The 144,179-nt window shown below is 42.7% G+C and overlaps 3 protein-coding genes and 1 pseudogene across 3 annotated transcripts; 2 read left to right on the forward strand and 2 right to left on the reverse strand.

The window, feature by feature from the left end:
- Nucleotides 1-20,967: 20,967 nt before the first annotated feature.
- Nucleotides 20,968-82,448, reverse strand: LOC147440447 (carbon-nitrogen hydrolase family protein). Its single transcript, XM_086530185.1, has 14 exons — nucleotides 82,295-82,448; nucleotides 61,405-61,701; nucleotides 26,960-27,265; nucleotides 26,647-26,870; nucleotides 26,397-26,500; nucleotides 26,110-26,247; nucleotides 25,457-25,625; nucleotides 25,234-25,369; nucleotides 25,019-25,157; nucleotides 24,751-24,927; nucleotides 24,471-24,638; nucleotides 22,018-22,113; nucleotides 21,810-21,938; nucleotides 20,968-21,510 (listed from the first exon to the last, which is right to left on the reverse strand). The coding sequence occupies exons 2-14, from the start codon at nucleotides 61,596-61,598 to the stop codon at nucleotides 21,271-21,273; spliced, it is 2,220 nt and encodes a 739-aa protein (XP_086386311.1). The 5' UTR covers nucleotides 61,599-61,701; nucleotides 82,295-82,448; the 3' UTR covers nucleotides 20,968-21,270.
- A 25,720-nt stretch (nucleotides 82,449-108,168) lies between these two features.
- Nucleotides 108,169-108,901, forward strand: LOC147440448 (uncharacterized; annotated as a pseudogene).
- Nucleotides 108,902-111,708: 2,807 nt separating this feature from the next.
- On the forward strand, nucleotides 111,709-111,936 carry LOC147440449 (uncharacterized). The gene has a single exon (XM_086483527.1). The coding sequence runs from the start codon at nucleotides 111,709-111,711 to the stop codon at nucleotides 111,934-111,936; it is 228 nt and encodes a 75-aa protein (XP_086339653.1).
- A 12,692-nt stretch (nucleotides 111,937-124,628) lies between these two features.
- On the reverse strand, nucleotides 124,629-128,122 carry LOC147440450 (heat shock protein 81-1-like). The gene is made up of 4 exons (XM_086530186.1): nucleotides 127,800-128,122; nucleotides 127,421-127,562; nucleotides 126,772-127,052; nucleotides 124,629-126,485 (listed from the first exon to the last, which is right to left on the reverse strand). Exons 1-4 carry the CDS (start codon nucleotides 127,920-127,922, stop codon nucleotides 124,926-124,928), a joined length of 2,106 nt encoding a protein of 701 aa, XP_086386312.1. The 5' UTR covers nucleotides 127,923-128,122; the 3' UTR covers nucleotides 124,629-124,925.
- Between the last annotated feature and the right edge of the window lie 16,057 nt (nucleotides 128,123-144,179).

The raw sequence follows: 144,179 nt of genomic DNA on the forward strand, positions 1-144,179 counted from the left end.
TTCTATGACAGTAGCACATGGAGTAAAGTCTGGAGGACTTTACATGATTTATGTATCAAATGTCTCTAAAAATGTAATCAATGTAACCGAGCAGCCGAACGTTTCTTTGTGGCATAGCCGGTTAGGACATATGTCCAATAAGGGAATGGAAATCTTGTCTCGTTCTGGTTATTTTCCTGGCTTGTCATTTAATGATTTTGAATTCTGTGAACATTGTATGTATGGTAAGCAAACACAGCAGCCACATAAGCATAGAAGCAGTAGAAGAGATACACAGTTGGCACTTGTTCATAGTGATTTGTGTGGACCTATGCCTAACCTATCTCTAGGGGGAGCTTCTTACTTTATGACATTTATAGATGATTACTTGAGGAAAGTATGGGTTTACTTTCTCAAGCACAAGGATGAAGCGTTTAGTGTTTTCAAAACGTTTGTGACACTTGTGGAGAATCAGAGTGGCAAGAAGCTTAAAATGCTTACGCACTGACAATGGTGGAGAGTATGTTTCAAAGGCCTTTCAGGACTTTAGTGAGTCAAAAGGTATAAAACGTGAACTTACTGCTCCTTACAATCCTCCTCAAAATGGTGTTGCTGAGAGGATGAATAGTACCATACAAGAGAAGGTCAGAAGTATGTTGTCTAATGCACAACTGCCAAATGGGTTTTGGGCTGAAGCTGTATCAACAGCTGTTCATCTTATAAATAGATCTCCTAGCAAGGTTTTGCAGAAGGATTTAGTGGTAGAGATGGTATGGTCAGGCAAGGTGCCCTCATACAAGCATCTCAGAGTCTTTGGCTGCGAGGCATATACTCACGTTGCAAAGGAATTTAGGAACAAACTTGAGCCAAAGAGTAGAAAGTGCATCTTTCTAGGCTATGGTAATTCTGGTGAGATGGGGTACAGACTTTGGGATCCCGAATCCAGAAAGGTTGTCCGTAGCAATGATGTTCACTTTAATGAATCCAAATATCATTCTAAACCAGAGAGGGTTGAGGAGATTAGAAGAGTTGTCTTCCAAGAAGATGGACCATGTCAGGGCTCAAGAGGAGCAAGGACAGGATAGAGTGGAACCACAGGTTGTGGTTGAGCCTGAGCCACCTATTGTGCGTAGATATGGACGTGTCACGCGACCTCCTGATAGGTTTGTTCCATCTATGAACTAAGTCATGTTGACTGATTGCAATGAGCCTTCATGTTACAAGGAAGCAGTGCAAATGAAGGACTCCGGGAATTGGCAATTGGCCATGCAGTCAGAGATGACAACTCTGCATAAAAACAAGACATGGAAGCTAGTTAAATTACCACAGGGCAAAAAGGCTCTACCTTGTAAATGGGTTTACAGGTATAAGATCACCGCTCATGATAGTCAGCCAAAGTACAAAGCAAGGCTTGTTGCCAAAGGCTTTAAGCAAGAACAAGGCATTGACTTTGATGAAGTCTTCTCTCCGGTGGTCAAGATGACTACATTGAGATGCTTTCTTGCATTGGTTGCCATATTAGATTTGGTGTTGCACCAAATGGATGTCAAGACAACGTTCTTGCATGGTGATTTAGATGTGGAAATTTACATGCAGCAGCCAGAAGGGTTTGTTGATAAAGGCAAGGAAGATTGGGTATGCCAGTTGTTAAAGAGTCTTTATGGCTTAAAACAATCACCGAGGGCATGGTACCATAAATTCCACAAGTTTATGCTTTCTCAAGGCTACAAACGTAGTGAGTTCGATCACTGTGTATATACAAAGAAGGCTAAGGATGGTAGTTGGCTAATCCTTATTTTGTATGTGGATGACATGTTGATTGCTGGCAAGCACTTGGAAGAAATTTCAGCTTTGAAGTCAAAGATGGCAAAATCGTTTGACATGAAAGACATGGGTGAGGCAAGTCATATACTTGTTATGCGCATTGAGAGAGACAGATCAAAGAAGTTGATTTGGTTATCTCAAACAGAGTATATTGACAAGGTTTTGCAACATTTCAATATGGAGAAGGGAAAGGCATTGAGTGTTCCATTGCCACCATATGTGAAACTTAGCAAACAAGATTGTCCTGTGTCTGAGGAAGAACAGGCTGAAATGGATAAGATTCCATATGCGTATGCAGTGGGTAGTTTGATGTATGCAATGATTGCTACTCGCCCAAACATTGGATTTGCAGTGGGAGTAGTAAGTCGATACATGTCAAACCCAGGCAAGAAACATTGGGAGGCAGTGAAAGGAATATTGAGATACCTGAACGCTACAAAGAGTATGCGCATATGCTATGGGAGTCAGGAGGTATGTGTAAAGGGTTTCACAGACTCAGATTATGCAGGTGACTTAGACAACCGAAGGTCTACGTCAGGGTATGTCTTTACATTGGCTGGTGGAGCAGTATCATGGCATTCTAGATTACAAGATTGTGTTACTCAGTCTACTACAGAGGCTGAATATGTTGCAGCATCAGAGGCATGCAAAGAATCAATTTGGCTTAATCGACTAGTAACAGATTTGGGAATCAAAGAAGAGATGCCTGTGTTATATTGTGATAGTCAAAGTGCTATACAATTGGGTCGCAATCCAGTTTATCACTCAAAGACAAAGCATGTGGATGTGAAGTATCATTTCATCAGGGAAATGCTCGAGGATAAGCAACTTCAGCTTGTCAAAGTTCACACCACAAAAAATCCTGCTGATCTACTTACAAAAGGACTTCCCTCAGAGAGCTTTGCGCATTTCGCAAGCAGTTAGGTGTAGGGTAGTACATCACTTCTCTACATCTCTTGTATATTAGCTTGTATAGTAGCTTCTCTCACACTTAAAGTACCACATTGGACTTCAAGTGGGAGGTTGTTGGGGTATAAAGCCCAATGTGGTCGCCCAGGTAAGTGCGCGGGCCGCCAGGTATGTACACATATTCTTTTGTAAAAAACCTAATAAGAACTCACTATGCTCTACACATTACAGTAGAGCGAGTTCACCATATCGTCGTGCTCTTCTTCTCGCACTCTCTCTCGCGTCACACTTCCGCTCGTACTCCTTCACGTTGCACCATCCTTGTCAGTCAATGTTGCCTCCCCTTTGTACTGTATGGAGCTCATAAGCTCATGGGCTCTTTGAAAATCTATGCCCCATGGTGGAAGTTTGAAAAAATTGTTGAGTTGTAGGCACCTTGAACCCTTTATCACTTCTCTTTTCTCACGGAGTGTCCATACCTCTCTTGTTGGGAATATGGTTGTCTTTACTTTGTTCCATCAACCACCTAGAATTTCCCAATGAAAAAATTTGTTGGGATCTTAACCAACTCTTCCTCCATAATATGAGCTTTCTTATTGGATGAAACAACTTTATATGAAGCAAATTTCCACTCCTTCTGAGGTTTCCTTCGTGGAATTTTGCTATAAAAAGTTCAATCGTTTAGCTTTGGAAATTGGTCAAAAAGCTGTTGAGAAAGTCGAGAAAAATGCAAACTTGACCAAAAAATGAAAAATGAGCATAACTTAATCAAAACAACTCCAAATTTGACTAAACTTCACCAATGCAACTAGGAAAACTATGGGCACTAGGTCGTGTGGTTACACGTCAATTCTAGGTCTGAGGTACATGGATCACGATCCATGTTGGAACACACTTGGAAATTTTGCTTATACCATCTGATAGAGTATGCTATGGTTCAAAAATTTTGCGATCTGAATCATTGGTTTGGGATTTATGCCAAATCTTGAAAATTTTTCGTAGGCTTAGATAATTTTGGCACTTTAGCTAGGGTTTTGTTGTCCAAACGACTTGATACTTTAGGGTTAGGCTTTATTTGGCACTTAAGATCTGATGGTTAGGTTTTGGCTTGGAAAAGTGAAAAAGTACATGGATCGCGATCCATGTTTGACAACATTTTGGGGTGAAACTTGGCAGGCATATCCCATAGCCTATCCTAGAATACTTGTGAAATCTTTTTAAATTTGGATGAGATTTTCCTAAGTTTACTCAATTTTCTAGCTTATGACCCAATTTGGTCTGACTTTGCCATATTGGAATTTTGATGCCAGCTTTGATAGATCCCTGTAGCTAGAATGTTTGAGGTTGTGAAGATTTGATGATCGGAAGTTGAAGACCCCTTTCAAACTACCTGTCTGTCGAATTTCAAAGCATTTGGATTGGTTTGACCATCTTAGCCTTGCTGGCAAGTTTGGCCCATTTGACAAGCATTTTTGCACTATGTTGTGATACATTGAGCGTACCAAACTTTTCAATCCACTGGCTTTGCCAAACACTTTGACTTTAACACCTGCACTCTGAAACTGCTCAACCTTGCAATATAAATCATTTTGTACACAAAACATTCAGAAACTACTATGTTCTATCATAGTTGACCTATACAATAAATTTTTACTCAGTTTTTGACAAATCTACTCTTGAGGTACATGGATCGTGATACATGTTTTGTGACCAAATGTTACCAAATTTTGTGGGAAGGGTCCTGATATGTTCCCCAAGCTATTGGTCATCACATTTTTGAATTTGGAACATTTTTGCGCTTTCTGGGTCAACTGACCATTTGTAGACGGATTTTTTTGTTTTGCAAGGTTTTGGGATGTTTTTATGTCCATTTTCTCTCAAATTTGTAGGGTGATACCCCCAAGGTGATGTCTAATTGTGGGTCCAATTTTACATCTGTCTAACAATGTTGGTACATTGACCGGAATCCATGTTGGGCAACATCTTGAATTTGTGATTAGAGCCGTGGAAAGGTGCTTTTGTGAGGATCTCTTTGCCAAAAAAATCCCTGAGTTTGGTGATGAGGGAACATGGACCACGATCCATGTTCCACCCCCTTTCTAGACTGTGACTACATGGTTAGCTTCTATCCATGGTGTGGAGCTCATGGGTGATTTTTTTTTTGAATTTGGACTATGTTTAGTGCCCCAATGGATCGTGGAAATTTGCAAAATCCCCGTCTTAGATTTGATTTCTATAGTTGTTTTGATGTTTTTTGTGCAATGCGGACTATACATAGCTAATCTTGCTTGGTTAAGGTTCATATGTGTGAAATTTGATGTTGTAAGAGGTCTCTGAGTGTTCGTAGCAGGTAAAAATCCGACAACTATAGCCCTAGGTCACCAAAGCTCTCTCTCTCTCTCTCTCTCTCTCTCTCTCTCTCTCTCTCTCTCTCTCTCTCTCTCTCTCTCTCTCTCTCTCTCTCTCTCTCTCTCTCTCTCTCTCTCTCTCTCTCTCTCTCTCTCTCTCTCTCTCTCTCTCTCTCTCTGGAAAGATCCAAATGAGCTCTATCCTGCTCAATTTTTCCTATATGTATCCGACCTATCGGAGTGTTGAGTGTATACTTACCTTGTTTGCTCACATTCTTCATGGCATACCACGTGTAGCTCAGACGGCTCATTGTTTGGATACCTGAGCGTTAATTGCCCTCGATTTTATAATTTTGGTATACTGTCATAAGTTGGCCCAAATTTTGAATTGTGCCAAATCCTTTCAAACTTGACATGCTCGAACCTCTTGCTTTATAGATTCAGCGTCTGCTTTCAAAATTTGATTTCAATTTCTTTGGCTTTGTTTATTTATTTTTAGTTATTAGATTAAAAAGGAATGAAAATGGTGGAAAATTGTTTTTATTTGGCAAAAAATTTAGCCAAAATTATTCCATATATTCATATATACCTATTCTCACTCTAGGCATTATGTCTGTTGGAAATTTTTTGTTATGCTGGTTAAGGGTTAATTCCTACAAAAAGACAATAAAAAAGCATTTGTACACTATATACATAATTTATCACCATCTCACATCTTTATATATTTCAATAAGCTGCTTGAGCTCTTGTTACTCCCCCCTTCCCATTCTGAGTTGACCTGGATGAAGGTTTGTGCAATGTGCATGGGCGCGAACAGCGTGTCTATACAAGGCCATGTAATGTGTCCCTATTATGCATATGGAAGAGATGCATTGGGTAACAACATGCTATGCAATAGGCATGTACTGAACGGATTGTTCAATGGTTTTTGTTGGCGAGGTTCCATCTAAACTGCATTGTTTGATTACAATCTTTTGTAGATGGCGCACTCATTCTTTGATGGTTGGTTTTGTGAGTACTTTTGGCAGGTTGATCATGTGGCTTGGCTTGGTTTTTGGTACCCACTTGTATTTTGGTTGTGGAGACTACAAATGCGATTATTGTTTTGGTTGCTTGGGTCTCCATTGCAAAGTTGGTTTGTTAGAGATTGCTTGCTTGTCTGATTTGAACTTTGGAATCCACTTATACTTGGGTTGGTTAAATAGAGAGTTGGTCCACTGTGTGGATTTATTCTTCCAGGTCTAATTGCTTTGAGTGCTTTTGTTTCCTCTTGAGTGTGGCTTGATTATATTAGAAGGCAGATTTGAAGCTGGTGGTTTGGAAAGACACAACTCCTTCGGTTTATTCGCCATTATTGATTTCTTTACCCAGGCTTTCCTGATTTGTTTTCCATGAGTTTGCGTAGATTGTTTAAGCTGCAATATAAGTTGTGAATCTGGTTGTACTCGCTGTACATTCCAAATATAATTAGTTGGTGCCAAGGGAATGGTATACGAGGTGCCCTTAAGGGTGAACTTCAGGGTGTCATTTTGCCAATCTGAAATAGCCTTATGCGTTGTATCCACGAGACTCCCAAGGTAATTGCTTCATTAAGATCAGTGCCTGCCATTATGTGGAATTGATCTAGGTAGTGATTGCCATTAATGTTGATTGATACATTAGCTTGCCCTAAACTGACCATTGCGCATTTGTTGCCTGCTCTAAGCTCAATCTTTATTCGTGCCAATATGTCATATGACATCTTGATATAAGTTGAATACTTCATGGCATTGACTCACCAATATCTATAAGTGCTCTTTTTGTTGATCCATGTTCTAGTTGGACATTACTTTGTACATCCATATCTCCAAGCCAATGTGACTCATCTAAATTGTTTTGATAGGAGGAGATACAGTTTCTAGTTGTTGCTAAATTTGAGCTGTGTTTTGTCATTCCTTGCACTTTAAAATCTACAACTTTGCTTCTTCTTGGGCATGGTCGTGGATGGCTTGAACAATCTGCTTTCGTTTTGTTGCTTGATGAATCTTGACAAGCATGTCAATAGTTAGCGGTAGATGATATCTCTTTAATCTGCAACCATTGATCTAGTTAGGCATCTCTTCTCTCTCTAATGTTGCAAGTTTTATGGCTCCACTAGGTGATATATCGTTGATCACAAATGGGCCATTACCTTGCTTTTCAACTTCTTATAGTGCTACTTCAAGGTATAGACCAAGACATAGTCCCCCTTTTGAAACTCCTTGTGATCATGTGATGATTATGAAACTCTTTCATTTGTCTTTTTTGTGCATAGATAGTTGCAACAACTCTGAGTCACAATTCATCTAGCCTTGTTAATTGGACAATCCTGTCAAACTATTAATGTCGAGTCCATCCCAACTTTTTGTCTACTTGTAGTGTAAGAACCAAGAATTCATCAGCAATATGGCATTAATCCCAAACACCAAATTGAAATATGTGGTCCCTAGTTTTGATTTGTATGCTAACTGATACGCCCATAGAGTTGAATGTAACTTTTGGTCCCAGTCTGCTCTCGATTCATCTACTATTTTTGTTAGCATTGTACATAAGACTTTATTTGTGCTCTCCGCTTGTCCATTTTCTTAAGGGTGATATGGTATTGATTTTGAATGAAGCTTCCTAAACTCTCTCAACAATAAATCAATCATTTTGTTTATAAAGTGAGTCCCTCTATCGCTTACTATCTCAATTGGTAGTCCATATTTGGTAAAGATGTTCTCTTACAAGAACCGCGCTGTCGTTCATGCATCATTTTGATGTGTTGCTTTGGCCCCTACCCACTTGGTTAGATAACTTGTGGACACTATGATTTATTGAGCATGTGTTCTATAGGCAGGTGGTGAGATAGATCCAACAAATTCTATCCCCCACTTGGAAAAATCCCTTGTTTCCATAATAGGTCGTAATGGCATTTTGTGTCATTTTGTATCACAATGTTTCACATATTGCTCAACATCCATGAACAAGGCAGGCCACCAAATTCTCGCATAAAGTATTGCTTTCGTAGTTTTGTCTGCAAAAAAATGTATGTTTGCCTATCTAGCATGTGCTTGCTCCAAAATTGGTATGTACTCACTTTCAGTGGCACAAATGTGCAAGTAGTTATCACTCTCCCTCTTGTAAAGGTGGTTTTCAATTATCAGGTAGTTTTTGGCTTCCGTTTGAACGGATTATTTTTGGGATCTACTCATCTTTTCTGGCAAGACTCCCTTTTCCAGGTATTCAAAATGTATTTTCTCCACTTGGATGCAACTGTTATTTTGAGTAGTGTTGTATGTTCTATGGGTGCCTGGATTGCACAAGCATCACACAAATTGACATAGTCATGAACACTTCGCTACATGTGTGGACAGTACACTCCAAATCTCATCAACCTTTGAAATGTTTGCATTTTTCCATTGTGAATTCCCGTCATTTGTACATGAGCTTGTCTCAAGAAAACACTTTTCTCCATTGGATTTATACATAGCCTAAATATTTCATCATTTCCATGCTTATATAGCCTTTCCACTATTAGCACAAGTGATCGTGTTTTCTCAATGACTGATGGATGCCTTTCAATTTGCAAAGCACCAATGGTGAGCAAAGATATTATATGCTCACTCCACCTTGGTACCATCTCAATATTGAATAGATATGAGTCATACAGATCATCATCAACTCCTTCAGGTGCTTCTCCATGAGTCAATCTAAACAAATGGCCGGCCCTCTGATGCGTAGTTCTCTTTTTGACTACTACAACGAAATCAAACTCACTAGCAATATAATAAACCATTGTACAATTTGTCATGTATTGCATGGTTTTTTTACCAAGTACAATAATGCTTGATGATTAACATTTTTGAATGCATAAACCATTCCCAATCCTTCTCTTTTGATGGTTGTGCAATTTCTTTCCACACTATTAAGATGTCTGTTAGCGTAACAGATGGGAAAATCCATATTGTTCTCTCTAGGCTGTGCTAGGATGCATTTGATTTTGTATGCCGATGCATCAATGTGGACATGAAATATCTTATTATAATCAAGAGCTTTCAGAATTGGAGCAAAAATCATTCTCTACTTCAATTGTTGAAACACATTCTCGTAATCTTTAGTCCACTCAAACTTTGTGATGAGAGCATAGAGAGGTTTTGCCTACGTACATATAGATAAACCTTCTGAAATCACAATGACCCATAAAGGCTTGTACCTCGCTAATTTTAGTGGGTCTTAGAAGAGAAATAATGTATCTCAAGATCTGTGGTAATGCCCTTTTTGGACGCGATGTGTCCTAAAATCTTCCCTTGTCTTACCATAAAGACACATTTCTCCGGATTCAAGCAAATATGATAAGTTTTGCACTTCTCAAAGATTTTTTTCAGATGCTTTATGTGTTTGTTACTCATGAGAGAATACATGCATAAGTCATCCATGTAAATTTCCAAGAATTATCTTAGTTATTCTTTGAATGTGTGACTTATCAGCCTTTGGAATGTGGAAAGTGCATTTGTCAAGCCAAATGGCATCACTCTATAAGAAAATATGCCACACTCTATTGCAAAGGTTTGTTACCATATACATGTGGTAGTGATGTGTGTGAACACACTTAGGACCGCCGGGGCATTTTTCCCCTCACTAGGAGGTTTTTTCCCCTGTGCATTGTATATATGCCCATCACTCTAGGGCTAGCTTATCTTTCCATTGCACACTAAGTAACACACTCTCTATCTACATGTCTTATTGTAGAGGATAACTCCCATATCTCCCTCCTTCATTGTTTTTTAGATAATTTCAATGCATGGACAATCTGACTGTCTTTGACTTGTTTCTTGTGATGTGACCTCTGCATAAGTTTTTGATATATCCATTGATGTAGCTCCTCTAAGCTATTGGATTTGTGTACCGAGTGTGGTTGAAATATCCAGTACGAGCTTGGTAGTGGGTTTTCTCCATGCCTTGTGTAGACCACATACCCAAGCTGCCATATTCCCTTGCAAACCAAGGCATGTGACAAATAATGTGGTGCACACAAAGCAAGCACAAACATTATAAGGATAAATATTTGTAATTCAAAAGGATAGCATATCATCAAACCAATCACATTACCATGTGGTGAGAGCCTTATGCTGATTTGTCCACGCACTTATGAATGTCTCCACAGCTTCTTCAAAATTTGCATAGTCAGCTTCAGTCCATGAGTTCAATTCACAAAACTTGAACATTGCATCCAATGTTTTCCATACCTTTGCCTTGCGAGTCCTTGTTGCACCATTGTCTACATGATCAACTATAGCATTTTGCAATTTTTCCCACATGTCAATGCTTGTCTTTCTTGTGTACTATGGATTTTGCGTTGTCTTCCAGTCATAGGCATTGATAAGAAGAGTCAAGCTTTCACACCACCAATCAAAAACTAGTTTGGAACATCCCAGCCATTCTTAGACCTTAACATGTCCTCCATGCAAACCCATCTCTGAGAAGATTGTCTCTAAAGCTAAGATTTCCCTTTGCTTTGCAAGAAGAGGTCAAGTTGTCCAAGAAAAATAGATGTAGAGAGACATTAGTTTTTCTATTATCGTAAAAAGTGCATGCATTGTGCATATGTGCACTCTGGAAAGTGGGATATCAAAAATGGGTCAAAAGTTGGGGTCACAAAGATGCTTGTTTGACGCTCTTCTCTAATATGGTTTATCCAGGATTTGAACCCCTCCCATACAATATAAACAAGGGATTTTACTTGTTGCTTCTTTGGAAATGTTATACATGCATTTCAAGGTCTTTAGGTCTCCTGCCATGTGTCACTCCAATGTGTAGGAGCCCATGCTCTCCACATCCAACTTGTTTTCATTTCTTTGTTCGCTTATTATTTTCGGGATGCTAGTTTGATGGAAAACCCAATTCAATATATTGAAGTTCTCAGCTAGCACTTGGAGAGATAATTTTAAGCTTTTTGGAATGCGTATTTTGAAGCATACAAGTAAAACCTAACATTAATTGAGCTTCAACATAACGTTAGCTCACCTTGAAGGTTGCAAGAAGGAAAATGTTGTTCTCATATTGCACACTAATGTTTATGGGATCAATCGGTCCAATGTTTGCATCCAGAGCTCTGTTCATGAGTGTGATTATGAGGCTCAACCTTTGTCTCCTTTATAAGCTCGCACTCATCTAGCTTGATGAAAAACTTCAGGACACCATTGCACTCTTCAAGAGTAGCATTGAACAACTGCACAATGTATGTTTCCAAAGCGATCAAATCATAAAAATATTGTTATACTTGTCATATACCATTTCGCCCCCTTTTGGTGACATGCATGTCAATTCAATGTGAAAAGGACTTCCCAAAGTTTGAAGTAGCTCCTCGTTCACTTCCTGTCTTGTTTTTTGAATAGAGAAAGGGTTTCGAAGTAGGGTATGCTTGATATGAATATTTTTAACATATGTCTCCATAGACCTGAGTACGAGGAGTTAGGATGTTAGACCATTTCCTAATAAAATGAAAAGTACAAATGATGCTACATACTTGTAAATTGCAACGTATCCCTTATTGGATACTCTAGCTTCATCCAAAATTGACTGAACATCTTGTGCATGGAGTTGGTTCTCCTTTAAAAGACTATCAAGCTGCTTGGCAATGATCTTACTATAGCGCTTATCATCTAAGAGGCCAACAACGTTTTTCCAATTTAGTATGAGGTTGTAAGGTGCCGAGGAGGTTGTTGTGTTGCCCTCCACTTCCTCGTCAAGGTGAAGCAAAGATCTAGATATGCATGTCAAATGTAAGAGATACGTATGAGAATTTAGGAATATAAACCTTGCAAGGATAGATGCATAGATGCACTTACTTGATGACTTGCACCCTTTTCTTGATTCCTCCCGAGCCAACATTCAAGTCCTCGATATCTCATAGTCTTCTTTCTCTTTGGCGAAGACCTAGCACTATTTTTTTTCCTCTGAGTTGTTGAGTAAGCTCCTTCATGGTCTCTTTGCAACCTTCAATCTGCTGAACACATTGCATGACTTTCTGGTGTAAGCACACATTTTTCTTGCATGCAATTTCTCTCTCTCTCTCTCTCTCTCTCTCTCTCTCTCTCTCTCTCTCTCTCTCTCTCTCTCTCTCTCTCTCTCTCTCTCTCTCTCTCTCTCTCTCTCTCTCTCTCTCTGTAGAACATCATTTCTTGCAGCCAACTTCTTAGTGTAGCCATACAGGCCATTGGGTCCATCTCCGATATAGGTCACCAAGGAAATTATATCCTTGAAAGGTGGAGTGGAGTTTGTGATGGGATGCTTGGGATACATTGTGCCATCCAGCCAAAGGTCCACATTTTTTATGCCGTGTGATCTGAAGTTCTCCTTCAAAGCTTCTGAAATGGTTTTTTTTTTTTTTTCTTGCAAAGGGGCTCATACTCTCATGAGAGATCTATGTGCATATGATATACATCTCTCCAAATCCTCGTAGAAGTTCTTTGTGGAGAAGTTATAAGAGTGAACTGAGACATAGCTAATTGAACCTGTCTGCAGAAGGAGGTGAGGGAAATGGAAAGAAGTAAATTTCGATATTTGCGCACGAGATCGCACAAGGGGGAATGCAGCGGAGAATGAGCTGATAAAGCAGAATTTAGTTTTCAAAAATGCAGAAGATTGAGATAGTCAGTGTTGAATTCTTAGAGGCCACAGACAATTAAGTATTATCATGACTAGATTACTTTTTGTGCTTTTTTAATAAACGTATCTTCTTGTAATGAAAAAGATATTTGATTTTTTTTTTTTAATGTATGAAAAAAGAGAAAATGAATTTCCCATTATCTCTCTACGTTGACATGGCATTTCTTACAAGGCCCAAATCTGAGTCTAAACTTTTCCTAATGGTTTCATATTGTCAAATGCATTTCTTGTCCACCTCATATCTATCTTAAATTGCTTTGCTACTTGCTTGCAATTTTTTTGGAAAGGTAGCTTAAGAATTGCCACAGGAAGAGCCTTTTGTGCTCTCTTAATCTCCCTCAAACATTTAATTTTTTGGAAAAATCTCTTCTTTGGAAGTTGGGGTTTGATATCTACTCCTTTTTTGAGTGGTTGCTTTTTAAGTGCAACGTCTATCCCTTGCTTTAAGCTCTCTCGTTGCTTTGACTCATCTAGTAATTTTTCCTTCTTGGTTGACGTCTTCTCTAGGGTCCTTCCTAGCAGCTTGTTTTGTCCTTTCCATCACTTAATGTCAATCTTGAATTATCAACCAAAATGTAAGAGAAAAGTAAGTACTAATGAGTGTCCTCCTTACGCAAAATATTGTGTGTGGGGGCTTTTCTAATTATACTAAATTTGCGTAGGAAGACACACTTTAAAAAACCCATCAATTGATAATAATGTTGTCCTCTCTATGCAAAAATAGACTATGTGAAGGCTTGTCAATATATACTAAATTCACTAGGGAGAACACACTTGGAAAAAGTTAATTGATAATAGCGTTCTCCTTATGCGAAAATAGTGTGTGCGGAGGCTTGTACAAATTGAATAAGCTCTCGAAAGAGGGACACACTTTAAAAAAATATCAATTAATAATGGTGTCCTTCCTATGCAAAAATAGTGTATGTAGAGGCTTGTCTGAGCATACAATTTTTGTGTAGGAGGGACACACTTAGAAAAAACATGTTTGCTTACCAAGTGGGTTTAAAGACTTTGGTAAGGTTAGAATAGTACTAATGGAAAGCTCTTGATATGATAATTGAGAGATTATAGACAGCCAGGTAGAAAGCCCAATTCAATTTCAATCTATACTAGAGGTTGGATGAGTGAGGAGGAAGACATGTTCAAAAATGCAAGAAAAATGAGTGGAAAAAAAGAAGTACTTGTCTTAGTAAAAATGAGTGAAAAAACTGGTTTAAGGGCATTCTCCTCTTTATAAAGATGTGCACAAAATACCTAAGCATGATTTGAACATGCCAAAAATAATCGTTCTGCATGAATTTGATCGTTCATCACAAATTTTGAGGCTCATGATTGGGAGGCTATACATTGCCCAACAATCTTTTAAGCATCATTTTTACCTAATAAACTTCATTTTCTCCAAATTTTTGAGATTGAATATCTATTTAAAATGATGCTCAAAGGAGATGAAGGTGTGTTTTTTTCCTTTCGTTTTTTTTGCTATCTTCTTACACAAATTTAGAAAGCATGGATGCCCATCTGAGCACACTAAATTCGCTTATAGAAGACACTCTTACTCAATTTCATCAAGTATTTTTGCACCCTCTCCGACTTCAAGGGTGTGCAAGTTCAATTTGTGAAGCTTTGAAGTGAGCACCTCCGTATAACACTTGTGAGTGGCATGGAAAGCAGAGTTGTAAACTTGTGGTTGACGACAATGCATTCTTGTTATTTTTAAGTCTTATTCTAGTAGAGGAGTGAGAGTCAAAGCCCGTGCAAATAACAATAGCTGTGAATGACATAGAGGTTGAAGAGACACTTGAAGATTTTAGTGAAGAAACAAAGAAAATCCAAAGCAAAGAGGTTATGGATGTGGCAGAGTTTAAGATAAGGAACATAAAAAAGGTAGAGGAGCCCATTCATATCTCAAAGGAAGGTGTTGAGTCCCTGCTATATGCACAACAACTCTATCCACCTACAAGAGGAGTACGTACTGCTCCATGATATACAAACTCTCTTTAATGCCTTGCTATTCTGGTAGAGTGGGAAAAGCATGATAAAGGCTTTGCCATTCTTGTATATGCATAGCAACCTTGTCTACCTCGAAGAGGAGTATGTTTTTCTCCATGATATACAAACTCCCTTTAATGCCTTGCTATTCTGGTAGAGTGGCCCTAGAGCATGATAAAGGCTTTGTGGACTACAACACACCATGTCAATTATCAATACATAATCTAACAAGTTCGTTAATCAGTCTATTGTTGGCTTCCCACAGAGGAAGAGTTCCATCAAACACATAAAATTTTGAAAATAAAGCACATGGGTAGAGAAGTCCAAAACAAAGCAAAGAGCAAAAGCCAATCTTTTCCATTGACCTTTGGAAAGAGGACCTTTTTGAAGATGATGAATACCCTAAGGTAAGAGAAACATTTTGCAAGCACAATGTTTAGGCCAATGAAGCTTTGTTCCATTACTAATTTTTATTTCTTTACGTAAATTGACATTGTGAACCCTGCCAAGTTTTTAGGGAGAGGGAAGAGATCCAAGTCTTAGAATCTGAAGAGGGACCATAGTTTGGGCATTACAATGGGAAGCTCAATAAAGAGACAATAGCTATCTACCATAGGAAGCTTTCCTAGTCACCCACTCTCCCCATGCTTTTAGTACTGGCTTTGTCAAGGGTGGTAGGGTCACATAAAATATGCCTTGGAGTGGACAAAATTATACTTCTTGAAAAGCAAAAGGCTATTAGAGTTTTTGGACTTTCTCCAGAAATTATTAGGATTTATGACCTCAAGACGTTCATACTATGGCACGTTATGTCCTTGCCTCTTTTGAGGACATAGGTAAGCAATTGTAGAGTTACAAGAAGTAAGAGTACTTGAAGTGGAGGGTAAAAAAATGAAAAGCCACATGTTGTCTCAAGTAGCCACAACTAACCCCTTGTACTATTTTCCATTTTCTTGTTTGCCTCTCTCTAGTGGAAAGCCATTGTAAAAACCTTTCACTTGTAGAAATCCTATCATATGTATATTTCCTTTTTTGTGTAGTCCTCTAGTTGTAAAAATATTTAAATTGTCTTGTAATTATTTATTTATTTTTGTCTTGTGCCACACTGATCTATAAAACCATTGAGTACTTCAAGCAAGCTATTAGCCTTTTGAGCTCTTACACCATGTCTAGTGTGCTTGAGAAATTTAATTCTTGCTTGGTAGTGGGACTTCTACATACCTTGAGTAGACCAAATTGACAAGATTCAATATTTCTCTATAAACCAAGGAGTGTGATTGTAGATAATATGCTACAGAAAAGAGAGAATTCATTTGGTCACTTCTACAAAAGTGTTAAAGCAAATTAGTAGCATCAAAGTTCACAACCATTACCACGTAATGTGTAAAGTGCTATGAGCTCCAAGCATTTTTCATAGATTTTTTGAATTTTTTTGAATTTGGAGAGTTCATTCTTTCCCCAATGACTTTTATCACAATAACAGAAGACTTCATTCAAAGCTTTCCACAGTTCTGTCTTCTAAATTTTTGCTCTGCCATCAACTCAATGGTCTTCACAACATTATCTAGGGCCTTCCATATGTTGTACTAGACTTTGGATGCACCCCTACCCAATTTTCCATGGAATCCTAGGAAGGTCATGGCCTCCACCCCACCAATAGAAGCTTTCATGGGAACATCATTTCCATCGGATGACCTCTTAGGGCGTGCCTTAATCACCACATTCCCCCTAGGAAGTCCAATTTCAAATAATACCCTTTTAATACATTTTATGGTAGTTTCTCTAGCTGATAAAGGTTTTAATTTCCATGAAAATCCTATGTAAAGATGCACAATCTTCCCAGTGATTTGGTGGATGAAATGTGCACATATGGATATTTAAGAGGGGAATATCTAAAACTGTCCTATAAACATGTTGCATTGTTGTTGGCAAGATTGTGGACAAAATGTGTTCTAAAGCTCATTGTCTTGGGGCCAATTTTGTAAAGCAAATCTGATCATAAGATTGTTAGGTAGATGAAACTACCCATGATATTCCTATATAGGGTGGCACTCATCACTTGTTCTATAGGAGCTCTCATCTTCAAGTTATGATCCAACGACATAGCTAATAAGCCATACTATACTTTGCAACATATCTAGTGCATGTAGGCTTTGTGATGACAATGTTTCCTCTTGTGTGTATCATCTCAATGCCCAAAAATTGGTATAACTCACCAAAATATTTCATGTTAAATTTCTACTTTAAAAGATTCTTTACATGATCGAATCCAATGTCATGCTTACTTTCAACATTCAAATCATCAAATAGCTGTAAACTATCACAATACTTGCCTCGTTCTTGCATGCATACAATGAGTTGCCCATTCTTTCATGGAAAGCTCTAGGTGCTTCCTTGAATCCATCAGGACTTTCTTTCGCTTACATACATATTTGGCATGTCTTACGTTCTCATATCCCTATCGTTGCTCCATATTCAATTCTTCTTTCAATTCACCATGCATGAGTGTATTCTTTACATATTTGATGCAACACTGCAATAATAGCACAAATGGTAGTCATCTTACTCATGGGCCCAATTACAACCAATCACGTGTAGAAAAAAATCCCAAGCCTTATTTGTATCAAGGGTAGCCATCTACTCACCATAAATTTCTCACTTTGCATTTCCACCAACATTCTCAAAGCAAGTGGGTTCTACACTCTTCACAATCTTTGCCATAGATGCATCATAGAAAGCCACATAACTATGATACATCAACCATTGCACACAATTTCTCACTCTTAGATTTATGTGATCCATGATCATTGTCACATGTCTTTTTTTTTTCCTATATTCTTCTCGCAATTGATGTCTTCATAGAGGGTATAACAAACTCCTCGTCAAGGCTTTTGAGACACTTTAATCTCCATCAGCATGACCTGCACTCAAATTTGGCAACCTTGGGGATTCATAAACCTTTTCTTCTTCCCTTGATACATTTGATGAGCTAGGAGAACTCAATCTATCATGTTACCCACCACTCCAAAACATGAGTCCCACTAGGAAATCCGTGTGGTGCACTCAAAACCTGTGACAACATACTTGCATCTTTTGCACCCACGTTCTCCTTTCATAAGGCTCAATATCATCCTTTACATCAGCACAACTACTTTTCATCTCATTAAAAGCATACATAATCACCTTCACTTGACAACCACAACATTTGTACTCTTTTTTTACACGGCTCATCCAACCACCAACTAGCATCACCAATCGCCACATGGGCCATCGTCACAATCCGCAATGCCAAAGATGAATGTGATTACTAAACTTTGCTCAACATTTGTCCCAACAAAAACTAAGTTCTTTGTAGTGGTGGGTACTTACAGCACCTCAGTTGGATACTTTACTATGCTATTTGTAAAAAACAATAGCACATTTCTTCTATGTGTGGTAGGGTGTGTAGCATCATTCTGAATCTCAACATAACCAAAATTATCCAAAGTTTTTAAGTTCTTAAACCATTCACCATGGGTGGCCATGTGGTTCAATAAAATTGTTTTATTGCCTTCCTTGTGGACAATCAAGCTCAAAGAGGACTTGCCTACCAACATCCCTTGCTATTCTTATCGTTCCATGACGTTTTTGACCCCCCTTGCCTTTGTACTTCCCTTGACCACATGTATCTAGCGTGTGTTTATTGTACATCCATTAATTGCCTAATATATTATATCTAATATTCAAGATTTTTTTTAAAATCCATGGGTTTTTTTCCCTCCTTAGAAACTTATAAACCATTAAATTTCCTTCTTTGATTATAGAAAGCCTTATTTTGTTGCCTTCTTTGTGGGTCTTCATACTCAAAGTGGACGTGCCTGCCAACATCCCCTGCTATTCTTATCTTTCCATGACAACAAAAATGGGGTTTCGTGTATTTTGAACAGGCAAAAATTGCAAAATCTTGGCTAGATTCCAAGCTTGCCTTGAAGAAAATTGGCAAAACTTCACAAGTTTGTGTAAATATCGATAAGTGCTTGAAAGTTTTACTTAAAAACTGGAAGAGTTTGAAGTGAGCCCTTATTTTCTTCGATTAGGAAAAATGGTCTTTGGTAGGCCATGCTTTGCCAAAGAGTGTTTGGTTTTAGGTATCTCTAAGCCTTTGTGAAATATTCTCAAAAAAATTGTTTCAAGTCATGACCTGCCTTTCTCTAATTTTATTGGCATTGTTTGACTATAATCATTTCAACTTTTAGCCAACTTTTCCGAGTAAAGATACATTCTATCCTCTATAAAAGCTTGTGGGTCTAGTGCCATATGTAGAATGCCCTCTCCTCGCCTCTACGGAGCTATGTATACAAGTAGTTTGTATTGTGGAAACTCCACATGATAAGAATAGCTCAATTGCATAGGGAATGCTTGCACACAGCTCAAATAAATAGAGCAAGAGGATATTTGGATTCCTTTCAAATATATGTTTAGTATGGATAAAATATTCATTTTAGCTTGACATGCTGCCTCGAGCATCTTCGAGAGGCTATGAAGAACACAAGGTTACACTAAGAAAGAGGATTTCATGATTCAAGTGTCACAGGGTACAGAAACAAATATATATAGGAGGTTTTCTACCCAATTTTAAAAAATCAAGGGATTTAAGTTAGATAAGAGTAAGTTATATCTCTTGCAAGTGCACAACTAAGGGCTAAAAGATCAATTATAAAAATTCCACACACACAGTCTATTTTCCCACCTACACTCCTAATTAATATGTTTTGTCTCTTCTTTTCCCTTCAAGATCGCTCGCCCCTTCCCTTGAACAAACTATGCTCCATTCATCTACCTTCTTATACCAAGCTTTTTATAAGTTCTGCGAATTTCAAACTAATTCATTCCTTAGTCATCTATTCATCCACTTTGTCCCTCAACTTTTGGACCTTTGCTCTGCTGCGAAATAACTCACTAGCACAAGAAGCTCAAAGGCTTGAATAACTAATTTTGAGCACACGAATGTCATGTTGTTGGTCACATCAATTTTTAGCTTTTTTTTCTTCTTCTTCTTCTTGAAGAAAGTGGAGCTTGAATTGATAGAAGGTGCAGTAAAAGATACAACAAGACCCACAGATAGGGGGTGGGTAGTCCCAAATGTTGAGCTTTGGGTGGATGGCTACTTGTACTCTTAACACGTATTGTTCGCGTATGGAAGCAACAATCTTGAATACTACCTCCTTAAAGAAGGAAGTAACATCCCTCCAACAAGAGATGCAAAAGAAGGAATCCAAGCTCTTAAAGATTGAGAACTTGAAGCCATGGGGGACATAAGAGCAAAGAGGTTATCCCCATCAATAGAAAAACTTGCCCGTTTGGGCGGTGCACACAAGATAACAATCACAACCACAAGGAGAGCATCATATTTTTAGAATGGCATACCTATCTTATGTTTTGTTAGTGTTATTCTTTGGTTTGTGCACCAAGAACAACATCAAGAAACCATACACTACAATTTTTCAAGCCGTATTTGCAAATTTCTAGCTTCTCGAATGTGCCTACTAGAGCTAAGAGCTTGTCTGCGTTTCCCATAGTGTGAACCTTGCAAAAAGGATCAGAATTAAAGGGATGCTCTCCCACATGGACGAGTACTCACGAAGGACAGAATGCCCTCTTCAATCAATTCTATGATTTAGCAATAACTTACAAAGGGCAAAAGCTAACCCAAGAAGAGTGTTAGTTATGTAATTGGGATTTCCCTATTGAAGATGGAACAATTTTACTGAAATAAAAAGGCTTTCATGAATTGTAATTCAACTCTGTGAGTTCCATTGGAAGGTGAGCTCACAAGTTAGGTGTGTGGTTATAAGAAGCAGTGAGGAGGAGACCGAGCTTTTGTCTGTGGTCAACTTTGATGAGTATATAATAGTAAAAGGAGGAACTCTAGAAAGGATGAGTGCACTCTCATCAGCAAAGCTTTGTCCCACACAAAATAAATGATGCAGCAGAGCCACCTAAAAGTTTGAGTTGAAGTGTCCAAGGAGAAAAATTCCATGGATTTCTGAAAGAAATCTTGACTATTGATATAATATATTAGGCAATTAATGGATGTACAATAATTACAGGCTAAATACAGGTAGGTGGTCAAATGAAGTACCAAGGCAAGGTGAGTACTACATAGCTCTATTTTCAAATTGCCCATTCAATTTCTCTGAGGACAGAGCAATTTGGATAACTCCCATTTGCCATTTACTATTATTGCATGATTTTCAGCGCACAATTTCCCTTATTTAAAAATTGAACACTTAGACTAATGCATTTATATCAGTCAACCACCAGTTCATGTGTGAGCCTTCAAATCACCTTTCTGTCTGGTACAAATATTCATCATGGTAATCTGTTGCAATATCCTAACATGAACATTCAGATATTTTTGATTGAAAAGGAGCTCAAGGACTGAAAAAATCAATTGTACATGTTCATGCTCTTCAAACAGCCCTGTGCCCCAAAAAATGCTGTACATGCTGTGTCAGTGTACAAGAGTAACTACGTGTAAGAGCACTACAGGGAAAGGCCCTTTTCAAATGCTCTATGCCCCTCTTCCGACTGATGCATTTGCAGCATTAGCAGCGGGTACACCTAAGCCACCAGCTTGAACTGATGCAGTCTTGGCTTCTGTAGGTCCATCACTAACACCTCTTGAAAGTTGGGAGTTTCTCTCAGCCTCACTTGCCTCTACCAGTTCATCAATATGGCGAAATTGCCACGGCCAACGTGTGTTGTAGAGAAATTGCCGAAGATCAAATCGATTGTCCTCAGGTGAGTAATTCTGCAGCAAAGAAACCATCTATTGAATATAGCCTTAAGTAATAAACCAACTAAACGTGCATTTAACATCAAACACGACAGGAGAGCGTAGATTGTGCCTTGCTACACAGGATAGCCTGAGATTGATTATGCCTAGATTTACCTCTTTTTCAACAAAGCATAAAATTGTGCTTCTGATATGATCACCTGTGTTCTTGCTTTCCACAATAATATCACACTGCATCCACATACTTCTAGTCGCATACTTAAAACGCATACACTTCGCACAAGACAGTTTGCTACTGAGGAATATATTTTCACCTCTGCATGGTACGATGGAGTGAGGGTTGTCATCTTGTGTCTGTTGATTGAGTAGTATTTGAAAAAATCCTTAACCTTCATAGCCACTTGCGCAGGTGTAAGTTTGCCTTCCCAATGATGACAAAGATTCTGTATAGTTTGGCAAAATGAGGCATAAATCTTTTAGATGATGATGAAGAAGTCCGTGCCCACTATTATCCACATATACCTGAAACATTGAAACTGGACCACACATAAAGATTTTGCGAAGCCGGCCATACATTGAAAGCTCCTCATAGGTCATCCCCATATCCACTTCGTCAAGCTGTCAAGTATAAACTTTCATGCAGTTAAAAACCTGACCTCACAATGATAAGAGGAGAAGAACGACTAAAACACTTGCACAAAAACACAAAATCAAGCTGCAATCAAGTCAATAACACCAGCATACATCTACCAACCAGTGAGTCGTATTCCTCTGGAATTAACCTCTTTCAAAGTACAGCAATCAACAGAACTCATAAAACCCATCCCGAAAATCCATCTCGAAGAACTGGATGCACATATCATGAAGTGAGTACCGCCGTCATATGCGACACTGGGGCTGTCCTAGTTTATTGTGCTATACATTAGTAAACTCAGGAGGGGCACAAAAGCCCTCGTGGCTGCGTGGTTAGGAAGCATTCCTCTCAACTAGTCATGGATAGGCAAGAAGGCAATAGTAGCGGTCCCTTCAACCTTTCAATGCAATAATGGCAGTCCCTTTAGAGACCATGCATCCTTCTGATGACCTCACCGCCCTGTTTTCCAGGCGTCTAGCAGGCATCCAGTCAAGAGGGAATGATGAGAATAGAAGGGGCTAAAGCGTAAGACCATCCTCTCAAAGGCAGTAGTAGCAGTCCCCATTCTCCAGACGATCCTCATCATTGCCTCATTCCACAAGGCTGACATCGGAATGAGTACTTGGGTCATAACCTGGAATGGTAGGTCCTCTCTCAGAACCTCCACCATCGATGTGGCAGACCCCTACTATCCATTTTGTGTTGTATTTGTAAGCGTTGATAATCTGTTGTTGCAAAAATGTGTACTCATGTGAGCAAGGATGTCATGTCTACGTGACACACAGTTTACTTGAGTTAAGAGATGTATGTTTGCAGCATTCTCTTATTGTGAACTGTCATCTCAAAGATTGGATGGACTAGTGATTGTTAATCATGTTTGTCGACCTTTGTGTACCAAGGTTTAATCGAGGACGATTCCTCTTCTCCGAGGGGATATCATAGTTACGAGGAATGGCCATTTTCAGGTCTCCATGAGTCCGTTCCCCGTTCCCATTCCAACTAAACATTCCAAATCCCCGTTTTGTGCTTCAGACGTGAGTATCCCTAACAGGGAGTGACATTTCATGCCCACTTGGAGTCTCCCGTTCCCCATTCCGATTTCCTGTTCGAATGTTGTTGCCTCTTCATTGGAACACCCAAATTTGCAAGTATTCTGGACCAAACTGCTTCACATGTTGCAAACAAGCGGCTTGGCTTTTGTCGAAGGAAGCGCCACTATGGGTTGCTTCTTGATACTCCAAGAATGTAGTCGAGAACCAAGTGAGAAACAATGACCAGAAACAGACTTCACATATAGCGTGCATCCACTCTCATCGACATGGAACCATTGGAATTACCTCCAAGCATCGTCACGTTCCATCTTTACCTGCACTGTTTTCACGACAAGACTATTCGGGTGGTAGCACTTGCTCGCAAGGCAAAGTCAGCATCAAGGCTGATATTCTACGACAATAGTAAGGCTACCTAATAACTCGTACGGTCAGTGTTTACATCGCAGAGTACCCACAAGTTTAGAAGAGTTTTCATCGGTTTATGCATCCACAAGCATCAAAAGCAGTCAACATCAGAAGTACAAAAAGCATCCCCAGAAGAAGTTCAGCAGTTGTGTCTCACCTTTAACAGGGGAATGTCACGTGCACCTCATCCTTGTAGCCAAAGGGTCTTGCCTGTTTGAGGACACCGGTGACGTGTATGTTGGGTGGGCATGCATTCCACATCTTCTCCTCCTCTAAGGTAGAGTGCACAGTTTTAAAGATCCTCCATTTGTGCCTCTTCCCACACCTCTTTGCGGAGGTTTTTCTTGACAACCTCCATCCATGCATCTCTCTTAGCGTTGATCTTTTCTTCAAGTCTTTTGGGGATCACCTTGGTTAACTCCTCTTTAATAGCCCGCATTTCTACCTCGATGATTTCCTCTTCTTCCCTGGGTGGCAGGCCTCATAAAGACGCCACCTCTTCTTTACAGAAGTCAATCTCCTCCCTCATAATGGCTCCCTCCTTTTTAACTACTACACTTCGGGTCAAGCTTTGCCATCTTGGTGATGATCACTCGGTTGATATTATTGACATTGCTATCAACAGTATTCTTGGTTTTTTTTTTTGAGCTTCTTTTCTAGGTTGAATATCTTGGCTTTCAAGGTAGCCATTATGTACTCATGCCTCTCTCTGCTTATGGGCACACAAGTGTCTTGAAGGGTGGGGGAACGGTTTTAATGAACAGTACTAATTTCTGTGTGAAGTTTGCAACATTAAATGTCCTCACCCATGCCTCCGTACTCTCACCATGAAAGTCAATCCTACACATATAGATCATCAGAAAAAACTTCAAATAGATGGACACCTGTTCATAGTCAGTCCTGATGGGTTCTAGCTCTGCAGTTGGTGGAGCAGCTTCAATCTCTGCAAGAGCAGGGTAACCAAGGTTCAGTCCACCCCAGCGTAGGAACTTTCTCAAGTCTGTTTTGCTTATCCCTCCTATAGGATTGATGTCGGCTGAACTGCAATCATACTGGAAATATGCACATCAGAACTATTTCACACGAAACATGTTAAGTTCTTCCAGCACTATGAAGCAGATCAACCACGCGACTCAAATTGATGTCAGTGCCAAAAATAGTCACCTTTGTTAAGTAGCCACGCAAAGCTTCATCAACATTCGCACTCCCAAGGACAAGTAAAAATCCAGGTTTGCTTCGAACCCAAGGCATTAAAGAGGCTAGCATGAATGCGATAACCATACGGATACGAGCTTGTAAGTTCTGCAAAGCAAGATTCTCAGCATTGCTTCCACCATTTACCTACATGACCACACCGAATTGATTTCTCAGTATGCTCTGCTAAGATGAAAACGACCTCATCAGAAAAACACCAAGTTTGATTAAGAAACACCTTATATTGAGGAGTCTTTCCTGTTACTGACTTGAAAAGAAAGATCAGTGCAGAAACAACGGCATCAATTTTGAGATTACAATGCGACGCTCCTATTTGCTTTGCCAGAAGTTCTGCCCGTCTACGAGTATTTTCAGAGCTGCCATGCAGGGAAAAGAAAAAATGAGCTATGGGGGATTCTCTACCATTCCGCAGCCTTCATGAACAAACATTACCTGTTTTCCGATCCCATGTAAACTGTTTGAAGAATTCTGCTCGCAAATTCTTTTGAATCACCTGGAAGTGTATTGTCATCATAGTGACCCACCCTTCTCGCATCAGCCAGCACCTGGGTGTCACCTTCTGAAACGGCTGGAATTGTGAACTGTTTGATTAGTTTACTGTTGACAAAGAGTAAAAGGAACAGTGTTTCAATGTGTAACACAGTGAAGCTGCTACCTTTGACAACAAGCTGGCACATGCTCCCAACAATGGCTGCAACAGAAGAGCTGTCTGCTCCACCTGAAAGTGGTAACAAAAAACCTGATGCTCCACTGCGGCGCAAATAATCCCACAGCCAGCAAGCAGGTCCTAGAGCTATCTCTTCTTCTGGTACATGGTATCTGACCTGTAGCAAAAAGAAAGTATATAAAAGCTGAAGATGTTGGGCCAGATGCATAAATGAGAACAGATGCTGAGGCACTGGTACCGGCTTTGCCCACAAAAAGAGCATTAGATCCTTCTCGAGTGACTAGCTAGCAATCACATGCAACTCCACCATTTAAAGTGAACAATCAGCAATCACATCCAAGTAGTATATCCCCAAAGACACCGCTTCCCCCCTCCTCTGCAAATGAACCTTTCTGCCCCATCCAGTTCACCAGATCCTACTTGTTGTCACACACCAAAAAAACACCTCCCAACTCATCTCAAACAACCTAGGATGTTCCATCAATTTTTAAGCAGTAGAGCTAATTAGATTGCCACCAAAGGGCCAGCCACAATAGCCAACCAACCAAATAAACAGCTCATATGATGTAGAAAGTTTTCTTATTTATGTCAAGCAATCAGGAAATGCAAAGATGAGAATCCATTGATTCACATAATTTCACCTCTATTGGAAAAGATGGAAAACTGGCCAGCAATTCATGATCTACAGTTAGATGTGCATCCACTTTGACACAAGGGAAAGGTTGTTGCTGGCTAGCTTGCTCCCTTAAGCTGCTTATTGCCCCTCTATAGCTTGTCACCTGCATTACCATGTCATCAGACATTAGCTTCATACAGTCAAACAAACTCTCACAAGTCAGTCTGCCGTATGGCAAAGCTAAAGCAATAGCTTTGACATGCTTTCCATCAAAAACACACTACCCCAACAAACCTACTCAAAATTACTCACAGTGTCCAGATCCACACAAGCAGTTAAAACTTCAACATCCTGCAAAGAAAATTGAGAGCCTTGAGCAACAACATCTCCATTGACCGCAATGCATGCACATCCATCTGTCATTTTGGTAAAGAAAAATAATCATAATAAGATCTTTTTGCTTCTGAGAAGTTTGCATCAGTATGTGCAATTATAGTCAGCAGATAAAACGTCTTCATCAAAAACAGTAAAAATTTTTCTAGCTCCGTGTTTAGACACGTACCAAAGTAAAGGCGGCCACCATCGCACCCTTGTTGATTGGCATACAGATATACACCACCCACTCTGCCTGTTGCCGCCCTTATAAGTTCCAACCGTTTATTTAGCTTTCGAAGTTGGTGGTGGCTACCACTCCCGTTTACAAAAATTTCAACTCCACGTAAGGCAAGAGAGATATGAGGGGATAGAGGTGTAAAGAGCTCTTCGCATGTCTCAATTCCGAGAGTTCTGCGTGCAAAGCACAACAAGCACATTAGAGGGCATGCTTGCACACACACATGATCTGGTTTCAAGCTCATGAAAAAACAAAGAATTACGTGTCTAAAAAGGAGAGGCAAGCATCTCCAAAGGGCACTTTGGATTGTGAAATAGCCTTTGCAATAGTAAATGGAAGCTGCATTTCTTCCAGGTGCTGTGGATTTTTCCATGCAGAAAACCATCGCAGCTCTCTGTAATTACCATCATTGGCCAAGTATAGCTTAGGACGTATGAGGAGAATGTGACCATTTTGACAGAGCACATTGCAGTTGTATCGCACTCCACAATATTCCACAGGCATTCCAATAGAGCACACAATGTTGTTCGTAAGGTCTGACAGCAAGATATCTTGCAGGCACTCCCATCTGAAAAGTATTAAGTTAAAAACAAGCTTTTCAGAATATAAGCAGTACACTGTTGACATCTTCATAGAAAATACTTAGCTCCACTTTCTTTTAAGTAAAGACAAGGATTGCAAGAACTCTCTTGAATAATAGAGATAAAGTTTTCAACGCCATGAGTTTATTCTGTTCACTAAGTTATCTTTTCCACATCACCTTCTCAATCCACTTAGTCCAAAACACAAAATGTCAACCTAAGCCCTGAAATAGAAGACTTACTGCAAGAAAGGACTGATGGTGAAAATCCTCTGAAATGAAAGGCATGAACCGACCACTTGTTTCCAAAGTTGTCTTTGAACAAGGAACATATATGTAACATACTGTTCATAGCATCACAAACTTCACATATTCGTACAATTTGTACGAAAAAGGATCTCTTTTGGCAACCTATCTATTTAAAATAGCTTTACTGGTTTTGAACATTGTTTTCTTGCTGTTATGGGACTGTTATTTTGCACTTTGGGTTTTCAAGAGGTCCAGCTTGATGTATCAAAAGCTGAAGCAATTGTATATGTAGCAAGAACCTGGAGGCTTAAAACTAAAAATAAGCCTTGGTGAGTGTTATGGACATAACAATTGATGAGCGCGCGGCGGTGTGTGCAAGTGAAAGAGCACGCGAGGAAGTGCAGTGTGTGTGCAGAGAGGGGTGGCGAAAGCCAACAGGAGAGGAAGCGCTAGCAGAACGATTAGGGAGAGAGAGAGAGCTCACGTTTTTGGGGAAAACTCAATAAGTGAGTTTTGGGTTTTCCCACTTTTATTATAAGTGACCTTTAAAAAATGTGTTCGACAAAGTATAAAAATGTACAAAAAGGGGTTATTTAGGCCTTTAACCCAACAACCTCCCACTTAAAGGCATAAATGACGCGTTTAAGTTAACCAACTCCCACCAGCTGTACGCAATGCTCATGTTGAGCCTTAGCAAAACTCTTAGTGAGAACATCTGCAGGGTTATCCTATGTGTGAATCTTAGTCAAGGTGACTAGACCATCCTCCAATACCTGTTGTATGAAGTGGTATCGCACATCAATGTGCTTTGTCCGTGCATGAAACATGGCATTCTTGGCCAAATAGACAGTGCACTTTGGCTATCACATCCCAAGACAAGAGTACTAGCAGGCATACCAAGCTCTTTGACAAGTCTACCCAACCATATGGCCTCTTTAGAAGCCTCAGTGGCTGAAATATATTCAGCCTCAGTAGTACTCAATGCCACAATTTTCTGCAGTCGTGAACACCATACAAGTTCCTTTCTATCAGGAACTACAAAACCCTCAAGTTGCTTCATGTAGATATCTTCATCAATGTCACCATGAAGAAAAGCTGTTTTTACATCCATTTGATTCAATTCTAAGTCAAGCACTGCAGCGAGAGCAAAAAGGACACGTATAGTTGTAAGCTTTACAACGGGAGAAAAGATTTCTTGAAAATCAATTCCTTCTTTCTGTGCATATCCTTTTGCAACCAATATTGCCTTGTACTTGGGTTTTTCATCCACAATCTTAATCTTGTATACCCATTTGTTAGGAAGAGCCTTTCTCCCTTTAGGCAATGGCACAAGATCCCAAGTATCATTTGCATACAAGGATTTCATTTCCTCTTGCATTGCAAGCTCCACTTACTGCTTAACTCACATGATTTTGCCTCTTTATATGTAAGAGGCTCTCCCTCATCTGTCAACATAACATGATGCAAAGAGGGGTCAAAGCGCTGTATCAACCTTCTGACACGAGTAGACCTGCGTACCCAATGATCTACATTCTCAGGCACAGGTTCTACATCAAGAGGCAACTCATTTTCAGCATGCTCATGCTGCTGAAAATCATTTTCAGCCATGACAGGTGGCTGTCCATGCTCATTTGGAGCATCTAAATCATGTCCTACCTCTTCTGGCTCAAGGTTAACCGGCTGATTATCAATTTCAGCTTGCGGTAATGCATCCTGAGGCTCTTTTTCAACATCAATAGGTGGCAAGAGAGGCTGAAATTTGACCGATTTCTTGTCAATTTCAGAAGGTGTAGCATTTTTCAGCAATTTAGCCTCATTGAACACTACATCTCAGCTGCGTACTACCCTCTTAAACTGAGGCAATCATATCGTGTAGCCCATTTCACCCTCTTCCCCATAACCTAAGAAGAGTCCTTGGATGGACTTTGCATCTAGCTTTGTCCTCAAGTCATTACGAACATGGACAAAAGCCTCGCAGCCAAACACTCTCAAATGATCATAAGAGGCAGGTTTGCCAGACCAAACCTCCTCTGGAATGTCATTTTTTAGCGTACTGTTAGGAGAGCGATTGCATACATGAACTGCAATTTTCAAAGCCTCTCCCCAAAACCCATGAGGGAGATTAGCCGTGGACAACATGCAACGCACTCTCTCACATAAAGTACGGTTATACCTCTCAGCCACACCATTAGAAGATGGATTATAAGGGGCTGTCAACTCCCTTTTAATCCCATATTCTTCGCAATAACGCTGAAATTCAGCAGACGTGTACTCCCCCCCATTGTCAGATCTCAGACATTTAAGCTTACTACCCTTTTGCGTGGTCACAAAAGCATGAAACCTCTTAAATGCATTAAATGTCTCTCTCTTATTCTTTAACAAATATGCCCAGCCTTTCCTAGTGCAATCATCAATGAATGTAACAAAGTATGATGCACCACCAAAAGACTTAACAAGCATTGAACATACATCGGAGTGAATTAAATCAAGAGCATTAGCTTTGCGCGAGACACCAGAATAATAAGAAGACTTCTTTTGTTTACCATACAAACAGTCATTACAAAAATCTAACTTGGTGCCCTTTACATCAACCCTCTCAAAAGAGGAGAGCACATCAAGTCCTTTCTGGCTCATATGGCCAAGTCTTTTGTGCCACAACTCCAAATGAGAAGCAACTTCGGCCACTGCAAGAAACTTGCTAGGCAAGCTTTGCCATGTAAATAGTACAATGTACCACTCTTGCATCCCTTGACAATGAGCATTGATCCCTTAAGCAACTTCCATGAACCCCCGGCAAAAATGGTTGTATAACCCTGTGCATCCATTTGGCCAACAGACAATAGACTCTTCTTGATGCCCGGTACATACCTTACATCTTTAAGCATAAACTCTTGGCCATTGTTTAATGCCAAGCGCACAGTGCCCATTCCTTCAATGTCACAAGCATGGTTATCCCCAAGGTAAACCTTGCCATACTTGCCTTCATGATAAGAAGCAAAACACTCCACAGATGAAGTCACATGAAATGAGGCACCCGAGTCTACTATCCAAGACTGTGTAAGGCCATCATTTGCACTTAGCAATGCATCAATGACATCTCTACGTGAGATAAGCATGTCTTCTGCATTTGCTACAACAAAATCTGAGGGGCATGAAGCTGCAACCAAGATCTCCTCACTGTCGGATAACTCTGTGATAACCACACTAGAGGATACATTGACAGTCTCCGAATCCTTGGAGGAGGTACCTGCTGATTTTTCCCCTTTCTTATCCTTTGTCTTCTTCTTCTCCTGTGATTCCTTCTTTCTTTCTTGCTCTTTCTTGAAATACCTACAATCTGGCTTCTTATGGCCTTTTCTGCCACACTGGTAACAAGTCACATCCTTATCCCTAGACTTGCTTTTGCTCCTGTTTTGAGTCTTGGTACCTGTATTTTGCTTCTGACTTCTGCCTCTCGCATTGTAAGCAGAACTGCCACCTTCCCCACCACTAGACTTGCGTCTAATTTCCTCATTTAAGATGGAGCCTCACACTCCATCATATGTGAGGTTGGGGCTATCACTCAAAGAAACCACAAGCGTTTCCTAAGAGTCTAGCAAAGTCATCAACAAAAATATGGCTTTTAACTTGTCATCAAAAGGTTAAAGCCCAGTATCCTGTAGCTGACTCATAACACTGGTGAAAGCACTTAAGTGCTCAGAAGCCGACTTGGCTTCGTCAAGCATCATGTTCACCAGTTTGTGCATCAAATGCACCTGATTCACAGGGGTGGCATTCTCATAAGTGGCCTTCAACTTATGCCAAATTGCATGTGCACTGTCCAAGCCCTTTATGTCCACCAGAATGTCATCGGTCACAGCCATTTTGATATAGGCCTTTGCCCTCTTGTTGAGCTTGGCCCAATCCTCATCCGGCATATCCTCAGGCTTTACAGCCAAAAGGGAGTCCTCACAATCCTTGAGGAACAAAATCCCCTGCATCCTATCATGCCATAGGTCGAAACCTGTACCGTCAAATCGCTTGATTTCCATCAAGCTCTTGGCATCAAACGACGAGGAAGTAGAGGCCATTTGCACGGATAAAAATGCAGCAGAAAGTGTCTACACAAAATCTGAAAATTTTCAGTGATCACAATGTACCACACGTTGCATACAATGTGCTGAAAATTTCAGCAATTAACAAGTATCCCCAATGCGTACTTGCATAAACCCACAAAAGGCGTACATAAACCTCAATTTGTGTACATAAAAACAGTCCAATTCTGAATTTTCTGCAAATTAACTGTTTTGGCGCATCAATTTGCATCAAATGGACCTGTTTTGAGTGGGAAAAGCAAGGAGCATTCACGGGAATCGATTTAGAACACCTGCGTTTTGCTATTTTGACCTGTAATTTTCTGGTTTTTACCTGTTTTGACCTAATTTCAGCCTGTTTTAGGCTGTTTTGGAAACCCTAATCACCTTAGGTGACACCGGAAGCAAGGGGCTTCGCGATGAAAGCGGAAATTTGACACGAGAGAACCCTTTTGCCTGCTGTCCATCCACCTGCGCAAAGCTTCTGAAACCCTAATCTGGCTCTGATACCAGTTGATGAGCGCCGGCGGTGTGTGCAAGTGAAAGAGCACACGAGGAAGTGCAGTGTGTGTGCAGAGAGGGGTGGCGAAAGCCAGCAGGAGAGGAAGCGCTAGCAGAACAATGAGGGAGAGAGAGAGAGCTCACGTTTTCGGGGAAAACTCAATAAGTGAGTTTTGGGTTTTCCCACTTTTATTATAAGTGACCTTTAAAAAATGTGTCGAGGTTCAATATGAACCTGAACAAAGTATAAAAATGTACAAAAAGGGGTTATTTAGGCCTTTAACCCAACAACAATGAGTATATGCATGGTTTGTGGGATTGCACCTCTTTTGTAAATGGCTACTTCTGTCTGTATGCATAGTTTTTAGAATTGCAACCCTCACGTAATCGACCCCTTTTGCTTGCTGTTATTTTGGGGTCTGCCCTCAAGATGTTTAATTTATGGAAGATTTTTTAAAAAAAATCAGGGAGAGGGTTATTGAGAGGGTTGAGGCTAGAGAAGAGGAATACTGCCACGGGCTGTCCAGGTTCAATATGAACCTGGACAAAGTATAAAAATGTACAAAAAGGGGTTATTTAGGCCTTTAACCCAACAACAATGAGTATATGCATGGTTTGTGGGATCGCACCTCTTTTGTAAATGGCTACTTCTGTCTGTATGCATAGTTTTTAGAATTGCAACCCTCATGTAATCGACCCCTTTTGCTTGCTGTTATTTTGGGGTCTGTCCTCAAGATTTTTAATTTATGGAAGATTTTTTTTTAAAAATCAGGGAGAGGGTTATTGAGAGGCTTGAGGCTAGAGAAGAGGCATACTGCCATGAGCACCTAGTTGATCAGCTAGTGCTTTTGAGACTGGAACTCCGTCCCTCTGTGTCTCGTCTATAACACATTTCAAGTTCCAGTTGGCTGTTTTCCATTATTTCAGTATTGTTGGAGTGTTTTAACCATCTTGGCACATGACTCACTAATTTCAGTAGTACCAGAGCTAAGACGATTGTTCTCACAATTACTGGGTGTAGAACTGAATCGCCTATAGAAGTGGCATCTGCGTTGTCACGAAGTGATGACGTGGCATGACCACCAATCGGTAGGACAAAGCAACTGTACAGCCACCCAGAAATCCTGCTGGAATTTCGACCTTGATTCACAATGTGAAACACGCGCTTACATGGCAGTGCGGCATCAGTTATGAACGCAATTGACAGTCGCAGCTTTTGGGCGCCATGCTTTTGTATCAGTTGTTTTTGGGCCAGAGTGCCTAGAAATAAGTGCCTTGGGGGTTCACTTGGCACATTCAATGCTTTGAGGCACATATGCCGAACTTGCTCCCCAGCAGTTGTACTTAGTGGATTATAATATAAAATAAGTACCATAGGGGTGCCATACTTTGGGGCCACTGTATCTAGTAGTGGAACTCCGCCTGTCTCAACTATAGTTTTCTTTTCTTCAAGTTCACAGGTTTTCAATTTTCAATTATGTTCGTGTGTGGATGTGGATTCACCGCGTCACCGCCTTGCCACTCGCTTGTCGGTTATAGTGGTACCAGATCTTCATTCGATTCTTTTTCTACAGAGGATCCAGTCTGACTTTTTTGTAGCACACACCATAGATTCTAAAAGTGAATCCGACAAAGAACATGGAAGTAACTCGGCAACAGTGTAGGACGATATTGTTCCCAAGGTCGACCGCAGCATGCAATTGTAACGGACCAATGAAGCTAGATGTAGGCGCATTTGAGGATAGCTTTAAGGGAAGAGACATTATTTCTTACTCGGACACGCACCAGACTCCTGGTGGCTCATTACCTAGAGTGGTGGTATATCATTGGGAGACTACTTGTAGGTAGGACGTGAGATCAATGCTTAGGGTCAGGAGGTGTGGCAGTCCTATTTAGGGAGGAGCTGCAACCCTTCATTCGTATTGTTTGGAGGGATGAGTAGGCCAGATATATGTGGGTCAGAGTGAGAGCGGAGACAGGGAGGCCACTCTACATTGCAATATGCTATTTTTCCCCCAGCACATCTCATTATGCATTGCCCAAGGGGGGAGTCACCCTAGATGATATTGGATGAGGACATATGGGAGTTCTCTAGGGATGGAGATGGCATTCTTTTGGGAGACTTCAATGCCAGGACGGGCCAGTCTCAGACAACTTTCTACGATATCTCAGAGGAAATGTTGAGAGAATTAGATGTCAATGATATGGGATTGGCCAGCTGTCGCACGATGAAGAGCACACTAAATATGGGGGATATCTGACAGATTTGGGGACTGCACATGGACTAGCCATCTTGAATGGCCTCCAAAGATTTCCAACGTCGAGAGGGTTCACTTGTTTTCCTCATAGACATGGGGCCAGCACAGTGGATTATGTTTTGGCTCAGCCCAATTTCATACCCTCTATTTAGGACATTACAATCCGGCCCACGACTATTGGGGTAGCAGTAGATCATGCTCTCCTCACGTTACGTCTCATTCCAGTTCAGCACAAGTCGACTGACACAGACACCTACGCATACCCGATACACTTTTACTTCAGAGACTGATTCTGTCTACATAGATGGTATCTACAAACGCTTATGCACAGAGGATTTGGGGAGACCTTTAGGGGAGCTCACTTATATATTGACAGACACTACAGGATGCAGCAGCAGAGGCATACCCACACACTAAGCCTGGGAAGCGATGACGTCCTGGGAGCACATCCCAAAATAGTTGGTATGATGAGGAGTGCAGAGAGAGGGAGGTACTTCTAGGAGTCATTACTCACAGGCAGTCACGAATTGCTTCTTGAGCCAAAGCAGCAGCTACCACAATAGAGCTCACATTCTCCTCACACCAAAGGCACGTTAATCAAGCTAGGGAGATCCAGACGCACACGACTGTGGAGGACTACACAGCATTGACGAAAGTTGCATAAGAGGATTTGGATCACTTTGGCCCGACATGCACGACGCCCGCTCAGACTACTGACCATGGAGGAGATTGATGAGATCCGCCGACGACCGATGATGGATCCCCTATGATTTAGCTCTTTTGAGGACTGTACACCCTGCTCATCTTGTATCAACCTTTGTATCAGCTCTCACCCATTATATTCCCACACGCACACCCACATTGTGTTGTATTAGCCCCCAGGCACTACTTTCACACTCCTACTCATATCCTACACAATTCAAGCTAGCTACTTAGTTCACATCTAGCAGTTAAGATTTTAGTTTTTCACTTTACTTCATTTTATTTTTGTACCCAAAGATTGTATCAGTTCGGTGTCATAGGTCATTTTGGCCTTTTGAAGACGTTGAATATAACATCACACCTCTCTCTCTCTCTCTCTCTCTCTCTCTCTCTCTCTCTCTCTCTCTCTCTCTCTCTCTCTACGCATCGAGACAGGCCTTTTAAATACTCATCGAGATAGGCAGATACATGCAGATGGCCCGGACAGATAGGACATGTCAGTTATGCCACCAAGAGGTGGAATCTGAGGAGCATTACATTTGCCGCTGCACAGTCTATTACGAGATCAGGGGGAGATACCATTGCCTTTTCAGAGAGGACTTTGGACCATTACGTCGGGTGATGGATTATGAGGACCAGAGATGCCTCGGACTCTTTTTACTAGAGCTGAGGAGGCACAGGGACAAACTATTACAAGACAGTTCTCCACCAACAGATCGACAACGCACTATGCGTGACTTCTTTAGTAGAGAGGGAGAGGACCTTGGGACACACACTCCGTCTATGGATACAACCACACCCCCAGGACCACGTCCATCGAGGCCTAGAGGAGTCCGTCTTGATCAGGCCACTGCACAGGGTTGTACTCGCCGTCCTCGACCACTCGCGCCTCGACCCAGACCCCGCCATTTGCACCAAATCAGAGGCATCATCGCTCGACATCGGAGACGAGTGCCACCTTTTAGCGGCCTCTCTATACTGGATCTACCCATCTGGGATATCCTGGGATAGAGGACAAGGAGATAGAAGTTGATGGTCAGATTTGGATGGGATCAGTCATGTATTTGTACATATTCTCAGTTTTAGCTTAGTTTTAGCTTTGTAGACTCAAACATCACTATGATGTTGAGTAGATCTTTTTTCTGTTTCAGTAGACGAGAGATGTATTACCAGATGTATAGTTTCTTGTCTCATGGGCCATTTTGGCTCTTTCGAGACCTCTCTCTCTCTCTCTCTCTCTCTCTCTCTCTCTCTCTCTCTCTCTCTCTGTGTGTGTGTGTGTGTGTGTGTGTGTGTGTGTGTGTGTGTGATTGAGAGCAGAGACAGGAAGGTATCTTTACATTGCTATTTGCTACTTTTCGCCGAGTACATCAGTATATGCACCACCCATAGGAGAGTCCCCCTTTTCTATTTTGGATGATGACATATGAGAGTTCTCTAGAGATGGTGAAATTATCATCATAGGGGACTTCAATGCTAGGGCTGCACATCACCAGACAGTATTTTATGATACGTCAGAGGAGATGCTGAGAGAGCTGGATGTTACAGAGACGGCGGGCTTGTCTAGACTATCACAAGATGTGGAACATACTAAGTATGGACGACACTTGATAGACATGGGGACTGCACATGGACTGGCCATCTTGAATGGCCTACAAAGATTTCTTGTTGCAAGAGGTTTTACATGCTTTCCACACAGCACAATGGATTATATCATGGCACAACCGAGCTTCATCTCTAGTATCCACGATCTCATGGTTGGACCGAGACATGTTGGTGTGGCAGTGGATCATGCCCTTGTGTCGATGACCATCTCTTCCAATTTAGTGTAGCACACAGGCCACGGATTACAGCCCCTACTCGCTACACCGACGGACTCTGTATACATAGATGGGATATACAGACGTCTGTGCACTGAGGAGCCAAGGCGACCGTTGGAGGAGCTTACTACTATACTGACACAGACATTGCATGATGCAGCAACAGAGGCATATCCGCACACCCAGCCTGAGCGGAGACGGCATTCTCGGAGAAGCATGCCCCATTATAGCTGGAATGATGAAGAATGTCGCGAGACAAGAGCCAGACTTCACAGGGAGGTGCTTTTGAGGGACATCACTCACAGACAGTCAGATCGATTTCGGACGTCTAGTGTGGCAGAAGAAGAGGGCATTTTTGGCTGGACTAGAGCAGGATCTGTACCAGTTATTCTTGAGTTAGGACTCTATGTGAGGCATGGCGACTCTTTCATAAACACACAGTTCCTGGACAGCCACCCCTTCTTGACCCCCCGATCCATGCCCACACACATGTGCTTTCTTCACCACTATGAAGGCCATTCACAAGATGAGGGCTGGGAGAGCATATGATCATGATGGCTTAGTGGCTGAGCATTTCATGCATGCCAGAGATCTACTAGCAGAGCATCTAGCAGTTATGTTCAATCGTGCCATGTGTGAGGGCTTGCTTGATACTTGAAGCTTATCTACTATTGTACCTATCTTCAAGTCAGGAGACCCTATGGAGCCTAGGAATTATCGCAATGATTGGGCACACATTGGCACGGTTGTACGCATCCATTCTTGAGTAGCAATTGAGCAGATTGGCGGAGAGGAAAGGGATGCGCAGGGTTCAGGAGAGGTTTTTCTACTCTTGACCATATCATGACACTCAAAGCCATTATTGAGGAGGGCAGATCACATGGGAGACGGATCTATTCTAGCTTTGTGGACTTCCGCAAAGCATTTGACACAGTTGCCAGAGCTAAACTGATGCGTAGACTGTAGGAGATGGAGGTACCCACAGAACATGGCATTATACAGGTCAGTAGTGGGGCATGTACGCACCTCAGAGGGTCTATCTACACCGGTTCACTCCACTATTGGGGTGAAGCAGGGCTGCCCGCTCTCTCCTACTCTATTTGGTATGTATGTGGATGAGGTCTCTCACTATATTGAGAGAGATGGTGATAGAGGTGCATAGCTGGCAAGGACATGGATTCCACTAATGTTATCTTCCGCGTTGCTCTATGGAGCTGAGATTTGGGGACCCTCATTGGATCATCATGGGAGTCGAGCCGCACTAGCCTCTAGTCTATGATCTCGCCGCTTATTAGAGCCAAGGTTTCAGTACCACGTGACATTATCGAGCACAGCTAGCTGCCCCCCCATTAGCGATTGAGGGGCTCACCAGATCAATCTCCTTCATACACCGCCTGTGGGAACTTCCCAGAGACAGATATGCCCGCCTAGCACTTGAGTCCTCTCCACAGTTAGCCATGCAGGGAGATACAGCATGCTGGTATAGGGAGATGACATCATGGTTCTAGGCACATGGGTTCAGCATCGACAGATTGCCTCCCTTCCATACTCATTGGATGCACCCTCTCTGACTCTTACACAGTCCGAGATCACCAGGCTCATCCGCCAAGACCCGACTCAGCTAGACACCAGGAGGACATTGATACAGCCAACTCAGGAGCTGGGCACGACGATGGCTACAAAGAGCATCTTCTCCAGCTGGCAAGGACGGCTTTGTGACAAGACCCAGATACATGGACACCCACTTGTCTCATGGGATTCGATGTGCTATTGGCCAGATACGCACATCTTCAAACCAGCTTCGGGTCGAGACTAGGAGATACACTGGAGTACCAGTAGAGGCCACGACATGCCTCCTGTGTCACATGGAGCCTGAGACAGAGTTGCACTACACATACCACTACCCAGTCTACTATGAGATACGAGGCCGCTTCCACAGCTTGTTCAAAGAGGGCTTTGGACCACTCTCCAGAGTCATGGGATACAAGGACCAGAGATGCTTGGGATTGTCTCTGCTCGAGCTGTGTAGACACAGAGAGAGCCTGATGAGAGGAGAGACTATCCAGTCTCAGAGATGGATCACATACTTCTTTAGAGCAAACATTGGACAACCGGAGGAGCTACTACCACAACAGAGCACACATTCTCCTCGTACCAGAGGCACGCTGATTGACTGAGCGACCGAGTACGGAGATCCAGACGCCCCAGATTGCGGAGGACTACAGAGCATCGAAGGAAGCTGCATCAGAGGATTCGGATCACTTTGGCCCGATATGCACGACGCCCGGTCAGACTACTGACCATATAAAGGAGATTGATGAAATTCGCCAACGACCAATGCTGGATCTCCTGTGATTTAGCTCTTTCGAGGATACACCCACATTGTGTTGTATTAGCTCCCCATTTGCTTCACCACCCCCCCCCCCCCCCAACTCATATCCTACACAATTCCAGCTAGTTGCTTGGTTCACATCTCGCAGCTTAGAATTCCATAGTATTTTTTATTTTGTTACTCATACTATGTATCAAATCCACCACATTGTAACTTTCTAGTCTCATAGGTCACTTTGGCCTTTTGAAGACGTTAATATGACATTTCAATACATCATCTCTCTCTCTCTCTCTCTCTCTAGTTGTTTTGAAGTGCTAAAAGTCTGTTCCAGTCTGTTCTTTTCAGTTGGCATGTGGTGCCCTCCAGTTCCAGGCAGAGCCTTTGTGAGGAGCTCAGCAAGATAGTCCTCATAGGCACATAATCCAAGCTGAACTCTGTCACTAGCGTGTGACTACTATCTATCCTTTTTGTTGATTTCTTTCTTATTATCTATTTACTTTCACTTTTTGGAAACACCCCTCGGGAAATCTAACTGCCCTACATTGCATAGCTAGTGTGGAACTGTTCAGAGGGAGTCCAGGCCTGAGGGCAAGAGAGCACTAAGGTTGGACAAAGACTATGGTTAGCCAAAGTGGGGTCATTGACTAGCCAAAGTGGAATCCTTTGCTACAGAGGCTACAATTCAAATCTGGATGTGGCCACAGTGTACAAAGAGGGTCGGATGACCTAGAAAGATACAATGGCAGTATCTCCTAAAATTTAGGGAACTGCTATTTTGGGACCTGAAAATGTGTTTGCGTCATTACCTCCGGAATGACAAGGGGAACATTTTCTTACTCTGCCGTGAAGTCAACTAGGCAACCGGTTGGGAGGTTTTTAGGCGGCAACCCCGAAACGGGAAAATGCTTATAAATGTGCCAAGTGGCACATTCTGGTGCAGTTTCCAATGCAAGAAGGAAGTGGCGCTGAATTTTAAGCTAGGAGAGGCTCATTTTCAGAATTTGTCACAGGTTAAGAGCTATGGAGTGCTTGCTTTCCCTCTTATGCACAATGCGGTGCCAGGAGTGATGCCCTGCACGCTACGCACTGCCCTCTCTCTCCCCTTTGGCAGTATGTTATGCCCCACTAGTGGGCTCTTCATTTGACCAATGTACAGTTGTGTGGGTTCATGCGCAATTGCCAAGGCAAGAGCCTCTTGCACAGGTACTGGATTAGCTAGCGGCTAATCCCCCGCAGGTACAAGTGATTCGGAGAGGTTTCACGCCCGAAATCTCGTCCAATTCAAAGGGCAAGTAGCCCTACAGGTGCAGGAGCTCGAGGACTTGCTACGGATGCGACCGGCACGCGAAACGGAGCCCGAAACAGTAAATTACAGCCTGCTGTGTATTTTTGCAGGTTTAGGGTTTTGGCCCTAAACGGACCCCAATACCCCCAGGACGTTCGGGGACGCAAGGGGAACGCTGTACAGGTGATCTGGCGCATTTTCGGGGCTGAAAACAGAGAATTCAGCGTGCTGCAGATTCTCGCCAGGTTTTGCAAAGTGTCCGTATGCGTCGGGAAAGTCAGTCAATGCGTGGGAATACTGACTGTGAAGTGTCCTAGTACAGTTATGCTGCCGAAATCAGGCCGGAACAGTAGAAATTCAGCCGAGTTTGTGCGGGGCAGCTTGTAGGGAACCACAGCGTTTATTCCCTCTTTTGAACAATAAAGAAATACCGAAAGGGGCGCCTAAGTTAGGGGGCAATCTGGTGTCGGTCTACTCATACAGGTGCAATCTAGCAGCCTGTATCCCTTTCCCCTTTGTTGTGTCCTGAAAGTACAGGTAAAATAGACGACTAATAATGGGTGAAAGCTAAATCAAGGTTTAAAGTAAGTCTACCGCCCTTTTTGGATTGACCAGGCCGGTTTCAAACTCCCTTCCTAACATAAGAAAAATGCACCTCATGCTTTGATGCAAACATGGAGCCCTCGGTTCCTCACAAGTGCCAAAGCAATCTAACTATCACTAAGGATCGTAGTGGCAGACTGTTGTCAAACACCAAGTCCGTCAAAACTCATCTAAGAAAACGCATTCAACGATAGTTGTGAAAGCTATTGTGTACTCAGTCTCAACCAAAAGTGGCGACTGTAGACTGCTTTTTGCTCAACCAAGATATGCATGAGATATCAGCTCAAAACCACTTTCACAAAGTGATGACGTGTCTGCCCGAGAGCATGCGGGAAACCCTAGGCCTGAGTGCTGCTGAAAACCCTAATTCTGCAAAACCTAACCCTAAATCTTGCAAACCCTAAAATCTGTCAAAAACCCTAACCCTAGGCAACAGGGCAGAATTCCCGAAAAATGCGCTGGTGTTGCTAATAAGACTATTTTCTTATTTTTAATGATTAATCTCTTTTTTAGGATATTTTATTGTGTGCACTAAGAACTGTTAAAAGATTGTAGCTACAGGAACTGCCATCAAGAACGGACAACTCTGATGTGTCATTTGATGGGTGACGGTAAACATCGCGAAGGAGTTTCCGTAAGTTCAGTGGAAAGCCGGGTTACGAATGCCCCTGATGCGTCACATGATGGGTGGCGGGTGCATCAGTAAGGGGGCATTCCGTAGGCTATGGAGGAAATCCGAACTGAGTAAGAAAATACGCGTAAGAACGCAAGCACAAGAATAAAGATGGGTTCAATGAAGCTTTTTACGAAAAGCAGGAACATTCGCGGGAGGGCAGATGCTTTCCCGCGAGGAGTCTGTGTCTGCATTGCATCTGTGCCGTGTTCTGCACCCAGGGACGCCTGGAATGTGTTCGTGTAGCATTGTTTTCACTAGCTGAGTGAGTTTTTAAAGTTTGAACAGGTTCACACTTTATTTTATAAAGTGGCCGGTCACTTAAACCTTTTTATTAATAAAATAAAGCAAAGCTCTTCTTTTTTAAAAAAAGCCAGCACTAAAAAGCTACGCAGGGGGCTGAAACAGCGATCTCTCTCTCTCTCCTCTCTCTAGAAAGCGCCAAATTCAGCGATCCCTCTCTCTCCTCTCTCTAGGGGCGCCAAGGTTCTACTTTTTCGGCTCCTATTCCCGCCGGGTGCAAGGGCCTATAAAAGGGCAACAAGCGTTCCAGTTTTATGCACGCCGGAAGCAGCAGAGGAATCTAGCGCTGGGATTCTAGAGCAGAGGTTGGCGAAGGCAATTGCAAGTGTTCGTGTGACGACTGAGTACGGAGGTCGCTTTTCCGAGCAAGGAGCGACAGGTATAAGGTGTTGATACGCATTGAGAATTGTTGCTTTGTGTGGTTTGTTTTGCAAGAATCTCCCGTCTTACGGAAAAGCCCTTCACGGGAAGTACAGCTTCACGCCTAAGTCCCTTACGGGAAAGTACGGCTACGCGCCTAAGTCCCTTACAGGAAGGACGGCCTTGTGCCCAAGCCCTCTACGGGAAAGCACGACCTTCGGGTCTAAGATTACAGAACGGAGGGGTTTCCTCGGGTTCTCGTGCTTGTATAAGAATTCTCCCTGAATAAAGAATACTCTTAACGAGGGGGGGACCAGCCCATCTTCTGGTCCCCAATACTGTGTCGATCTTCTCCCTTCTCTCATGTTTGCAAGTATTATATTTTTCAGATTTCTAAGTGCTCGTGTACGCTCCCGTTTTGTGACAGTGGTATAAGAGCTTGGACTCCTCTCTTTCTCTACAAAGAAGGACGATTCCGGGAAGAACGGGAAGAACCATGTCGGGCCAAGGGAGAAGCGTTGAAGAGGAGCTTCAACAAGTGCAAGCTCAGCTTGCGGATTTGCAACAAATCTTACTATTGCCAGATGTCCAAAAGCTCTTGGACGGAATGAAGAAAACGAATGGAACCGATGCAGCCAGGCATCCAGACCACACTGTTGGCGTGAGACCACAAGAGGAAAGAGAAGAACGTGCCGAGGTGCACAATGGATCTTCGGATCGGAATGAACGGCCTACTCCAAGGAAAGGCCAAGAAAAAGCGCTCTCTTTGCTAGACGAGAGCAAGGACATCTCTATCTCATCTCCATCCTACTCTCCTGATTATACTTCTACTTCTCAATCATCTCGTCAGAAGAAGGAAGCCGCTACTACGACTACCCTACATCAACCTAAAGACAAGCCTCGATTCAAGAAGCATGGTCGCAAGTCTCAACATCGCATTAGAGTCTTCAAATCGGGCGACAAGGACATCAAGTTCGAAACCTACAACGGACGGAGAGACATCTCCAAAGCATTGTCCTTCATCAAACAGTTTGAAGTCGCCTTTACCAATGGGCACTTCACAAAAAGATCCAAATTACGCCATGTGGGGATGCACCTCAAGGAAACGGCAAGTAATTGGTGGTTAGCCAAGATTCTGGAAGGTTCTGAGGCCAGAACTTGGGAGAGCTTCAAATCTGAATTTTATGAACAATTTCTTCCACCCGACTTCGAGCAGGACATACGGAAGGAATGGGACTGGCTTGCCCAAAAGGAACATGAAAGAGTAACGACCTATGTGGACAAGTATTGGTCGGTTCTTCTGAAGGTCACTCCCTTCATGAAGATTGCCAACGAGGAAAAGAAACGAAAGTTTTAAGCAGGTCTTCAACCGCAGCTTCGAAAGAGTATGAAAGTGTATCCGCATGATACTCTTCAGAGGATGATGTAGTCAGCAATCATTGCTGAGGATTTGCACTCAACTGGGACGCCCAGAAAAATGGAGCATAGCACTTACCGTGCAAGACAAAGAGGGGTCTACGATGACCAAGGGGGCCAAGGAAGAAAACATCCTCCATCTAGGGACGATGATCACTCTAAGAAGCCAGAGGGCAATGGCAAGCGAACTAAGTATCTTTCTCCTACTCAACTTCAAACTTTCAGAGAGGAAGGAAGATGCTTCTACTGTGGCGAGAAAGGACATATGAAACCGGATTGCCCGTTAAAGCAGCAACGGCAAGAACAAGCCTCCACGAGGCAAGAGAAAGCAAGGAAGGAACCCGCACCGCCAAGCTCGAACTCAATTCCAGATGTTCAAGGAAACACAGAAACAGAGGAAGGGAAGCATCAACTTCTGAAGGGCTGGGGGTCTTTGAACAACCAGCGAGTACTGATTCTTTATGATCCAGGATCCACGGATAACTTCATCTCCCTGGATACTGCGGAACGTTTGTGCCTCACACCGGCTCAGCTTGGCACACCGCTTACATCCGGATCGGCATTCGAGGGGTTGACAACCAATGCAACTCCCGTGCAAGGACAGCTCAATCTTCGGATTGGCGAGTACAAGGACCGCGAATCATTTTTGATGCCACCCATCGAGGGATGTGATATCATCTTGGGTATGCCATGGCACTTCCACATGACACCTATTCCCGATTATGTGGAAAAGACCCTCACTTTTGATCATGGGGGTAAGAAAATAAAGATTCATGCTGATGCAGGAGATTGGCAGTTCACAATTGTAAGTCATATCTCCATTAAGAAAGAAATGAAGAAGTATGTTTCTGCTTACTTGATTTTTGCACGTGAGAAGGATAAAACTAGTGGGGATTCACTCTCTAGTTTGGAAATTAAGCGTTTTCAATTTATTGAAAAGTACAAAGATTGTTTCACGGAAACACTCCCTAATGAACTACCTCCGGTACGCCCGGAAGATCACCGCATAGATCTCATACCGGGTAGCTCGCCTCCCAATCAACCCCCTTATCGGATGAGTCTTGCTCAGCAAGAGGAAATTTTGAAGCAAGTCAATGAGCTTCTAGAGAAAGGGTTAGTACGGCCAAGTACTTCACCCTACTGCTCTCCTGTCCTACTGGTGTAGAAGAAAGATGGCACGTTTCGAATGTGCATAGACTATAGGTCTTTAAACAAGATCACGATCAAGAATCGCTTTCCGATCCCTCGGATTGATGATATACTTGATAAGTTGCAGGGTGCAAGTGTCTTTAGTCGCATAGACTTAAAGAGTGGGTATCATCAGATACGGATCGCCCCTGAGGATGTCCATAAGACTGCTTTCCGCACAACCTTTGGACTATATGAATTTTTGGTAATGCCTTTCGGCTTGACCAATGCTCCTGCGACGTTCAATCGCATGATGGACCGCATTTTCAGCCCATATCGAGCTTATACGGGAATATTCTTTGACGACATACTCATCTTCTCTAAGTCAGAAGAGGAACATCGGAAGCACTTGGATTTAGTGTTTCAAGAATTGCGAAAGCATGAGTTGCATGTGAATGCGAAGAAGAGCGAGTTCTTTCTCTCAGAGATACGCTATCTCGGCCATATAGTCTCTCACAATCAAGTGAGTATGGATCCTACCAAGATCCGAGTGGTAGAAGATTGGCCTATTCCCACTACGGTACATGATGTACGTAGCTTCCTGGGATTATGTTCGTATTATCAAAGGTTTGTCCGAGGATTTGCTCATGTAGCAGGACCACTTCATGATTTGACAAAGAAGAAGATTCCTTTCAGATGGGGATCGAGACAACAAGGAGCTTTTGATCGGCTCAAGTACCTGCTAAGCCATGGACCTATTTTGATAGTGCCTGACTTAAGGAAACCATTTGAGGTTCACTGCGATGCTTCAGGCGATTGCATCGGAGCAATGCTAAACCAAGAAGGCCATGCAGTGGCCTACGAAAGCAGACGGCTTAAAGATGCAGAGTTGCATGCATCAATCTACGAAAAGAAACTCACGGCTGTGATTCACGCCTTATCCAACTGGAAGCACTATCTTCTAGGAGCGGATTTTGTGATCAAGACTGATCACCAGAGTTTGTGGTATTTTCTTACGCAAAGGAAACTATCTGAGAAGCAGATGAGATGGGCAAACTTTTTGTCTATGTTTCACTTCCAGATCCTTCACACGGATGGGAGTAAGAATGTGGTCGCGGACGCATTGTCTAGGCGGCCAAGGGTGAACGCTATCACTTCGGTGTATCATCAAGAATTAGAAGCACTACCGGATTTGTATCCGAATGATCCAGACTTCTCCACCGTTTGGGGAAAGCTACATCGTGGAGAGAATGAGTTTCCCTATTCCATTTGAGACAGTTATCTCTACCACCATCAGGCCATATGTGTGGCAGAACCATTAAGAAAGAAGATCATGGATGAAGCACACGCTTCGCCTTATGCGGGTCATCGGGGTATTCTCCCTACGACCTTAGCAATGGAACGATATTTCTTTTGGCCTAGCCTTAAAGCAGACATTGATAAATATGTCAGGGAATGCTTGGTTTGCCAAAAAGTGAAGTATGATCGGCATAAGACGCCTGGGTTGCTACAACCATTGCCTGTGCCTAATGAACCTTGGGAAAGTATTGCCATGGACTTTATCATGGACCTCCCTAGAACTCAGACTGGAAATGACGCGATCTGGACCATTGTGGACAGGTTTAGCAAGCAAGCACACTTTATACCAGTCAAGAAAACGATCAAAGCAGATCATATGGCTAGGGTCTTTCTAGCACAGATCTTTAAGCACCATGGAATGCCTAAGTCTATTGTGAGCGATCGAGATCCTCGCATGACAGGAAATTTTTGGCGTGCCTTGATAGATAATCTTGGTACGAAGCTGAATTTTTCATCTGCCTACCATCCTCAAACGGACGGGCAAAGTGAGATAGCCAATTCCACAGTATTGGATATGTTAAAAGCTTATGTGTCAGACCGGCAATCTAACTGGGAGAAATATTTGCCTCTTGTCGAGTATGCGTATAACAATACCATACACTCATCGACGGGGAAAGCACCTTTTGAGATTCTCTATGGTAAGCCTTTGCTTCCACCGATCCTTTTAACTAAGGATAAGATCTTTGCAGCAGATGAATTTGTCAGGGATTTGGACACAGCCTACGGGCAAGTTAGGAGAGCTATTCTACGCTCTCAAGAAAAGCATAAGAAAGCTGCAAACAAGCACAGGAGGAATCTAGACTTAACAGTCGGACAGTTAGTCTTACTCATGTTTGAGAAGGCAAGACTTAAGAAACAAGCGTCTCATAAGGGGAAGGTGGTAAAACTTTCTACCCGTTATTATGGGCCGTTTAAGATCACTGAGCGAGTGAATGATGTCACCTTCCGATTAGAGCTACCGCCTAATTGGAGGATCCATAACGCTTTCCATGTCAGTTTACTCCGGCCGTATGTGGGACCGCCTCCGAGCCAGCCTAGTGCTGAGGAACCTCCTGCGGTTGAGGAAACAGAAGAAATACTCCAACCGGAGCAGATAGTAAGTCATCAGGAGCGGCCTCTCAAGTCCGGAAAAATAACACGGAAGTATTTGGTTAAGTTTAAGAACTATTCGAATCTAGATGCTCAGTGGATGACGCAGGAGGAATTAGCAGCTTATCCCGAGATACTGGAGGTATATGTCCAGGCACTACAGTTGAGGTCAACTGTTTAGAAGCCAGAGGGATGTTGCTAATTGGACTATTTTCTTATTTTTAATGATTAATCTCTTTTTTAGGATATTTTATTGTGTGCACTAAGAACTGTTAAAAGATTGTAGCTACAGGAACTGCCATCAACAACGGACAACTCTGATGTGTCATTTGATGGGTGACGGTAAACATCGCGAAGGAGTTTTCGTAAGTTCGGTGGAAAGGACCGGGTTACGAATGCCCCTGATGCGTCACATGATGGGTGGCGGGTGCATCAGTAAGGGGGCATTCCGTAGGCTAAGGAGGAAATCCGAACTGAGTAAGAAAATACGCGTAAGAACGCAAGCACAAGAATAAAGATGGATTCAATGAAGCTTTTTACGAAAAGCAGGAACATTCGCGGGAGGGCAGATGCTTTCCCGCGAGGAGTCTGTGTTTGCATTGCATCTGTGTCGTGTCCTGCACCCAAGGACGCCTGGAATGTGTTCGTGTAGCATTGTTTTCACTAACTGAGTGAGTTTTTAAAGTTTGAACAGGTTCACACTTTATTTTATAAAGTGGCCGGTCACTTTTAAGTGACCAGCCCTTTTTATTAATAAAATAAAGCAAGGCTCTTCTTTTTAAAAAAAAGCCAGCGCTAAAAAGCTACGTAGGGGGCTGAAACAGCGATCTCTCTCTCTCCTCTCTCTAGAAAGCGCCAGATTCAGCGATCCCTCTCTCTCCTCTCTCTAGGGGCGCCAAGGTTCTGCTTTTTCGGCTCCTATTCCCGCCGGGTGCAAGGGCCTATAAAAGGGCAACAAGCGTTCCAGTTTTATGCACGCCGGAAGCAGCAGAGGAATCTAGCGCTAGGATTCTAGAGCAGAGGTTGGCGAAGGCAATTGCAAGTGTTCGTGTGACGACTGAGTACGGAGGTCGCTTTTCCGAGCAAGGAGCGACAGGTATAGGGTGTTGATACGCATTGAGAATTGTTGCTTTGTGTGGTTTGTTTTGCAGGAATCTCCCATCTTACGGGAAAGCCCTTCACGGGAAGTACGGCTTCACGCCTAAGTCCCTTACGGGAAAGTACGGCTACGCGCCTAAGTCCCTTACGGGAAGGACGGCCTTGTGCCCAAGCCCTCTACGGGAAAGCACGACCTTCGGGTCTAAGATTACAGAACGGAGGGGTTTCCTCGGGTTCTCGTGCTTGTATAAGAATTCTCCCTGAATAAAGAATACTCTTAACGGGGGGGGGGGACCAGCCCATCTTCTGGTCCCCAATACTGTGTCGATCTTCTCCCTTCTCTCATGTTTGCAAAGCATTATATTTTTCAGATTTCTACGTGCTCGTGTACGCTCCCGTTTTGTGACAGCTGGCATGCTGACGAGTCACCGTACGGAATAAAGCTGATTTTTTTTTGCACTGATTTTTCAGTCCAGCGACACAAATTGGGCTGATTTACTTGCTCTAGGCAATTCTGCTTTATTGCTCCACGCAAGGGGGGGGGGGGGGGGGGGGGGGGGGGGGGAGAGAGAGAGAGAGAGAGAGAGAGAGTTGCACTACTTTATTTTATGGAAAGCACACAGAAAGAGAGAGAGAGCTTGTGAGAGAAGCGCTTTGCTTTTAATTGAAGCTCTTGGGGCTCTGCTTTTCGGCATCCCTTGTAATCTTTAAATAAGCGGTTTAGGGCTCACTCTGCAGAGCATCTGGACGCAGAGTCTGAGAGTGAAACCCAAACCGCTCTCTTGTACTTTGACATTGATTTAATACATAAAGAAATACCGAAAGGAGCGCCAGTCTTTGGGGCCAATATCTCTAGGCACGGAACTCCGCCGGGCCAGTGCAAATCTATTGTGATCTGTGAATTGTTTTGAAGTGGTTATTTGGTGCTGTTGTGATTGATTCTTGACTTGAGTGTCCAAGTCTGTTACAGTGGTATCAGAGCACGGCCGATTTCTCTACTACGGGAAATCCAATCCCCAATTTTTTTTCCGCGGCACCTATGGCTTCACGCAAGGATCAGTCGACTCCCTCTCCATCTGGAGATGCGGGCAGGGATCATAACGAAGATTCCGGCAGAGAGTATGGCCCGCCTCGACCAACTCAGGCAGAGCAAAGAGAGATGAAGCGTCGTCAATTGATCGGCGATGCAACAAAGATGATGCTTAGTTTTGCGAAGGATCCGAAACTAGCAAAATATATGAGCGAGACTTCCTTTCAGGAAGTGCATGCGCAGTGGTGGCAGAAAACCACTACACCACCCCCGAAACCCGCTCTCAAGAAACCTTCTGATCACAAGCAATATTCAGAGAAAGAATTAGAAGAGGTGGTTGATGCACGGATTGCTCAACTTTTTGACGCGCAAAAGAAAGCCAAAAGGCACGGCAAAAAGCAGAAGAAAGGCACTGACTTCCCGGGTTATTTGGGTCGTCAGTCGACATTTGACAAAGCAAAGAAACAGAAGAAGCGTGTTCACTTTGAAGGAGTACCAAGTTCTTCTTCTTCTTCTTCTTCTTCTTCTTCTTCTGACAGTTCTTCTAGCTCTTCAGATTCGAGCGAAGAAGACAGAAAAGGCAAAAAGCGAAGCAAGAAACAACGCTTCGGAAAGGGCAAGAAAAAGGCAAAGAAGTCTAAATCTCGCCCAGTGACTGACAGTTCTACTGAGGACTCGTCTACAGACAGTTCAGACTCCGATGACGAAAACTTTTATGCGAACAAGAATTTTTATAAAGCCAACCAATATGACTTTCTGGAAGATAAAAGCAAGAAAGTCTGAGAGTTTAAGGAAGGTGGACACTCCATCAAATTTGACACTTTTTCAGGATACTCAGATGCTTCGAAGGCTTTGTCTTTTATACAACATTTTGACATCGCTTTCGCGGGAGGACGCTACTCAGAGCACTCCAAGATTCCGAGAGCTGCCTCTTACTTTAAGGGGAATGCTCGCACTTGGTGGTCCACGCTTCTTTTAGACAAGACTGTGCCAGTTAAATGGCTGAAATTTAAGAAGCTTTTTATTTCTTCTTGGCTGACGCAAGAGTATGAACGCGATATACGAGCTGCTTGGAACCATCTTCGGATGACCAAGAGAGATACAATAAATGCTTACTGTGAGAGATTCTAGAGCTCTTTTCTACCCGCCTCTTCATTCAAGAAGATCTCGTTCAGAGAACAGATTGAGCAGTTTACCTTGGGTCTACCTACAGAGATCCGAGATCACTGCTTGGAACAGAAGTCAGCTTCTATTCAGGAGTTGATGAGTCATGCGAAACGGGGTTTTGCCATTCACTCTGGCAGTTTGACCCACCCCACCGATCAGGTCATGACACAACGAGCTGAACAGACTTCAGCGAATGAAAGTAGAAAGAGAAAGAGCAACCAAGAAAAGAAGGATGCACGACCCAAGCTTACTCCTGAGGAGAGAGCTCGCTTCATCAGGGAGGTGAAGTGCTTTGGATGCGAAGAACATGGACATATCTCCGCGAAGTGCCCTAACAAGGCATCGAATGAACAAGATGAAGAAAGGCCAGAGAGTTCAAAAGCAACTGAGAGACGTGGCAGGAAAGGCAACTAAAAAGCTGCTATTGTTCCTGCTGCTGGCACCACATGGCGTGGGACCTGAACCAAATCAAATGAATTTAAGTACAAACTTTGCCGCTTTTAGGGCAAAGTGAAGAATCAGGAAGCTCTTTCGAAGGAGCCAAGGCCAACTTCTGTTACTTGGAATTGGCGGCTCGATTTGGAATTACGCTCGACAGATTGACACCACAGGCGGAGGTAGTTCGACTAGCACCCGGATATGGGATGTTGCCATTACACCGAGCATTGGCAAAATTCGTTTGCAATGACAGGGGTGTTCGGGGCACGCAAGTGACGTTCTACTCGGAATCCCTTGGTACCACAAGAACTACGCCGTGGTTGACTACCGGGCCGAGAAAGCAACTTTGACAAATGAAGGGCTCAAAGATTGTACTTGATGAACTTCAGTTTCTTTACTCATTCTTTTGGGAGAGAACTGAACGATGAATAAACATCGAATATGTTTTGACCTGAATAAAAGAACGCCAAGATTTTTCTCCACACTCATGCCGATTGCTTTTTAGAGGGCCTGAAGATCATACCATTGATTTGATACCTGGAAGCACACCACCGAACCGGCCACCTTACCGTGTGAGCCGAGCACAGAATGAAGAGATTATGAACCAAGTGAAAGACCTCTTGAAAAAGGGTCTTGTCCAGCCTAGTACTTCAACGTATTGCTCTCCAGTGTTGTAGGTTTTGAAGAAAGACGGATCTTGGAGAATGTGCATCGATTATAGAGCTCTCAACAAAATCACCATCAAGAACAGATTTCCGATTCCTAGGATCGATGATATACTCGACAAATTACAGGGATCCTCGTGCTTTAGCAGGATTGATCTGAAGAGTGGATATCATCATATCAGAATCGCGCGGAGAGACGTCTACAAGACAACTTTCCGGACGACTTTTGGGTTTTTGGTGATGCCTTTTGGCTTAACCAATGCTCCTGCGACATTTAACCGGATGATGGATGGGATTTTTCAAGCGCACAGGCTCTTTGTCGGCACTTTCTTTCATGATATCATTGTTTTCTCCAAGAATGAGGCAGAACACACAGATCATTTGCTTCAACGATACACTTTTCGGGACACATTGTCTCAGCAGCAGGAGTGCAAATGGATCCGGCCAAGATAGAGACTATCCGTGATTGGCCCGATTTAAAGAATGTCCATGGAGTTAGAAGCTTCTTGGGACTGTGTTCGTACTACAGGCGGTTCATTCGAAAGTTTGCAGAGGTTGCTTCCCCTTTACATATCTTGACACAGAAAGGAGTCCCTTTCTCGTGGGGACCCACAGAGGTGACTGCCTTTCAGACATTTAAAGAGAAATTGACTACGGGACCAGTTTTGACTTTGCCGGACTTGCAAAAGTCATTGAAGTATATTGTGATGCTTGTGGTCGTAGTTTGGGTGCCTTCTTAATGCAAGAAGGCCATGTCATTGCTTACGAGAGCCGATTGTTCTCAAGGCCGGAGATGACAACACAAATTTATGAGAAAGAGCTTTTGGCGATTATCCATGCTCTTACCCAGTGGCGGCATTACCTACTCGGAGCGGTTTTTACTATCTTTACGGACCATCAGAGTTTGCGCTACTTCTTGTCACAGAAGCAGCTTTCGGAAAAGCAAATGCGGTGGGCCAACATCTTGTCACAGTTTCACTTCCAGATTGTCCATGTGCAGGGACAAAAGAATGTGGTGGCAGATGCTTTGTCTCGGAAACCGTTGGTTCTGGCTATTTCCGCGATACATCATAGGAGCTTCGAGGATATGGTCGACCAGTATGCCACAGATACAGATTTTGCAGATATTTTCACACGGATACGGGATGGGGAGACAGTAGCGGAATACTCCATTCGGGAAGGCTACTTGATGAGAAAAAAAAACCATGTTGTGCGTTACACAGCCATTGAGGGAAAAGGTTATGATTGAATGTCACTGTCCACCTTTTACTGGTCACCGCGGCATTGCTACTACCATGAAAGGGATAGAGAGATACTTCTTTTGGCCGAGACTCAAAAAGGATGTGGAAGAGTTTGTGAACAATTGCTTAGTATGCCAGAAGGTCAAGTTTGACAGGCATAAGGCACAGGGATTGTTACAGCCTTTACCCATACCCACCCACCCCTGGGAAAGTATTGCAATGGATTTCATTTTTGATCTCTCGAGAACACAGAATGATCACGATGATTTTCCGAATACATAGCATGCCTGAGACGATTGTCTCTGCCAGAGACCCTAGATTTACGAGTTTGTTTTGGAAGGCAATTTGGGAGAACATTGGCACGCGGTTGCAGCTCTCGTCGTCGTTCCACTTGCAGACTGACGGGCAATCTGAGATTGCCAATTCAGTGGTATTAGATTTATTGAAGTCTTGTATCTCGGATCAGAAGACTCAATGGGAAAAGTACTTAACTTTGGTGGAATTTGCCTATAATAACGCGATACACTCTTCGATGGGGAAGGCGCCATTTGAGATTGTTGAAGGTGCTACGAAGGTTCCACCCTTCCTAAGCACGAAAGATAAGATTTTTGAAGCGGATGAATATACGCGAGACTTGGATACGGCTTTTGCCAAGGTTCCGAGACTTTGCAGAAGTCTCAAGAACGACAGAAAAAGACAACGGATCGCCATCGTCGCGACTTGAAATTGGAGGATGATTGGGTGCTCTTAGGTTTTGAGAAGGCACTCCTAAGAAAGAAAAAGGGAAAGGAGAGGCTTTTTCCAAAGCTTAGTACGCGATACTACGGCAGATCACTAAAAAGATAAATGATGTCTCCATCCGACTGAAACTGCCAGATACTTGGAGGATTCACAATGCATTTCATGTGAGTCTCTTGAAACCTTTTAAGGGTGATATGCCTGATGATGGGGAGCCTGATGAGCAACCCGAAGTGGAAGAAAACGAGGAGATCCTTGTTCCTGAACAGATTTTGGCACATACGGATACGAAGAATAAAGGTAAAGTCCGAAGGCGGTTCTTGGTTAAGTTCAAGAACTATCCTACATTGGATGCGAAGTGGATGGAGGAGGAGAACCTGGCAGATACTCCTCAGATTGTGAAACTTTACCTCGATGTTTTTGGTTTAGCATAGTCTACTCCAAATGGAACCCAGAATTCAGCTTGGGCGGAGATCTGGTGCAGTGGGATGCACAAGAGGGGAGTCACTCCGCTCCTTTGTCAACAGATGCCTTGATTTTGATACTAAAGTCATTGATGTCTCTTTGAGCTTCAGGGATACTGAGAGCTGGCAGTATTATGTTGGATGACTTTATGAAATGGAATTCCTGATTATGATACTAATTTGTTCTTGACTTCTTTTGAGTGCAGGAACTGATAGACGAAATGATTGCAGCAATTTGGTCTGATTGATCTCGAATGGACATGGTTGCAATGGGGGTTAGTCAATCGGACCCGATGAGGTCCCGATTGGATCTAGATGCGATTGCTAGCTACATTGCGGATAAATCATGGTCTAAGATCCGAATGAATGTTGAATGTCATGTGATGTCCAGTGATGTGACTGTCGATTTAGTACATGTGCTAGATGTGTGTTCCTAGTACGTAGGTACTAACAGTCAGTGTCTGCTAAGACGGTTTATTGCTTTTGTCTGTTTTGCAAGCGTAATCGAGGGCGATTACAATGCTTTCAAGAGGGGGGTATGTCACAAAGTGATGACATGTCTGCCCGAGAGCATGCGGGAAACCCTAGGCCTGATTGCTGCTGAAAACCCTAATTCTGCAAACCCTAACCCTAAAATCTGCCAGAAACTCTAACCCTAACCCTAACCCTAAAACCTGTCCTAAACCCTAACCCTAACCCTAGGCAACAGGGCAAAATTCCCGGAAAATGCGTTGGCATGCTGACGTGTCACCGTACGGAATAAAGCTGATTTTTTTGGCGCTGATTTTTCAGTCCAGCGATGCAAATTGGGCTGATTTACTTGCTCTACGCAATTTTGCTTTATTGCTCCACGCAAGGGGGAGAGAGAGAGAGAGAGAGAGAGAGAGAGAGAGAGAGAGAGAGAGAGAGAGAGTTGCACTGCGTTATTTTGCTTTATTGCTCCACGCAAGGGGGAGAGAGAGAGAGAGAGAGAGAGAGAGAGAGAGAGAGAAGCACTTTGCTTTTAACTGAAGCTCTTGGGGCTCTGCTTTTGGGCATCCCTTGTAATCTTTAAATAAGCAGTTTAGGGCTCACTCTGCAGAGCATCTGGACGCAGAGTCTGAGAGTGAAACCCTGACCGCTCTCTTGTACTTTGACATTGATTTAATACATAAAGAAATACCAAAAGGAGCGCCAGTGTTTGGGGCCAATATCTCTAGGCACGGAACTCCGCCGAGCCAGTGCAAATCTACTGTGATCTGTGAATTGTTTTGAAGTGGTTATTTGGTGCTGTCGTGATTGATTCTTGACTTGAGTGTCCAAGTCTGTTACACCACTAACACCCATGGGTCATGGAAACCAACCCAATCCGAGTCTAAAAAGCATGTACATGTGGTGGCAATGACCCCCCGTTTGGATAATACAACTCAAGATTATAGTGCCACTCATTTAGTGGAAGATCCATTTAGCTACCTTCCAATGCATAGAATATAAATCTGTTCACTTACTGAACATTTGGCCCCACAATGCATACGTGAATCAGGCAACCAATTGCTTGCTCATAAAGAGTGACATCAAAGTAGTCTCCAACATCATGAAAATTAAGCTTCAAACCTGTCTCCGTAGGAGTAGCAAAGGGCTTGCAATCTTCAAGGCCGAACCTATGCAACAATATCTCAATGTACTTTGTCTGACACAAAGCAATACCTCCATTAGTCTGCTTTTATTGTATGCCCGCCATAACGTCTAATGTACTTCGTCTGACACAAAGCAATACCTCATTAGCCAGTCAAAGTCCACGATGCGGAAGTGTAGAGTTTGAAAGAGAATGCACGAGAGAGAGAAGGAGAACAATTCAAACTTTGTCTTAAGCTAATACACCCATCCATGCTTGGAGAAATTATCAATAAATTCACAAAGTACGAATGATTCCCCAAAGATAGAGTGTGCATTGGACCACAAATGGCACTATAGAAAAGTTGCAATTTGGAAGTAGCCCACGCAAACCATCTTTAGAAAACTTTGAACGGTTCATTTTGTCCAAAATCCAGCCTTCCATGTTTCAATGGGGCAGAGCAACGAAGCCACCATATTAGATTTCTCCAAACGTAGCAATTCGGTAACCAAAACGTGCATGCCAAAGTTTTGCATCTAAAATAGCCTTTGAATTAGAAACTCCTCATGCTAAATCTTCTACACATTGTTAGCTAGCATTGGGTTTATACAACCCATGAAACAAAATGCTAGATGCCACAACAGTATCATCAAAACTATGGTTACAAACTTGACTAAAAGACCACGTTTTGCAAATGCAAAAGATTCTTTTTGATCCCAAAAACATACAAAGCATCACCACATGCAGCAATAACCACAATCTTTCCAACCCCCTTGACTAAATAAGACGCGTTGTTGGCACCAAAGTACCACACATGGACCATTGATTTTGCAATACATGCATCCTGAATAGATGGGCCATCCTCACACTATGCAATAAAAGCCCATTCTACATCTTGCACAATATTTGTCGAATCTGCATTTAAACAAACCTCTGCAATGGTCACATTTGCCTATTTCTTACAACCCTCTTTAGCCTTAAGCTTAGGACATTGCTCGATGAGATGATCAGTTGTCTTACAAGAATAACATTTCATCTCCTTCTTGCCCTCGCCACCAGACTTCTCAAACCTATTGTTGTTTGAAGAGTCAACAACTACAAGGGTAGGCCTGCTACTTGCAAAAGCATTAGTGACAGTGCTTTACTGCTGGACAATGAACCATGCACCTATGGTCCACCAATGGACCATTAATCCTTGATGAACCAGAGGACCTGGGCTGGATAACAAGCTAGTAGACCATGCTAGACCTTGGCGGACTATACTCCGGCCCGTGTATTTCTTCAGCTTTGTTATCCAACGGTTTAGATATTATCTTGTACATTGCTAGATAGTGTCACAAAATGATGGCGTGGCATGTCCGCCCGAAAACTGACAAGATTTAAAATTATAAGTTGGAACGGGTCTCGTCCAATGGGGCCCTGGGGGACACACGAAAAAAATAAATAGAGGAATCGCCTGAAGGTTGCTGACGTGGCAAGCCGTATGGACAGCCCCGGGGTTTTACGCTAACTGCTGACGTGGCAGCCCACGAAAAATTTTGCACATCACGCTGATTGGTTTGGCGCAAGAAGGGCAATCTAGGAGAACATTGGCACGTGGTTGTAATTCTCATCTTCATTCCACCCCCAGATAAATGAGCAATCTGAGATAGCCAATTCAATGGTTTTGGATTTATTGAAGTCTTACATTTCATATCAGAAGGCTCAATGGGAAAAGTACGTGCCCTTGGTGGAATTTGCCTACAACAACACGGTTCATTCACCGACGGGGAAGGCACCAGGCAGTTGAGAAACATCCACACGACTTGCAGTTGAAGAAAGATGATTGGGTGCTCTTACGATTTGAGAAAGCACGCCCGAGGAAAAGAAAGGGAAAGGATCCAAAGCTAAGTATACGATACTATGGCCCTTTCTAGATTCAAGGAAAGATAAATGATATATCCTTCAGACTGAAGTTGCCCTACTTGGAAGATTCACAACGCTTTACCTTTTTCAAGGTGAGGTGCTACTCGACAGGGAGCCTGAGGAGCAACCTCAGGGACACTAATGTGCTGACAGTATTCTGTTTTATTGTTAGACTTACACCACTATGTTGCTTCACAGGTCTAGGCATACATGTACGGCTAGTATGTCTCCAAGCTGGCCACCCATAGTCTAGGTTGCTCCTAGTCCGGCCACCCGAGTTTGGGGCAGGCCGTCCACTCTGTGCGGGCGCCCTCATATATTTCCATATATCATTTTTCTGTTGGGTCGTGGGGTTTTTTATCAGGTCTTGCCCTACCTCCCCTTGGGCACCTATTTATAGGGCTAGGGAGATACCCACTTCCATCATCTAGTCATTGTGCATTGGGTCTTCTGCTCATGGTAGTCATGGGGGGTTGATCGCCCTCTCTTCACCGTCTTTGGCGTTTCTCTCTCTCTCTCTCTCTCTCTCTCTCTCTCTCTCTCTCTCTCTCTCTCTCTCTCTCTCTCTCTCTCTCTCTCTCTCTCTCTCTCTCTCTCTCTCTTGCTTCCGCCCACGCGCACTCACATGGTATCAAGCCTCAAGCATCACATGGTATCAGGCTTCAGCAGCTTCAGGCTCTCAATGATCCAAGGCGCATCTGTGCATCAGGTTCTCCTCCCAAAATCAGCATAACCAGCGTTTTCATGCAAAATCTGCCAACGTTTTGCAAACAACCAGGCGCGCGATGAGATCTACGTTTTTCGTCGCAAAGGATCCCCCTCCACCTGCGTTTTTGCAAATCAGGTCAGTGTTTTTGCATCAGGCTGCTAGCGGTTCACTTCTAGGATCATTTCATCGTCGGAAACCTCCTCTGCTCCATCTGCGTTTTTGGGTTTTCAGTCCATTTTCGGCAGTTTTATTGGTCACTTTGTCTCGTTGAAACTTGACACCTTCCACAAGTTACTGGGCACCTAGGGTACCCATCAAGCCTTTGTTTTTTAAGCAAACATAAGGTTTTTGGTGCCAAAAAGTGCAGCAAAAGTGGGCTGCAAATTGACCTGCGTTTTTGCAGCAGGAGGGCAGCGCTCAGCTTTTGGAACCTGGATCTTGCCACCACCTACCCAGCCTTGGCATTCAGTGCCTTGCCGGCGAAGTTCCTCTTCAGATCTTCAGAATTCAGCCATTACCCCTTGCTGTTTTCTCTGTTTTCAGCCCATCTGGGGTAGTGACAGTGATTCATCACCCTTCCCTACACCCTCTGCACCGCTCCGGACCTTGCCGGAAGCGTACGAGCATGCTGAAAATCGCTGGACAGCAGCGTTTTCATCACCTCGCAGTCGCGTTTTTGGGTGGAAAGCAGCCACATGGTTTGTGTTTTTCACAGAGGATGAAGTTACCTCGTGCTAGGACACAATCTGGTGGTGGTCCGTGCGGTCTCTCAGTGACTCCTGCAATACACAGTATCTTCAACATCGGCTTGATCATCTATGTGTGTACGATCCTTGGGAGATCCATTCATTCCAACCATCATTCGGTGGTTGTGCACTCCAAAGGGGGTGGTGACTTGTGGTTTGCTATGGACACACCTATGCACTCATCAGAGGAGTTCACACGAGATATGGCCATGCTCATGGCATATGGCTTATGGCATATGGGATACCGACATTCCCAGAGAAGACACCACCATCTTGGGTGGACAGACACTTACCACTCCAAACTGTACGGATTTCCGCGTTTTGCACTAACTGCTGACGTGGCAGTTGTACGAACTTCCATGATTTACGCTGGCAGCTTTTTTGCATTGCTTTTGGACTAGAAGCTTTTGAGTTTGAAGGCTTTTCATGTAAACTGCTTTTGGGGCCTAGGGCCTTTAAATATGAGGCCATGGACTCATTCTCTGGCATGCTTCATGGAGAAGGTGTAGAGTCTGGAGTACCGGCTTGTACTGTGTTGATGAAATATAAAGAAATACCGAAAGGGGCGCCAAGGTTTGGGGCCAATACTCTCTGGGGTGGAATTCCGCCACTCCGTGTCGCATGTCGTCTCTCTCTTTCAGTTTGGTTGTGATTGAAGTGCTAAAAGTCAGTTCAGTCTGTTCTTTTCCATTGGCACGTGGTGCCCGTCTTGTGACAAGAATCGTGTGAAGGCTGCTCACTTGGCAGGCCGTATGGACAGCCCCCGCATTTTACACTGACTGCTAACGTGGCAACATACGGAAAATTCCGCAAAATCGCATTGGCTGGTTTGGTGCAAGCTTTTGGGACTTGAAGCTTGCTTTTCACGTACAGTTTTTGAGAGGCCATGGGCCTTTAAATATGTACCTAGAGGGCCTTCTGCACTCAGATTCGTTGACGAGAACTGAGCAAAGAGGACCCTCGGATTTTGTAACTTTGCTCAAGCATTAATATAAAAATAAATACCAAAAGGAGCGCCAGACTTTGGGGCCAATACCTCTGGGCATGGAACTACGCTGGGCCGTGTCGACTCTATTGAATGGTGAAAATGTTTGTGGAGTGTTTTTAAGTAATTCTCTCGTGTGTCGTGCCAGATTCCCTACTTGGGGTGTCCAAGTCTGTTACATACAGTGTATATTAGTCGTTAGTCTTGAGTACAAGTACGGTTGCTAGTATCACACAAGCTCCACCATCAGCAGGGATACATCATCAAGGGGCTTTATCTTCTAGAGTGACATACTAGATAGAGCACTTGTGATAAGCTGGGAGCAGCAGGAGACATAGACATCACAGAACAGGACTAGGATATCTTGTGCATAAAAAAAAATTAAATGTACTTTTAAATAGACAATTTATTAGCCTTTAGCTTTAGGCTAGATTCCATTTTCTCATAGATGAGAGGTGCATTCCATTGAATATACTATTCTGATCTCAGGTAATATTGGCCTCTACAATGGCCCCGTAACTTCAAATCATGCATCCCTCTTTATTTTCAACAATGAAAACTGACTCGTAGGGCACCAGATAACTCTTTGATGATTTCTGGATGAGAACATTATCAACATTCATCATGATTACATTCATAGATGTAGGCATGCTTCTTCTAGGCTTAAAACAATATAAAATACATGTTAACCTGAATGAGACAATATTTCTTCTCTATTGACATGATTATTGCAAATGCTCAGAAATAACCCAGCTGAAGAAAGCATATAGATCTGCAGCATTTAATTCCATGTAAACTGCACATGAGCTGCAAGTTTATACTGAAATTTTCTGCACCTAATCTGGAATCTTTCCAAGTCAGAAGCAGCCTAAAGGCCTCGTTGAAACACAGAATGTACTTATACCTTGACCTTGTGACAATTTTTTTACAATAATCCAATAGGTTTGAGAAATCATCAGACAAACACCTAACATCACAGGCAGCATCTTTGAGTGTATTCCTGTTTTTTGTTGAGACTTATTCTTCTCTGCTCTTAGTTAGCAAGCAAAAGGCATATTCTGCTGCACAAGCAGACTTTGTATATACAACTTGTAGCAAGAAATGCTCACTTGATTATGCACAAGCAAACCTTATACATACAACTTGCAACCCTAGCCACAACATATCAAACGAATAAAAAGAAAGTAAAAACTTACGCATGTGTGCATGTATCTGGCTCCAAAAAATGATCTTCACAGCCATAACCTGTCACCTCGAGCTCTGGACCTACTCTTAAAACTGCACCTTTCTGTTTTGCCTTTTGTATGGATAGCTTGATACGCCTCAAATTTCCATCAAAGTCCATCGCCCATTGGTTCAAATTACATGTTGCTACTTTGATGAGCCTCATGCTGATATTGCAGTTGCCTTGCAAAGAGGCTTAAAGCACTGTTAGCATCAACGCGTCATCGATTCCCAGCCATTACTAGTAAGAGTCTCTTCAAGCTGAGCTCCTGGAAAAATACAATTGCATTACCACGGCATGCAATGATGCACGAAAGCATACACTTTCTTTTTTTCTTCTATTGTCTCCCAGGGACACACACACACACACACTCTTGATCCACGTGCTTTAAAACCCAGGTGACCCATGACTCTTACTTTCTTTCAATCAAATAGCTAGCTAAACTTGCTTCTCTGGACAACACACACACGCATGCATCCCGGTGCTTTACTACTACTACTACTCGGTCCTTATCCATTAGCTGGAATCTTCAACGATTCCATCCACTGGAACCTTTGGTGTTAAGTGAGACCTCAAAGTACATTAAGCTCAGAGAGTCGAACTCAAACCACTTAGCTCAATGCTCTACTGCTGCTCATGTACACCAGTAGAAACGAACGCAGTACCTGCTCACATTTGCGCTTGTTGATCTATAAAAAAAGATGTCTTTTACACTTGCCCTCGGCAGCTCCGCGACCCCTCAGGTCGCCTCTCACGTCACCAACTCCCCTCGGCTCTATGCTTTTGTTGTTTTACTTTGCTTCCCAGTTTGCTCCCCACGTGGCATTTGAACCAACCTACTTTGCACTAGATATTCGTTTTGTTCTATTACGGATATACACTAAGCTTGTTTGTGAATAGAAAGCAATACTTTGTTTTCAAGATGATTGCAATGAGATTATTATTGTTCAAAGAAGACACAAAACCTTGTTAACTTCTTACAAGGATTGCAAGGTCCGTGCATCTGCGATGCTCACTTAGCCTGCGAGAAGCCGGAGTGGAGAGGCTCGGAGCGCTTGCTATAGTAGGGAGTGGATGTGGCCAACGCATAGCAGCTGTGCTAGTGGCAGATCGAGGAGATAACATAGTTGCCGAAGGTACGGGGGTTCCGCATGGAAGGGGGCACCTGGCTGCTGCTCCCTCGAGCACACCATGCCTCCTTTTCTCCTCCCCCTTATGAAGACGAAAGGCTTTTGACATTTTCTCCTTGCTCCTCCCTGTGCTTTCCTCTACATGGTGTTCCCATGCTTCAAGGGTTCCCCCTCCCTTCCTTGGCCTCCGCCCATCCCAAGCATGCACGAACAACCAACACGGTGCTTCCTCCTCCTGTGGGGGCCTTCAACCAACCCCCGTTCCTCGCCTTCTCCACTGTCTCTTTCTGACTATGAGTCCGCAAGGACTGCCCCAGCTCGCCACATTGACAATGTTAGTATCACCCTGTAGAGGTGTGCAATGTACCTGTGTCCTACACCTCCCATGCCTACCCCACCTCCATCGTCACACCGTATTGGGGCTCCTACCCTCACATAGAACTGGCCTATGGCACTTGTCAGCCCTACGCCTCCGTTGGCCTTTTACTACTACTTAATCTCCACTGCCCTCTCTCCTTGCATGTGCTTCCCTGAGTTTCCGCCTCGCTTCTACCTAGACTGCCGGAGAAAACTCTGCAAAATTCTTTGTTGCCTCTGTTGGGCAACATAGCAACACCAATAGCACAAATATCTCCAGGCTCGAGAAGGAGAAGAGAGAGAGAGGGCCCCTTTTTGGTCTGTCCGTATGAGTATCCCATTTATTTACTAACGGCCCTCTCCCATTACATGTGCTTCGATGCGTCTCTGCCACGCCTCTGCCTAGACTACCCAAGACAAACTCACGAAATAATCGATCTTCAAGCTTAACTTAAAAAATTATAAATCTCCAAAACTTAAACTTTGATTAAACTTTTAACCTTTCCATTTTCACTTTCAAATTAACTTTTTCCTTTTTTTTTTTTTTTTCAATCCTCTAGTGAGCATCTGTTTTGATTCCTCTCAATAGGAACGTTTGGCACACCTACTAGGTGACCTATGGGTATCCTTCAATCAAATAACTACCTGAACTTGCTCTTGAAAATGTAACAAGCTTTAAATGCTTCATGTATTAGATTTCTCTCAAACTTCTCGAGCCTTGTCGAATTAAGTGGAAGACAAGGAACACCATACTCTAATAAGTTGTCCTAAACACGTTTTTTCCTATAATCACATCATCTCAAAGTAATTTTGTGACATATCCTATAATTGGGCATGGACATGCACCCCTACACTCCGAGCAAAGAGGCATAGACGCATGAACGACCTCTTGTAGATTTAAATAATGGGGCTTAAAAGATAATAAGTCAAGTGTTAACTATCAAGGGGGATTGCCCATGCAAGGGGCAACGTTCGCCGAGGACCATGAGTAGGGTGAGGAGGAGCTCGTGTGTGTGTGTGTGTGTGTGTGTGTGTGTGTGTGTGTGTGAGGTTGAACCTGAGCTCGCCATAGCTATTAAACACTCATATTAGAGCCGTAGGTCGTTTCTCTCTCTTGCTCCTACTCTCGCGCCATAGCATGTCTCAAGGCCCATAACTATAGAAGCACTACTCAAGCCCCCTCCGTCAACCTACCCTCGTGTAGGCCATAGGACACACACACAAGCCACATTGTACCTCCTCGCCTCCTTCTCAAACGCCCTAAGCTTGACACCCCCAACGTGCCGAGCATGGCTTCACTCAGCCCTCCTCCAACTTGTCATGGCTAGAGCCTAATGGCCCGTAGCACTATTACAAGCCCTACACTCTATAAGTCGGTAGCATCCTCGCCGTGAATGCCTCCTCACCGTGAGCGCCGAGAGAGAGAGAGAGAGAGAGAGAGAGAGAGAGAGAGAGAGAGAGAGAGAGAGAGAGAGAGAGAATCTCCAATTCTACCTTCACAATATTGTTGACCTTCTTTAAGCCAGTTTTGAGTTGCACACCTTCATCCTTGTGGCAATACTTTACACACAAAAGAAAGGCTTCTCCCTTGCAATTCGCATAGAATATTCGGGCTATGACAATGCCGAGCATGGAACAAAGACTAAAAATTGAACTCCGGAGAGGAGTTGCAGTAATGAAAATTGGCACTTGCACATCTTTAAATGGTCAAAGGCAAAGCAAAGGAGGTTCAAGTGATCAACCAAGAAGTAGCAGCCTTAATCGTCAAGATATATAAGTTTTGTACATTTGTGCATAGCTTTCTTGGCATACTTTTTCGTCTTTTTCAAAGCTTTAAGTGAGTTTTTCTTTCAATAAAAAATAAAAATGAAAAAAGACCAAAATCAAAAGCAACCTAAGACCGACCCTAATCAAGACCAAAATATGTATGGGGTTGAGGACATATGAGAAGAGTTGGATGTATAAGTTGATAGTACATTAGCGTATGACAATAGAACTACAATTACAAACTTTCCTTGCTACTCTAGATGGTCTCAAAGATCAGATGACTAAATTGACTAAGTACATGCAGAAAGGACAGCAACCGATGACACAACCGTTTGAGCCATCTGATCCAAAGATGCCTTCCACGTCTAAGGACGGTGGAATCGTATATAAAGAAGTTATACCTTCTTTTGACACCCAATCGAGACCTCGAGAAAACACTGTTCTCAAAGACATGAAACCTCCTCAATTTAATGACGAAGAAAAAGATGGAAATAAAAATGCTATTTATATTTCCTACAAAAATGGCAAGACCTTCACAGGTTAACAAATACCCGACCTCAGTACCAACTACTTGAGGCTAGTCTATCGTTGGGGCCAAAATCCTACAAATGGTGGATAAGTTTCAAGGTATTAAGAACGATTCCAAGGGATTGGGCTCATGGGTAAACCATTGTTTGAAAAGAGGGTGGTAACAAGACCTAGGTTGAACCAAGAGGACTTTGCAAAGGATTAAAAAGAAACTCATGCTTCACTTGTTTGTCACGTAACCATTCTCAATGAAATTGTCCAAAGAACAAAAGACAAAAGGACTATGAAAGGATAAAGGTGACAAGAACCATAGAGACATGCAAATACGTGTGGTACAAACACTTTCAATAAATGGTAATGAAAAGTATAAATACATAGAAGTGTTGCATGAGGCCAAAGACAAGAACCATAGAGACATGCAAATCCATGTGGTACAAATACTTTCAATAAATGGTAATGAAAAGTATAAAAATACATAGAAGTGTTGCATGAGGACAAAGAACATTATTGTTGTTTGTAAACCAGCATGTGGAAATTGAGCTTTGGTCCACATGAACTAGTGAAAATGCATTGGTTTGTAAATGAGAAAAGAATTACACTCATGATAGATGACTCTGTCACACATAATTTTGTGAACTATGCTCTCGTCAAGACATTAAAACTTTCTCAACAACCAAGTGCTCACCAATATGTCGTCTCCATGATGCGTGGTGAAGACAAGAAGATATGGGATACACTTGTATCCAATTTGGAAGTTGAGATACAAGGGTATAAAGACATGCTTGACTTCCAAATTATGAATATCGATCGTGCGGACTTGGTTTTGGGAAGGGAATGGTTGTGGGGACTAGTACCTTTTTTGAAACGGAGTTACTAACAAAACTCACTAGAATTAAGAAAAGAAGGTAAGAAGTTTGTTATACAAGGTGAGGATGATGTATAGATGTCACGTGACACATCCAACCCTATGTGTTCGTGGACAAGCTACAGCATGACAAGGGTTTAGTCAGTCCAGTCAGTCTAGATTAGAAGGATCTGGCACTTTTGTGAGTCTATTTGTAGACCGTGCATGCCCAGTCACTTAGCATAGACGCATATCCTCTAGTTGCACATAGCATGATTATCATTATTCCCTTCAGAATCCATCAGATTCAGTCAGGGGAATTTTCCAGTGCATTTAGCCTATTTTCCCTATTTTTGGTATTTTCACTTAATATTTTTAAGTGACTTTCCAACAAAAGTAGGTAGGGCAATTTTGCTAAGTTAATATATAAGCAAACCCAAGTTAGCCCTTTCTGGCAGAAGAGGCAGCAGGAGCACTGTCACCAGCGTGTGACTACTATCTATCCTTTTTGTTGATTTCTTTCTTATTATCTATTTACTTTCACTTTTTGGAAACACCCCTCGGGAAACCTAACTGCCCTACATTGCATAGCTAGTGTGGAACTGTCCAGAGGGAGTCCAGGCCTGAGGGCAAGAGAGCACTAAGGTTAAACAAGGACTATGGTTAGCCAAAGTGGGGTCATTGACTAGCCAAAGCGAATCCTTTGCTACAGAGGCTACATTTCAGTTCTCGATGTGGCCACAGTGTACAAAGAGGGTCGGATGACCTAGAAAGATACAATGGCAGCATCTCCTAAAATTTAGGGAACTGCTATTTTGGGACCTGAAAATGTGTTTGCGTCATTACCTCCGGAATGACAAGGGGAACATTTTCTTACTCTGCCGTGAAGTCAACTGGACAACCGGTTGGGAGATTTTTAGGCAGCAACCCCGAAACAGGAAAATGCTTGTAAATGTGCCTAAGTGGCACCTTCTGGTGCACTTTCCTCATGCAACAAGAGTTGGCACTGAATTTGAAGGGAGGAGGGGCTGTTTTGCAGAATTTTTGTCACAGGTTAAGAGCTATGGAGTGCTTGCTTTCCCTCTTATGCACAGTGCGGTGCCAGGAGTGATGCCCTGCACGCTATGCACTGCCCTCTCTCTCCCCTATGACAATATGTTATGCCCCACTAGTGGGATTTTCAATTGACCAATGTACAGTTGTGTGGGTTCATGCACGATTGCCGAGGCAAGAGCCTCTTGCACAGGTACTGGATTAGCTAGTGGCTAATCCCCCCCGCAAGTACAGGTGAATTCGGAGAGGTTTCACGCCAGAAATCTCGTCCGATTCAAAGGGCAAGTAGCCCTACAGGTGCGGGAGCTCGAGGACTTGCTACGGATGCGACCGGCACGCGAAACGGAGCCCGAAACAGTAAATTACAGCTTGCTGTGTATTTTTGCAGGTTTAGGGTTTTGGCCCTAAACGGTCCCTAATACCCCCAGGAGGTTCGGGGTCGCGAGGGGACCGTTGTACAGGTGATCTGGCGCATTTTCGGGGCTGAAAACAGAGAATTCAGCGTGCTGCAGATTCTCGCCAGGCCTTGCAAAGTGCCCGTATGCGTCGGGAAAGTCACTCAATGCGTGGGAATACTGACTGTGAAGGATCCTAGTACAGTTATGCTGCTGAAATCGGGCCGGAACAGTTGAAATTCAGTCAAGTTTGTGCGGGGCAGCTTGTAAGGAACCACAGCGTTTATTCCCTCTTTTGAACAATAAAGAAATACCAAAAGGGGCACCTAAGTTAGGGGCCAATCTGGTGTCAGTCTGCTCATATAGGTGCAATCCAGCAGCCTGTATCCCTTTCCCCTTTGTTGTGTCTTGAAAGTACAGGTAAAGTGGGCGACAAATTAAATGGGTGAAAGCAAAGAAGGTTTAAGTTTAAAGTCTACCGCCCTTTTTGGATTGAACAGGCCGGTGTCATGGTTCCATCACCGGGATTAAATCACTTTTTCCCATAGAAGTGAGCCTTGGTCAGGTTGGGCTTGAAGACACAGGGGATTATAGACCAGACACAGAAAATTGCAATTATGGCTGACACACCAGATGATGTGACTGAAGAGGTTTCCTCCTCACAGGGTCAACAGACACATGAAGTGGGTGAGTCCTCAAGACCACCACAGATGGATGATGATATATTCAGGACCCAGTTGGCTACTGCTGTGGCTATGTTCACACAAGTAATGTAAAACCCGAGGTTTTTAGCTTTTCTGCAACCTCCAGTTCCATCTCAGCAAGTTGGGTCACTGGATCATATTCAAAAGCCTGTTAAGGCTCAAGCACAGGTGATTCATACTGCAGAGTCAATGGAAACACCTGTACACTTGACGGAGAACATGCAGTCTCCACAACCTGTGCCTAAGGTGCAAGAACAGGTGGCTCAAATGCCAGTCTTTCAAGCTGTACCAGTTCAGCCCGCCACCTTTCAGCAGCCTATAGTTGGTTCTAATGGGCAGGGAAGCAACCTACAGGCTATGCAACAAGTCTTCCCACCACCTTCAGTACACCCTGGTTATTTTGAAGGTGGATCGGTATTCCAGAGCATGGCTGCTCATGCACCTGGAAATCAGTTTTACACGCCAGGAACAGTGTTCGGGGGTGCTCAAACGATGATGCCTAACCCCATGTATGGTGTCACGGGCATGCTACCAGGGTTTCAGAGCACTCAGGGCCAATTTGGGATGCCACAGGCAAATTTTGGTATGGCTGGAATTACAAATCAGCAGCCAAATATGGCATTTCCAGGTCAACTTAATTGCGGTCAGGGAACACAAATGAACCCTAACAGTGTTCCCATGTTTCAGTCACTTCCATATGACAATTTAACGTCGCTAGAGAGGCCAACTCCATACAAAGAAGGTAGCAAAGGTATGTCTTTCACGACCTTTACAGGGTTTGATGACAAAAAGAAGGCTCTCATTCCTCCAGCAGTTTGACAAGGCCTATGCAGGGGGAAACTTTACAGAGGCTTCAAAAGTCCGCAAGGCAGACACTTTCTTGACAGGAAATGCGGGACAATGGTGGACAACTTTATTGCTTCAAGGGCAAGCTCCGTCCACATGGATTTACTTCAAGCAGATTTTTGCAGCAGCATGGTTATCTGATGACTTTGAAGTAGATGTCATGACAGAATGGCACCAGCTTAATGCTGCTACTTGCAAGAATCTGGATGATTACAATCGGAAGTTTTGGAAAGCTCTACTTCCAGTAACTTCCTATAGGTTTGTGTCATTGACAGAACAGATTGAAAAATACTGTTGTGGCCTACCCAAAGGATTGAGAAAGTACTGCACGAAGACCAAAGTCACTAATTTGACGTAGCTCATCGAGGTAGCAAACACTGGTAATGGTTTGCTCAAGGGAGAAGATTGTGAATTCAATACTGGCGTCAAGGAAGGATCAGCCAAGAAAAATTCAGCGAAGAAGTATGTTCCCAAGGAAGCTCCGAAAGTGACTCGGGAGCCAGCCAACGCAGGGAAAGACAAAGCTACGGCTGAATCAGAAAAGGGACAAGCAAAGAAATGGAAAAGACGCTTTCCTCGCAAGTCGGAAGAGCAAAAGAAGGTCCTGAGGTCAGAGAACAAATGCTTCATCTGTGAGCAGCCTGGCCACATTGCTTACAATTGTCCTACAAAGAAAAGGCCAGCTGATTCTGAAGACAAGGAGGACAAGAAAGGAAAGAAGCCCATGGCTGGTCTAGTGCCAGATATGGTGGGCGACAAACCAAATTCAGATGCAAGTGAGCTTTGCAGAGCATGAGGAAAGGTCAGGGATCAAACAGTGCTTATCTTCTTTGATCCAGGTGCCAAAGCCAACTTCATTTCCCCAGAATTGGCTTCAAAGTTGGGAATCAGACATGAAGAGATGGGGTATACAGCAGAGGCAGGTTTGGCATGTCTTGGCCATACAGAGACTGTGACACCCATCATTGGAAAATTGCGCCTACATATCCAGTCCTATGTAGATGCTGAAGAATTTTACATCATGCCACTGGACGGATGTGATGTGTTGTTAGGTATTCCTTGGTTGTTTCGTGTACAGGGAATCATGGATGCCTACAACAAAAAGATCACTGTACAGAGCAGGGGAAAGACTCACATTCTGGATGTAAAGCTTAAAGGGGAGTCTATTCCCACTGTATCAGCTTCTGCTATTACTTCTGTAATGAAAAAGCATCTTTCTGCGTACTTGGTTTTTGCACGTGAAGTGTCAGATTGTGATGAATCAAATTTATCTGTGCTAGATAAAGAAAGGTCAATGTTTTTACAACAGTATAGTGACTGTTTTTCCGATTCATTACCGTCTCAATTACCGCCAGAGAGACCCGAGGACCATGCGATAGATTTGGTGCCAGACAGTAGCCCACCAAATAAGCCTCCATACAGGGTTAGTGCGGCTCAGCAGAAAGAGATAATGGGCCAAGTACACGAGCTGTTAGAAAAGGGGCTGATTCAGCCCAGTTCATCTCCATTCTGTTCTCAAGTGTTGTTGGTGCAGAAAAAGGATGGCTCATGGCGTATGTGCATCGACTACCGTGCACTGAACAAGAATACCATCAAGAATAGGTTCCCTATACCTAGAATTGATGATATTCTAGACAAATTAGAAGGAGCAGCTATGTTTAGCAGGATAGATCTAAAGAGTGGGTACCATCAGATCCGCATTAGATCAGAGGATGTGCACAAGACTGCTTTTAGAACGACGTTTGGCCTTTACGAATTTTTTGTGATGCCTTTTGGTCTCACAAATGCTCCTGCTACGTTCAATAGGATGATGGACAGAATTTTCCGTCCTCACCAGCAGTTTGTTGGTACATTCTTTGATGACATGATAGTCTACTCAAAGAATGAAGAGGAGCATAGGCATCACTTGGCCATTGTATTCAAAGAGCTACGCAGTCATAGGTTGCTCATCAATGCAAAGAAAAGTGAATTTTTTCTGGAAGAGATTCATTTTCTCGGACACATTGTCTTAAAGGATGGTGTCAGAATGGATCCTGCAAAAGTTGAAGCGATCAAGTCATGGCCAGATTTGAAGACGGTGCATGATGTCCGAAGCTTCTTGGGACTATGCTCCTATTACAGAAGGTTTATTCGAAATTTCGTTGAGATTGCTTCACCTTTACATGCTCTTCAAAAGAAGGCAGTCACCTCTAGATGGACACAGAAAGAGATTTCAGCTTTTAATCTCTTGAAGGAAAAGATGACTTCAGATCCAGTCATTGTGTTGCCAGATCTTAGGAAGTCATTTGTGGTCCAGTGTGACGCCTGTGGTAGTAGCATTGGTGCATTGCTAATGCAAGATGGCAGGGTAGTAGCCTATGAGAGCAGAATTTTGCAAGGGCCAGAGATGACTATGCAGGTCTATGAGAAAGAGTTACTGGCTGTGATTCATGCACTCTTAAGTTGGAAGCACTACCTGCTAGGTGCAGATTTCGTTGTCGAAACGGACCATCAGATTGTGCATGTGGAAGGCAAGAAGAACGTTGTGGCTGATGCCTTGTCAAGGAAGCCACAAATTTCAGCTGTGTCGATTCCTTATCATCATGCACTTGATGATATGAGGGTATAGTATGAAAATGATGAAGATTTTGCAAGGGTCTTTGAGCAGCTAATGCATGGACAACGTCATGAACACTATCTTCTCAAAGATGGGTTCATGATGATGCATGGCAGATTGTGTGTCACAAAGCCATTGCGACGCAAAGTTATGGAAGAGAGTCATGTTCCACCGTATGCAGGGCATCGTGGTATCGATGCTACAGTTAAAGCGGTTGAGACATTCTTCTATTGGCCTACATTGAGAAGAGATGTGGATGCCTTTGTGCAAGAATGCCTAATTTGCCAGAAGGTCAAGTTTGACAGGCACAAGGCACCAGGGTTATTGCAACCACTACCTATTCCAGATAAACCACGGGAAAGTATTGCTATGGATTTTATCTTTGATCTTCCGAGAACGCAAACAGGAAACGATGGTATTTGGACCATTATTTGCAGATTCAGCAAACGGGCTCATTTTATTCCTGTCAAGAAGAAGATAAAGCCAAATCAGATGGCATGTTTGTTTATGAGCAATATTTTCAAGTATCATGGCATGCCACAGTCGATTGTTAGAGACCATGATCCACGCATGACAAGTTTGTTCTGGAGAGGCTTGTTTGAGAATATGGGCACCACGCTCAAATTCTCTTCGTCATTTCATCCTCAAACAAATGGGCAATCAGAAGAGGCAAATTCTACTGTCCTAGATCTGCTAAAGTGCTACGTGTCAGAGCATAAAGGAAAGTGAGAGCAGTATTTTCCATTGGTGGAGTATGCATACAATAATACAGTGCATTCATCAACTGGCAAGGCACCTTTTGAGATAGTTGAAAGTGGCAAGAAAGTTCCTCCCATACTGCATACAAAGGACAAGATATTTGAAGCAGATAAGTATGTTCAGGACATGGATGAAATGTACAAGAAGGTCAAAGTGGCCTTAGAAAAGACTCAGGCAAAGCAAAAGAAAGCAGCTGATCGTCACCGTCGTGAAGTAGTATATTCACTTGGTGATTGGGTGCTTTTACGCTTTGAAAAGGCAAGGTTAAAGAAGATGAAGGGCAAGGAAAGACTATTTCCAAAGCTCAACATGCCCTACTATGGGCCTTTTCAAGTGTGCGACATAATCAGTGATGTCGCATATAGGCTGAAATTGCCTGACAGTTGGAAGATTCACAATGCGTTTCATGTGAGTCTTCTCAGACCCTATGTGGGTGATGTGCCAGAGGATATGCCAGCTGCAGATCAGTCGGAAGTCGAGGAACTTGACGAGATCGTGGTCCCGGAACAGATTTTGGCACACAAAGAAAGGAAAGTGAAAGGCAAGGTTGCTAGGCGTTACTTGGTAAAGTTCAGAAACTATCCACCAATGGATGCTAAGTGGATGGAAGAAGGTGAACTTGCAGAGTCACCAACTGTGTTATCACTTTATCTTGAAGCCTTCGATTTACAACCTACCTTGACCCCTTGAGTTTCAAAGCTACATGGATTGTCAGTGTGACAATGGCTTTTGAAACAAATGATGTACATGGTATTTAAAGTGAGCTCAAATGAAATACCTGTTACATGAATGTTAGAGCTGTACAGATTGTCAGTTTGGCAATTTCTCTTATGGAATGTCCAAAAGTGTGCTTAGTGCTATAGAAGTGAGTATTTCTTGTCAGTTTGTCAAGGATACAGCAATTGCTTCTATTAAAGAGTACATGTGTAACTACATTCTTAAACTGTCGGTTTGGGTATGCTCGAAAGTGTTACTGGATCCAACGTGTACTATAAGACAGTGGCAAAATGTGCAGCTACCATTTTGTCATTGGAAAGTTAGTGACTCAAAGCAATGGCAGAGTGCGAAGCTACCACTATGTCATTGGGACAGGGTTCACACGCAGGAGATACATGAGTCGACGAGGTGTTGAATACACCAGGGTTGACAATGAGCATGTATGTGTCGTACATGTGCCGACAAGTGTTGAATACATCAGTTTTGACTCTGAGCATATACGACATAGATGCAAACGAGGACGTTTGAGATTTCAAGAGGGGGGTATGTCACCAGCGTGTGACTACTATCTATCCTTTTTGTTGATTTCTTTCTTATTATCTATTTACTTTCACTTTTTGGAAACACCCCTCGGGAAATCTAACTGCCTTGCATTGCATAGCTAGTGTGGAACTGTCCAGAGGGAGTCCAGGCCTGAGAGCAAGAGAGCACTAAGGTTGGACAAGGACTATGGTTAGCCAAAGTGGGGTCAATGACTAGCCAAAGCGAATCCTTTGCTACAGAGGCTACATTTCAATTCTGGATGTGGCCACAGTGTACAAAGAGGGTCGGATGACCTAGAAAGATACAATGGCAGCATCTCCTAAAATTTAGGGAACTGCTATTTTGGGACCTGAAAATGTGTTTGCGTCATTACCTCTGGAATGACGAGGGGAACATTTTCTTACTCTGCCATGAAGTCAACCGGGCAACCGTTTGGGAGATTTTTAGGCGGCAACCCCGAAACGGGAAAATGCTTGTAAATGTGCCTAAGTGGCACCTTCTGGTGCACTTTCCTCATGCAACAAGAGTTGGCGCTGAATTTGAAGGGAGGAGGGGCTGTTTTGCAGAATTTTTGTCACAGGTTAAGAGTTATGGAGTGCTTGCTTTCCCTCTTATGCACAGTGCGGTGCCAGGAGTGATGCCCTCCACGCTACGCACTACCCTCTCTCTCCCCTATGGCAGTATGTTATGCCCCACTAGTGGGCTTTTCCATTGACCAATGTACAATTGTGTGGGTTCATGCGCGATTGCCAAGGCAAGAGCCTCTTGCACAGGTACTGGATTAGCTAGTGGCTAATCCCCCCTGCAAGTATAGGTGAATTCGGAGAGGTTTCACGCTAGAAATCTCGTCCGATTCAAAGGGCAAGTAGCCCTACAGGTGCGGGAGCTCGAGGACTTGCTACGGATGCGACCGGCACGCGAAACGGAGCCCGAAACAGTAAATTACAGCTTGCTGTGTATTTTTGCAGGTTTAGGGTTTTGGCCCTAAACAGTCCCTAATACCCCCAGGAGGTTAGGGGACGCGAGGGGACCGTTGTACAGGTGATCTGGCGCATTTTTGGGGCTGAAAACAGAGAATTCAGCGTGTTGCAGATTCTCGCTAGGCCTTGCAAAGTGCCCGTATGCGTCGGGAAAGTCACTCAATGCGTGGGAATACTGACTATGAAGAGTCCTAGTACAGTTATGCTGCCGAAATCGGGCCGGAACAGTTGAAATTCAGTCAAGTTTGTGCGGGGCAGCTTGTAAGGAACCACGGCGTTTATTCCCTCTTTTGAACAATAAAGAAATACCAAAAGGGGCGCCTAAGTTAGGGGCCAATCTGATGTCGGTCTACTCATACAGGTGCAATCCAGCAGCCTGTATCCCTTTCCCCTTTGTTGTGTCTTGAAAGTACAGGTAAAGTGGGCGACAAATTAAATGGGTGAAAGCAAATAAGGTTTAAGTTTAAAGTCTACCGCCCTTTTTGGATTGAACAGGCCGGTGTCAAGCACCTTGCTCAACAGGCAACTTCTCAGCAGAACCCAGCAAGAACCCTCGGCGTTTGCAATTTCCCCCATCCTCGCGACACCCTCAAGCACCCTAGCGTTTTCTGTTTCTAGCAATTCCCGCATCATCAGCAACTCCAGATCCCCACCGTTTTGCATCCCTTGCATCATCGCCATACTCAGCCTGGCGTTTTTCCCATGATCGCCATCAATAGCAGAACAAGGCAGTGTTTTCTACTAACGCTAGAGAAGCTGCAGCGTTTTCATTTTCAGCATGTTTTGCAGCAAAAGACTTAGCGTACTTGGCAACTAGAGTGCTACCAAGCAGACAATGACACCCTATAGGCCCCAAAGACTTGCACCCCTTTCGTTGGTTTCGGTATTTCTTTATTGTTATAAAACTTGGGAGAACACCTGTAAGTTCCTACGAGTTGTCCCGCTATTAGTACGCTGAAAATGGGCTACTCGCCCGATTTCGGTAGCATAACACAATAGGAAGCTTCATAGATCAAATCCCCATGCAAAAGGTGACTTCCCCGGTGCATACGAGCAAACCTAGCAAGAATCTGCAACACGCTGAATTCTCTGTTTTCGTCCCAGAAATGCACCAGATCACCCGTACAACAATCCCATTGCTTTCCCGAAGCTCTTGAGGGTATTAGGAATCAATTAGGGTCAAAACCCTACACCTGCAAAAATACACAGCAGGCTGTATTTAACTGTTTTGGGCTCCGTTTCACATGCCGATCGCATCCGTAGCAAGCCCTCGTACTCCCGCACCTGTGCCGACTAGCCCGACCATGTCGACCATGTCGTGGCAACCTACCCTTCCCAACTGCGGGTGAAACTCTCAGCCATCGACCGTTTCACACTAGCCACACAATGTCCGGACATTTGTGACTCAAAAAGAGGGTCCCAAAAATCAAGGGAAAGAAACCAACAACTAAGGTTAGTGGTCGGCATAGCCTCGTGACATCCGACATGTTGAACGACGGGGCACGACGAAGAAACACCTACACACATCAAGTCCACGAGAGTCCGACTTGCCAATCTTCCCGAGTTGCAAGAGCACAATCATCAACACAAGCATCTATGACCAAAGCACACTCTAATTGCATTGAAGTTGGCCCCTCCAATCATCACATGCCAATTAAGATACTCTAATCATGTCACACACAAATGGTATTGAGCTCAAGGCCCTAAAGAGCTATCCATATTCAAGTATCTAAGTACAAGCTTGGAATCCCCCTTTGGAACTCAAAGACCGTCCAGTAAAAGTACATATATATAGAAGCAAGAAATAGTAGGGCTTCCAAACATAACCTTCCATACCACATGTAGAACAAAGAGCTGTAGTTTGGGTAATGCTTCCAAACATAACCTTCCATACCACATGTAGAACAAAGAGCTGTAGTTTTTCCATTTCAGTAGATCCAAAAGAATCAACAATCCTCCACGAGTATAAAATCTACTTTGGTTTCCAAACATGCTGTCAATGCAAGAGATACAAACCCCAGGTCATGAGGTAGTGGCAACACCACCCACCCAGTATCATCAATCAAGTTATTCCATTTAAGCTTAAACATCGGGATGATCCTCGAGGTCTAGATGAAAAGTTGTTGTTGGCAAGCTATTGCCAACGATCCCCGACACATCGCCACCTCCGGCCAAGAGATACACCACCTGACACCAAGAGACCACACATTGTTTGATAAGGCAAAATCGATAACCTTCCAAGGAGAACAAGTACAACAATCTAGTCCATATCCAACCGTCTCCAACAACGCATCCATCTATGGACATTGAAGGGCATGCAATTTCAATGCAAGTTGTAACATGTCTCCATCGATGTACTACAATATAAACTCTCCAATGTCCATCTCTAACATATCAAGTCAATGTCAAGTCAAAAGAGAATCTCCACCGTAGACAGGTGCACACCGAATGCAAGGCTACAAGCAACTTCCGTGAGAAGATCTTCAGCCTTCTCTACAAGGAACGAATACACCGGCTGAAATCAACCCAAAATCATCTCCCTCTTCCACACAAAACACTGTAGCTGCCTAGATAAGAATTAGTAAAGGTACCTGGAACGGACTGTCACACACAAGTCCCCTCCGTCCTTCAAAATACAACTACAGTCTCCCAACTCGTTGAAAAACAGAAGCACTCTTCTAATGTTTTGAAGCCGGTTCACACCGACATATGTAAGACCTATGCAGACGTCATTCCTTGGCAAGGTTCTTCATTATATACTACAAGTGGACAAGACAAGGACGAGACCTTTGAAATTTTCAAGAACTTGCGTACATGTGTGGAAAAGGAATCAGGCAAGCAGTCGAAGATTGTTCGGGCGAAAAAGTGGTGAGTTCACCTCCAATCCTTTTGTGTAGTATTGCGCGGACAATGGCATCAAGCAGAAGCTTGCGAATACTCAATCATCTGCAAAGAATGGGGTTGTGGAGCATAAGAATAGGATTGTAGCTGAGATGGCCTGGACTATGCTCGAGCATTGAGATCTACCCAAGCCTTAATGGGCAGAGGCCGTTGCTACAGTTGTTTATACCTCAACCATTTTCGACCCTCAACAGATTCCATTTGGGCATATGAAACTGGCTGGCTAATTGAATAGGAGGTGAATGACCGCAAAAACACCACAAGTGAACTGAAAAAAACAAACTGTAACTCTTAAAATAACTCTTGAGTCAAGACACAGAAGGGCACAGTTCCCATGCAAAAGTATTGGCCCCTCAACAGGCATCCCTGGCGGTATTTATTTTTAAATTGGTTAACCATCGCAGTAATAACTGTTCTATGAGCCCACTCACGATGATACGATTACAACAGGTGCAATTGGCCCTCAACAGGCGTCCCTTGCGGTATTTTTTTTAAATTGGTCAACCATCGCAGTAATAACTGTTTTGTGAGCCCATGTACAATGATACAATGACAACAGGTGCATTGGCCATCAACTTATTGGCCCAAGGGAACCCAAAGCTACAAAGGCACCTGCTATTAACAACAAAATAGCAACTCTAGCTAGTACCCCAAGGGGAAACTGCAAGAAAAGGTTGCACTAAGCAAACTACCACATCCGTAGGCGGTACAAATGCCACATCAGAAGCGCCACAAAACGCAGGCTTCCACGTCGACATTTCTGCAATCTCTGTTACTGCTCTTCAGACTCTGTTTGAATTGGTCCATACGGAGGGCCATAGCCAAGTCAGAAATCAATGACACATCCCCACAGTAACAGAAGAGTAATCGCCCTCGTACACCTATCAAAACCAACATAGTACCAAAGATCAAAAGATAGTGACTTCATGCAGGCATGCTCGTGACCATCCACACAAGATGGACACATGGCAATACATGTGTGGGTCAGAGATGCTTGCTGAATCTTCAATCAATCTCATTCAGATGCCATCATGGCAATACACACTTTGGGAGGTCAAAGACGGAATCCATGGCAATACTTCCCCCGTGGTAAATTTGGAACCTGTAAAGGTTGTAACAGTCCTAGTGTCTTTTGGCTGTCATACTTATACTCTAACATGCCATACAGGTTTGCACAAATGCAGCCACATCAGACTTGAGCTAAGACCTCTATTGTCTTGAGGGTCACCTCAATGCCCAACGTAAGGTGATCCTGCGCATCAAGTAACTATCTTTGAGAGTGTAGCTAACATCGTCTCCCCACTCTGGAGTTGATCAATAATAGCGTCAAAATCTGGAACCCGTTACCGGAGCATGCTACTACCTCATATCAGCAGCTCATGATGGAAAATGATTGACTACGAAAATTTGTGGCTTGCAAGATACAGCATCTCCAATCACATTCTCTTTGCCCTCAACTCCGATGATGGGTGTGCACTGTAAAGTCTGCACCAAGAAAATAATAACCCAAAGCATGGATCACTGCTAAGAGATCCTTGTCGTAAATCTATGCAACCCTTTCTAACTTCAAAAGTAACCTACCACGTGGCCATCCTGCATCACACACTGAATTCACCAAATGTATCGCAATGCAATTCATACGACTTTCAAAGATCTGGTAAAATCAAAACACGTATACCAGGTCCTCTGGTTAGCTTCTCCTTTAGCTGCTCAAAAACCATGATTTCAGTAGGTCCCGAAGGGCATGGAGCCTCTTTCTTTGCAAGAGCATACAAACATGCTGAGAATCATCCTGCAGTACAAATATAAGCCCAAGAAGCCCCTCACTTCATGCATTGTCTCCAACTGTGGCAAACTCCGAACAACAGCTCGATAGGAATGTTGTTCGTGGCAGTAAACAGGTCCTATGGTTAGCTTCTCCCTTAGCTGCTCAAAAGCCATGATCTCAATAGGTTCAAGTGACTGACACCTCTTGCTTTGTAAGGGCATGCAATGGTGAAGCAAACTTTGTCAATATTCTGATAAACCTTCTGTAGTAGGAATCAAGTGTTAGGTGCAACGGAATGAACGTTTGCTCTTTGCTCAAGATGAGTGCTCCGAACTGTGCTCAAGGTTCCTTTTTGTTCTTATGGAAGGGAGAGCCTTCCGTTCTTAATGAGAGAATGCTATGATCACTAACAAAGTGAGTGGACACTGTGCGTGCAAGTGTATGAGACCGAGAGATAGAGAGAAGAGAGATACGACACCAGAGACGTTGTAAAACCCTCCTCCGAAGGCCCCATTCTCGTCGGCTAGAGTGGTCTACTTATGATTGCACAATCTGGTAGAAATGGTATGCATGAGACTGATGCAAGTCTAGGCTATGTCGATGATGACGACAGTGATGACGAAGTCAACCTAAGGGCTGAAATCTGCAATCTTTCTACTGCTGTCCAAAAACGCTATGGGCTGAAATCTGCGACTAGTCCAAAAACGCTGATTTGGGGGCTGTTTTCTGTGGGTCTTTGTCATTGAAAATCTGCAGATTTAGGGCTGAAAACTGAGGTGTCTTAAGGCTGAAAACTAAGGTCTTTATCGGTTGAATCTGCTACACTTTAGGTGAAAATTGCCGGTCTTTATCTACTGCTGAAAACCAAAAACGCTAGTGTAGCTGATGATAAAAAACGCTAGCAGTTGTTGGTCCTTGCAAAAACGCTAGGTGCTACCTTGCAAAAACCCTAGGTGTTGGGTATTGTTGGCGATGCAGATCTGATGCAAAAACGCCAGGCTGGGGATTCTGTGCAAAAACGCTAGGAGAGGGAAGGGGCTATGGCAATGGTTCTTCTAGCTTGGTGGGGGAAACCGCCAAGGCCTTGATGAGAAGTTGCCTGCTGAGCTTGGCTCCTGTTGCCTCTTCTGCCATTTAGTGCTAACTTTGGTTTGCTTATATATTTTCTTACCCAAATTGCCCTACCTACTTTTGTTGGAAAGTCACTTAAATTAGTAAGTGAAAAATGCCAAAAATAGGTAAAATGGCTAAATGCACTGGAAAATTTCCATGATGGAATCTGATGGAAATGCTTATGATCATGCTGTGTGCAACCAGAGGATATGCATCTATACTAAGTGTCTGGACATGCACGGTTTGCAAACAGACTCACAAAAGTGCCAGATCACTTCTAAATCTAGACTGACTGGACTGATTGAACCCTCGTCGTGCTGTAGCTTGTCCACGAACACATAGGGTTGGATGTGTCACGTGGCAAGTCCAAGAAGTTCCTCACTTCATGCATGTTCTCCACCTGTGGCAAGCATCTATCTTGACTAATCTATGAAAACACCGCGCAGGAAACATGATATGTCCCAACTAATGTATCGCCCTAATGAAGAAATCACTCTTTTTTATATTGATAATGAGCTTATGCTCGAAAAATACGTGCACTAGATGCTCTCAATTCTCAGCCAAGACATGGAGAAGTGCCCACGTACTTTATATGCTCTCTAAAAATCCAGTTCATCGTCGTGTTGAACGTTGAAGCATTGGTAAGACCAAGGGGCATAACCAAAACTCATACAATCTGAAGAAACGTTGACAGAAGAGAGTCAGAGCCAGAGTGAGGGAACCTCTATGGCTTGGCCACTTCCTCTTCAAAAACACATATCCAACTACTAAACAGACGTGCAAGCTCAACTCACAAGGACTATCTCTAGATTGTAGACTCAAGCCATCGGCAATGGGTATTTACAGCTAATGCCCACCCAAGCTCCACAAATGTGAATCAGCATCACAGCATGGGTAGCAGCACCTGCCAGCCATGCCATATTGAAGATAAATCCCAACTCACAGTCAAGTGCATCTACTAAATATCACCTTTACCACAATCATATACTTGAATCTCTACTATGCATCAACCGCAATCAACCAAGTGTCATTTGAACATACTCTTTTTGCCAGAAACGACAGACCAGCCCACAACCAACTTGTGTGAATCCTCAAAACGCATACATTCTTAACCCCAAAAGCTTCATCTCTCTTGCAACGGCTCCACCAAGATGTTCTACATAGTTCCACTTTCATGGAATAGCATGCATATCAGTCCCAACTGAGCATCAAATCAACCCATAACATGATCTTCTCATACGCCCTTCTCCACCTTGTAAGGGTCTTGGCTTCGGCAACACACCGCACCTCCATGTACAACATCCTCCTCCTACAACGACTCAGCACACATGGCTGTTCCTTGCCTGGCATATGACTGTCCTCACAAGTTTGTGCAACCCATGAGAGGCATTTAACTTTCCTGCTCTTTCAAAACTGGGCTGCTATCACTGTCACGGCTCCCCTCATAGACAGAATGCCATCAATTGGAGCCCGACTCAAGTACCTTCAGTGTTTCTCTCTTTCCCACATGCACAATCACGCAGCATTCTCCCATTCAAAAACGTTTTCTTTTATACTGAGTGTACCTCAGCCTTGATTCTCTAACCTATTTGGATGACGCTCAGCCGGTCCCCCACCCCCGTGTGTGTGTGTGTGTGTGTGTGTGTGTGTGTGTTGGTTGAGTGAGCTCATCAACAGTGGTGTCCTTCCTCGGATGAGCTCTCTCTCTCTCTCTCTCTCTCTCTCTCTCTCTCTCTCTCTCTCTCTCTCTCTCTCTCTGTGTGTGTGTGTGCGTGCGTGCACGAACTTACAAAGCTTAGAAGAGTGTGGCACACAACGGTACGAACTTACAAGCTTAGGAGAGGGTGGCACACAGCGTACCTTAAATCTGTCCTCGCCAAGCGTTAGAGAGGGTGGCACACAGCGTTCCTTACGTCTGTTCTCGCGAAGCGTCTGTCGCTCGTTTTTGCACACTTTCTCGGACGATTTTTTTTCTAGGCTAAGATGTCCACTACCCTTGAGAACAAAAGTAGCCCAGCACCAGTGCTCACATTACTGTTGGAAGAAAAAAACGGGGGTCCAGTGTATTTTATCCGACTGAAATTGTAAAATCCCGGTTAGATTTTGTGCTTGCCTTTAAGAAAACCATGAAGTCACATAACCTGGTTTGAAGTATAAATTTCTTGATTAATGACCGATTGTAATATTATTTGACCCTTAATATCATGAAAATTTGGGCATTTTAATTATAAATCTTAATCATTACCTTAGATTTTGGCAGAGATCCCATTGGCTTGACCTTAAAAATCAAGGCCAAGCAAATGGACCCCTACTGGTCAAGTGTTTGTGTGAGTACCCAGGGAGTGGCACTCTCTATACCTGGGAAAAAAAAATCATGTGGGATGTTCTATGAGTACCCAGGGAGTGGCACTCTCTATACCTGGGAAAAAAAAATCATGTGGGATGTTCTATGCATAGCCTTTAGAATTCCTTTTAGATAAACCTTAGATTTCTTTCTGTTTACTTTTTTTGCCTAAACTTGGATGAATGAAGATTGTAGTGACCTACACATGGAAAATTTAGAGGTAACTTGACTTCTCTACGTTTTTTTGGTTTCTCACCTTCAAATTTAAACTTCCGATGCACATTCCAAAAATTCAAGTGGGATTAAATTGAGCTTATGATTTATTTGGACAGTGACTCGGAGAAAAGAGCATATTTCTCCTCCACGTAGGTAGTAGGAACCCATAATGATGGGAAAATTTGGGAGGAAAATAAAAGTGGGGAATGTGACCAGCTCCACAATTCAAACCTCCAACCTCCCTGTAAAGAGTAGCGCTCTTGCGTGGAAGATGAGCAAGACTAAGCGGTCTACCAAAGCTGTGGCTCAAGGGCAGTAAGAGAAAATATAGATGGAAAAACTAGGCTATCACATGCTTCTTGATGTATATGTTCAATTTAGGGCCCACATAATCCCTTAGTAAAGCATGTTAAGAGCAATTATAGACTGTCGCATAGATCTTTTCGACTAGTGCCACATGACAAGTTAAAATGATGGCAAAATTTCTTCAATATTTGAGAATTGAACATTATGACCCTATCCTTTTGTGATTTTTTCAGTGTGACCCTATCCATGTGTAATGGAAATGGCCTGTGAACTTTGAGAATAGCGGAATTAGGAGAATTAAAGAGAGCATTTTTGTGAGACTACTTTGATAACATAGAGGGTGAACTTGATTGACGGTAGCAACATAATCATAGTACTTAATTAACTTGGCATGAACAATACGTTTGCAAGAGAGAGAGTTTAGAGAACTTGACAACAGTTGAGGACCGGATTTATGTGGAGTCGGCGGTCCCCCCTCCAATAGGATTTTGTATTATAGGTTCTCCATCAAGAGAGACTTGGCACAATACAATCTTTGTGTTCCTTGTGGCCTAGGTGATGCAATGAAGATGGAAAGCTTCATGTATCACGAACATAACTTAGACTTTGTAAAAAGCATTAAATATTCCTAGCCTCAGTCCCAAGGCCTCAAACACCTTCAAAGGTGGAGAGAGCTAGCGGGGAATGAGGGTAGGAAAGAGGAAGAAGAAACATTCATAGGAGAAAGAAATAGTTCCTCACTTATCATCACTCTTCTTGCTAGTATACATAATAGCATAGTAATGAAGATGGCAAGCTTAAGCATTGAAGCATGGCTCTTTCAACTTCTCCACTAGCTTGGAGAAGGAAATAAAGCTCTTGCACTTTGCACTTCACACAATGAGTGTGTGTGTGTGTGTGTGTTGGGGGGAGTATACCCCCCAAGCTAGCCCCCTTCTTGCTTTGGTCGACCCCCTCTTCTAGCACTCTCTGGCATTTGATTGGACCTCCTCAAGCTTGGCCAATCACACATTTAGTGCATATCAAGCAACAAGGGTAGTCCTGGGACAAGTGTCCCCCTTTCCCCTTTGAGAGAGAGGACTTGATAAATGCAAAAACAACTAATTAAATCAGCTAAATTACCATTGGACCCCTTGGGAGGTTAACCAATAGGCTTTAGGCACACAATGAGAACAACATGAGACAAGTGTCCATGTTGCTTTCTTTGTACCAAGGATGCCTTGTGTGAGGGTGTATGTGTTCTCTCTCTAGCCCCTACAAAGAGGGCTCTGCCCCCTCATGAGTAGGGATCATGCATTGACTTTTTGAACCCTTACCCCTTCAAGCACCTTAGTCATGGAGCACCTTAGCACCTTAGTCAGCAAGCACAAAAAGCACCTCAAGCACCTTAGTCAACAAGCACGACAAGCACATCAAGCTTGGTCCGGGTTCCCACCTCAAGCACAACCCTAGCTTACCTAAGGCCCAAGGATTTTCACACTAACTATTGGAGGTCTTTAATGAAGCTAACCCTAAGGTCTTTAAGGTCCATTGGGTAACCTTGCTCTTTGACAGACCATCTCTCATTTGGACCCCGTTACCATTGACCCCGTGTTGAGATAGATCTATAAGCACATGTCTATATTCTAACCCTTGTTCCCGTTTATTTTCCCACATTACATGATGAGTTTAATATGAGAAAATCATTTGGGTTGGTTAGATATTAAATTTTATGACATTACCTCTCTCTTGAAATCATAGTCTTCCTCGACTATGAGCTAGAAGAGATAAAGCCTTAGTCATTAGTCAATGGTTCTTAGTGGGTAGAGGATCCCTTTTTACCCTGCGACATCATTCCAAGATGGATTCTAATCCATTTGGTGTTGGGAGACATAGCTGCCGCAAACATGTCTGCTCTTTAGTCCATTTCATTCTCCCAAGTAGAGTGACAATTTCTACTTATTGTTTGAGAGATGTCGTCATCACAAACATGATTCTAAGTATGCATACTACAACATATGGCATGTCCTTCTTGAAGCAATACTGCTTCAAGGCAATCACCACAATCATCACATTGGACCTAAATGGCTTTGAGAGATCCGGAAGCATAAGGACTGGTTGGGAGGTTAGCTTCTTTTTAGCTTGTCAAAAGCATTTTGCTCCTTATCAGTCCATGAGTAAATGTTCTTCTTTGTTAAGTCATGTAATGGTCCTGCTATTTGAGAGAATTTGGCGTCTATAGTATACACAGATACCAATAAAGCTTCCTAGCTCATGTAGATTCCTTGGATTAGGCCATGCTTTTATTACCTCCAACTTTGATGGATCCATATACCATCTCAGAGATAATATTACCTAAGTATTGAATCTCTTGAAGGAAAAATTTGCTCTTCGTTTGATTTATATAAAGCTTGTGGAGGTGTTGCTTGTGTTCCTCCAAGGACTTCGAGTAGATGATGATATCATCAAAGAACACTCTAGTGAATTTGCTGTAGGTGACTGAACGTGGCTGGTACATTAGTCAAGCCAAAAGGAATGACTAAATAATCAACCAAACATTGTACGAAACGCAGTCATTAGGATATCTTCATCCAGTATCCTTATTTGATGATAGCCACTTTTAAGGTCAATCCTACTGAAGGAGGTAGAGCCTTGTAGCTTATCAAACAGATCTTCTATCCGAGGCACGAGAAATCTATTTTTGATAGTGATAAAGCTTAGTGCTCGATAGTCCACACACATGCGGTATGTACCATCTTTCTTTTGCACTAAAAGGACTGAAGAAAAAAAGGGAGAGGAGCTAGGCCACACCATCCCTTTGTCTACGAATTCTTGTACTTGCCTCATGATCTCCTCTTGTTGAGATTGTGAAACTCGATAAGGAGGCTTGTTAGGCAGTGAGCTTCCTGGTAGGAGCTCAATTCGATGGTCATCATCCCCTCGTTTTGGAGGTAAGTCCATAGGGATATCATCGATGAACACATCTTGGACCTTTTAGAAAATTAGACAAGTCTAACTCATCTTGATTCCTACCATTTACATTTGATGAAACATTAGGACCTTTTAGGGACTATTTGACAAAAATCATGTACGCAAAAACTGATCTCTTCATTGATTTATCAAAAGCAGGAGGATTTATAAGTGGTATAGTACGACCAGACTCACTAGCATCTATATACATGCTCTTTCCCCTATAGATGAAGTAGATTCTTCTGTCAGGGAACTTCATGTTGGCAGCCATGCGGTTGAACGATGGTGCCCCTAGGATAGCATCCTCATGTTGGAGAGGAGAGATGAAAAAGTCTTCTTTGTCGACATAGCTTTGGACATGAAGCCTCAACTTCCCAATCAAGGGAGTAACGGAGGCTTGATGTCCCTTGAAAGCAGTGTTAGGTGTTACAGTATCTCCCATCTCGAAAGCTTGAATGCCCAGCTTGGTGGCCAACTCCGTTGATATGAAGTTGTGAGTAGAGACATGGTCAAACAAGATGAAGGCATCATGCTTCCTTACATTTCCCCAAGCATAGGAGAGAGGTGATCCTTTGCAATGAGCATCCTCTTTTGGAGCTTTGATAGTGGAAGCTCTAGGAGTTTCATTGCAGGCATCTCTCTTGGGACAAGAACGATAGCCATGTACTTTCTCTTCACACTTTAAAATGGTCCTTGCGAAAAGCTTCAAGCTCTTCAGGAGAGAGTTTGTTTTTACCTTTGTAAACTTCCTTCTCTTTGGACCGATTGTTGTTGTTGGAATTGCCTTGGGAAGAATTTTGGGCATTGGTTTTCCCCTTTGTATCACTTTTGTCTTTGTTTGCCATGGACTTGACATTCCGTCTAGCCCCTTGTTGTAAATTGATGTGCAAAGCGACCATGGTGTGGTGGATTACTTCGGTGATAGAACCAGGCCGTTGAGAGTTGACATACTCGGCCATCTCTTCAGGTAATCCCGCACAGAATTGTTGCTTTTTCTCGGTGAAGTCTATCTTTTGAAAGGCAGTAGCCTTGAGATGTAAATCCCAAAACTTGTTCACATATTTGTGGATAGACTCATGAGAGAGAAGCTTCAAACTCCACCATTCGGTAATCACTTTGTCCTTCACATCGCTTGCAAGGAATTGCTTCATGATGAAAACTCGTAGATTTTTTCCATGTCTTTGGGACTTCGTCATTGCCACGAAGGCTAGCCCACCATTGATGAGCATATTTCTGGAAGTGCATAGCTACATGGCGTAGTTTGGAGGACTCCGTGAAGCCCTCGTCTCCAAAGGCCGCATCAAACTGTTGGATGAAGGCCAATACTTTCTCGGTAGCATCAAAGGTGCCATCATAGGTGAGAAAAGAGATACTCTTTCTTCCCTCTTCGAACTCCTTGAGCTTTTGGGACCTTTGCCATGCAGGGTAAGATTTGCGATGTCCTCCCCTCTTGTATTCTCTAGGAGAATAGCCATAGCTTTCGTCGGAAGAGGAGGAAGGTGAAGAAGAAGGAGAAGAGGGTGACCTCTTTCTTGCCCTTTTCTTCCTTTGTTTCCTCTCTTCCCTTTCGGAGTGAAGAGAAGAAGGACTATGGGTTGACCGTTTCCTCTTGGGAGGTGTTGACGACCGTTTAGACCACCGTCTTCGTGGAGCCACATCTTCAGAGGAACTTAGGGATTCATTATTTTCTCGTTCTTTGGATTCCTCCTCTCATATGGAAGAGAGTCTCTTTTTGGGGATCTCATCAAGAGGCCTCCTAAGCTCTCTCTTCTCTTGGAGAGGAAAAGAAATCCCATAAGCGCGAAGTTGTTGAGTAGTGACAAGATAAACATGGGGGCATCATCACTAGCACCTTCATTTGCAAAATCAAAGTTATCAATATTTATTCTACTCTCTTGGTTGTTGTCAGCCATGCTCATTATACTTATGTATAGATCACTTTGTGCTTTGGTACCCTCAAAAACCTTAGTCGCTACTCTTCTTTACCTTTGAAAATCGGTTCTCAAGCAGCCACACCCGTGGTTTAGACACTGTTGATTGCAAAGACTAGTGGAGAGGATTTAACATTGCTCAATTGATTATGGTTCCTGTTGAGCTTGCTCATAGCTCAATAATGGTAAATATGGGAAGATAAAAGAGGAACAAGAGTGGGATATAGATATGTGTCTTTAGACCTATCTCAATACTTCTAGATCTATCTCAATAGGGGACCAAAAGGAGAAATGGTTGCATCTCAATAGGGGTCCAAAAGGAGACGTTCTACCAAAGAGCAATGTGCAATAAGTGCTTCTAGATTTACCTCAACAAGGGACCAAGAGGAGAGATGTTTATATCTCAATAAGGATCCAAAAGGAGGTAGTTATCAAAGAGCAACGTGCATCTAATGGAGCTTAAAAGACCTTAGGGTTAGCTTCATTAAAGACCTCCAAAAGTTAGTGTTAAAAAGTCCTTTGACCTTAGGCACCTTAGACAAGCTAGGGCTGACCTTGAGGTGGGAACCCTACCCAAGCATGAGGTGCTTGTAGGCTTGCTAACTAAAATGCTTAAAATGTTTGTGGGAACCTTGCCCAAAGCTTGAGGTGATTTTTATGCTTGATCGACTAAGTGCTTGAAGTATTCAATTCAAACCAAATGACTTAAGAAGCATAAAAGACACATGTTTAAATGATCCTCCACTAAGTGCTTGAAGTATTCAATTCAAACCAAATGACTTAAGAATCATAAAAGACACATGTTCAAATGATCCTCCACTAAGTGCTTGAAGTATTCAATTCAAACCAAATGATTTAAAAGACACATGTTCAAATGATCCTCCACATGTGGCCCTCATGATGTGTTTGAATCCTATTGGATAGGTTTTAAAAGGGTCCAATGAGAATTTAGATGCATAAAAATAAATAATTAAGTTCTTTCTCTCAAAGAGGAAAAAGAGGACACATGTCCAAATGAAATAATTAAATAATACGAGAGAGAGAGAGAGAGGTGTGGACCAAGCATGAGAGGGAGGGGTATACTCTTCCACACACACACACACACATTCTCTCATTGTGTGGAGTGCAAAGTGCAAAAGCTCCATCTCCTTCTCCAAGCTTGTTGAGAAGTGGAGAGCCTACACCAACACTCTTGGCTATGGTATGCAAATCCAACCAAGAGCCATGCTTCAACGCTTAAGCTTGCTATCTTCTTCATCTTCATTACTATGCTATTACGCTATGATAAGTAAGAAGAGTGATGATAAGTGAGGACTATTTCTTTCTCCTATGAATGATTCTGCTTCCTCTTCCCTACCCTCATTCCCCACTAGCTCTCTCCACCTTCGAAGGTGTTTGAGGCCTTGGGACTGAGGCTTGGGATAGTTAATGCTTTTTGCAAAGTTTATGTTATACTCGTGATGCATGAAGCTTTCCATAATAGCATCACCAAGTTCACAAGGAACACAAAGATTGTATTGTACCAAGTCTCTCTTGATGGGAGAATCTATAATACAAACGCCTTTTGGAGGGGGGACCGGCTCTACGTAAATCCGGTCCTCAACTATTGTCATGTTCTCTAAGACTCTCTCTCTCTCTTGAAAAAGTATTATTCATGCCAAGTTAATTAAGTACTATGTTCATGTTGCTACCATCAATTAATTTCACCCTCTATGTTCTCAAAGTGATCTCACAAAAATGCTCACTTTAATTCTCTTAATTCCGTTATTCTCAAAGTTCGTAGGCCATTTTCATTACATTGGTATCAGAGCATTTTGTTTCTCTTTTCTTACTTAAGAAGAGGGTTCCTTAAGTAGCCTATTAATGGTTGATTTTGTTATTATATTAGGGTAAGTGGGACTGGGATCTATTATCGATTTTGTTGAGCCCACTATGTGGAATATGGTGCATACTTCGGGAGCTTTGTCTTAATAATGGGGTCTTTTTAGACTTGTCTATGGCTTTACCATTATTGAGCCATAAGAAGTCCAAAAGGAGCTATCCCTCGACAATTCTGCTATGTTAGACCCACTTCACTACTCTCTATAATTAACCAATTCGAGCGGTGGGTGTAGATACTTAAGTGCTGATTTTCAAAGGCTAAGAGGAGTAGAAACTAAGGTTTTGAGTTGCCAAAGGATACACTAAGTAAAAACATAAGTATAATTAGCATGGTTGACAATAATCAAGAGAGTAGAATGAACATTGATAACTTTGATTTTGCACATGAAGGTGCTAATGATGATGCCTCCATGTTTATCAATTATCTTGTTACTAAGTTGCATCAAGCTATGCGCAACCCTACTTTGCAAGCCGAAGTTACCCAACAACTTCGTGCTTATGGGATTTCTCTTCCTCTCCAATAGGAGAGAGAGTTTAGGAGGTCTCTTGATGAGACTCCCAAAAGAAGACTCAAGAGAGGAGGAATCCAAAGAACGAGAAAGAAGTGAACCCCTAAGTTCCTCTAAAGATGTGGCTCCATGAAGACGGCGGTCTAGACTATCGCCAACTCCTCCCAAGAGGAAACGGTCAACCCATAGTCCTTCTCCTCGTCACTCCGAAAGGGAAGAGAGGAAACAAAGGAAGAAAAGGGCAAGAAAGAGGTCACCATCTTCTCCTTCTTCTTCACCTTCCTCCTCTTCCGACAAAAGCTATGGATATTCTCCTAGAGAATACAAAAGGAGAGGACATCGCAAAACATACCTTGCATGGCGAAGATCACAAAATCTCAAGAAGTTCAAAGAGGGAGGAAAGAGTATCTCTTTTCTTACCTATGATGGCACCTTTGGTGCCACTGATGAAGTATTGGCCTTCATCCAGCAATTTGATGTGGCCTTTGGAGAAAAGGGCTTCACAGAGTCCTCTAAGCTACACCATGTAGCTATACACTTTTTAGAAATGTGTTCGTCAATGGTACCTCTCTCAACTCTGTCTCTCATGGGAATTCAATCACTTGTGCCAACAATGCCTCTTATCCGGTTCAGGGAGTTGGAAAGATTGTGCTTACTGCTGCAAATGGCAGTTCTTTCACACTTGTTGATGCACTTTATGTACCTGGGATCAAGAAGAATCTTTTGTCTGTATCTACACTTGCTAGACTTGGACATGTAGTCAAATTTGTGGATGACAGATGTACAACTCATGATCTCAGTTTTGGCGGCGAAATTGTTGCTTCTAGCCTTTTGTGCCGTGGGCTGTATAAGCTCACTTTGTATGACAAGTGTGGACAAAATTTTGCAAATGCAGTTGCAGATTCAAGGGCTATTTCAGATGCAAAACTTTGGCATGCACATTTTGGGCATCTAAATCTTACCAGTTTGCTGCGTTTGCAGAAATCTGATATGGTTGCTTCTTTGCTACCTCTTGAAGCACCTGTCAAACATATTTGTGAAGGTTGTATTTTGGGTAAAATGCAGCGTTCTAAGTTTCCAAAGGATGGTTCAGTTAGGCCCACATGCAGGTTGCAGCTTGTGCATAGTGATGTTTGTGCCCCCATGCAAACTCCGTCCTTCGGCAATTACCTGTACTTTGTGACTTTCATTGATGATTACTCAAGGCATGCATGGGTATTTCCCCTTAAAGCGAAGTCCAAAGTTTTTATGTGCTTCAAACAATTTCTGTCTATGGCTGAAAATGTATTGAAATGTACTATGGGCACCCTCCATTCCGATCGAGGGGGGGAGTATATGTCTCATGAATTTAATGCATTTCTGGCTAGTCATGGGATAAAACACCAATGTACAGTGCCTTATACGCCTCAACAAAATGGTGTTGCTGATAGGAAAAACAGGTCACTTATAGAAATGGCATGATGTATGGTGAAAAGTCACGCTTTGTTGCATTCTTTTTGGCTTGAGGCCATCATGTGTGCCACTTATGTACTTAACAGGTGTCCTATGAAAGCTTTGCAGTCTATTACTCCATGTGAAGCATGGCATGATAGAAAGCCTTCTATTGAGCACATGCGTGTTTTTAGCTGTTTGGCATATGCTTTGGTGCCACAAACATAGCGTAGAAAATTGGATGATAAGGCTGTCAAATGTATTTTTGTTGGTTATAGTGCTGAAAACAAAGGTTACGCGTTGTATCATCCGCAAACAAAGCGTATTCTGGTTTCACAAGATGTAGTGTTTGTGGAAGATTTTGTTCAGCCCTTGCTGTCATGTACTAGAGACAATAATGTAAGCTCACAGGACATTTATGACACTTTGTTGCCTCTTTTCAGTGGTGGAAGTTCGAATGTAAATTCCAATGAGACAAATGTACAGCCTATGGGGATTTTCAAAAATGTTACAGATCAGCCTATTACTGATGCAGATGTACATGATGTACTTGATGAGGAAAGGGCTGAAAATGAGCAAGCTAGAGGTATGCCAAAACGGTTGGTGCACACTTTGCGTGTAGCTTTGGTTGTGTCTAGCTTACATGATGTTGAGGAACCTCTGTCTTTTGATGAAGCACAAAATTCAAAAAATTGAATGGCTGCCATGCAATCAGAATATGATGCACTTATAGAAAATGACACATGGACTTTATGTGATTTGCCTCCTGGCAAAAAGGCCATTGGTACGACATGGGTTTACAAGTTGGAACTCAAGCCGGATGGTGAGATCGATCGCCATAAGGCTCGACTTGTTGCAAAGGGTTATGCACAACAAAAAGGCATAGATTATGAAGAGACTTTTGCTCCCACTTGTCTTATGACTACTGTGCATTTTCTATCTGCATTGGCAGCTCATTTTGGTTGCGATGTACATCAATCAAACATTGTTACTTCTTTCTTGAATGGTGACATATTTGAGGAAGTTTATGTGACGTAGCCTCGCGGTTTTGTCAAGAAAGGACAAGAGGACACAGTGTGCAAATGTAACAAGGCTTTGTGTGGGTTGAAGCAATCTCCTCGTGCTTGGTATGAGAAAGCTAACACTCATTTTGTCAAACAAGGCTTTCGTAACAGTCCAACAGAAAGCACATTGTATGTCAAGCGTGAGGGCGATGTACTTTTCATTGTTGTTCTTTATGTGGATGATTTGTTGATCACTGGTCCCAATGAGGCACATATTACTGAATTTAAGGCTGATTGAATGCTACTTTCAAGATGAAATATTTGAGGCTGGTACATCATTACTTAGGTATACAGTTTAAGCAGTGTGATGTTGGTATTGCCTTGTGTTAGAAAAGTTACATAGAGACATTGCTATGTAAGTTTGGACTTGAGGATTGCAAACCTATTGCCACTCCCATGGAAAAAGGTTTGAAATTGAGTCTACATGATGATGGTGATCCTGCTGATGTCACTCTTTACCAAACTCCTGTTGGCTGCCTCATTTATGTATGCAACATGAGGCCGGATATTCAGTTTGCAGTCTCATAGGTCAGCAGATTTATGCATAGCCCAGGGTCTAAGCATTGGCAGGCTGTCAAGAGGATTTTCCGCTACCTTAGTGGCACTTTACATCTTGGCTTGTTTTATCCCAAGGGGGGATCATTGCCGCCAGACTTACATGCTTTTTCAGACTCGGATTGGGCTGGTTGTTCTTACACGCGAGTGTCCACAAGTGGTTTTTGTTTCATGCTTGGCAGTTCATGTATATCATGGTTGAGTAAGAAGCAACCTACTATGGCCACTTTGAGTTGTGAGGCTGAGTACAGGGCAGTCTTCACAACTACGGTTGAGTGTGTATGGCTCAGATGCCTTATCGCTGATTTGGGTGTTGGACAAGACACTGCCAACACTATCTACACTGACAGTCAGAGCGCATTGGCAGTTGCGAGGAACCTAGTTTTTCATGCTCGCACAAAGCACATTGAGGTGCATTACCACTATGTCAGGGAGAGGCTCTCAGCAAGAGAGATGAGCTTGGCTTATGTGCCAACACAGGACAACCTTACAGATCTTTTCACAAAGGCATTGTCTCGTGAGAATCTTGAAGCTTTTCGTAAAGCTTTGGGCTTACTCCCCTTTGTGGACTGATCATGTCCTCAAGGCATGGCACTTCCCTTTACTCATGTGCCAGCTCTCGTTCACCGCATCACTCCAGGGGGGATTTGTTTTACCATATACATGTGGTAGTGATGTGTGTGAACACACTAGGATTATCGGGGCATTTTTTCCCTCTCTTGGAGGTTTTTCCCCCCATGCATTGTATATACGCCCATCACTCTAGGGCTATCTATCTTTCCATTGCACACTAAGTAACACACTCTCTATTGTGTGCCTTGAGCTTTCTTTGTCGTCTCCAAGATGTGTGCATTTCTCTGCAACCCAAATTCCAACAAGTGTAACTATTGACATAGCTTTCAAGGGACAACAAGCCTCTGTTACTCCCTTGATTGGGAAGTTGAGGCTTCATGTCCAAAGCTACGTCGACAAAGAAGACTTTCTCTTTTTATCTCTCCTCTCCAACATGAGGATGTTATCCTAGGGGCACCATGGTTCAACTGCATGGCTGCCAACATGAAGTTCCCTGAAAGGAGAATCTATTTCACCTACAAGAAAAAGAGCATGTATATAGATGCTAATGATTCGGGGAACACCATATCCCTTGTAAATGCACTTGCTTTTGATAAGTCAATGAAAAGCTCTATTTTTGCGTATATGATTTTTGTTAGAGAATCTGTAAATGATTCTAATGTTTTCACAAGTAGCAATAAAGGGAATCAAGAGGAATTAGAGTTGTCTAATTTCCTAAATGGATTCCAAGGTGTTTTCATTTATGATATCCCTAGTGAGCTACCTCCAAAACGAGGGGATGATGACCATGCAATAGAGCTTCTACTAGGAAGCTCACCGCCTAATAAACCTCCTTATTGAGTTTCATAAGCTCAACAAGAGGAGATCATGAGGCAAGTGTATGAATTGGTGGAAAAAGGGATGGTGAGGCCTAGCTCCTCTCCATTCTGTTCACCAGTACTTTTAGTGCAAAAGAAAGATGGCACATATCGCATGTGTGTCGACTATAGAGCACTAAATAGGATCACTTTTATAAAAAAAGATTTCCCGTGCCGCGGGTATAAGGTCTATTTGATAAGTTACAAGTTTTGGCCTGACAAATGCTCCAGCCCCATTCAAACTCACAATGGACAAAAATCTTCAGGCCACTCAAATTCTCTTGAGGAGTACAAGTGACACCTCCAGGTAATCTTTCAAGTTGTGAGAGAGAATAAGCTTTTCATTAATTAAAAGAAAAGTGAATTTTTCCTACAAGAGATTCAATATTTAGGTCACATTAGCTCTCAAGATGGTATATGTATGAATCCATCAAAGCTGGAGGTAATAAAAGCATGGCCTAATCCAAGGAATCTACATGAGCTGAGAAGATTTATTGGTGGTTGTGCATACTATAGACACTTCATAGCAAAATTCTCCCAAATAGCAGGACCATTGCACGACTTAACAAAGAAGAACGTTAAGTACTGATGGACTGCTAAAGAACAAAATGCTTTTGACAAGCTCAAAGAGAAGATTACCTCCCAACCAATCCTTATGCTTCTGGATCTCTCAAAGCCATTTGAGATCTAATGTGATGCTTATGGTCATTGCCTTCGATCAGTTTTGCTTCAAGAAGGGCATGCCATAGCATATGAGAGCCGAAGGCTCAATGCCGATGAACGGGTCTTGGGCATATACTAAAAATAGCTTTTAGCTGTTCTACATGTCCTAAACACATGGAAGCACTATCTCTTGGGGAATCCATTCATCCTACGAATGGACCACAAAGCCTTAAGAACTTCATGACGCAAACCAATCTCTCCGACAGACAAATGAGGTGGGCAAATTTTCTTTCGCAATTTAAATTTCATATTGCTCACATTGTTGGCAAGCACAATCAAGTGGTCGATGCACTTTCACAACAGCCAAGAATAAATGTGGTGTCTATAGCAACTCACAATGATCTATCTTTTATGATAGATGAGTATGCTGCTGACCAAGACTTTAAGTAGGTAATTACAGCCTTTGCATTAGGGAAGAAAAAAAATAACCATTCACCTTGAAGGATGGCTATCTTCCAAACGGAAATAGGCTATGTGTTACTCATCAATACAATAAGAAAGTCATGTATGAATCCCATACTTCTCCTTATGCGGGGCAAAGAGGGATTCTGTAATCTACTCTTCGAGGAGTAGAAATGTATTTTTGTTGGTCTACCATGAAAAATAAACATACAAGAGTATGTTTCAAAATGCGTGGTATATCAAAAATTAAAATTTGATTGATGGAAGTAACTTGGATTGTTTCAGTCGATAGGCTTAGCAAGAAAACACACACTATGCCTGTCAAAAAGACTATTAAGGCACATTAAACAACAACCCTCTTTAGATATCAAATTTTCAAGTATCATGGCTTGCCAACATCCATAGTGTCGGACAAAGATCCTAAAATGACCAGTAATTTCTAGAAGGGCCTCTTTGAGAATCTAAAAAGTAGATTAAATTTCTCTTTCGGCTTATCATCCACAAATGGATGACCAAAGTGAAATAACTAATCTAACGATTCTTGAATCTACTAAAAGCCTATGTCATGGAAGTAGATCAACGTTCTCCATGAGAGAGTATGCGTACAATGACATTGTATATACTTCTATGGGAAAAGCACCTTTCGAGGTTAAAGAGGGAAGATCCAAAAGTCCCTGACTACTTAAAGTAATATGGGAAGATCTTCGCTGCTGTGATGATGAATATAGCCGAGACTCACCAGAATCTTTACCAAAGATTAAAGAGGTTATATCCATCTCAAAGCAAAGGCAAAAAGGATGTTGCTACAAAGCACAGATGGGCCTTAGCCTTTAAGAAAAATGATTGGGTCTTGCTAAAGTTTTTCAAGGCTCATCTAAATATCTAAGGCATACTACGGACAAGAATCCTACGAGCCATCAAGAGTATTATGCTAAACTAGCAAAAAGATACTATGGTCCTCTCTTTTAAAATTCTTAAGTGAATCAATGAGATGGATTATTAGTTAAAGTTTCCCAACCATTGGCTCATTCACAATTCTAACCATGTGAGCCTATTCAAGCCTTACAAAGGAGAGTCACCAAAAGAACCAATAATGGAGGACCCGCCAGAGATCGAAGATCAAAAAGAGGTGTTGCAACCCGAATCGATTCTTTGACACGAAGAGAAGGTACTAAGAAACGGTAACGTTATCCAATGATATCTTGTTAAGTTTAAGATTTATCCTGTAAAGATGCTAGATGGATGCAAGGAACCTAGCTTAAGGATAATATGAACCTTGTCAATGCTTACAATGTTACACTAGAGTAAGCAAATGAAAATGCATTTTAAATGAACAATGTTTTTGTCTTATAAGACTCGTTCTCTTTCTTTTATTGTGCACAAAATTGCAGAAGTATGCATGCTTAGGATCATGTTTGTGGTGACGACGTCTCCCAAACACCAAGTAGAACTTGTCACTCTACTTTGGAAGTATGATATGGACTAAAGAGCAGACATGCTTGTGGCAACTAAGTCTCCCAAGCACCAAATGGATTAATCATCCATTTTGGAATGATGTCATAGGGTAAAAAGGGATCCTCTACCCGCTAAGAAACATGGACTAATGGCTAGGCTTTATCTTCTCTACCTCATAGTCGATGACGACTACGATTTCAAGAGAGAGATAATGTCATAAAATATAATATCTAACTTTACCAAATGATTTTCTCATATTAAACCGATCATTTAATATGGGAAGTTAAAAGGGAAACAAGAGTTATGATATAGATATGTGCTTCTAGACCTACCTCAATAGGGGACCAAAAGGAGAAATGGTTGCATCTCAATAGGGGTCCAAAAGGAGACGTTCTACCAAAGAGCAAAGTGCAATAAGTGCTTCTAGATTTACCTCAACAAGGGACCAAGAGGAGAGATGGTTACATCTCAATAAGGATCCAAAAGGAGGTAGTTATCAAAGAGCAACGTGCATCTAATGGAGCTTAAAAGACCTTAGGGTTAGCTTCATTAAAGACCTCCAAAAGTTAGTGTTAAAAAGTCCTTTGACCTTAGGCAAGATAGGGCTGACCTTGAGGTGGGAACCCTACCCAAGCATGAGGTGCTTGTTGGCTTGCTAGCTAAAATGCTTAAAATGTTTGTGGGAACCTTGCCCAAAACTTGAGGTGATTTTTATGCTTGATTGACTAAGTGCTTGAAGTATTCAATTCAAAACAAATGACTTAAGAAGCATAAAAGACACATGTTCAAATGATCCTCCACATGTGGCCCTCATGATGTGCTTGAATCCTATTGGATAGGTTTTAAAGGGGTCCAATGAGAATTTAGATGCATAAAAATAAATAATTAAGTTCTTTCTCTCAAAGAGGAAAAAGAGGACACATGTCCAAATGTAATAATTAAATAATAAGAGAGAGAGAGAGAGAGAGAGAGAGAGAGAGAGAGAGAGAGAGGTGGACCAAGCATGAGAGGGGGGGTATACTTTCACACACACACACACACACACACACACACACACACACACATTCTCTCATTTTTCATGTTAGCTATTTATGCAAGTAGTTAGGACATGAAGACAACGTTGTTGATCCAAATAGTTTGGCTAACATAATTGAGCCACCCACTCAACCTCGTGAAACAGACAAGGGTTTGAATCAACAAAAATTACGAACAAGAAATCATGTTTGTCAACAAGTTTTAAATTAAATGGAAAGATAGACATGATGAAGATGCCACTTGGGGAAACGTTGGTGCTCTTCATAATAGGTTTCCCACTTTGTTTTTGAGGACAAAAAATCTCTTTGGGGGGGTGGGGGCCTACTTAAAAAGAATCACTTAAAAAAAGATTGCTTTTTTCTTGGTAAAGAAAGGGAATCTCATTTTTATGTAACATTTTTCCCATCACCAATGCAAGGAAAGAACACAAAGCATCAGGGGGTAATGTAAGGGCAAAGGTCCTAGGGGTCATGGCCTAAAGCTCTGGTTGTGAGGTCAAGGGTTCCTAAAGATAGGGGCCAACGGCTACCTGTAACAGGGTTTGTTGGGTGGAGAATACACATCATAGTTTCCTAGGGTCTTTCACCTTAGCAGGTCAATTATGTATTCTCTTAATTGCAACATTTATAAGTCATTAAGAGTTAGATTAATTAGATGACAATCCTTTCTTTTTGAAGAATTGATTTCCCTTCCATCTCGAGGTTTCCTTGTTGCTAGTGAGTGGGGTGGGTGTCAAGGATTTTCACTATCATACACCTCAAATGGGCTGTCTCTCACAAGCTCTCAGTAAGCCCTTGCAATGACACCCCTTTTGTATGTGTCTACCTTGTGAGAAGAAATTGTCTCGTGTCTCTGCAAAATAAGATTTTCTACATCTGTGGTGCATGCACCATAAAAAGATATCTGCCTCTTGAGTCACTCCCATGCTATCTAACTACCATGCTTGATTTTGACAAGGTTTGTACAAGGAAGGTAGGCCCTTTGCAAATTTTTCTTCAAGGAAATCATCATCTCCCCAATGGGCATTGCAAACCTCCCACTAACTTCACCATGAACCCATCTTAGGAAGGTTATTGTCCATGTAGTATCCATTGCACCACCATGAAATATTAGACGAGCTTCAAATGCATATAGTCTCTCTAGATGGTGCTTGTCTCCACTTTTCACACATCTCTGTTGCAGCTCAGCAACGGTGGATAGCGGCCACCACTACATCAAGTCAAATCCCCGCCTTTTTGTATTAATTTTCTGCTCTGAAGTCGAGCTCGTAATATTTTTGCTATTCAAATGTAAAGGGTTTATCTTCTGGGGCCATGGGCTTCCAAGTTGTATTGATTCCCAACTCAAGCACACAATTGATTATTGAGCCATGTATCTATGGGAAACCCTCCTCCCACAAGACCTAAGTATAAAGGTCAAAATGAAAGGGTTTTGGAGGGATGGATTTTATGAGTTAGAAAAACTCTCTGCGCGCAGCTTATCTATTTTTGTGTGTGCATCTTCATTGATTGCTATCTTGTGCTGCACGAGTCGCATTGCAGAACCGAGACCACAGGCGCGTTCAGCTCATCGAGCTCTTCGATTCAACGCCAACCAGTTGCCACGAGATGCTACTTCACGAGCATCGACCTACGGACTTACAGGTGAGTTTTAGGGAGTTTAGGGTAGATTTCAGTGAAACCAACCATAGAGTAGGGTAGCTCTCCCTTAGACGCAGCTGTAGAGACCATCTGGGACCGTTTTTGACAACTTCCATTTTGCTGTCAGACAGTAAGCGTGTTTTCTGCCAGGGTGCAGAATTCAGGTTTGAGGGTCTAGGTAGCTTGGGGACATGTAGGAAATTGCCTACGGTGAGTTTCGTGTCAAACCGAGGTCATTAGCCCAAGGTTTAGCTTAGTTTCGTGATGTAGGAGGTTCTTGGCAGATTTGGGTATTCCCGCACACACAGGACTTAGAGATCTTAGATGACCATTCCATAGGTATTCGACAAGAGGTTGACACCCTCTTGGCGCGCCTCCATGCCCTAATCGGGTCATTGACGTCCCTAGTTGACATCTTTATGTGTTGAGTAGGTTCTCGCTTGCTACGAGCGACACTCGAAAAACAACTGGCGCCGTTGCCGAGAACGAGCTACCTAGATTAGAGTGGATACCTTAGTGTGTGGTTATGGCTGTACGGAAAGAATCTTTCATTACTTTGCCAAAGTCGAGGTATCCTTGGCTTTGTTAGTCTAGGACAGGTGAGTTTCTTGCCGCTGTCATTGTTAGTTTAGAGTATCATTGTAGTTTAGTGTAAAAGTTGTGTTTTCAGCATTCAGTAGCTTAAGAGTGTTTGGCTTAGTGTGTGCCAAAAGTGCATGTTAGGTCAAGCACAAAAACATCCAAAAAAAAAAAACACACCTAAAAACTGCTTTTTCTTAGGATTTAGAAACCATTCAGTGTTTTCTTTGTTGTTTTAGGGTTCGAATAAGTAGGACACATGTGTGGAGTGTTCTAGATGTGAAAGGTTCAATTTACTTTGGATTTGCCCAAGGTTTGTATGTTTGGTACTGTAAAGTGACTGAAGTTGTTGGGGTATAAAGCCCAATGTGGTCGCCCAGGTAAGTGAGTGGGCCGCCAGGTATGTACACATATTCTTTTGTAAAAACCTAATAAGAACTCACTATGCTCTACACATTATAGTAGAGCGAGTTCACCATATCGTCGTGCTCTTCTTCTCGCACTCTCTCTCGCGTCGCACTTTCGCTCGTACTCCTTCAACTGGTATCAGAGCTCAGATCGAGGCTCGGGGCAGCACCGCAGGAGGCTAGAGTCACCAGCTCAGATTGAAGTGAAATTCGACAGGCAAAGACACAGCCCCAAATCTCGTGGGTGCGCTCGAAAGACTCGGTGTTGTCAGAATTTCATTCTGAGGTCATCTTGACCACCGTTCGGCTTCGACAAAGTTCTGCACAGGCCATTTTCGACTACGTGGTCTCAGCGGGTGCATATCCGACTCTGCAAATTTAGGGTTTTCGGCCTACGACTGCAGCTGCTGAGGATATCGACACTCCCAGAGTGTTGATTTGTGGCTGTCTACACATCGAAGGACGGCTCACAGTTCTTGGAGGCGTGTCACATACGACACGGGCGCATCTACACATAGTCTGTAGGCGACATCCACTAGTTCATCAGGTAGCTTGTGTTTGCTGCTTGATATTTCAGATTTCATCCTGACATTGCAGGTACTTCCACATGGGATGTATTGTCAGAGATGATGTATGTCTGTTGAGGGTTTGCTGGCTGTGAGTCACGCAGCAAACAACCGCCGCAGCGGTTACAACATACAGTGGGAAATTTGGGGATGTATGACTTTGTGGGAAGTCTATGTATTGTTAGATTTACTACAGCCTTTGTTGAGGGTCGAGTGAGGTTTTATTGAGCTGGGGGATTCTCGAATGTTGAGATCCTTTCGGTGATACAGGTCTTGGAGCGATCCCTCGAGCACCCTTAGATAGGCAGCTAGGATGTATTGACTGTGAGTTAGACAGTTGGGATTGCATCTTTGCTTTACTTCCGTTGAGGCATTGTCGCAGTCTATGCTTACAGGACAGTGACAGGACAGTCAGAGACAGTACAGGTGCAGGACAGGTTTACCCATAGCTTACAGTGTTAGAGAGACATTGGTTTTTTGAGCTGTTTTTTGGTCTGTTTTTAGTACACCAGAGCCATTTTACAAAGGAGACTCTGCCAAAATTTTTGCAGAATCTGAATCTTTCTTGGTTCATTTGACAGGTTGATATTGGTTCAGAGGTTAGTTTACAGGGGAAACTCTGCCGAATTTTTCCCAGGAAAGTAAACTACTGTGAAGCGTAGCTATGGCTGGATCACAGGAGACTGCTCTTTACAATATCAAGAAGCTGGATGGAACCAATTTCCCATTGTGGAAGTAGTAGATTTGGCACGTGTTGGTACAAAAGAAGCAGATAAAACCTATAAAGCTCAAGGGGATAAAACCAGAAGATATGGACGAAGATGAATGGAGCGAAATGGATGAATTGGCACTTTCTACCATTATGCTGACTTTGGCAGAAAGCGTTTACTTCAATGTAGCAGACGAGATGTCGGCTTATCAAGCATGGTTAAAGCTGAGTGATCTTTATGAGAAGCAGAGTGCAGCTTCACAGGTATACTGGCTTAAGAAGCTTGTTGACTTGAAGATGAAAGAAGGGACACCTATGTCCAATCATCTGAATGAATTCAACACAATCTATAGTCAATTGTCAGCTCAAGGTGTCAAGTTTGATGAACCTGTTAGAGCTATGTTCCTGTTGATCACATTGCCGGAAAGTTGGGACACTTTTCGCACAGCTTTGAGTAATTTTGCACCTCCAGATGGTTTGAACATAGCAGGTGTAGAAGGAAGTCTGCTTACTGAAGAAACCAATAGAAAGACAATGGACAAAGGCAAAGGAACAGCCTTAGTTGTAAGGGGAAGGACCAAAGAAAAGTACAAAGCTGGAAAGAGGAATCAGTCTCGTAGCAAGTCCCGCAGTGCTAAAGGCATGAGTGACATAGAATGCTACCATTGTGCAAGAAGGGTCACATGAAAAGAGACTGCAGATAATGGAAAGCAGAAAAACGCAAAGAGAAAGCTGAAGACCATGGTGAGAAGAACAAGTCCTCAGTGAACATTCAAGAAATAAATGTGACAAACACTGTTGCAGAGGATGACAGTCTAGTGTCAGGAGACATCTACTTCTTGAAGAATACAATGGCCTCAGCTCTTCTTACAGCATCTGATGGAAATGCACTGAGTGACTGGATTATAGACTCAGGGGCATCACTTCATGTGTCTCCAAACAAGGAGTGGTTTACCTCTTATGTAACCACTAAAGATCATGTTCAGCTAGGCAATGGGCAAACATGTGAGATCTTAGGTGTTGGAGATGTTCAATTGAAGTTCAGAATGGCTCTTCTTTCACGCTGAAGAATGTGAGACATGTTCCCGCAATTACAAAGAGCTTGATCAGCACAGGTTTACTTGATGATGCTGGCTACGTCACCACTTTTGGACAGAACATGTGGAAGATATCCAAGGGTTCTATGACAGTAGCACATGGAGTAAAGTCTGGAGGACTTTACATGATTTATGTATCAAATGTCTCTAAAAATGTAATCAATGTAACCGAGCAGCCGAACGTTTCTTTGTGGCATAGCCGATTAGGACATATGTCCAAGAAGGGAATGGAAATCTTGTCTCGTTCTGGTTATTTACCTGGCTTTTCATTTAATGATTTTGAATTCTGTGAACATTGTCTGTATGGTAAGCAAACACAGCAGCCACATAAGCATAGAAGCAGTAGAAGAGATACACAGTTGGCACTTGTTCATAGTGATTTGTGTGGACCTATGCCTAACCTATCTCTAGGGGGAGCTTCTTACTTTATGACATTTATAGATGATTACTCGAGGAAAGTATGGGTTTACTTACTCAAGCACAAGGATGAAGCGTTTAGTGTTTTCAAAACGTTTGTGACACTTGTGGAGAATCAGAGTGGCAAGAAGCTTAAATGCTTACGCACTGACAATGGTGGAGAGTATGTTTCAAAGGCCTTTCAAGACTTTTGTGAGTCAAAAGGTATAAAACGTGAACTTACTGCTCCTTACAATCCTCCTCAAAATGGTGTTGCTGAGAGGATGAATAGGACCATACAAGAGAAGGTCAGAAGTATGTTGTCTAATGCACAGCTGCCAAATGGGTTTTGGGCTGAAGCTGTCTCAACAGCTGTTCATCTTGTAAATAGATCGCCTAGCAAGGTTTTGCAGAAGGATTCAGTGCCAGAGATGGTATGGTCATGCAAAATGCCCTCATACAAGCATCTCAGAGTCTTTGACTGTGAGGCATATATTCACGTTCCAAAGGAATTTAGGAACAAACTTGAGCCAAAGAGTAGAAAGTGCATCTTTCTAGGCTATGGTAATTCTGGTGAGATGGGGTACAGACTTTGGGATCCCGAATCCAGAAAGGTTGTCCGTAGCAATGATGTTCACTTTAATGAATCCAAATATCATTCTAAACCAGAGAGGGTTGAGGAGATTAGAAGAGTTGTCTTCCAAGAAGATGGACCTGCATGTGCAAGACAAAATGTCAGGGCTCAAGAGGAGCAAGGACAGGATAGAGTGGAACCACAGGTTGTGGTTGAGCCTGAGCCACCTATTGTGCGTAGATATGGACGTGTCACGCGACCTCCTGATAGGTTTGTTCCATCTATGAACTAAGTCATGTTGACTGATTGCAATGAGCCTTCATGTTACAAGGAAGCAGTGCAAATGAAGGACTCCGGGAATTGGCAATTGGCCATGCAGTCAGAGATGACAGCTCTGCATAAAAACAAGACATGGAAGCTAGTTAAATTACCACAGGGCAAAAAGGCTCTACCTTGTAAATGGGTTTACAGGTATAAGATCACCGCTCATGATAGTCAGCCAAAGTACAAAGCAAGGCTTGTTGCCAAGGGCTTTAAGCAAGAACAAGGCATTGACTTTGATGAAGTCTTCTCTCCGGTGGTCAAGATGACTACATTGAGATGCTTTCTTGCATTGGTTGCCATATTAGATTTGGTGTTGCACCAAATGGATGTCAAGACAACGTTCTTGCATGGTGATTTAGATGTGGAAATTTACATGCAGCAGCCAGAAGGGTTTGTTGAGAAAGGCAAGGAAGATTGGGTATGCCAGTTGTTAAAGAGTCTTTATGGCTTAAAACAATCACCGAGGGCATGGTACCATAAATTCCACAAGTTTATGCTTTCTCAAGGCTACAAACGTAGTGAGTTCGATCACTGTCTATATACAAAGAAGGCTAAGGATGGTAGTTTGCTGATCCTTATTTTGTATGTGGATGACATGTTGATTGCTGGCAAGCTCTTGGAAGAAATTTCAGCTTTGAAGTCAAAGATGGCAAAATCGTTTGACATGAAAGACATGGGTGAGGCAAGTCATATACTTGGTATGCGCATTGAGAGAGACAGGTCAAAGAAGTTGATTTGGTTATCTCAAACAGAGTATATTGACAAGGTTTTGCAACGTTTCAATATGGAGAAGGGAAAGGCACTGAGTGTTCCATTGCCACCATATGTGAAACTTAGCAAACAAGATTGTCCTGTGTCTGAGGAAGAATAGGCTGAAATGGATAAGATTCCATATGCGTCTGCAGTGGGTAGTTTGATGTATGCAATGATTGCTACTCGCCCAGACATTGCATTTGCAATGGGAGTAGTAAGTCGATACATGTCAAACCCAGGCAAGAAACATTGGGAGGCAGTGAAAGGAATATTGAGATACCTGAAAGCTACAAAGAGTATGCGTATATGCTATGGGAGTCAGGAGCTAAGTGTAAAGGGTTTTACAGACTCAGATTATGCAGGTGACTTAGACAACCGAAGGTCTACGCCAGGGTATGTCTTTACATTGGCTAGTGGAGCAGTATCATGGCGTTCTAGATTACAAGATTGTGTTACTCAGTCTACTACAGAGGCTGAATATGTTGCAGCATCAGAGGCATGCAAAGAATCAATTTGGCTTAATCGACTAGTAACAGATTTGGGAATCAAAGAAGAGATGCTTGTGTTATATTGTGATAGTCAAAGTGCTATACAATTGGCTCGCAATCCAGTTTATCACTCAAAGACAAAGCATGTGGATGTGAAGTATCATTTCATTAGGGAAATGCTCGAGGATAAGCAACTTCAGCTTGTCAAAGTTCACACCACAGAAAATCCTGCTGATCTACTTACAAAAGGACTTCCCTCAGAGAGCTTTGCGCATTTTCGCAAGCAATTAGGTGTAGGGTAGTACATCACTTCTCTACATCTCTTGTATATTAGCTTGTATAGTAGCTTCTCTCACACTTAAAGTACCACATGTCTATCCTTCAATAGACTCCTTGTGCAAAAAAGATGTGAATTTTGTTGAAGCTATCTGAGACATGCCAAAGATATTTGTTGAATCGACTTGGAGTGTATTGGCCGCGGATGAAGAAGGATGTGCACAAGTACATTCAAGAATGTGCACGATGCAGAGCCAAACCACCTGTGGATCATGCCACCTTATACCAAGTGACCATTGCACCTAAATGGAGTCAGTGTCGATTATCTTAAGGGGACTCCATTTCCCTAGAAAACGAGCAAGACAAGGGAACGAGCGATAATAAAGGAAGCAGAAATGTATCAACTGATTGGCAATCAATTGTATAAACGAAACAAAGACAATCAGTTAAGGCTATGTGCATCGGAAAGAGAATACCTACCAATCCTACAGGAAGCACATGCAGGGCAGGTTGGTGGCCATTTCTCAGCAGAACCCACTGCGCAATTCATTATGTTTGTAGGGATATGGTGGCCGACACTCCTTCAAGACGCGGCGATGTATGTCAAGCGATGTGATGACTGCCAACGTGCAAAAGTTCCTATGCGAAAGGACCATATGCCTCTTAGACCTATGCTAGGGACTAGAGCATTTGCCAAATGGGGAATTGATTTCGTGGGTCCGATCACACCGGCCTATAGGAGTCATGCTGAATACATCATTGTGGCTACAGATTACTTAAGGAAATGGGTCGAAGCAAAAGCCACAACTAAAAATGATGCACGCACCACCGCTCAGTTTCTATATGAAGAAATTTTCACCAGATATGGGCTACCCATAGAAATAGTCAGTGATCGAGGAACACACTTTGTCAATGAAGTGATTGAATACTTGCTTGACGAGTTCCTTGTCATACATAAGAAGTCAGCTCCATATCATCCGCAAGCCAATGGCTTAGCGGAGAGCACAAACAAAGTCTTATGCACAGTGCTCACAAAAATAGTGAATAACAATAGGACTGATTGGGACCAGAAATTGCACGCTGCAATTTGGGCATATAGAGTGGCCTATAAGACTGTCCTAAATACAACACCATACAATATGGTGTATGGTCTTAATGCAATATTGCCAATGGAATTCCTAATTCCTACTTTAAGAGTGGCACAAGCACTTGAATGGATAGGTCATGAGCTCATACAACGCCTAGATGGCCTAGAGAAACTTGATGAAACAAGAATGAAAGCTGTCATAGGCATCTACGCGCAAAAGCGCAGAATGAAGGAGTTCCATGACAAGCACCTGATAACGAAAGAATTTCAGAAAGGTGATTATGTGCTTGTCTACAAACTCAAACAAAAAACCAAGAAATTGAAGAAACGAGGCATGGGACCCTATTTGATTACAGATATATCATCTAGCGGGGCCATCAAAATTGCCACATTAGAGGGAGAGGAGATGCCTAATTGGATTAGTGGATGCAGGTTAAAGAAATATCATCTCCCGCTAACTCTAGAAATGCTTGAGAGGGTGCATGCAGCTGGTTGTCGAAAAGCTACAGCCAAATTTATCAAAGAAGAAGCTCAAGAAGAAGCACGGCTTGGACAACTCAAACGAAAGCAGCAGCAACATGGATTCAACAAGCAAAAGTGGACTGAGATGTATCAGATTACTCCTTTTGATCTGGATGATGACAATGTTGATCCTTGCATTCCGATTGAAGTGACCCTGGATAAAGTTCCAACCTATGCCTTAGTGGATTCAAGAGCTCATTACAACTACGTCACATACAGTTTCTTTAATCAGTTGACAAATGTTCAGTTAGTGCCAGAATTTCGCTGCTGTGAAGCCTTCAATAATGCAATTATCATAACCAAAGGCTGGGCGGAGGTACCCTTGTATATCAATGGCCTGCTGTGCACTCATCAATTTCATGTGTACGATGTTCAAGATGATTATTCCCCCATCATATTTGGTACAACCTGGCAAAGGAGATACAACGCTTATTTGCACTGGTCAGGTAACCAAATGTACTTTCAAGCAGAGCGAAAGGTCAGCAAAGTGTTGTTTGCAAGCGAGGAGGAGGTCCCTCATCAGCAACTACGAGAAAAAAATCAGAAATTCCTTCCTCCACCACCTGTGCCTGTTTCAGCAATTGTACAACCGTCACAGCCAAAGGAAACTGCTGATGTTGCATGTCAGGTCAGCATTGAAGAACCAGTGTCACAACCTGCACTTCCTCACACAAAAAAAAGGCCTCAACATAAATCCGGAATTCCACAGTTACCTCGCCCAACATACAATCAAGTTTGGCGGCCAAAACAATCAAATCCACAATCTCCACCACCAAAGCCTAGCCAACAACTTGTCTGGAAAGCAAAGCCACCACTAGTGCCCAACACATCGACAACATCCAACAAATATAGGTGGACTCCAATCAAACCTGCTAATGTCATTACTCCTATACAGAAAACCAAGCAGGTCTGGCGGCCCAAGCAACCCAAGCCAACAGTTGCTCAACCCCCGCTGCCAAAAGGCAACCACACGGAAATCATAGCTACTCGACAATCCAAACAGTACACCCGAGCCCACCCACCGCCCAGGCAAATCAAACCCAAAAGTCCTATTCACTACAAACAAGTTTGGGTTCCTAAACAGCCCACCAAAACTGCCGTTTCGTATAAATGGCAACCCAAACGAAAGATTCCAAACCCGAAACCGGCTACATCCAGGTTGCAATGGCAACCTAAAAAACATCAACAGGTACTCAACACGTCAACATTGGTCAAACCACCACCAGTTCTGACCATGTCCGAGAAACTTAGTCTCTTGGAAGCATTCTACCACTTGGAAACCTCGCCAGCACATGCCCTTAAGCAATCTGCTTAAGACCCTCATCTTGCACAGCATTAATTTTTCCATGCACTGACCGAGTATGCATGCATAGGGCTAATTACACGGCCTTGCATAGGCACCAATGTTTTACCCATGCACAACACCACTAGTATGACACAATGTCGTCCAGGAGGACTCCAGATAGGCGGAGGGGAGGCATTCCAAATGCAGACCCAAAATGATGATAGGGCAGTGTATTCAAATGTTTTTCGACTTATTTTGTGTTTTATTGCGAATTTTCTTGACCAAGTTTGCATTTTCTGCCCTGAATAGTGGTAAAAAAGGGGAAACTGCCACATATATACCCCTAGGTGTGTGTAAATATGTACAAAATTTAGTTTTTAGCTATCTTAAATAAATACGAGATATCGGGACATCCTATGATTTTTCGGATAATTTTTGGAGTGATTTGCTATTTCTTTGCTATTTTTCTCTTTTTATTTTCTAATAAATAGTAATAAGCCGCCAAAAATAAAACAGAGATACAAGAAATGTTTCCTAATATTAGGAAACCCGCAGGAATTTTCAGAATGGATTTCCAATGTCAACAGGTCAGGTTGCGGAAAATGACGGAAACCATATTTTTAATGCGGAAAGGCTCAAAGTGCAAAAGTGATGGAATTTGGCCATACGGTGTCCAAATCGCAAAATTTTCGATCCGTAGGTCATCTAACATGTGAGTTGGGACTAACCATGGGGGTGGTTGCACTTGCACATCCTAAGCTCCAGGTATGTATACCCCAAGCCCTCATTTCTAAGCTCATTTGCTACTTGTCCTTGTGAAAGAGAGCTTGAGAGAGCATATTGCCACCTGCTTCCACATTGCAGTCATGGCTACCATGAGGGGTAAGTACGAATACTTTTCAAGTCATTTAATGCTTGTTTGACTCATTTACAAGCACGTAACAAGCACACACAAGGTTGGGAAGGCACAATCCCGTAGAAAACACAGCAGACTCTAGAGACCACCAAAGGCTATAGGACTTCACAGAGACCTCATAGATAGGTCTAATAACAATGCCACATAGGCATATGCTCCGGAAGGCCGAGACCAACACAGAGTCAGCAGATGGCTTTGGGAGTCTGGGAAGACACCACACCCAATGTGGATGTCAAAAATGACAAGTGACCACACCAAAAGGGTGTATAGGGCCTAGCTACAATGTCCCAACACAAAACTCCAATTGCATGTCACTCCTGTGATCCCCCAGACAGTAAGCGCTCTTACTGTCTCTAAGGGATTTTTGGCCAATTTCTCAACTTTGAGCACATATGCACCTCAAAATACATCAATATACATGCATTTGACCCACAAAATCACAAAAGCCCCATCCTTAGACCAAAATCCAAGCTCATCAGTCTGCCAACATCAATCCTGGTGAAGAAACCATGATACCCAATTCCAAGTTGAGAGCCAAGCTCCACAATTGCTTCTTAGAGCCTCTATGAGCCATCCATAAAGCTACATTCTCAAAAAGTTCAAAAAATGCTCAAGAGACAGTAAGCGCTCTTACTGTCTCCCATGTCTAGACTACTACCAAAGTTTCCAAATAGCTCCTATACATCACCATGATTACATTGGCTAAGCCTCCTACCAAGTAAAAATGCAAACAACCATCACTTAGCCATTTCAGTCACCAGCTAGCCAACTCTGGACCTACTGTTGCCAAGGAGCATCACACTATCAAAATCATCACATCAAAAATCATCAAATGATGCCTTCCAGCTAACCCTGGCATTACAGATCAAAAAACCAGCTCCATATCACTCTAGAGACAGTAAGCGCTCTTACTGTCTCAATGCTCAGAAGTTCACTTGCACCCCATCAAAAGCTGTATCTAGCCTCATTGCACAACGTTTGTGAAACCACAAGCACTATGCATCAAAATTTCACTAAGTTACCTATTTATACAACTCACCTACCATCTAGGGTTTGCCATATATCATGGTATATTGCTCCATATTACACCAAAATTGGGGAGTACACTCCACATGCATTGTATTACATGCCTATGCACTCATTGTCACCTCAAAGTGCCAAAAACACCTACTAGAGACAGTAAACACGCTCACTGTCTGGTGTTGCTAAATTGTCAGTTTTAGTGTTTTGGGCTTGCAAGCATGCTTTATACATATATTTTGAGTGTTACTTGCATTTGATGATCATCAAAGATTCAGTTGAAGCTCCTATCCAGCACTCTCACTAGACACTGACAACTTTCAAGTTGGTGGTCTACTTACAGGGAAAATGCAAGAAGAAAAGAAGCCAGCCCACTAGAGACAGAAGGGACTGTACAGCAAGAAATGCCTCCAGAGAAACCAATATCTGCACTTGCTACAGAGCCAGAGCCTACTACAGCTGAAGCAGTAGACAAAGAGCTTACATTGAATGAATTGGCAAAGCTGCAGTTAAGAGAGCGCATGGAGACCCTCCATGAGAGGTATCATTGGAAGAGCCTACGCTGGGAGCAGCATATACTACACTCTGCAAATGTCGCTCACCTGACTCCCCAGCAGATAAATGAAGCTTGAGGAGCAGCAGGTGCCGGAGAAAAGTCTTGAACCTACATGGCGACAGAGATGGCTTAAGAAGCATCCAGAATTTCTTATCCATCAAGTCCACGCACCTAGATACATTAAAGAAGATCCTACAGTCTGCCCCTGTCCGCGAGTATACACATGGCAAGAGTTTGAGCACCTTCAGAAGGAGCATCCCACTTGGATGAACTATCCACTACTGCCAGTTCCTAAGCCAGGTGACTACCTTACAGAAGAATATATGATCAGATCATTGACTGAAGCTGAGGAAATGTACAGAGGTCTCCCAAACCTATCTACAGGCATGCTAAGGAAAATATGTCGGATGCTACTAACCTGTATACAGGTATACCACCAGATGGAGTTAACCGACACTCCCTGGTTGGGTTTTTTGGAGGGTACAAGAGGCCTATACTATGATCTATCCGGCCAACCAGATGAAGTCATTTTGCATGGATTTTTTTCTCGTCTAATGTTTTTGCCCAGCTACTATCTCCAAACATTCGAAGAGGCTTTCTACACCGGCTTCTTCTCCTATAATTCAAAGATCTTCAACATCGAAGTCGCAGACCTTAGAGCAAGATATGTAAGTTATATAGCGATCGAGTTGAAGCATGGGATCCAGAATATCCCACTATCAGCCATTGAAAAGGAGAAGAAGGCCCAGTTCAAAGCGGCCCTTAAGCTTATGGCAGGGCGCAGATTAGAAAGATGTCCACTCAATTGGACAGATGAAATTCCAAGCGCTTAACACACTCCACAACAACCCATGTCGAGGACGACTTGGTTTAGGAGGGGGGGAGTGTTGCAGCTCAGCAACAGTGGATAGCGGCCACCACTACATCAAGTCAAATCCCCGCCTTTTTGTATTAATTTTCTACTCTGAAGTCGAGCTCGTAATATTTTTGCTATTCAAATGTAAAGGGTTTATCTTCTGGGGCCATGGGCTTCCAAGTTGTACTGATTCCCAACTCAAGCACACAATTGATTATTGAGCCATGTATCTATGGGAAACCCTCCTCCCACAAGACCTAAGTATAAAGGTCAAAATGAAAGGGTTTAGGAGGGATGGATTTTATGAGTTAGAAAAACTCTCTGCGCGGGCAGCTTATCTATTTTTGTGTGCGCATCTTCTTTGATTGCTATCTTGTGCTGCACGAGTCGCATTGCAGAACCGAGACCACAGGCGCGTTCAGCTCATCGAGCTCTTCGATTCAACGCCAACCAGTTGCCACGAGACGCTACTTCACGAGCATCGACCTACGGACTTACAGGTGAGTTTTAGGGAGTTTAGGGTAGATTTCAGTGAAACCAACCATAGAGTAGGGTAGCTCTCCCTTAGACGCAGCTGTAGAGACCATCTGGGACCGTTTTCGACAACTTCCATTTTGCTGTCAGACAGTAAGCGTGTTTTCTGCCAGGGTGCAGAATTCAGGTTTGAGGGTCTAGGTAGCTTGGGGACATGTAGGAAATTGCCTACGGTGAGTTTCGTGTCAAACCGAGGTCATTAGCCCAAGGTTTAGCTTAGTTTCGTGACGTAGGAGGTTCTTGGCAGATTTGGGTATTCCCGCTCACACCGGACTTAGAGATCTTAGATGACCATTCCATAGGTATTCGACAAGAGGTTGACACCCTCTTGGCGCGCCTCCATGCCCTAATCGGGTCAGTGACGTCCCTAGTTGACATCTTTATGTGTTGAGTAGGTTCTCGCTTGCTACGAGCGACACTCGAAAAACAATCTCCTTGTGCATCTCTTGCAAGGAAGAGACTATGTACTTAGTGGGGACTTGGATCATGCTTTATTTTTAGTGGAATAGGCAAAATCGATCCATCGCATTGCCTTGGACACCATTGAGAACATGCCATATTGCCTTGAGATGGTCTTGCATACAAAGTGCTAGAAGAAACTTTAGATAATCCCCTGCAACCAAAATGGTTGAGTGTTGTCAAAGCAAGCCTAAACTCACTCTCTCTCTCTCTCTCTCTCTCTCTCTCTCTCTCTCTCTCTCTCTCTCTCTCTCTCTCTCTCTCTCTCTCTCTCTCTCTCTCTCTCTCTCTCTCTCTCTCTCTCTCTCTCTCTCTCTCTCTCTCCCCATTCATACAATCCAACAATAAGCACTATGATTCAATTTTGGCCTCCTTCTTTTTGAGTGTTGCCACAGTAAGAAGGTCTTGCATACAAAGTGCTAGAAGAAAATTGAGTTCCCTTGCATGTCTCAAAATGGTCGAGTGTTGTGGGAGCAAGCTTAACTCCCTCTCTCTCTCTCTCTCTCTCTCTCTCTCTCTCTCTCTCTCTCTCTCTCTCTCAAGAACTCCCTCTCATTCTCCTTCCTAGGAATTATCACTATACCCTATGTGTTCCCCTTAATGGGATAGAAACTTTCGCACGTTTTTCCATTCCCCCACTTTCTTCCAGGGGTGTTTTAGAGAGTCTTACAGGATGGCGAGCGAGTTTTTTCGAGCAGTGAAATAAATGAGCGAGTCCTTCAATAAAGTTTTTATGAATTAGAGAGATTTTTAAAAGTGATATAAGACACAATAGACATGGCAGTTGTGATAGGATAAGGGAATTGTGGGCCAATGTGAGAATGGGCCTTGCGAACAACCTACGTGTCCATGGGGTGTTGGTAGGACAACTATAGCCAAAGAGAATGACTACTTCTTTGCTATCCTAGGGACACATCCTAAGGCCACATTCAGGGGTGTTTCCTCTATGTCTGTTGCTTTGATTGGCAAAGCAAGTTTATGTTGGTTGCCAAGCCTACCAGTTGTTGGGTTCCCTTAGAAACCATGCTCTTCCATCTTGCGTTTGTGTGGGAAGTGCAAATGCAGAGCTTCAAGCAATTAGAATGTGAACATGTAGCAGAAAAAACAACTAATAGGAAATTTTGTGTTATACCTTTCTATGCACCTGCGTCCACCCTTTGTGAACCTACTGTCTTCACCTAAACTTAATCTATATACTGCTATATCATCTTTGTTGTTCATGATTATAACCTACTTTTCAATATTTTTCTCATATATAGCAAGCCACCAAGTTGTCGATCTCTTGCCTAATATTTGCAAAAAGTTGAATTTTAGTGTACTTTGAATTGATGCAAATCATGAGTGCTATTTTAGAGGGTTGCAAAGGCTGTCGCTCCATTTTGGTTGCTGCTATTGATGACAACCCCAAGTGGTATTATAGCTGCTTTGATTTAACATGGATGATGAGCGTTAATTTATAATCGCATTATCATTATCTATAATTTATCTTGTTATTTTGTGTCTTTCAACTAATTGTGCTTTTATTAAAGTTTATCTAGAGCCATGTATAGCCTAGGCATAGTCTAGTTGAAATCACCCCAACAACCAATAGAGCAGGCCCTTTCATGCCCCTCTTAAACAGCAAAATCTTTCTACTCCTCCCCACTAGTTATGCGTTGTAAGTGAACGAAAAGGATGGTTCTCACTTCCTCTTTGCACATGTATAAGGCTAAATAGCTCGTCTGTTGTGAGCAAACCAGCCTATGTACTTCTCCCCATCAATTAGCTACTCCTATCAAAATCAGTTGCTACCATGTGTTGGAAATCTACCACTGCATGATTGGCCCCTTTCACCAACCCTTATCACTGTTTCCAATCGCATCTCTCCTCGTATGCACATTATAGCCGATAAAATAGTGGTGCTCTCTACAAGTGAGGCAGCTTGCATCTTGGCCGAGCTCTGTAAAAGCAACTACACCCCACTCCGTCTGAGGTGGCCGTCTCAGGTGCCATATAAGCCATTAAATCAGAGGGATTGTAATCCCAATAAGAGATGTCATCAATAGGAGTAGCCCAAAATAGAGTCACGGCCTTTGCAGTCCTTGAAAATAGCACTTATCATTGCTAGCTAGAACTCGTATGCTCCAACAAAGACTACTTTGGAGGTATGTGATACAGTTTTTGAAAATAAAAAGAAGAGGAGAATTAACAAATATTCTCATGATGCAATCTGCATAAAAAGGTCGAACTTCAGTTGGATGGTCACGCTTAGTGGTAGATGGTGGCACATGCGCATGCGACAAGTATGTAGTGAACGTTAGGACTCTCTCTCTCTCTCTCTCTCTCTCTCTCATATGAAGGCCACATGGAAGGCTCTATCTCTGTGATGTGATGCACAATATTGCAACGCTCTTTTTCTGTCTGCAAGTTATAATTGAAGAAGCCCATTACGGGCTGCAACTTGGGCCTCTTGAATAACAAGTCTTGAGTTCAACTCTCATCAAACAGATCTTTGAGGCCTCTTGGGATGGTTTCCTACGACGTTAAAATCCTCTTCTTCTTCTTCTTCTTCTTCTTCTTCTTCTTCTTCTTCTCTCTCTCTCTCTCTCTCTCTCTCTCTCTCTCTCTCTCTCTCTCTCTCTCTCTCTCTCTCTCTCTCTCTCTCTCTCTCTCTCTCTCTCTCTCTCTCTCTCTCTCTCTCTCCGCCCCCCCCCCCCCCCCGGTTTAGCCCTAGCCCATGACAAGCCTGTAGCCACCGTGATATTTCTCTCCATTTGAAAAGCTGCAACCTAGCTCGCTTGCTCTCATGCACTCTCTCTCTCTCTCTCTCTCTCTCTCTCTCTCTCTCTCTCTCTCTCTCTCTCTCTCTCTCTCTCTCTCTCTCTCTCTCACACACACACACACACACACACACACACACATCTCTGACAAAATACACGAGGAACTTGTGTGCCCTAGAAGATATTACGTAGGTTGAAATGCAACGAGCGAAAAAGAAACAAAAACCTCATCGGTATACACCTTGCGAACACTGCTGGAATCAGTCCGCGCCAGCGCGGACTGGTTTCGACAGCTTGCAGAACATTCAAGCAGAGGCAGCACGTGGCAGCAGGCCGACTTGAGCGAATACTGCTGGAACCAGTCCGCGCCGGCGCGGACTGGTTTCGACAGCTTACACAAGGCTCATGCGGCTGACGCAGTTTAGAAGCTAATCAAGTTCATAACGAGATTGATTGTGTGCGCTACTTTTGACCAGCCTCATTGTTCTTGGATTTCACACTGCATATTTGGAGGCAATGGTAAATGTTTTCAGTCAGTGTACTGCTCGGGCTATGAAAAAATTTGAGACTATGCTTCTTGAGGCTGAAGCAAAGCAATTTGACCATTTTGAAGTTGACATGGAGCAAGAGTATTCCAGCTTGGCTTTGGACATTATTGGATTGAGTGTGTTCAATTATGATTTTGAATGCATAGCAAAAATGTCTCCGGTCATACAGGTATGTGTTTCTCTTAAGCCAAGCACTTCTGCTTTTATGATACAAAGAACGACACGTGTACGTAGGAGGCCGCGGAGATGTTTTGCGAGTAAAGCGCTCATCGTCTTACATTTTTCTGTACTTTGTTAATGATTGCATATGGCCAAGATAACTGCTTTGAGGCGGACATTGTGATTGTTTATATCCCAAGAAATGTTGTGCATATGTCACAATGCCTCCTAATCAGGCAGGCTGCTTGGCATCATGATTAGCAAATATGCTGCGAACTCACCCCCACTAACAACCCACATTCACATTCACCTCTTGACAATGCTCAAACAATGTCTAGATTGGACACCAGTTGCCTTGGATGTCCTATAATTGACTAACAGCAATGTTGTACATAACTTCTCCCCCAACAAAATTAGCCTTTTTCTTTAAGAGATGGCATCAAGACTCGGATAATGAATAGCCCCTCCTTCCATTCCACCTGAGGGAGGGTGCACACAGCTATTAGAGTGGCTCTGCAACATAGCAAAATTGCCCCCAATATCGAATACTCAATGAAATTGGGCCCCATAAGTGATGCCACATCAGATGTCCTGTGGCGTAAGAGAAAACAAGAGAACTTTCCAACCGATTGAAATTCACCATTCAGACTTCTGCATATTATAAGAGTTATCTATTTAGCATCATTTCCAAACAGATTAATTTCACTATTGACTTAAGGAGTGGTTGTGATTGGACTGAACTTTTACTTGTTCTCCCCCAGATTAAATATTGCATATCACCATATCTACGCCTGTTGAAAACTGCATGATATGAACACACAACATCTCAATTCAAGGACTTGAAGCAAGGAAAATTCTCCTGGAGACTGATGGAACTTATCAGTTTTGGCCGTCGACGTTATTTGGATTGATTCTCCCAAAGCTTCGTAGTGTCAAAACTAAATCAAGCAATGACCCTCTGTGCTTATGTAGCTGGGATCATGCCAAGTCATCACTGATGTAGATGAGTCAAAATTAGTTTATTCTTTAGGAGTGATCCGTTCAGCTTCTCAGCTCTTAACTTTTGATGTGTAGGCGGCTTATGGTACATTGTATTAGGCTGAGCACAGATCCACATTCTACATCCCATATTGGAAGCTACGCTTCGCGAGCTTGGTAGTCCCTCGCCAACGGAAATTTCAAGAGGACTTGAAGGTGATTAATGCTTGTCTTGATGGATTGATCAAGGGGGCACGAGAGACTCGCCAGGTTTGTTCTTCGCGTGCCTAATGCGTAACCTCTCTTTTCCATACAATTTACATACAACATTGTTTAAACTTAAAACAGGTGTGGTCGTAGGGCCATACTTCATACTTTCACGCTCTTTCTTACAGATTAATAGTGTCTTTGTAGGCTCACTTGAAATATCTTTTGTGTGTATGTACATTAGATACAAAGCTTTGTGCTAGTAATTATTTATATTTTTTGATGTTAAGGAGAAGATTAAAGAAATCCTTCGCTTTACCTCTCCTTACTAGAGCAACTGTCTACAACTTGCTTTCATCGTTTTGCATGCGTAGAGATATCATGTAGAGCTAAAAATCCGCTATCATGCAGAGATGTCATGCAGGCCTTTACTTGACCAATGCATTGGAATAATAATGACAAAGCTTGTGAAACAGATGCAACACAAGTTTAACAAACACTTCGGCAACTCTTATCCACTAGTGTGGCCTTCAGGAAGTTTGCCACAGCCAGCTGGGAGCAGGGAGGTCGTAACTATAGATGTCTGACCCATTTGTGTTGAGAAGTTGGTCAAATTTAATATAACATGAGTATTTTCTCCAATATACCTCGCGCTCACATCAATTTATCAAGGGTGTTGCTCATATTTGCTCGAAAATTGGCTTTGCTCGATTTTCTTTGCTCGTTGATTGGAAAGCCCCTGTTTTAGACATGATACCTCATTTGGCTAGAGGAAACAATAGCTTGACCCCCTATTTACTAGCTTACATAATACATGTAAAAGTTTATAGGTACAACCTCCTAAGTGTGCGCCCCCCCCCCCCCCCCCCCCCCCCCCCCCAGGCCCTATGCAAGTGGGACATGTATATGTTAAAAACATTCATTAACACATGGAAACAAGCCCATCATGTGGTGTTAGCATGACACTAACATGTACAACAATGCACACATGGTTGCATGTAATGAAAATGGCCTATGAACTTTGAGAATAGAGGAATTAAGAAAATTAAAGTGAGCATTTTTGTGAAATCACTTTGAGAACATAAAGGGTGAACTTAATTGATGGTAGCAACATGAACATAGTACTTAATTAACTTGGCATGAACAATACTTTTGCAAGAGAGAGTATTAAAGAACATGACAATAGTTGAGGATCCGATTTACTTGGAGCCGGTCCCCCCTCCAAAAGGCGTTTGTATTATAGATTCTCCCATTAAGAGAGACTTGGTACAATACAATCTTTGTGTTCCTTGTGACCTTGGCGATGCTATAAAGATGGAAAGCTTCATGCATCAGAGCACAACATAAACTTTGCAAAAAACATTAACTATCCCAAGCCTCAGTCCCAAGCCTTCAAACACCTTCGAAGGTGGAGAGAGCTAGCGGGGAATGAGGGTAGGGAAGAGGAAGAAGAATCATTCATAGGAGAAAGAAATAGTTTCTCACTTATCATCACTCTTCTTGCTTAGCATTGCATAATAGCATAGTAATGAAGAGGAAGAAGATGGCAAGCTTAAGCATTGAAGCATGGCTCTTGGTTGGATTCACATTCCATAGCCAAGATTGTTGGTGTAGGCTCTCAACTTCTCAACAAGCTTGGAGAAGGAGATGGAGCTCTTGCACTTTGCACTTCACACCATGAGAAAATGTGTGTGTGTGTGTGTGTGTGGGAGAGTATACCCCCTCTCAAGCTTGTCCACCTCTCTCTCTCTCTCTCTCTCTCTCTCTCTCTCTCTCTCTCTCTCACACACACACACACACACACATTATTTAATTATATCATTTGTACATGTGTCCTCTTTTTCCTCTTTGAGAGAAAGAACTTAATTGTTTATTTTTACGCATCTAAATTCTCATTGGACCCCTTTAAAGCCTATCCAATAGGATTCAAGCACATCATGAGGGCCACATGTGGAGGATTTTGACATGTGTCTTTTATGCTTCTTAAGTGAGATGGTTTGAATTGAATACTTCAAGCACTTAGTCAATTAAGCGTGGAAACCTTTTATGCCTCTTGAGAGTTTATCTTTGAATTGAACACTTCAAGAACCTTAATCATTTAAGCATGAGAATCACCTCAAGCTTGGGCAAGGTTTCCACAAACACTTTAAGCACTTTAGTTAGCAAGCCGGCAAGCACCTCATGCTTGGGTAGGATACCCACCTCAAGGTAAGCTCTAGCTTGCCTAAGGTCAAAGGACTTTTTAACACTAACTTTTGGAGGTCTTCAATGAAGCTAACCCTAAGGTCTTTTAAGCTCCATTAGATGCATGTTGCTCTTTGATAGACTACCTCCTTTTGGATCCCTATTGAGATGTAACCATCTCTCCTCTTGGTCCCTTGCTACTCCTCTTGGTCCCTTGCTAAGGTAAATCTAGAAACACTTATTGCACATTGCTCTTTGGTAGACCGGCTCCTTTTGGACCCCTATTGAGATAAGACCATTTCTCCTTTTGGTCCCCTGTTGAGATAGGTCTAGAAGCACATATCTATATTCTAACTCTTGTTCCCCTTTTATCTTCCTATATTAAATGATCAGTTTAATATGAAAAAATCATTTGGTAAAGTTAGATATTATATTTTATGACATTGCACGTGGTTATGCCATGTGTCTCATGATGCCCCATTATAACACATGATGTCACTTGGGCATCTACCACGTATACATTTGGTGCACCATAGTACACATGGCCTTGTTTGGACCACGACCAAGGGCGAAGGTCTAAGGTTTTGGCTACATTGTCCAAGGCTAGGGGACCAAAGGCCCTTCTCCTAGGGCCCTTAGGCTTCACTCAAAGGTACTAGGGCTTAGCTCTGGTTGTCGAAGCTAGGCACTACCCACGTAGTACCATGCAAATACCACGTATAGGATGTTAGCACATGCTTTGAAAGCGCCCCCTCCCTCCTCCCCCTCTTCTTGCACACACATACTCTCTCTCTCTCTCTCTCTCTCTCTCTCTCTCTCTCTCTCTCTCTCTCTCTCTCTCTATTGAAAATGATTATGCCTTGAAAGAGGAAAAGATGAACACAATGAAACACGATGTAAGTAAAATGAGGAATGTATCCAAGTCATGAGTTGATGTATGTAAGGGTAATGCAATTTATGATCAATCTATCATGCAACTTACGGCTCAAGCAAAGGATGTGGAGAATGTGGATGAACAAGATTTGAAATAACAAAAGAAATGGTCCAAGAATATTGTTGTCCTGCAAGAGTTTCGAATGAGCACCTCAACAAGGTGCTTGAAATGCAAACCAAAGGTGCTTGGTGCAACTCGAGAATGATATGCTAGAATGTAAGCACTCTATTGTGGACATGAATGTTTTAAAAGAGTGCTTGAAGTTGAGAATGATTATGCATTGAAAGAGGAAAAGATGGATACAACGAGACACCATGTAAGTAAAATGAGGAATGCATCCAAGTCATGGTCTAATGTATGTAAGGGTAATGGATTTTTTTTATCAATCTATCATGCAAGTTACAACTCAAGTAAAAGATGTGGAGAATGTGGATGCACAAGATTTGAAAGAACAAAACAGTAGTCCAAGAATATTGTTATTTGTGGGAATGCCAAAGAGAAGTTGGAAACACCTCCATCTTCTGCAATTGTCATTGAAGAGTTTCATGTACAAACTCATGGTCTATAGCGCACATAGAGTCGGCAAACAAGGAGCACCTTGCTCGAGAGAAAAGCCTACTGTATGCACTATGGTTGATGAAACAAAGCAAAAAATTATCCTTGAAAATAGTTGGATCTACCTCAAGGGGACGGGATATTTTGTGTACGAAGATCGCACCCTTATGCAACAAAACGATTATCGTAAAGCATGTGAAGAGAGAACCTTATAAAGAAAAGACACCAAAGAGGAAGCAAAACCATGACCTATGAGGTAAACTCATGGTTGCAAGAGTTCTTTTGGATTATAATGGGTACCCATGGAATGCGGGAATCAGCATAGATGAGTTGAATCAATATGGCAAGTCACTTCTACATAGCACTAAAATGTTCATGCAAACCGTGTATCTTTATGAAATGGCACCAATTGATTGCACACGTGGAAAACACAATGGAGATAGTGTGATTGATAATATGTTACTTTCAAAAGCCGTTTTGAATTGCATACAAAGTTGTATGCTAGAATCGGATTAGACTTTATTAGATGTATGGAGAGACCCAAGCATGTAAGCTCCACTCTGCATGCTCTTCTTTTTCAATCTTTCTTCTAGAACGAGCAAATGTTTGTGTACACATGCTCACAAAATGACTTGGTATGTTGGTCGAGAATATCAAGGGAACTAGTTTCATCAAGCACTCCTTTATATGTGTGGGCTTTCCAAGCAAGGAATTTTGTTACAATGGCACAACATTATGTAGGAGAGCTCTCCTTTTGTTGGAAGCAAAGGAGGAACAATGTTGCACATGATTTGTGTGTGTGTGTGTGTGTGTGTGTGTGAGAGAGAGAGAGAGAGAGAGAGAGAGATTCAAAAAATAGACCTTAAAATAATGTATTATTGCAACCAAATTTTGAGGAAAACCAGCTACAATCAAACTATGCCATCTTATAGAATGGCATGTGATCAGTATTATATGTCATCTTTATATAATACTTATATGCTTTGGAAAACTTATTCTGAATGTTACTTTTAACTATTGCCCCCAAACATTGAATTTAAGATTTGTATATTCTCTAGCCCTGACATTTGGCTACAAGTTGGTCCAGAAAAATTAGGATCATGAATAGCTTACAGATTTTCTGGGACGGGAGACTTTTTGCCACTGAGAGAATAGGCTTACATTGAGGAGAGGCGATGTATTTTTAAACTAGATGAAAGAAAAGTGGAAAAGGGTGGTCAAATTTTGCATTCAGAATAATGCAAGAAGAGATATTGATGAGCTTGATCATGCTCTCTTCCTATGAAGAATTACTCATTGTTGCATCCTGTAGGAGAGATGGACAACATATTCACATGAAGCCTCATCGTTGCCACCGCTGAAAAGAGGCCTATGGTAGTTGAAACACACCAACTAGTCATCAATATGGTTTGAAGGGGTTTGAGAAGAATGGAGTGTCAATAACCCTCAGGCAGGAAAATGGGGAATGCATATAATGACCTTAGGGTGCTGTATTTTTCTTTTTCTTATGAACAATACATAAAATTTCGCACTCGCATAAAATAGGTATCCAGAAGACCAGGGCAAATACCTACCACAGATGATGAAAAGAGAGCGAGCAAATCATTTAGCACGAGCAAGATTTACCAATAGAAGCAATTGTCTTTCGACGAGCGTTGTCCACTGTTGTCCCAAATCGTTGCATTAGCTCTTTCTATCTACATGGGAGTGAAGCCACTTCTCATGTTTAAAAAGCTTATCTACCAGACTGCATGATAAAAGAGAGACCACTACCTAACAAGGTCAACAAGCACAATTTGTAAAGTTTCGTTAGGTGTTTCCGGAGTATAATACCTGATGATAACAGCACAAGATGAGTGTGAATATGCGCTTCGACAATTCCATCAAACCATTTCTATATATGGCAGGTCCATAAAGTTTCCTGCTTGGGCTGACAATCTGCAACAAGTCTTTAGGTATATAAAGGATCTCATATGCAATAGAAGAATTGTGTTCTGCATCTCAAGGCAACAGAGAGGAGAGGTAAAGTTGTTGGAAGCACCAAGACCACTGTTAACACAGTAATCAAGTTTTTCCATGCCTTGGTATATCTTTCACGCAAATCAAGGGACAAAAGCAAATTCACCTGTAACAGCGCACCGGTGATGCATTTTGCTTCATTTCTGTTTGAAACACATTGTTGGCATCATTAGCAAAAGCCCTTCTGTAGAAGGTCTATGATTGCCCACACATTCTTCTCAAAGGAGGTTAGTTGCATCATCAGAATTTGTTCCAGCACAATTGTATAGCACTCTGCGCAAATTTCAGAAACACAAAACAGCAACCTTGCTGCACATGATTTCTATCCACCCACAAGGCTTGCTTTTGGGCACCAATTTCCATGAGGCTATTTCAGCAGGCTTCAATGTTAAGAGCACAAAACCTCCAAAAGAGCTAAATTGATTTGCATGTTTACAGGTATCCAGATTTCACAAGTCTTTGTTTTTCCTGCAATCAAGCCTCTCAAAAAACTCACATAAACCCAATTATGCTTTCAGTTCAGTCATAGAAAGGTTACTTGCACTCAAGTGTTTACAAGATAACCTCGCGAGCCACAACAGCATCTCATGCTATTTAAAGAAAGTGAAGAAAGATAACCGTTCTTACATTAACATACACACTAAGTTGCCAACCTTGCAATATCTATATAATCCAACAAAAGTACAACTGAAGGTGACCATACATTATCAAGGCTTACAGACGTGGGAAAAGACTTCAACAATCTATTCACATACGTACATCATACTAGTATGCTTGCCTCTCTCCAGCAAAATTTCTTTACAAGTGTGTATAACCTACCATACCTGACTAAAGCAAAGGGTCACTAGACAAAACCCAAGGGCACACCTGCCCTTAATCCACTTCTTCCATTTTGCTTTCTTCTGCTTCAACTTCCTCAGCTCCACCCATCTCTTCATCAGCTTCAGCAGACGCTCCTGCATCATCCTCAATACTCAATCCCAGCTTCAACATCCTGTGAATACGATTGCCGAAAGTGTTGGGGTCTTCCAGACTGAAACCAGATGTCAGAAGCGCAGTCTCATACAAAAGCAGAACAAGATCTTTTATAGATTTATCATTCTTGTCCACCTCTGCTCGCCGTCGCAGCTCATCCATGATAGGATTGTCAGGATTGATCTCCATAGTCTTTTTAGAAGACATGTAAGCCGACATACTGTTGTCCCTTGAGGCTTGGGCCTTCATAATTCTCTCCATGTTTGCTGTCCATCCATACTCACCAGTGACGAGAACGCACGGGGAGTCTACCACACGGTCTGACACAACCACCTTTTCCACCTTATCACCCAAGATATCTTTGATAACCTTGCAGAGAGGCTCAAATTGGCCCTTCAATTCTTCTTTCCTCTTCTTCTCTTCCTCAGAATCCTCCAGTGTCAGCCCTTCCTTCGTTGCAGACACTAACTTATGGCCATCGAATTCCTTGAGCTGCCCAACAACATATTCATCTATGGCATCCACCATGAACAGCACTTCATATCCTTTTCTCTTCAGCTTCTCTAGAAAAGGTGAGTTTTCTACTGCCCTCTTACTCTCACCTGTGATGTAATAAATATCCTTTTGTCCATCTTTCATCCTGGTAACATAGTCTTTCAAGCTAGTCATCTCATCTCCACTCTTAGTGGAGTAAAACCTAAGAAGCTCAGCTAGCTTGCCTCTACTGTGACTATCTTCATGGACTCCAAGTTTGATATTCTTTGAAAAAGCTTCATAGAACTTGTTGTAATCTTCCTTGTTTTCAGCAATCTCAAAGAACAACTCTATGCACTTCTTTACAAGGTTCTTCCTGATAACTTTCAGGATCTTATTTTGCTGCAACATCTCCCTAGAGATATTTAGAGGGAGGTCTTCGGAATCTACCACCCCCTTCACAAACCCTAAATATTCTGGAATGAGTTCCTCACAGTTATCCATGATGAATACTCTGCGAACATAGAGCTTGATATTGTTGAGCTTCTTCCTTGTATCGAAAAGATCAAACGGCGCACGCTTTGGAACAAATAGTATGGCTGTGAACTCCAGCTGCCCTTCAACTGAGAAGTGTTTATGTGCAAGCGGCTCCTCCCAATCATTTGTCAAGCTCTTGTAAAATGCAGTGTATTCATCCTTGGTAACCTCCTCAGGTTTCCTCATCCAGATTGGCTTCTGCTTGTTGACAAGAACCCATTCATGTGTCACTTCCTTCACCTTTTTCTTCTTCTTCTTGTCAGTGTCTTTTTCTTCTTCAATCTCTTCAATTCTCCCTTCTTCCTCTTTATCCTCCTTTTCCTCTTCCTCGTCATCAGAGACCTCTTTAGTAGTGGTCTTCTCAGTCCATAAGTAGATGGGGTAGCTGATAAATTCTGAGTGCTTCTTGATGAGGTCCTTCAAGCGGCGCTCCTCAAGGTAATCCAGCTACAAAAGAGGAACAAAGTGTGTGTCAGACCAGGCACCCTGACACAGTATCAATCTCCATACATACAAAAGGAAAATCAGCAATTGCCATCTAAGTAACATGTCGACAAAGGTAGACAATGAATGTTGCAAAACTGTGTGATCTTGTATGCAGACACCTTGGCCAGCACATTACAAAAATATGTGCATCTGTGCTAACCAACAGCTCTCTAAATCACAAAAAGGTCACATTGGAGTTTCGAACACTATTAAAACCAAAGCAAGATTTTAAGAGAACATTAACTACCTGATCTTCTTTCAAATACATTGTTACTTTGGTGCCCCTTCCAAGAGGCTCCCCATCAAAATCTTTCCTGATAGTGAAAGAACCACCAGCTTGTGACTCCCACACGTACTGATCATCATCATTGTGCTTTGAAGTGACCACCACCTTCTCTGCAACCAGGTATGCCGAATAAAAACCAACACCAAACTGGCCAATCATACTAACATCAGCCCCAGCAGCTAGCGCTTCCATAAACTCCTTTGTACCAGATCGAGCAATGGTACCCAGATTGTTTACAAGATCTGCCCAAGCATTAAAAATAGAGGATTTTAAATTTTTCTCTAATAGCTGCACAAGCAACCCCACATCTTAAAAACCCACATTACAAATAACCACAGAATCACTTTAGTAGAAACATGAAAAGCAGTAATGGCACCATAAATTTTTGATAGTTTGGAATCTATGCACAAATCATCGATTCAGAATGCCTGCATGTAGCTTCTTCAATCTGAAGTCTGGATCCCATCTTCCAGAACGATGCAATCTATAACAAATGCAATCATCTTGTCTGATAGTACTACTAAACCTAGAAGAGGCCATGTGTTGCACACTCGTATTTACTAATTAGACAATATTTATGTCAGAACACACATTGCTGGGCTGCTGATACCTGCTTTTGTCATGCCAATGCCACTATCAATTATGGAGAGGGTATTTGTGTATTTATCAGGGACAATCCGGATGAAGAGCTCTGGCTGGGAATCAAGTTTGCTTTTATCTGTCAGGCTTTCAAATCTAATCTTGTCCAGTGCCTGCATCAAACGATATCATTATTCAACAAGAGAGAGAACCCCACCAAAAGACGAGCAGCGAATCCAAGCTAGACTCATGAGGCTAATGCAGAAAGGAAGGGCCAAATTCCTGAATTTTCCAAAATCCTCATAGTAATGATTTTACGGAGAGTCTTGATATCAGAACTGTCAATAGTCCAGTAGAGAAAGTCTCAACTCCTGGATGTACATGAAGCTGGAACATAAGAGCTAACTTACATCAGAAGCATTGCTGATGAGTTCACGCAAGAAAATTTCCTTGTTACTGTAAAAGGTGTTGATGATGAGGCTGAGAAGCTGATTGATCTCGGCCTGGAATGCGAATGTCTCGGTTTCGGCCATGGAAACTTTGCAGGTTTAATGGCGAGCTCGAGATGCAGCTGGTAACTGGCGATTGTAAGGGGGCACAACAATCGAAGGCGATTGTGCAGGTTTACGACGAAGCAGTAGTGACAAGGCCATTATAGGAAAGGGAAGAGAGAGAGAGAGAGAGAGAGAGGAGGGAGAGTGTAGAACGTTCCCGCGCCACCTTTCCCTCTATCGAGAACTTTCAAAAACAAAATCGTTTTCCCCTGACATCAAAACTAGTCTTGCTTGGTGGGCCTCGCTATATAGCATCTATAGAATATAGCAGGACATATGCAAATTGACATTTAGTATCCCGCACCAGAGGAAACAGGAGCATGAGTAATTTGGCAACAACGGCACTGTGTGAAAGGGATATACATTTAAAAAATGTTATTATGTTCTTGGGAGGAGGCAAAGTTAAGTGCTTCAATCAATAGATATTATAGGGATGATTGATATTATGTACATCAAATAATAGAGATTGATAATAGAAATCAGCATGTTGTTGGTTTAAATAAAATCACAAGTATTTTAACAATGAATCAATCTACTCGATGTGAATTTTGAAAATGGATTATGGGCACAATAGTTGAGAAAAGAAAGGAAGAGGATGTTGTGTTAGTAGAGAGAAGAACAACTTTCAATTCTAAAACAAGAAAATGGACAAATCATTAATGAACTGCAACATAAATGAAGTGCTTTACTAACCTGCAAAGTTGTATTGGCGCTTTTCAATTGTCCACTCTACAAGCTGATATTTGAGTCAAGCTATAAGAAAGAATTGTGAATATATAGTTAAACATTATGTCATGTAATGAAACGTCACACATCGAAATTGCAAAATATTTAGTGCATGTCATGCAAAAGTGCCATACACAAGTATGGTAGCTAGCTGGCACTGTGGTCTCTCCAAAAATTATAAGAAACGAAAGACGTGCCCTGCCCCGTAGCGTTTATGTGTTGCGCCAAGCAAATGCATAGTCATGGGGAGTTGGATGCAGATAACGAACCTTGTAGTGTAGTCGAGCTGGAGTCATGCTTGTGCTATCGAAAAGTCCACTATTGTGAATATATGTCCTCTCTGTCAGACACAAAAGAGGAGCCATGACAAATACAAAAGTTAAGATGCATGACATTGCTTAAGCTTAAAGAGAAGCAGAGCTAACTTTATGTTCTATGTTGCAAATTAGGGGGGAGGGCTTGGGGAGAAGCGAGTTGAAGAGGAGGGTGTGAGAGGGTAATCTAAACGGAGGTTCAAGATGGGTATCCGCATCCTCATCTTGATCATCATCATCGCCATCACTAGTAGCAACAACAATGCCTTTTCTTGGATGGAAGATGGAGTCGCCTTGCAAGTAGAGTTGTGACAAAAGGGGACGCAACACTTGGACAAAGAATAGTCGATTGTGGAGAGGAGCGGATAGAGACAAGGCTAGCAATAGACATGGTTGCATGTAGTGAGGATGACGGGATCTGACGCTTGTGGCTTGCTACAACGTTGACACGAGAAGTTTGGGTTTGAAAGCGTTGCTACTGCTTCGAGCTTCACCGCCACTCATTCCAGTGCTCGGACGGTCATCGGGATGAGGGGAAGCACATGCACCGGCTGGCATCATATTGGGCAGCTCGCCATGACCTGATCCTCAGCTAGCTACATTCACAAATACAACCAATAGAAGAGATGCCCGCATGCCATCATCATCGGCTCTCTTGTGGTGCACATATGCACTGAAACATCGATAATTATTAGTATACCCCTGTACTTATCTAAAGGCTTTGCATTCAAAACAATGAAGTGCGCAAGTCGGACTATTTGATTCTCTACTTCGTAAGTCTCATCTCCTAGTAATTACAAAGAGTCCACGTTATTGATGCAAAGAAACTCTTGAGTCCCATGTTTGGTTGCTTGTTAATCTTTGGAACGGTTGTGTTGCTGATGTGATGGTGGGAGCTATGCTCACTGGATGGTAGCTCCTTGCACCACTTGATCTACACATTTTTCTATGTCCCTTGTAGCTTTATCAGGACCGTGTCAAGTCATCAGATTGCATGTGCTCACTTTTCAAATTGATCAATTGTGTTCATGAAAGTGCACACTTTGTCTCTCCACTGCCAGCTTGCACCATATTGCACAGGCTCTATCATCCACTATAGTCATTGTTGTCGTCACTCTGAGCTGATGTTGTTCGTCAATTCCCTTCCAAGGCCGCTTTTTCTCCTTCTGCTAGATTTTGTATAGCATATGTCTCTTTGTTCTCAGCATGCCAGTACGTCTCCTTTCTATTTGTTGGTTTTCTTTTGCAGAAGCTGCTCTCATCAACGTCCCTCTTCTTTTGCTAGCGGCCTCCGAACGCTTCTTGTCACCTCTCTCTGTTAAGTATGGATCCTGATTTACCCCTTGTAATTTTCTGTGGTAAAAACGCACATTTGTAAGGCCCCCATTATGAGGAGAAGCCATCGTGCGTGAAGGAAAATCACTCGTCGGAAATAAAAATCACTTGTCGAAAACCAAAATTTTCACGGCCAAAATTTAGGGGCAACTCTAGGGGCCTCGGGGGTAGAAGCCCCGAGATTTTTTTTCCCCATTCATCGGAATATTCCTTTTTGCCGGAATATTATGGCCAGACGGCGCCCGGAAAGTGGTCGGAAAACGGTTGGCCGGTGGGGCCGGTGGTCGGAAGTCAATGGCCGGTGGGACCAGTGGCCGAATTCAAAAGCGGACTCGTCTTCTCAAGGGCGGCCACACATGGGCGGATTGGAAGGTCCAATTTGGACTTATCTACACAAGGGCGGCTACACATGGCTGCCTCTCATGAGAGAGGGCAGCCCTTTTGGCCTATAAAAGGAGGCCATTTCTACACACATTTCATAGAGTGTGAAGTTGATGCAACAAGGTGAGTGTGAGGTGGTGAGAGTGAAGCAAGGCGGGAGCTCTATTAAGGGTATAATCCCTTTGTAAACTACTTCTTGTTTTGAAGTACTAAAGCCATTGAGTGGCTGCTTTCCCGTGGACGTAGCCCACATTGGGTGAACCACGTATATCGTGTGTACTCTCTCTCTCTCTACTATAATCTCTTGTGTGTGAAATCTCTCTTTTTCCATTAAGTAATCTACTCAAATATCTATTTAGCTACGTCATATTTCCTACCATGCCACTCTCCTCCTCTAGTTGCTCGTCAATCCTCTGCGCTATTCCCTTGTATACGACGCTATTACCTCATTTATTTTCTTGCTAGCACTGTGCTTTTTTCTCACCAAGCTGCTCCAACAGCTCGCAGTGGCCCTCTGCTTGGCTCCTCTATGTAGCGTCACCTTTTGCCCACACTAGTTCTCACAGTGCTTTGCTCGTGGCCTCTCTACCAGCCTCGTCAAAATCCCTCTATATAGTTGAAGACTCGCCAAAATCCCTCTAGTTGATGCCGATTTCCCATCTCTAATTCAACTCTCTCCTGTGCGCTACTCCATGGATCTTGCTCATCATTGTTGCGGACCAAGTGCTGTTGTCCGAGTCTTTTCTTAATGCGCTCTCTCTCCTCCAATTTTTTGCCCCCATTGGTGCTCGTCTTTGCAGATGCCGAGGCTCATTGACCCTTCTTACACTCTCCCTGAGATGGGATTTATAGAATCCCAGCAAAAAAGATGGACATGAGAATATTTCTTGCTCATCTTAATGTTAAACTTTAAGGATGGTATTGAGTGTGAGATTCAAAAATGTATACGAACATCTAAACAACAGTTGTCATGCTCGGGGCAATTGCTTAGATCCACTTGCACACAAGCAAGAGCCAGCATCAACACACGTAGGTAGCTACCACTAGGAACAACGTCGTAGGTTAAGTGACCATCCATAATCTTTGCTTGCACAGGGGAGGCATTACAATCCAAAACCTTGTTGTTTGCAATATATGTAATTGTTATACTATCTTTGGCCCCATATTCTGGATCTATACATCTCTTTCTTGTTTAAAGCTCCAGCAGTACTAGTCCATAAATATACATATCTGATTTTGCCATGATGCTTGCATCTTGTAGCAACTATAGAGCAAGATACCCCCTTGTGCCTTTCAATGTTGTCATAGCGAAGCTTTGGGCTTTGCTTCCTATCAGCTTGGCAAAACCAAAGTCTCCAACCTTGGTATGGAAACCAAAGTCTCCTCAGTCAACAATATGTTTGCCGGCTTCACATCACAATGCACAATTGCTCAGCTGCCTGGTGATGTAGGTATTCCAAACCTTTCGCAGTTTCTAATGCTATGCAACATATTTTCTCCCAATCAAGGAGCTCGTTTGATGACTCTGCAAAAGGAACATAAAGAAGTTTCCTGCTTCCACAAGCACTAGAGCTGCTTTCTTCGGCTTCATCTATCCAAGGAACCGAAGAGGAAGACAAGTTAGAACCGTTAGTGGGAGGGATGACTTCTATGCTTGGAAAGCAGCAAGTGTGAGGTGGGCGCGCTCGTCCAGCAGCTTCATCTGCTTCGTACATAGGTGGCAAAGCATCTCCTCGAGCAACTGCTACTGCAGCGGCGCTTGGTGATAAAAAGGAAAGCAACATCTTCTCCACACCTTCTGCAGCTTGCTCAGCTTCCTCTGCTTCCTCTGTCTCCTCCCGCATCTTGTCTGCTCCGCCAATCAGGTTCCCCCATCTCTCTCTCTCTCTCTCTCTCTCTCTCTCTCTCTCTCTCTCTCTCTCTCTCTCTCTCTCTCTCTCTCTCTCTCTCTCTCTCTCTCTCTCTCTCTCTCTCTCTCTCTCTCTCTGCGCGTGCCGCTTTCCTGCAGAAGGTTAATAGGCTGCTTTAAATGATTGCGTTGCTCCTTGTTTTTTTTCCAAAAAAAATTTGATGCCACGCAGTCATTTGTGGGCTCAAAGTGCTGCAAAAGGACCTTGGCTCACCAAGTAACTAGTTTTCCTTGATTGATTCACCGTCTTGTCACATAATTTGAATTAAACAAGAGGAGAAATGTTGTACCTTTCACCTCATATCCTCTCTTATTTCTCGAGGCTTTGTAGCATTGCCTCTTGAATCTTAAGCTCCATGACCTCATAAGACAAATGAAATATGGCATATTAACAGATACGTGCACGAGAACATTTGCACATAGAATTTTTTAAGATGCAAGGAGATGCATTTCGTGCATTGGGATGCTTGTGCCCATTAAAAAAAAAAGACCATACATATGTATAACGTATGTATGGTGTGGAGTTGGTACCATTCTCCACATTTATAATAATACCATAGAGAATGTGTCCTTTCCCCGCCATTTTTATCCCCTTTAGTGTTGAAGGGGGACTTATGCTTCTCCTCCAGTGTTGGATGGACTTTCTTATTTCAAAAATCTTAAGAGTCGAACAAGGAAGAATTCATTACTGTTGCTTGATGCCGGGCTTGTAATATTATAAATTGCCATGCCGTGGTGTACTCTCCAAGTGTCCCTTCGTTGAAGTTCTTCAATCCTTGTCACATTCATCTACAATATTTTCAATACATCTGATGTGGATTGACTGCTAAATGTTCCTTTCATTGTTCCACCACCTAGCCACTAGTATGTGCACTGATGATATGCCCATCAAGCACAAACTTGGATGTATAAAATGTGGATGTCTTACCAAATGAATTCTTCTTGCAACCTAACATGTCATACGTGGAGAATTGTAGACCACAAAGTTCTTGAGTGAGATGTGTTCTCATGTTTCTTGCATGGGATCTTCCCAAGGACAATTTAGATTCTTTGGGATGGAATCAAACATGACCTTTGTTGTTACTTTTGAAATTCTTTCCTCTCTTTGGCTAAAGCAGATTATGCCATTGCATCTCTCGAAAGTGAACCATCTGGATTTCTTACGATTTACATAAGTGACATTTCAATGGAGTACCTTGTTTGCCCTCTTAAGAAGGTTGATTCATCCTAATTGAGCTCAATTTCAAGCTCCTCTTTAGCACCTTAGTCTTGATACTAGAGTCCAGATCTGTCAGCATCATAATTGGGGAAATCTATCATATCCAAGACCTGGTTATGGCTTATTAGTTAATTAGCTTCTTATCTCTCAAGCGAACACGTTCTCTTCAGTGGTCACCTACAAGGACCATGTTCATCCTCCTCATCCAAAGATCTTCTTTTCATCAGTAAACAATCTTGCCTTGTCTTTTGGTCCACATCCCTCATGGAAAGGCTAATTTTCTTCCCTTGTTGGGTGCTCGCCGCCTATTGTGTTCTCTGCTTTAGGATCAAAAGCTCATCATGAACATCAATGTCTTGCATAATTCCATATGCCTTCAAGATGTAAGCATAACCTTCAAGACAAAAGTATAGGTGAGTGAATTTGGAGAGATACACTCGCTTTGCATCGCTGAAAATAGCCTAAAGCATTCTGGCCCTTCTCTTGATGCACATATCCCACAATCAGTGCATTCCAATGACGACAATCCGAACAAGAAACTCCTCAAACACTTGTGCTACTTTTGAAACACACCACATTTGGCATACATATTGACCAAGAGAGTGTCAAGCACGACATCTTTTTTCAACGTCCCTGACTAACAATATCAACGTAAATTTTTATGGGCATCTTTGCATGTGCTTGATGGTTGGGTGATGCCAAACATGCTAAGTGACTTCTTCAAGATGGAAATCTCATCTTTAGACTTCTTTACAATGAGCATATCATTGACATAAAGTATCAAGATGATAAGTGAACCATCGTTCAACTTCCAAGTATACCAGCAGTGATCTTCTTGGCTCCGTACATAACCTTGGGATTGCATGTACTCGTCAATTTTACCTTGAACCTTGTTTTAAAACTTACAATGCCTTACGTAGTCTACACACCAGTTTTGCCCTTACAGGCTTTTCAGGTTTAACTCCAAAACCCTTTGGCTTTTCATGTAGACATCTTCTTCTAGATCCTATCCCTTTGGATAATGATAGCGGGAAAAAGAGCAGTGCAATCGGGTGGCCTCTGTACTCGTGCACACTCCACAAACCACGCCTCATGCAAACAAGCAAAGAACAAAACAAAGGGGGCACCACCCTAAATTAAGAGGTTTAGGGACCTCACACATAGTGCACATAGGCAAGTGAGACTTCTGGCATTATGATGGCATCAAAACATATGGCAAAACACATAGAAACGAAGCTTAGGGACCTTATGTAGCATATATATACACAAGACATCAGCTTAACAATACAACGGCATCTTATCATACATAACAAGGATATAGAGAAGCAAGCCAAGGATGGCATAATCCCTTGTAAAAAACAATCAACCCAGCAAGTAGGTATGATCCTACTAGCAACACATCAATACCTTAGAGAATGATGGCGAGGATGGTGGCCATGGAGCATGAGAGAAGACTCCTTATTTAGGTTTTAGGGCTAGTAATGTAGCATACTAGAGGGAGAGAGAGTAGAGCTCCATCCATAGCTCCTCGTTGTGAGCAATGTCGTCATAGCTTCATTGCTTGGTGAAGTGGGTGAAGTGTTGGTTTTGAGTGAGAGAAGGCCTCCTTATATAGGTTTCTGAGAGGGTTTAGGATTAGGGATAAACATGCTTAAATCCGCTGATTGGGGTTACTTTTTGCTTAGGGTGGTCAAAAGATTGAGGTCACCTGATATGTCACCATCAAGATATTCTCTAGAGTGATGTGAGAGGGGAGGGTGAATGCTGATTTTTCTGATTGTGACACATGGGGATAAGGCCTTGACCAGCATTTAAGAGCAAGTAAGGTGGCTGTTGAAACTGGAGGTTCTGCACATGTCAGGGGGGGACCTGCTGGGTCCTCCTGAATATCAAATTCTCAAAAAATCCTCAACCATGGCTTCTTTTGACATGTGTTCTTTGAAAAAATCAGCATGTCTCTTTTCAACTCAAAAGTCTTTATCCCTGTTGACTCACCTTTACCATAAGATTTTCCCCTTTTCTCCTCCTGTAACTGCATTGTTGATGCCCAATCACTGCTTCTAGTAACAGTGAACTGTTACCTACCAAATACTTATGGTGCAGTAAAAAATATTTACCATGGGTAAAAAAAGTTAGTGTAGGTAAAAAGTGATTTGTATTTACCATGTAGGTGAAAAATATTTACTGTAGGTAAAAAATATTTACTGTGGTAAAAAATATTTACTGTGGTAAAAAATATTTATTGTCGGTAAAAAAGTGAAAACGGAGTATGCTGTGCTGTGAGTCCACACGAACATCCTCGTGTAAATTTCACTAGAAATTCACACCTAGAATGGGCTATTCTGTAAGATATAGGTTGTAGGCATGCATAAGAGCTCGTTCCCACATATCTTCTGTCCATGGCACTTTTTACTCTTTGGTGCTTGTGAAGTAGATTTTTCTTCTCTTTCGAGATCCCTTGGACTAGAGTATCCTCATCTCCCCAACAACTGACTGTGTCTTTATTGCATCTTCAGAAGGGGTCCTAAAAACTATGCATCAGATAAGTTCCATGTCCTTAGTGGTGGCAGCTAGTAGCACAAGAGGCAACACAAGTGTAAGGCATAACCAAATCACTCTCAAGCTAAGAGACAACCATGCTCCACTAAAGCACAACCTATATGCCTGTATATTTGTGTCCATGTCTCCGTCTCTAACTTGTAATGAGGTCGGAGACCTATTTTTCAGTTTGTAACATCTTGTTCTTTTCTCTTCAGTTTTAATTTAAAAGCAATGGAGTAAAATGTGGGCACAAGTGGTACTAAGAAGCCAAATAATAAAAAAGCTCATGGCAAAGAGTGGGATTATGCTCACAACATATGCGGCCAATATATGGAGTGGCAATGTAAATTTTGTCACACAACAAAATCTGGCGGTGCACCATGTATTAGGGATCATTTTTTGGGTAGTGCTAAAAACAATTGTAGAAAATGTGAACATTCTCAGGCACCTGCAGTTGCAAAGCATTTGAAAGAAGAGCTCGCCAAAAAGGGTGACAAGAGACGATAGATATATAGCTCTGTGCCTTCAAATCAAGAGTTCCCAAAGCCAAATATTAACTCCACAGATCCTGTAGTGACGCCAACTAACCTTGGAGAACAACCTCCGCAAGGAGAGGAAATTCCAGGCAATGTTCCTTTTAAACGTCACAATGAAGGTGGACTTTGTCAAATGCGCCAAAAATCATTACATCAAAGCTTTCGAGTGCAGTCTCTAGAAGAAGCACAAACAACACTCACCAAAGCAATATTCTTTATTGGAAGTGCTTTGGTCATGGTAGACAACAATCATTGGAAGGCTGCTTGGAAGAAAATCGGTGAGTTTGGTCCAGGATTTTCAGCTCCTTCTTATCACACGATAAGAAATGTTTTCTTGGACAAATGTTACATCGAAGTCAAAGAGCGTGTTGGCAAAATAATACTTGAGAATATTTCGCTTTCAGGATGTACGATTGTGAGTGATGGCTGGTCAAATGTTCAGAGAAGACCGTTGATCAATGTAATGCTGGTTTGTCCAAGGGGAGAAACGTTTATAAAGGCGGTTGATAGTTCTGGTGCAATTAAAAGTGACAAATACATTTCTGAGATCTCGATTGATGTAATTAAAGAAATTGGTGCTGAACATGTCGTTCAAGTTGTGATAGGCAATGCAAAGAATTGTAAAAACGCCAATAAATTAATAAAGAGGTGCTTTCCACACATTTTTGCCAATGGTTGTAATACGCACAGCTTGAACTTGGTGCTGAAAGATTGGTACACTAGCGAAGAAACCAAATGGTTCGCCAAAATAATTGATACAGCACGTCAGGTTGTGAAATTTATCTTGAAACGACAGAGAGTGCTCGATTTGTATAGGATGCGCATGTCAGTGATGCTGAAATTTCCTGCTGAAACTCGGTTCTACACACACTTTTATACCTTGAAATCACTTCTTTGTAATAAATGTGCTGTGATTGACAAATTCAATTGCGCGGCCTTTGATGAATGGCAGCTTGAGCAGAAAGAAATAGTGAAAGATAAAATTACATGTCTACGTGGCAATGTAAACAAGGTTGCTTGGTGGAGGAGTGTAATGGATGCATACCATGTAATGATGCTCTTAAAAAAGAGACAGACCACCCTAAGCAAAAAGTAACCCCAATACTTACCACAAGGACACCATCTTCCCCGCGTCACGGAGGTGATGCCCCCATGATAAGCACTGTTCCGTAGAACAGCTTACACACACACTCCCATTGTGTGGTAAGGTACCTTATTACTGCCACACACTACGACAAAAGGCACACTATCACACAACACATATACACACACACACACAACACATACCCGGATCGTGTGGTCACGTACTCTGTTGCTGCAGCGCTCTGCAATGCAGAGCATGCTCCCACACAACCCCCTCTCTCCCTCCCTCCTCTCTCCTCTCGACGTACCTGCAAAGGTGGCGCAAGCGCTCTCTCTCTCTCTCTCTCTCTCTCTCTCTCTCTCTCTCTCTCTCTCTCTCTCTCTCTCTCTCTCTCTCTCTCTCTCTCTCTCTCTCTCTCTCTCTCTCTCTCTCTCTCTCGACGAAAGCGCTAATACACCCAGCGGGCCCGGTATATATAACACAAATAGTCCGCCGGGCTTTTTTGTTTCCCCGGCAGGCCCGCAGGGAAAATAATAAACCATGGCGGGCCCGCCGGGGAAACAAAAAAGCCCGACGGAATTTTTCTGTTTCCCCGGCAGGCCCGCAGGGAAAATAATAAACCATGGCGGGCCCGCCGGGGAAACAAAAAAGCCCGGCGGAATTTTGTGGGTTTGCAAGTCACCCTAAACCGGTTTCTGTGTGATCATGTTTACTGTGATCATGTAAATGTGTCAATAAGACCTTGTGATCACACAAAATTTGACGTAATTACGTAAATATTAAATCCCTAGGCCCTGCCCTTGTCTAGTCCGGCCTTGCCGGTGTCCTGACATTACTCCCTCCTTAAGAAGAGTTTTTGTCCACGAAAACAAAAATGGGGAACTTCTTGTTAAGAACACTAATGTTTTCCGAAGTGGCACCTTCTTCAGGTTGGTCTTAGGCTTGTTGACGTACGTGATGATGTGTACGCAACTCATGATAATCAAGAACACCTTCAGGTTCATGCGGTAGGGTAGGAGGTTTAATGAGATCACCCAAAACCTGTTGGTCAATGACATTGTCGTCCCCATGTAATTGCTTACGTAAACGGCTTACATGAAACACCCGATGAATGTGAGAATGTAAAGGTAGTAATAATTTGTAGGCACGATCACCTACTCGCTTGAGTATTTTGAAAGGCCCAGAATAACGGGGAGATAATTTAGGTGTCGGCCCAGTTTTCAGACTTTTTGAATGTTCTGGCACACATAAAAATACTTCCTCCCCTTCTTCGAAGGTAACTTGTCGACGTTTCTCATCACCGTACTTCTTATACCCATCCTGTGCTTGCCGGACATTCTGACGAGCAAGTTTCAGCATATCCATGTGGTCTTGGAGAAAATCCTTGACCTGTTCGACGAGTTTTTTGGTTGCCAAACCCACCATAGCTGGTGACCTAGGTTGGAACCCGTACATGAGCATGAAAGGACTAAAACCTGTTGTGACATGCTTAGCACTGTTGTAGGCTAACTCGAGAATACGTAAGTATTCTTCCTAGTTTGACTGTTTTTTATTGACGTATGCTCTTAGCATATCCTCTAGCACCTGGTTAACCCGTTCTGTTTAACCATCCGTTTTTGGATGATCAGCTGTACTGAGGTTTAGTTGTGTACCCAATCGTTTAAATACAGATCTCCAAAAGTGATTGTTAAACTTGGGACCACGGTCACTAACAATGTTACTTGGCAAACCATACAATTTGTATAGATTGTCCACAAATAAATTGGCTAGTTCTGGTGTCTTAACCGTTGATTTGGTTGGAATAAACTTACAATAGTTTAGTCAACCTGTTTACGACCACCCATACTGAGTCATGACCTCGTACAGTGGTTGGTAAACCTACAATAAAATCCATAGAGATGCTTTCCCATTTTCCATTGGGAATCTCCAAAGGATGTAAGAGTCCTCCTGCTTTCAGGTGCTCTGCCTTGTTAACTTGACATTTTTGGCAATGCAAGACATAAGCTTGAACAAAGCCATGTAGACCTGGCCAGTAAAACTATCGTCGTATGAGAGCATAAGTTTTTCTAATTTCGGGTGCCCTGCACTTGGGCTATCATGACATTCATAAAGAATTTGGCATCGAATGTCTGTGTCCGTTGGTACACAAACTTTCCCCTTGTGGAGTGGGTACCCATTGTTGATGGTAAATGCTTCCATCGCTGTAGTTCATCACTTGATAAAGGAGAACTCAGTGTGGAGGTTAACTGTACACTACTGTCATTGGAGTGAGAAGGATCCCTCTTTTGAACATGGATTCACACTTTGGAATATGCTTCATCATGCTCATATTTGCCCTTGAGAGAATCTAAAAATTCACTACGAAGTTCCGTGAACAAGAGCGAATTGATCTCTGGCATTCGACTTAGAGCGTCTGCCACTACATTGTATCGGCCTTTGTGATACCTTAGCTTGGCATCATATTACTGAAGGATCTCGGCCCACCTAGCTTTTTGACCCTTTAAATCCGTTTGTTGTGTAAACCATTTGATGCTTTCATGGTCAAACACAATCTCGAACTAAGCACCATACAAATAATGCCGCCATGTTTTTAAGGTAGACACTATTGCATAGAGTTCGCGTTCGTAAGCAGAATAGTTCTGCTGAGCTGCATCAAGCTTCTTGCTTTCAAATGCAATCGGCCGTCTGTCTTGTAACAGGACTGCTCCAATAGCACGGTCATTGGCATCCGTTCCAAAATGAATGGTTTCAAAGGATCTACAATAGCCAGTAGAGGAGCTATAGCTAATGCATCCTTGAGCATATCGAAACTGTGTTGTTGAGCGGATCCCCACTGAAAAGCTTTACCTTTGCCTATTAGTTGATCCGTCATAGGAACAACAATTTGAGCATAGATTTTAACGAACCTTCGGTAAAAACCTGCAAATCCTAGAAATATCTGTAATTCTTCCAAATTTTTAGGAGGAGGTCTTTTTTGGATGGTATCAACTTTGGATTGATCCATGTATAGGCCGTTAGCTGAAATAACATGCCCTAAATAATGGATTTCATCTTTTAGAAAATCACATTTAGATTCCTTGGCAGATAACTTGTTTGTGTGTAACAACTCAAACACCTGCCTGAGATGTTGTAAGTGTTCTTCTTCAGAAGCACTATAGACTAGGATGTCATCGAGGAAAACAATGACAAATTTGCCCAAATATGGCTTCAAGACACTATCCATAAGTGTCATGAATGTTGCGGGCGCATTGGTTAACCCAAAGGGCATCACCAAAAACTCGTAGTGTCCAAACCGTGTTCGGAATGTAGTTTTAGGTATATCGGCAAGTCGAATATGGACTTGGTGATATCCTAACCGCAAGTCTATTTTCATAAAAATGCAAGCATGAGTGAGCTTATCAAACAACTCATCTACTCTTGGCAATGGGTATTTGTTCTTAACTGTAGCCGCATTTAAGCCCCGGTAGTCTACACACATGCGCATATTGCCATCCTTTTTCTTCACTAAGAGGATAGACAAAGCCCATGGTGAAGAACTGGGTTGTATAAACCCTCTGCTAAGGTAGTCTGAATAACTCAGTAGCCTCTGAATAACTCATACGATAAGGTGGTTTACTAACAGGTTTACAACCTGCAGCCACGTCAATGCTATGTTGTACTAATCGTGTCGATGATAATCCTGATGGCAAATCATTAGGAAATACATCTTGAAATTCCTTTAATAATTTTTGTAATTGACTAGCAACGTTTGCTTGTTTAGAATTAGCAATTGGTAAAATAGAGGAGAGAGAAGCATGCGGCGTTGAGGAATGTTCAACAAACTCAATGTTAAAAAGAAAATGAGACAGTGAGCAACACAAGAAAACCTGATCTATTTCATTATCATAAATGAGCTGCATAAGCTCACCTGTACAAATCAGTGGTGATGAAGGTATATCTTTTTATCCTAACAACAAAACATGTGCGCCATGGGATTCAAAAATCAAGATGTTGTGCTCATAACTATGCTTCAGTGACGGTCCTAGGCTATGCAACCACTCCCTACCAAGAACCACATCAGCCCTTTCCATGTTCATAACCTGAAAATCCACACATGTAGAGTACCCTTGTATTTCCAATGGAACAACTCGGCATTGAGTATCCCATATTTCAGTATCATGTCCATTCATCATTGCTACCTTGTAGTGGTGAGTACTTGGAGTTTGAGGTAGTTTGAGTTTTTTCACCAATCGTAATTGATGAAATTGTGAGTAGCAGTGTCATCTACCAAGATGCGCACCTTGTGCCCTTGCAGATATCCGTGCATACATACTAACTCATGTGGTCCAAATGTTGGTTGCCGTATGGAAGCTGTGAGACAGCATTCATGCACCACCTCAGTGTGTGTTACTTCCACTGTAGAGAATCTTGAGGAAGACTCAAGAGGCAGTAGTTGCACCGTGTGCACTGCTTTCTCCTTTCCCTGAGCAGCAGATTTCCCCTTGGGACAATCCTTTTTGCCATGACCTCTTCCTAAACGTTGAAAACATAACTTTTCTTTTTAGGTTTTTTAGATGCATCTGAATTAGCAACTAGAAATTTTCTTTTATTGTGTCCATACTGAGTGCGTGTGTTACCGTGTATGCTAGCAGGCACGTGACTATTATGTGTTTTCTTCTCATCAGGATCATCATGAATATGTGCTTTCACTATGGCTTCCTCAAGTGTTTTAGGGTCTTGGGTCTTGACATACTTCTTAAGCTCGGGTGTTAGACCTCGTATGAACCCCCGTACTTGTTGAAAGGCATCTAAGCCTTCCAACTTGAGGATAACGTCCCAATAGTGAGAGATATATTCAAGGAGTGACGTGTATTGGCGCATGGAACATGTGTCCCAAGCCGTCCAATTCCGATTGGCCTCGTTTGTAGGAAAAAATTCCTTGCTAAACATTGCGTCAAAAGCTGCCCAACTCTGTGGTATGATGTTCTTCTCCTTGAGAGACATCCACCATTTGTAGGCCTTGCCTTCCAGAGTTAAGCTTGTTTGTAGAGCTCTGACTGCATCCAAAGTAGGTCATAAGGCGTGAATTCCATCCCACTTGCTGAGAAAGATATTCACTGCATCCTTATTGCGGTCTCGGTCTTCCCCCTTAAAAATCGGTGGTTTGGTGTTCTTTAACAATTCATCCATCTCTTTTGCAGTGAGAGTATGCAACGTATCAGCATTTGGGCCTTGCCCTAGATTAGAAATTCCCTGCCCTTGTGTGGCAACGTGCTCATGCATGTGCGAGTCAGCAGGACTCTTAGACTGCTGATGCATTAATTGAATTACTAATGTGGATATTTTAGTAACATTTTCATTTAAAGCTTTAGAATTTTCATCCATGACTGTCATGCGTGTCTGAAGTGCATGAAATTCTTGAATATCGAGCAATTCATAAGTATCTTCTCCTACCGTAGCGCAGCGGGTACTCTCCTTGAGAGGATCTGGTTGTTGGGATCGGAGAGCACACACACAGAGAGCCAGCATGAAGAAGGAGATAGACACAGTGTGTGGCGGGGCGGTACTCACACTACAATGTGTAGTTATGAGTATAGTTATTATGAATGAGTAAAAGAATGGCTGTACATGGGCGGCTGAACAACGGGCAACCGGGCACATAGGCCTTTAACCCAACAATCTCCCACTTAAAGGCAGTGTACCTTTAAAGTGACCAAAGTACAGCAAAAGAAGTCAAGCCATACCCATCAACGATCTACAGTGTGCAAACCGTTGTGAGGCTAACGACTTCGTAAGTAGATCAGCAGGGTTATCGTCAGTGTGTACCTTGACAAGCTCTATGCGCTTGTCCTCTAGCACCTCTCGTATGAAGTGATACCTCACCTCAATGTGCTTTGTCTTCGCATGGAAGACAAGATTCCATGCCAATGCTATGGCACTCTGGCTATCACAATGTAGCATCGGAGCATCACCAGCCATACCAAGATCTCCCACTAGTCGTGAGAGCCATACGGCTTCCTTGGCAGCTGTTGAGCCAGCAGAGGATCACACCCACATTTTTGCTCACACTCATCATTTTGTAACCATTGATTGTAATAAATGTCTTTCCGACATTAATTTTGATTTGAGCCATTCATTAAGTAACGGGACTCAATTGAGTTTCCAGCTTGTAATCCCGAAGTAATTTCACTTGCTGATGTAATTAGTTAGAG

The sequence above is a fragment of the Adiantum capillus-veneris genome, chromosome 15, assembly GCF_014529385.1.
Source record: "Adiantum capillus-veneris isolate H3 chromosome 15, ASM1452938v2, whole genome shotgun sequence".
Taxonomy (NCBI): domain Eukaryota; kingdom Viridiplantae; phylum Streptophyta; class Polypodiopsida; order Polypodiales; family Pteridaceae; genus Adiantum; species Adiantum capillus-veneris.

Excerpts from the sequence above, each read along its gene's own strand:
- LOC147440449 (XM_086483527.1), top strand. The coding sequence starts at position 111,709 with ATGCCTCCAGAGAAACCAATATCTGCACTTGCTACAGAGCCAGAGCCT.
- LOC147440447 (XM_086530185.1), bottom strand. The coding sequence starts at position 61,598 with ATGAGGCTCATCAAAGTAGCAACATGTAATTTGAACCAATGGGCGATG. Across the intron at positions 27,266-61,404 it reads CCAGATACATGCACACATGC|ATGGGAGTGCCTGCAAGATA; the intron begins GTAAGTTTTTAC and ends AATACTTTTCAG. Across the intron at positions 21,939-22,017 it reads GTCCAGTTTCAATGTTTCAG|AATCTTTGTCATCATTGGGA; the intron begins GTATATGTGGAT and ends CAAACTATACAG.
- LOC147440450 (XM_086530186.1), bottom strand. The coding sequence starts at position 127,922 with ATGGCCGAAACCGAGACATTCGCATTCCAGGCCGAGATCAATCAGCTT. Across the intron at positions 127,053-127,420 it reads CATTGGCATGACAAAAGCAG|ATCTTGTAAACAATCTGGGT; the intron begins GTATCAGCAGCC and ends ATGCTTGGGCAG. Across the intron at positions 126,486-126,771 it reads TGTATTTGAAAGAAGATCAG|CTGGATTACCTTGAGGAGCG; the intron begins GTAGTTAATGTT and ends CCTCTTTTGTAG.